Below are 144,179 nucleotides of genomic sequence, written 5' to 3' on the forward strand. Positions count from 1 at the left end.
ACTAAGCTTCTAAAAGAAAGAGAGATAGAAACTTAAGTTAATTGCTCCATATAGTTTTACTGGTCTTCTTTTCTATTTTTCTTCCATTTCAAAGCTCTGTCATACAATCGTAAGAGAATGCAAGCAGGGAAGTTTTAATCTATAAAATATATAAGAGAGGTTTACGTGCAGGTACAGTGGTTCACAATGTTAGTGTTTGAGGTAAAAGACACATTTGCAAAATTACTTGGAGTGCAACTTCCTTATACTATCTAACAAAACTACTTATTATAAAGGTCACTTAGCAATATTTCTACTTTTTTATTGTCCTATTTTACTTTTTTATTGTCCAACCTACCCCATATGTTACCCCAGATGTGAAATATGTTGCCTCCAAAATCCAAAAAGGCCAAAGTCTGTTTTTTACTTTGGGGAGAAGGGAAGTTTAGCTTTCTCTATCACCTCTCGGCATCCTTTTGCCCACTTTCTGCTTTAATCTTGTGATAGAAAGTGGGACTATGTAAGTATTTTTGTGATAGTCTGGTATATGTATATTGCCTCCCTTGCCAAGTGAATGCAAATTGTTCTGGACATTGCTCCACTATAGGATTAGTAAAAATGCATTGGTTCATGTTTACAATTTTTGTGGAGATCGGTACTACTATTGGTTTCCCCACCACTACTGATCTCATAGGAATGTCTGGCAATTTACCAAAACTATAGATTCCATCGGAAAGCTGTCATGTTAACCCTTTTTGGATATCTGGCCCTATTATATTTTAAGGAATCCCATAGATTAATACAGTATATTCCCAAATTGGTAATTGTCCAATTTTAAAATTTGTAAAATATTTTTTTTTTTTCCTGTTTGTATAATTTTCCCCCCAATCCTGATATTTATATTCCTACACCCCAGCGTCCACTACAGCTTGTACCTGTTGCTCCCCAGGTTTCTACTAAATATTTATCTCTACCTGCGGACGCTGTTCTAATTTGGTCCAGGCATACATTGAGGCTCGGCATTCACATTATTGATCCTCCCAACACTTCCACCCTTTTAAATCAGGATAAAGAATGGAAGCAGTTTCCTCAGGGGGAGCCATTGGCACCCAAATATCCTCCCTCTCTCCTTTGTTCACTTGTGCTTGAGGCATAGATTTCTTTCCCAGTCCTCTACTTTTGTACATTCCCCATAATGTCCTTGTATCTTTTCCATCTATTTCTTCCCTCTTTACACCATCTTTTATTAATGCCAAAAACATATTCCTCCGAGACACCCGCTTAGCCCTGTTTGAATTTGATTGTCCTGTTCTCTTTTTATCAAAAGTATTTTGAGGTTCCCAGTCCCCCCGATCTCCTAACTGTCGGACCGCTTCTAGGGCTTCCAAAATAGTCCTGTCTATTTGATTGATCAACAAAGTTATCATTACCTGTTTGTATGCCGATGCAGCATACTTAATAATTTTATTTCTCATGGACTCAGTAAAAGGTAATGACATATATGTGTCAGCGTGACCTATTACTAAGGCTACCTTCATAGCCTCCTCCTTAATTCTCATTTGAGCATCTTTTAATGTATACCAAATCTTATCATTTGAGGGCCAATCAGATTCAAGTGGATATCGCCTCGTGACACCCCTACTAATTATCTCTAATAAAGACCATTGGGCAATTTTTTCAGGATAAGGATCCTCCCGCAACGCATGTTGCACTGCTACTTCTTGACTAATTTGAACAAATTTAGGGGCATCTGTGGCATCTAACATAATCCCTGCTGCGCCCAGCTCCTGCACCTGAACTACCCACTGTATTAGTGGTTCCCCAGGCTGCTGTGTAAAGCGTGCCATCATATCCATGATTTCATGTGGAGTAACATCCTCCCTAACATTATCTCTAGTTAGATTTTCTCCTGTTTGCAGATTTCCCTGTAATCTTTGTCTCCTTACAGGCTCTGCTTCTAAACTTTCTGCCTATTCTCCTTTAACACATATATCTTCCTCACTGTTATTAGAATTTGAATCCCAAATATTTCCCCATCATATCCATGATTTCATGTGGAGTAACATCCTCCCTAACATTATCTCTAGTTAGATTTTCTCCTGTTTGCAGATTTCCCTGTAATCTTTGTCTCCTCACAGGCTCTGCTTCTAAACTTTCTGCCTGTTCTCCTTTAACACAAATATCTTCCTCACTGTTATTAGAATTTGAATCCCAAATATTTCCATCCCGTTTGTTTGGATTCCAATCATTCGGCAGATGATAAATTAAGATTTTAACTTTTCTGTAACTCACTTTCCACCTCCGTTTCTTGTATTTATATCGTGCATATTGCATAGCTGACTGTTCTATTACATTTTGATAGGTTTCTACCTTATCCATTAACAACTTATTCTGACATTGTAGCATTGTAATGGTATGCTGTTGTTTATTCCTTTTCTTTTCCAGCTCTTCTAATTTCAATTGTAATTCCTGTTTAGCTTCATGCAAATTCCTCCAGTCTGACAAAATCATCCTTCCTTGTCTAGAAATTACTTCTTGCTCTTCTCCTTTTGAGATTTTCACCTTTTGTAAGGAGGCACATAATTCATGTGGATCCCCACTTCCAAAAGTACAGGATTCACACAATCCTGCTTCTACAGACCACTCAGTGGCCATTAATTTTCCCATACTTTCATTCCCATTCGGAATGGAGGGATTGGGAGCCTGCTCCTCAAACCCTTGTTGCCTAGTTAGCTTTCCTGACGACATGTGATCAACCCCACTTCTGGTACCAATTTGTTCCGCCACTAATTTCTGACAAGTGGGATGATCAGTGACACTCAGGAAAGCACACAGACAATATCAAACATAAATAATAACACTTTATTATACTTATATATATATAAGAATAAAATAGCATCACCGTATCTCACGTAAACCCTCCCTTCACCATTCGGAATCCCTCAATGGATAGGCGAGTAGGACACGGGAGACTGCCCCTTTAGACCTCTTTTGGATTCTGTTCCTGGAGACGTCTTGGATTCTACTGTCAGGGTCAGAATCCCGGTCTTATATAGGATGCACACTGCGGAGTTCATAGTAAAATCATAAACAGCTGGTCCTGCTGTTACGATTAGTCCTGCTCTTTTGTTATCTGTTTTGACAACACCCAGGTCAAAAGAGGTCAAGATAGCAGATACTTGTCCTTTTGATGTTACTGGCCTCTTAGTAAGACAGCTGGTCCTGGTCTTTTGATATCTGTTTTGACAACACCCAGGTCAAAAGAGGTCAAGATCCTTTTGATGTTACTGGCCTCTTAGTAAGACAGCTGGTCCTGGTCTTTTGATATCTGTTTTGACAACACCCAAGTCAAAAGAGGTCAAGATAGCAGATACTTGTCACTGTCCCCTTCCTTGTGATGTAGTCTCCCATCTGTCTTTACTGATGATCATCTGGTTTTACTGTTCTTTGGAGGTCAGGAGTTCAGGTAAGCAGACTTGAGGATACATATCAGTAATATTCTGAACATGTCAGTAATATGCGGTGGCATAACACACCCCCTCAACCCATCAACACAAAACTTCACTCTTCAGCAGTGCAGCCAATGTTACTGGCCCACTGCTTAATTTGTGGGCCCTTAAATTGCATTGCTGATGTTTAGAAAGGTTCTGGTAGAAAAAGAGAACAATAAATAAACAGGGAATTATGGATAAAAAACAATCAATTAGGGTTGAAAAAAGTCTCATATATGGAAATTGGTTTGAGTGTTTTATAGTATCAAAGATGTATTGAGTTATATTTAAGGATATTCTTTGTGAATCAAGGCAAACTAATTATGGGGTGTCTTAGGGCTCTCCCTTGTCACCAACATTATTTAATGTAACAATGTCTTACCTTGGTTTAGTATTGGGCTCTGCTGGTTACAAAGTTGTAAGTTATATGGATGATATTATCATTTTACCCCAATTTCTTCTTTAACAACAGTTATCACTTTTGTGATATGGGATTGCATTCAACTCCTTAAGACATGGATCTAAATATCCAAATTAAAAACACAGATAAAACTAAGGGGCTCATAATTGAAATGGAAATACGTCTAAAAACCAGCCTAAATTGGCACTTGGACGATCAGTAAGACAAGTCATCCAAGTGCCGATAATCGAACTGGGTTTTAGACATGTCTAAAAACGACTTAGGCCTTGTCAGTGCTGCTGTACGCCCAGAGCTAAAAGGGGTGTGTTAGGAGGAGTGGTGAGAGTGGGATATGAGCAGGAAGTGGGCCGACCTAGACTTAGTCGTTGTCACCACCTATGATCTGGTCGAGCGGTTTTCCAACGCTAGGCAGTGTTGCACTTCTAACACCTGGCGTGAGCCCCTTTAAAGTAAGGTTACCTTGCAAGCTGGATATCCCTGGAACAACTGAAATGTGTTCTATTACAAACAGTCCAGTAGTCAGAATGGCTTAAATCAAAAGCTGAGAACTTTATTTAGGCGCAAACAATAACACTGCTTCAGTGGTGGAAAAAGGTTGCACAAAACAAAGATTCTTCATAAATCAAAACATAAATCCCATAGCTCTGGACTTCATTACATGCCACACAGTCCATGCGTTTCTCTTCACCAGAACTTGTGTTTCAACAGGCAATTTGCTCTCCCTGTCACACGTTTCAATTCAAAACAGACTTGAAAACAAAAGGAAAATCATATGCCCCAATTCTTTAAGCTAGCCTTGCCAGTAACCAGCATGGCAAACAGAGCAGTCCTTGAGTTAACTTTACCCAGCTTCCGAAAGCTCACGGAGTTAGTTGTGCTTCCCAGATTGCTTAGGGTAATTGGTTAACCGACACAAGCAGGCATGGAGGTTTGTAATATGAAACTAGAGGCTTTCAGCTGCTCCCTCTCTCTCAGATATGAGCTAGGGCTGAAGCAATATGCATAAACTGTTACGCTTCAAACAGGGATATTTCCAGGGATTAACTTCTGCCTCAACCTTCACAGTTTCTAACATAAGGTAGAAAAGGTAAGTGGGAAAGATATCATCTTATCACACTCCTCGGGGCTAAGAAATCTCCATTTCTTCAGGTTGGGATTCAGGGAGATTATAACTGTCCTCTATTACCATAGGTTCAGGCATACACAGATCTATAGGAAGGTTCCTAACCTGGTCCTCTTCCATGATCCAGTCATTTCCTGCCAGTGGTTCTGATTGCTTCCCAGTCAGCACAGATTCCCACAGGGCTTCTTCCTCCTTCCTGGGACTCCTCCCCGATCTGGTTTCTGTTCCTCTGCCTGCTCTGGTTAGCTCATTATAGAGTCTCTGTTTAAGCTGAGGGAAGAAACCACTCCCCTTTTGCTGCAGGGGAGAAAGTTTTCTTCCCTTGGCTTGAACTGTTCTCAAGGCACCCTGCTGTGCTGCCTTCTGCTTCACAGAATCTGCAAACCAATAAGGCCAATCCTTACTGTCTGATCTCAGTACATTATCAGGGAAGTCCCAGCTGTCTGGACCTTCTTCCCTTTCTCCCTCTGAGTCCACAGGATAGTCAGCTGATTTACTCCCCCGAGCTCTGATTTGGTTAGCCCTTCTGCATCTGGGCTTGTAATTCCTACCAAATTTCTCTGTGACAAGACTCGGGGTTGCAGGATTGTCACATCGTACAGCAAGTATAACCAAAGGTTTAACGAGACTGCCTAGATGGAACTTATATGTAGTGACTTAGGCCATCTAAAAACAGGTCTAAGTGGCAAAAAGATATCCAAAATGACCAGATACCCACTGCAGACACAAAGTACAGACCACACACACTCCCCCAGTGATCACACTCCTCCCCCCCAAACTGCCATAAAAATAGGAATAAAAACATACACATCTGCCTCCAGAACATCAGCACCTGGCATTGGAAATCCTATTAGAGCTGCACAAAGGTGGCTTAAGTGGTCTGGGGGGTGAGCTAGTGAACCATAGAGAGGAGGACTCAGGCCCATAAGCCACTCTAACCACTGCATTCATGGTAAAACATGTGCACCCACCAAACCCCCCCAAATCCTTTTGTACTGCCATTTAGGTGGTACCTGCAGCCATAAGGGCTATTGGGGTGGTAGACAGGTGGGTATTAGTGGGTTTGGGGGGAGCTCACCATGACCTATAAGGGAGTTGTGGTGAGATATTTATGTTGCACCCTTTTTGTGACGTTCACAGCAGTGTCCTGTAAGGTGCCCCACTACTTTGTTGTCATATCTGGGTGTCCAGTCCATCACTGTGCTGACCCCGCCATTATCCAAAAAGTCTTATTCTAGGCATTTTTGATTTGGACAAATTTTTGAATGAGAATGGGGTATAAAGATTAGATGACTTAGCGGTCTGGCCGATCAAACTGCTGGAAGTATAATTAGACTTTCGAAAACCAAAATCTTTTGGATGTATTTTGGGGGAATGGACTTTTGACACTGCCAACTTTGGGTGACTAGCAACTTAGGCCCAAAATGGACTTAGACATTTCTTTGACTATGCCCCTCCATGTATTTACAAGGGTCATACTGAAATTAATGAGCAACAATTTAAAAAAATCAGAATTTATTAATGTAGAAAAACAAGTACATCATCTTAATGTACAGACTTTTCTTCTCTTTTTCAATATAGTCATCATTTCTCTGCACACATTTTTCCCATTGTTCTGTAAGCTTGAAAATTCCCTTGCGGTAGAACTCCACTGTATTCCAGTTATCTGAAGACACAGACACATTGCTTTCTGGATGTCCTCCACCATCTTGTAGAGTTGGCCTCACATCTGTTCTTTCACAAAACTGAAAAGATGGTAGCCAGAGGGTGCCAGGTCAAGACTGTAGGCAGGGTGCAGAAAATCTTCATAATTTTGATATCTATGATGAAGGTTGAGCGATTTTTTTTTTTCTCTTAACTTTGTGTTTTTCAGTCAACAAACGTGGGACCCAATGGGCAAAAACTTTTTAATAGCCTAAGCTTTCAATCCTTTCCTGCACCGCACTGTGTCCTATTCCAAGTTTTGCTGATTTAAAAACATAAGAATAGCCTTACTGGGTCAGACCAATGGTCCATCAAGCCCAGTAGCCCGTTCTCACATCGGAAGTATCTGACAATCTGAAACTCTTTGTCAGTGCATCTTAGATGCACCATTATTTGCCATTTAAGAAGGCTTTAATAGCTTATTTTTTCATAACATTTATGATTGAAAATTGGACAATTGTTCTTAATCTAGCCAATATTTTTATAATGTGGTCTTATTGTTATTTCCCAGGCTCTACCTGGCTGATTTCTTGTTGTTGTTTTTTTTTTTAACTGATCCTCACAGAGCTCAGAATGGGTTACAAAGGATGTACTAAAGAATATTCCCTGTCTGTCCTGGCAGGCTTACTATCTAATATATCTGGGACAGTGGAGCATTAAGACCCAAATTCTGTTACCAGCGCCTAAAGTTAGGCACCTATTTCAGAGGCGCCTTCCTAGATAGACACCTATCTAAATTGAATAACAAGCTCAATTAAGCTTTTTAATCAGAACTGATTGAAACATAGGCGGCCTATCAAGAAAGCGCAATTCTATAACAAGGCGCCTCTAAAAATTTAGGCGGCCTTCAAAAAAATAGGCGCTATGCATGTTAGGCATGGGCGTGGCTATGTGTTAGGCGCCTTCTTACAGAATCGCTGATCTTAAGCATGCTTAAGGACTTGCATGGGCGCCTAACTTGAGTTGACCTATTTAATGGGCACCTCAAAACTAGGTGCCCAAATTGGTGCCGCTCAGCACGATTCACTAAACAGCACCCGATTTTACTCGAATCGCGCTGAACAGTGCCTAAGTAGGCGCCTAACTTTTGGGCACTAATTAGAGAATTTGTCCTTAAGTGACTTGCCCAGGGTCATAAGGAGCAGTATGAGATTTAAACCTATGACCTCAGGGTGCAGAGGTGATAACTCTCATTACTATGTCACACTTTCCTTTATATTGTGATCTGCACTGAACTTTTTTTGGGTTGCTGTAGAATATAAGAATCAATGTAATGTAATATGGATGTTTTCATGTGTTGCCTTTACCTTGTTTCATTTGTATTGGGCTGATTTTTAAGTATTATATTTTTATAAGAATAAGAATATTCATTGATGGTTTGGGCATACCCAGAGGCCATTATAGACTAAAATTTATATTTTTTTATAGAATGTTCCCCTAAATTTGTACCTGAGACAATGGAGATCTTAGTGATAACCAGGATCAAAAGAAGGAGAAACAAGATTTGAACCAGTCTTTCCTAATTTTCAGACCAGAACTCCAATCACTAGGCTACTCCTCTACCCCATATACTTGTACACCAGTTTGAGAGAATTTCTTCTTAAAGGCAGTCAATAAACCCCAGTAACTAACTAACCCCCCTTTTACAAAAGCGCAGCATGTTTTTTTAGTGCTGGTTGTGGTGGTAACAGCTCCCACGCTCATAGAATTCCTATGAGCCACAGTGCAGTTACCACCGTGGCCGATGCTAAAAACCATGCTATACTTTTGTAAAAAAAAAAAAAAAAAAAAGGGGAGTAAATATGTCTTATAGTTTAGGTAATTTATCTCATTGGTGATCCTCCTTAAATTGCTTCCACCTTCCCAATGCCTATTTAGATATTGCCTCCAGCAGGCATGCAAGTTTCAACGTGATGTCTCAATAAAATGGCAAAATTTGTAATGTTGAGTTGTCCACAAACAAGAGAAATTCAGTCAATACTTTTTTTTTCCAAAAATGTTCTCGATATTCAGGTGTTTCTTATTATTTTTGTTTGGGGTTACTTTCACACATTCTTTGCACTACATTTGATTGATTTATTTGGATTTATATTCTGTCCTCCCAGAAGAACTTAGAATGGGTTACAAGTTTAGATATATAACATAAGATAACGGTATAGTAATGAAGAGCATGACAGTACATGTTAGATCATGACATAATAAGACAATACATAGGGGAGCATGATAGTACTCAAAAAGTATGGCAATACATAATAGGATATGACAGGACAAGACCTCATATAGCATAGGGTGGTAATGTTATGAGTTTGTTTTGACATTGCAGTAACTAACTGAGCTTGACAGTACATTACAGTGCCTGACAATGCGAAATGTGGTTAGGCAGTACATAACAGAGCATGACAGTGCATTAGGATGCATGACAGGATAATACATAACTGTGAATGTTAATATATTGTTAATTGTTTATTGAGAGCTTCTATACTTCTAGAAATGACTGGGGAGTCAATTGAGAGTGGTTTACATGACCTTCTATAAAGGTGTTGCAATACAGGGGCTTCTGTAAAGGTGATACAATACAGAGATTTTAATACCAATATGCCATAATCAAAAATCCTACTTATATGCATACATTTTTATCATAATCAATACCGGTGCATTGATTATCCTGAGTGGTCTAGAATGGTCTAGAATGGGTATAAGTGAATTGATTTTTCACGCCATCAAGATTTTTTTTTAATGCATCAAGATTTACAAAAACTAGGAGACACTCAATGAAGTTACAAAGTAATACTTTTAAAACCAATAGGAGGAAATATTTGTTTCACTCAGATAATAGTTAAGCTCTGGAACACATTGCCAGAGGATGTAGTAAGAGTAGTTAATATAACTAGTTTTAAAAAAAGATTTGGACAAGTTCCTGGAAGAAAAGTCCATACTCTGCTGTTGAGACAGAAATGGGGGAAGCATGGATCAGTAAGGCTATTCTTATGTTTTTAATGTCAATTATAAGGTGGTAAGTGCCAGTAAAACATGTAAACTCATTGGATGGCTTTAAAAGAGGACTGATCCTTACAAAGGAAAAAAGCACTAAAAAGAATTGGTGAAGACTAGGAAATGAACAAAGAAGTTGAAAGTCTACTGTTGTAAGAATTTAATGTAGTAGCCAAATATCTTGCTAATCCGTCTGAATACAATACAATTCAGCATTTAGGCATGTTTCTGCATGTTAATATACAGATTGTAAAAATCACCACTTACATGTTTTTTTGCCACCATAATGGCCCCATCCATTTAAACTAAAAATATAAGCTATTTAGAGAGTACCGTATTTTCACGCATATAACGCGCGCGTTATACGCGTTTTTACCTACCGCGCATACCCCTCGCGCGTTATACGCGTTAGTGCGGTATACAAAATTTTTTTTACATAGTTCCCACCCCGCCCGACGCCCGATTCACCCCCCCCAGCAGGACCGCTCACACCCCCACCCCGAACGACTGCTCGCACGCGCTCCCACCCGCACCCGCATCCACGATCGGAGCAAGAGGGAGCCCAAGCCCTCTTGCCCGGCTGACTCCCCAACTCCCCGACAATATCGGGCCAGGAGGGAGCCCAAACCCTCCTGGCCACGGCGACCCCCTACTCCCACCCCGTACTACATTACGGGCAGGAGGGATCCCAGGCCCTCCTGCCCTCGACGCAAACCCCCCTCCCTCCAACAACCGCCCCCCCCCAAGAACCTCCGACCGCCCCCCAGCCGACCCGCGACCCCCCTGGCCGACCCCCACGACACCCCCACCCCCTTCCCCGTACCTTTGGTAGTTGGCCGGACAGATGGGAGCCAAACCCGCCTGTCCGGCAGGCAGCCAACGACGGAATGAGGCCGGATTGGCCCATCCGTCCCAAAGCTCCGCCTACTGGTGGGGCCTAAGACGCGTGGGCCAATCAGAATAGGCCCTGGAGCCTTAGGTCCCACCTGGGGGCGCGGCCTGAGGCACATGGGCCCAACCCGACCATGTGCCTCAGGCCACGCCGTGAACGGAGAGTCGGGACAGCACACGGAGAGTCGGGGCAGTGCACGGAAAGTCAGGGAGGGTGAACGGAGAGTCGGGACAGCGCACGGAGAGGCGGGGCAGTGCACGGAAAGTCAGGGAGGGTGAACGGATAGTCGGGACAGCGCACGGAGAGTCGGGGAGGGCGAAAGGAGAGTCGGGGTGGCCAGAGGAGAGTCGGGGCGGGCGAAAGGACAGTCGGGCAGCATGTGCGGTATACCCGTGAGCACGGTATACAAAAGTTTTTGTACATAAAATCGTGGTTTCTGCGCGCTATACCCGTGTGCGCGTTTTACACGGGTGCGCGTTATCTGCGTGAAAATACGGTACCTCAGTATTACCACTATCAGGATCATTTCCAGGTCTATCCTTGTTCAGCCGTCTTGAGATCATTGACCCGCCTCTTTTACTAAGGTATGCTATGCATTTTAGCATGCGCTAAATATTAGCATGCGCTAACCACACACTAAACGCTAACGCGTGCATGGTAGTCTATGGACGCATTGTAGATTTAGCGTGCGCTAAACACGGGCTAAAACACTTGGCACACATCAGTAAAAGAGGGGGTGAATGTTCAGCTAGCTTTGAATATTGGATCAATGTAATGTAGAACTTGCAAACTTTGGAGATAAAGTTATTCTTGCTTTCTTTCCCACTCAAGGAAGTTTAAGTCAATTTATTTTGTTATTATGTATTTCCTGTTGTTTCTGTCAGGCCTCAACAGAATAATGTAGCATTTGGGGATAAAGATACATCCCAGAATTCCAGAACTAGAGGCCATAATAGCAAATATCTCCACTGCTACCATATACTTTCCCCTGGTGCTCAGGTATGTTGGGATGAAAGAAATCCAGACACTGCAGAACATCAGCATGCTGAAGGTGATATGTTTGGCCTCATTGAAACTACCAGGTAGGTTTCTTGCTAGAAAAGCTACAAAAAAGCTGATACCAGCCAGAAATCCCAGGTAACCCAGAACACAGTAAAATGCAATTGCTGACCCTTCATTACATTCAATTAATATTGTTCCAATTTCTGATTGAATGTTTTGATGTGAGAATGGAGTAGCGATACCCAACCAGACAAGGCATATGAGAACTTGAAGAAGGGAACAGGAAAAGACTATAGAGTATGAAACTCTGGAACCCATCCATTTCCGGAGCTTGCTTCCAGGCTTGGTGGCCTGGAATGCCATGACCACCGTGATTGTTTTTGCCAGGACAGAGGAGAGAGAGATGGAGAAAGTTATTCCAAAGACAGTCTGTCGGAAAACACAAGTCACTTCATCAGGATGGCCTATGAATATCAATGAACAAAGGAAGCAGAGCATGAGAGAAACTAAGAGAATGTAGCTTAGGTTTCTGTTGTTGGATCTCACAATGGGAGTGTCTTGGTACTTTATGAAGATTCCCAGAATGACAGCAGTGATGACAAAGAAGAAAATGCTGATAAGTGTCAAAATGATGCCCAAAGGTTCTTCATTGGATAAGAAGTTTATCAATTTTGGGACACAGACATCTCTTTTTTCATTGGGCCATTGGTCCTCTGGGCATTTCATACAGTTGTTCATATCTAAAAAGAAATAATATTTTCTTATCATCTCAAAATTGATATCAGTGTACATAAAAACATAAGAATTGCTGCTGCTGGGTCAGACCAGTGGTCCATCATGCCCAGCAGTCCATTCACGTGACAGCTCCCAGGTCAAAGACCAGTGCTCTAAATGAGTGCAGCCTCACTTGCGTACGTTCCAGTTTAGCAGGAACTTGTCCAACTTTGTCTTGAATCCCTGGAGGGTGATTTCTCCTATAACAGACTCCGGAAAAGTGTTTCAGTTTTCTACCACTCTCTGGGTGAAGAAGAACTTCCTTACATTTGTATGGAATCTATCCTCTTTCAATTTTAGAGCGTGCCCTCTCATTCTCCCTACCTTAGAGAGGGTGAACAATCTGTCTTTATCTGTTAAGTCGATTCCCTTCAGTATTTTGAATGTTTTGATCATGTCCCCTCTCAGTATCCTCTTTTCAAGGAAGAAAAGGTCCAGTTTCTCCAATCTTTCACTGTTTGGCAACTCCTCCAGCCCCTTAACCATTTTAGACGCTCTTCTCTAGACCATTTCGAGTAGTACCGTGTCCTTCTTCATTTATGGTGACCAGTTCTGGACGCAGTACTCCAGGTGAGGGCGCACCATGGCCCAGTACAGCAGCATGATAACCTTCTCTGATCTGTTTGTGATCCCCTTCTTAATCATTCCTAGCATTCTGTTCACTCTTTACGCCACCACCACGCATTGCGTGGACGGCTTCATCGACTTAGCAATTAGAACTCCCAAGTCTCTTTCCTGGGAGGTCTCTCCAAGTACCGCCAAGGACATTCTGAATTCGTGCATGAGATTTTTGTTATTGACATGCATCACTTTATACTTATCCAAACTGAACCTCATTTGCCATGTTGATGCCCATTTCTCGAGCTTGATTATGTCACGTTGCAGATCTTCACAATCCCTATGTGTCTTCACTGCTCTGAATAGCTTTGTATCTTCCGCAAATTTAATCACCTCAGTCGTCATACCAATGTCCAGATCATTTATAAAAGATGTTGAAGAGCACGGGTCTAAGCACTGAGCCCTGCGGCACCCCACTGGTGACATTCTTCCAGTCCGATTATTGTCCATTTACCCCCACTCTCTGTGTAGAAGAATAATTAAATATTGTTCTTTTAAATTTAGCAATATTTTTCTCAGGCATATAGGATATGCTAGAATGTAGGGATAAGCTTCATTTTTAAAGTTTGATATGCATTCATAGGGTGATTTTACAGCATGTCACCCATATGTGAAGAATAAATAGACTTTTATTTTGGGTGAATTTTGAAAAGAGATGTGGAGGCTCATTTTCAATGTGATGTCAATGTGATGTAAATCTGATTTTGGACATTTTGGGAAAAATCCAAAAATCCTGTAGAGAAAATGACCATTTTCAAACCAGAAAAAAACCAACATATCTTCATTTTTTGAAAATGGCCATTTGTTTTTCCTCAATGTGCCTATCATTTTGAAGCATTTTTTTTTTTAAATAGACAAATTAAAAACACACCAAAACCAGTCATTGTGATGTAGAAGTGGGCTAACATTCTTAGTAGACTGATAACACAGACATCCCAGCAAAGCAGTGGGGTACCCTAGTAAACTTCACATACTGCTATTTTATAGACATGGAAGATATTAGAAATATACACTGCCCAAAGCTGAGAATTGACAAATTCAGAAGCAAAAACAAAACAAAAAACATTTTTTCTTCCTTTTGTTGTCTAAGCATTGATTTGGTCCCAGTGTCTCCTGCTTTTCTTAATTCTCTTCAAAAGGTCTACTGTCCTTTTGAACTTTCTTTTCTCTCTATGTCCATTATCCATCTTTTCTCTGAATCCCTATCTCTTCTATTCAGCTACTGTACTCTCTGTTCCTGCCCCAATCCTCCATCTCTGATTGTGTCTCCTTGTATTCACCCTTTTTATATTACCTCTTTGTGTCACTGTCTTTGTGCTCCCTCCATGCCCAGCATCTACTCTCTGTCTCTCTCCATATCTATTTTCTCTCCTACCTTCCTCCTGCACACCAATCTACCTCATAGTTCAACATCTCTTCTCTTTCTCTTTCCCTCCTTAGACTAGAATCTTCTTCTATCACTGCTTGGTTATTCCTCTACTTTAATTCCTACCTTCCTCCTGTACCCACTAATACTACCCCCCCCAAATTCCAGCATATCTTCTTTCTCTCTCCCTCCTTGTTCTAGAGTCTCTTTATCTCTTTCACTCTCTCCCCACCTTCCTTTAGTTCTCCATTCCAATTTATTTCTTTTTCTCTTTCCCTCCCTCTTTAGTCCAGGATTTGTGCGTATATGTGTGTGTGTGTCTCTCTCCCCCTTGGTCCAAAGTGTATCTGTCTGTCCACTCCCTCTAGTACATTGTCTGGTCAGTCTCTTCAACATTTGCTTTGATCCACATTTCTTTTCCCATCCTCTCCCCTCCAATACTCTACTGACATCTAAAAAAATTTGTGCTAAAAATAGTCACTTTAGTCTGTTAAAGGCCTTGGAAAACCCTGTCCTACATTTCTTGTTCATGTTTGATTCTGTAACTGGTGCTAATGTATGAAACATGACCGGCGGACACTGTTTAGAAGACCACTGATATTGGTGCCATTATAGAATCCAGGCCTATGTGTAGAGTTCTGCCTGCATGGACTGCTTATGGCCTCCTGGTTTTTGTCAGCCCTGTTCCTGGTCCCAGACCTAAACAAATTTTTTTTGTTGTATATTAAGTATTGATTACCTACTCTAAGTAATTCTAGGCAGCTTCTAAGCAATTTTGGGCAGCTTACAAAATAATACATTCAGTATGAAAGACAGACAATAAAAAAAATTAATATGAACATAAGAAATAAAATATTTAAGGCTGAATATTACATTACATTAGTGATTTCTATTCTGCCATTACCTTACAGTTCAAGGCGGATTACAAATGAATTGTCAGGACATTAGAAGTGTGTTTGGAGTAATTAGTACATTTCTTTAAGTTGCTAAGGATTACATCTGAATTGTCATGATATTAGAAGTACATAAGGAGTAGTTGAAGGTGATGTTTGGGGTAGTTCTGATTTTGTTAATTCAGTTTTATGTGTTTTTTGAATAGAAGGGTTTTTTTATTTCTTTTTTGAAGGTTTTGTAGTCTGTGGTCTAGGTCAGTAGATTGTAGAGTTGGATGTAACTGGTTAAGACCCCTTTTTATCAAGCTGCAGTGGAGGTTTTTACCATGGGTCTATGAGGTATATGATTCAATGCTCATGCAATTCTTACGAGTGTCAGAACATTTACCTCACTAGCCCATGGTAAAAACCTCTACCATATTAAAAGGGGCCTAAGTGATGATTGTGAATGGATCTAAACTCCTTAACAGTATACTGGACTTGATGGACCTTTGGTCTTTCCCATAATGGAAACTGATGTTTTTAGGGTATACCTAGGGGCCTTAAAAGGCAGTTTTTATTGTCCCCTAAATCCTTTGAAAATCAGGTTTTCCTATATATTCCAGGAGGAATTCTTTGCTACTGAGCACAATCTTCCATTAATCCCTGTCCCCATTCCCTCCTCCTCCTCCCCCACATGGATCTGGCCTTTTTTCCATTGACTGACCCCCCCAGTGAGATAAGACATACCTGTGAGCCTCCTAAGGAAGCATTAGTGGTGGCATTGTGAATGAGCTGCTTGCACCCAGCCCCACCATGGCCTTTCTTCTGCCACATCACTTTCTGTAGATAGATGACATGGTAGAGGGAAAACCATGGCAGAGCTGGCCACAAGCAGCCTGTACACTGTTCTGCCTCTGATGGATGCTACTGCTCTGGAAGACCCACAGGTATGTCTAATCTCATGGGGATTTTGAGAAAGAGATAGAGAGAGAACAGGCCTGCATAGGGGAAGGGAAGGGACATGGATGCTAGACAACAATTTAGGGGGCAGAGAAGGATACAACATGGATGCTAGGCCCATAGTGGGAGGAAAGGAGGGGACATGGATGCTGGACTGTGAGTGGGGGGTAGAAGGAATATGGACCTGGACTGCAAGTAGGGGAGAGGAAGGGACTTGGATCCTGGACTACAATTAGAAGGAGAAGAAAGGGAACATGGATGCTAGGCAAGCAGAGGAAAAATTATAGAAAAAGGGAATATGGATACTACCCTGCATGTGTGGGAGAGAGGAGGCATGAATTCTAGACCTGCATGGGTAGGAGGAGAAGGGAGAGGATGTGGATGATCAACACATAGGTAGAGAGGAAATGGGGTGAGAAGGAAACCAAGTCCAGTAAAGGAGGTGAGAAGGAATAGATGCTTTACCATAGAGAAAGGGAGAGATGCCAGGCCATGGGGAGTAGGAAAGGAATTCAAGTTTCAAACAAGAGAGGTAGGGTAAGGGGACATGGATGTTAGACCTGCAAGTGGGGGTGGGGATATGGTACAGAGAGGAAGAGGGAGTTATCAAGACCATTAATGGGATGGGAAGGGAAGAAGAGACTCAGCCAGTGAAGAGAGGGAGAAGAAGATATCAGACCATGGGAGCCAAAGAGGGGATTCAGGGTGTGAGAGGGGGTAAGATTTAGAGGGAGATAGATGGAGTGAGAGAAGGAACTCAGGAGGTAGGAACCTGAGAATGTAAAAGGCAGGATTTTCAGGCTTCAGAATAACAAAATTCTACACAAAAACATTACCAATTAACTTTGTAGAATTTTGAAATATTGTGTGCAGAATTTTCATGCATTTTGAACAGAATTTTCAAACTTTTTGTGCAGAATTCCACCAGGAGTATCTATGCAAGTGGATTCAAGTAGGGATAGGAAATAGTACTTGATATAATACCTTTCTATAGTTAAAATCGAAGTGGTATACATATTATATACACACAGTAAGTATTTTAGACCTGGGGCAATGGAGAGTTAAATGATTTGCCTAGAGTCACAAGGGGCTGCAGTGGGAATTCAACCCAAATCCCATGTTCTCAGGATGCTACACTCAAAACTAGGATACTCCTCCCCTTTGTACTTCTGAATTTGAACAATGAAGGATGGACATTCGAATTACGATCTACTGGTTTCTTCTAATTAACCAAAACTGAACATTATAGGCCTCCATTCTATTAACAACACCTATACAATAGGCGTTGAGAAACACAGTATGCAGCGCATGTCAATCTTAAGTTAGGCACCATTTATAGATTTATGCCTAGCAGTGCCTAAAGTAAGAGCCAATAAGCATCCTAATTTTAGGTGGCCCTATTTATTTTAGGGTTTTCTTGGTCTAAATAACTGTATTAAATGTAGGCACCTAAGTCCAAAACATGCCATTATGCCAAACACACCCATAATCCGCTCCCTGGTAGGTGCCTTGGACTAGGCATTTACTTGAAAATGGTGCTAATTGCTTATTATTGGCACCAATAAGCTTTCTTAATAATTAAGTAGGTGTCTGTTATAGAATCTGGGCCAAATTGCTGGAATGAATGGTCCATTGGTCTTTTTTTCAGTATATATTGCATTGGTTTCTTTTAAATTTCAAAGAGCATACATGATTCTGAATAACCTGCCATTATAAACCTCATGGGCTACACATCACTCACCAGTTTCATTGGAGATTTCTCCACTTGGACAGGGAATACAGTCATAGCAGCAGACAGGCTTTCCTTCTTTTGTTAATTTCCTGTAGCCGGGAGCACAGCTCTGACTGCATCTGGATTTTGGAGGTGTCTGAGGGTTGAGAAAATAATATATATTCAAGTGACAGAGGACTGTAGTTTTTAAAATGTAACATTACTTTTCTGTCAATTTATGGAGCTTTTCAGATATTTTCTTCAGATATCACAAATTTCCCTTTAGAGATATGTTTCCAGAAGTCTCAATCTAATGTAGCAATATTTTACTAGCTGATAGTTTATTCCTAGAACACATATATTGTAGGAAGTGATATTTAACTATTTAAAAATAAAGTATTTCTATGGGGAGTTGTTTAGGACAGAAACATAAAAACAAGAAACTGAAGACAGTTAACGACTATATGGCTTGTTCAGTCTACTCATCCATGCCATGTACATCCCTTCCTCTTCCTGAGAGATCCTATGTCTCAAGATTTCTTGAATTCAGTGATCTGGATATTCAACAGGAGATAGCCAGTTATCTCCTGCTGAATATCAGTAGAGAGCTGGCTAAACTTGACTTAGCCTGATAAGAGTCATTTCCAGCTGGCTAAGACCCACTGAATATCAGGGGGTTGTCTCTACCACTACTACTGAGAGGCCATTTCATGAATTCATCATACTTTCTGTGTAAAAGTATTTTCTTAAGTTACTCCTGAATAGGGTTACCATATTTTCCTTTTGAAAAATATGGATCCATGGCCACGCCTCCAGGACCACCCAGTTCTGCCCTCTCCTACCCCCAGGCAGTATCCGTGCATGCTCATACATGATATGGTTGGACAAAGTGCTAGGTTTGGAAAGCCTTCCGGCCCCTCCTCTCTGGTATGTCCTCAAAAGGAGGACATGTCTGGGGTAACCCAACTCCTGAGTATCCCCTTTTACCTTGACGGATGAAGAAAAACTTAAGGGCATGATTACTAATGTGTACTACTATTACGATGTGTTATTATGCTGTTAATTCCAGTTATTAGTATTAAGGGCTTCTTCTATCAAACTGCGCTAGCAGTTTTTAGCACAGAGAGCTGTGCTGAATGGCCCACGCTGCTCCCGACGCTCATAGGAACTCTATGAGCTTCGGGAGCAGCGCAGTCCATTCAGCACAACTTACCATGCTACAAACTGCTAGCGCAGTTTGATAGAAGAGGCCCTAGGTCTCATTGCATAAAATGGGATATGTTGCAAAATAATTTGAGTCAGTAGCACGTTAGCAACTGTACTTCTTAATGGGGTAAGAATCTACAGAGGTACATACTGGCATCTAAGTCCACTTCTGGTGCAAATCATGCAATGCTTTGTGTTTTTGTATTTTCTAATCTATTTTGGATCCCAAGTTCAGACCTCAGAGGCAGTGGGAAGCAAGACGATGAGACAAGAGCCAGGTGGTACATAAAAGTATATTTTATAGGAATAGACATTTATAAATATAGAGTATTTTGTAAATTAGATTTAGAGCTGCTTCTGTGAATGTAATAACTAGAGAATGACATGGAAACTGCTACCATGGTAATATCACAGTTATCATAGTATTGGGAAGACATCAAAAAATCCATTGGAAATGCCATAGGTATGGTGGATCATTCTGTGGTAGTACCACAGGAATGAGAATCATTTTCACAGCATTTCCACTGTCCATTCTCTCTCTTTTCTATCCTTCCTCCTATGTCCTCCCAGCTCTCTTCAGTGTGAACCACTTTTGGGGATTTGGGGATTAATTTGGGGATTTGGGGATTTTGCATTTGGGGATTAATAATAGGAAGGAACCGTATATGCTGGGAGGAGAGAAGCTGATATGCACGGACGGGGAGAGGGACCTTGGGATTATAGTGTCCGAAGATCTAAAGGCGAAAAAACAGTGTGACAAGGCAGTGGCTGCTGCCAGAAGGATGTTGAGCTGTATAAAGAGAGGCATAGTCAGTAGAAGGAAGAAGGTGTTGATGCCCCTGTACAGGTCATTGGTGAGGCCCCACTTGGAGTATTGTGTTCAGTTTTGGAGACCGTATCTGGTGAAAGACATAAGAAGACTTGAGGCGGTCCAGAGGAGGGCGACGAAAATGATAGGAGGCTTGCGCCAGAAGACGTATGAGGAGAGACTGGAAGCCCTGAATATGTATACCCTAGAGGAAAGGAGAGACAGGGGAGATATGATTCAGACGTTCAAATACTTGAAGGTATTAACGTAGAACAAAATCTTTTCCAGAGAAAGGAAAATGGTAAATCCAGAGGACATAATTTGAGGTTGAGGGGTGGTAGATTCAGGGGCAATGTTAGGAAATTCTACTTTACGGAGAGGGTAGTGGATGCCTGGAATGTGCTCCCGAGAGAGGTGGTGGAGAGTAAAACTGTGACTGAGTTCAAAGAAGCGTGGGATGAACACAGAAGATTTAGAATCAGAAAATAATATTAAATATTGAACTAGGCCAGTTACTGGGCAGACTTGCACGGTCTGTGTCTGTGTATGGCCGTTTGGTGGAGGATGGGCAGGGGAGGGCTTCAATGGCTGGGAGGGTGTAGATGGGCTGGAGTAAGTCTTAACAGAGATTTCGGCAGTTGGAACCCAAGCACAGTACTGGGTAAAGCTTTGGATTCTTGCCCAGAAATAGCTAAGAAGAAAAAATTAAAAAAATTTTTTTTAAAAAAAATTTAAATTGAATCAGGTTGGGCAGACTGTATGGACCATTCGGGTCTTTATCTGCCGTCATCTACTATGTTACTATGTTAGAAGTCTCACGACTATGGCGGTATAGAAGAATAAAGTTATTATTATTATTATTATTACTCTCTTACCTACCCTACTCTCTAGCATACTCAGATAGCTGTACAGCTCCAGAGTCTCTTCTGCTCTATGGCAGTCCCAGGTACACAGGAACTGCATGAGCTGTCAATGAAGAGACATCACTCTTTTAAGTTACAGGTGATTCCAACTGCCTCAGACTGGTCACATTGTGGCAGAAGCAGATCCCATCTGAATGGATGAAGAAAGTGGAAAAAGCTTGATGACACTTCTCTGATTTTTGACTTCCACACTTTCATCCAAGTTCCACTGCTTGAGCCTAGACATCAAAAGCTCAGCATGAGACCTTCTCATTAAGTCATTAAGGCCTTTCTTGTTTAGATAGTATGGAACTCATAATAAAAATAAAATTGTACAAAAAGTGGCCTTAGTTGGTACTTGAATGATCAAAAAGACAGGTTATCCAATTACCGATAATCAAAGCTGGTTTTAGATGTATCTAAAACCAGCTTAGGCCTTTACCCTGCCTTTGTACGCCTAGCGTGAAAAGGGGTATTTTTGGAAGAGTGGATAGGGTGGGAAGTGAGTATGAGGTGGGCTGACCTAGACTTAGTCGTCTGGCAGCCATAACCAAAAAGGTTTGACAGGTTGCCAGACAGAACTTATTCATTTTGACTTAGACCAAGTCAAAACAGGTATAAGTTCTGAATCGGGCCGCTGAGTTGATCGCGGCTGCTGTGATCAGCTCAGCAGCCCAGGCAACCCATCTCCCACCATACTGGCAATTATCATGGCAGGAGAGATGCCTAACTTCTTCTGCCGCGATCCCTCCTAATCTCCCTGGAAAAGGGCAGGCCCTCCATTTGGACATTTTTTTGAGAATGGACATTTCCTTGCTGCCTGCTTTCTGCATCTAGGACTTAGGTCAAAAGGGGACTTAGACGTTTCTTTTGATTTTGCCCCTCCATGGTGTTTCTCTCATCAGCTGCATCACTGATATTTTTGATAGGACATCTAAATCTAACATTGGACATTTCCTATAAAATGCAAAAATTAACATTTTCAAATGGCAAACTGTTGAACATCATTTTGTATTGATAAATCAACTACTTTGACTTCTTGGCTACCAGAACATCTAGGCCAAAAGAACACCCAAATTAATTTACCATTTTTATATTAAAAAAAGGTCCAAGTTGAAAACATCCAAATCAATCTCATTTAGACATGGGAGGGGTCAGGATTTTGATTGGCTGACCACATAGACATCCAACAAAGCAGTGGGCACCGTAGATGGTACTGCTCTGAACTTCGTATACACGGTATCAGATGTACATCTCACCATAGCCCCCTTATAAGTTATGCTAAGCCCTCTAAAACTCAATCAAAACCAAAATTATACCCACCTGTCTACCACCCCGATAGTCCTTATAGCTGCAGGTGGCACCTATAAGGCTGTATCGTATGGTTTTGGTGCAGCCACACTTTCCACTATAAAAGTAATGGTTAGAGTGCAAACCGCAAACCACCTGATTCCATCCACATAAGCCTTGAATTGTTTTATATTGAACTTATTATATTAAAGTATAAAAAGAAACAATATTTTGTAGAATTGTCAATTTATAAATTAGCGTCTTCTCCCCACTCTCTCTTCCCCATTTCCCTTCAGCATCCTCAGCCCACTCTCTCTCCACTTTCCTTCAGCGCACGCACATAAAAACAAGCATAGAAATTAAAGTCTACATAATGCCAGTCACATAACAAAACATGATTTTACAAAAATAATTCCCTGCACAGTCCAGCCTGCAAGGATTACTAGATGTCTTTCAGCAGCTCCCCTCCTTCTCTCCTTCCCCCTTACCTTCGTGGCCAAGTCAAAATGATCTACAAACAATAAAATTTTAAAAACACAAAGCACACTGTACGCAGAGAAAATGTTAATTATCATTTATATTCCGAGGGTTTTCAAAGAGGTCAAGGCAGATGACTTTATGCAATGTCACCTCAGTAATAACTATACAAAAATAGACAAATATACCCCCTCCCTTTATACTAAACCGCGATAGCGTTTTTTAGTGCAGGGAGCTGCGCTGAATGCCCCACGCAGCTCTCGGCGCTCATAGGCTCCCTGTGCTAAAAACCGCTTTTGCGGTTTAGTAAATGGGGCCATAGTGCAAAATGTAGACAGCATATATAAATTCTCAAAACGGACACATTTTGATCACTAAATTGAAAATAAAATCATTTTTCCTACCTTTGTTTGGTAATTTCATCAGTCTCTGGTTGCATTTTATTCTTTTGACTGTGCATCCAATATTTCTTCCCTTCTTTCAGCCTCCTGTATGTTCCTCTCCTCCAGACCTCATTCCCTCCCCAACTTTTTCTTTGTTTCACCCTGCTCCCTTCTTTCTTTCTTTCTTTCTCCATGTCCCATTTCTTTCTGGTATGTCTGTCTTTCTCTCTCTCTCCGTGCCCCATTTTTTTTTTCTTTCTTTGTTTCACCCTGCCACCGTCTTTCTTTCTCTCTCCATGCCCCCTTTATTTCTGTATGTCTGTCTTTCTCTCTCTCCATGCCCCATTTTTTTTCTTTCTTTCTTTGTTTCACCCTGCCCCCTTTCATTCTTTCTGGCTCCATGCCCTCCCCCATGCCACCACCATTGGAAAACATGCTGCCACTGCCACTGGGGAATAGACTGCCACTGCTGCTATCGGGAACAGGTCGGCGCTGAGTTCTCCATGCTTCTCTTACCTGCGGAGCCGACCAACTGTTGCCACCCGACGTCAATTCTAACATCGGAGAGGATGTTCCGGGCCAGCCAGGCAGTGATTGGCTGGCCCAGAACATCCTCTCTGACGTCAGAATTGACGTCAGGTGGCGAGTTGGTCGGCCCCATGGGGAAGAGAAGCAGGGTGATCTCAGAACACAGTGCTGGCCTGTTCCCTGATGGCGGCAGTGGCTTGGGGGAGGGCAGTGAGAAGGGAAGGGAAGCAGGATGGGCACCTCTGCTGTAGAGGAGCCGCGAGCCGCACTCAAGTGGCTAAAGAGCCGCATGCAGCTTGCGAACTGCAGTTTTCCGACCACTTTCCTAGGGAGAACACTGGAGGGTGGCCAGCTGTGTACCCCCTTGGGGTGTGCACTAGGGGCGGACCGCTCCCTCGCCCCCCTTGGTACACCACTGATGTCAATGTGCCCACATTATTATGCATGAAAGCGGCAATGCTTAAAGTCTAGCCCATTCCTAGGTATAGGCCTGGACCTTGCTCACATGGCCCTGCCTTCCTCCTGCCTGCCTTCTTCAGCCCAGAATCCCAGAAACCGCCAGATGGACTGCAGAAGTGACTCAATTACTAATAAAATCACTTCCAATCCAACCCATTATTTGGTCAATGGCTCCCCTAAAGGTAACCTCCTAGAATTTAGCAAAACCAACAACAGCCAATAATGAAACAGAACAACTAATATTTGTTTTATTACAACATGAAATAACTTTTATATTATGAGGCATTTTACATAATGTTTTATCACTCTCACCTGAGTAAATGCAGCATCCCACACTATAATGTTTTCATTGATGGTGAAATCCTCCCCAGGGGGAGCATAAGGTTTGTAACTTCCAACAATTTCATGTTGAATTGTTCCATTTGGTAGAAAGATCAGATTAGTAATACTGTATTCCATGGGTAGGTCTCCATTCTCATCAAAAAAGATGTCTTCACCAAGCACGTTCTTAAAGTGTACGTTCCTTACATAACGATGAAACTAAAGAATAAAGGACACAATTTTCAGGAATGCCTGTAACTGCCAATTTTCCTTTTATCTATGTATTTGTTTAAGAATAATTATAATCTGCCAGTCTGATGTTCACTCACAAGGGCACACATTAAAAACACAATCACACCTAAATCCTTTTCTGGGTGGTGACTCCCAATGTGGAACTTAGTATCATTTGGATTATTCTTCCCTATGTGCACCATTTTGTACTTGTCCACCTTGAATTTTAACATTTTAGTCTCCTGGACTCACAAGGTCCTCCTTCAGTTTCTCATAATCTGCATTCAATTCAACAATGTTGAAAAATGTTGTGTCATTGGCACCTTTGATCACCCCACTCATGTTCACATTCCCCAATCATTTATAAATATGTTAAAAAGCACCAGTCCCTGTTCAGATCCCTGGGTACTTTTCATTTTACATTCCTGCTTTAACCCTATCCTTTATTTTCTATTGTTTAACCAACTTTTAGTCACAACAGTATACTGTCCCCTGTCCCATGACATTTAACTGCATGTAGAGTCTCTCATGATGTACTTTGGATCGAGAGACCTTGATTCTATAGGGCCAGGTTCTGTAAACTGTACAAAAACTGTGCCAGCCATGTGTCAATCTCATTTAAGTACCATTAACAGAATTGTAGCTATTGGTACCTAAGAAAAACCAGGCACCAGTAATGTAGGCCAGAGTTCTAAAGGCCTATATTTCTATCACCTAAGTTTTACAGAGAATCACATGTAGTGGCCTCTAAAGTCATCTCTGCCCCTAACCATGCCTACTTTAGCCTTATGCACCACTAGTTTCAAGTTTATTTAAAATTTGATTGATCGCCTAATCATAAATTCAAGGCGATGTACAGTGCTGAAATAATTTATAATAATGTACAGGGGAACAATGCAGATACCATAGAGAAGACTTACGAGACAGAGCCAAAAGGAAGGAAGGGCTAGAAATACAATAATTGATAGAAAATGAGACACCATGCTCTAGGCAAGATTCTAACATCTAGTTTTTAACAAGTTTTTAATCAGTTTTAAATGCATGGTCAATTATCGCACTGATTAAAGACAATTAAGGCAATTTAAATGCTGGTAGGTCACTTACTGGTACCTAACTTTTGGTAAAAAACAAAAACAACTGCAGACCATCTACAAGATGCAGGCACTGTTTATTTAAAACTCTAATGGTATATACAACCTTATTACCAACTGAGGGACCCGACACGGTCCGTGTTTCGGACAACAAACCTTCCTCAGGGGTCTGTGGTAGATAAGGTTTTGCAACAAACAGCATTAAAGAAAAAAACAAGTGCCCGAACGAGTGTAGTGCTGGATTATAAAAAGCATTGCAATCTCAATGGAAAAAGCTAACTTTTGGTGCCATTAACAAAATCCAGGTCTGATTCTATAAAGTCTGCCATTTAATGGTGCCTAACTTAAGCTTAATTGGTGCCATTACTGGTACTCAGTTCCTCACAACTGATTTTATTTGGGCATAATTGAAAGTTAGGTGCCTGACTCCATACAATTAATTCTATTAGAAGCAGATGCTTAGCACAAATTGCCTACACTAAAAGCGGGTGTGGTTAGGGGGAAGGCCATGGATATGTTTTTGAGTTAGACACCTCTTTGTGAATTAAATGCCATTAAGTTCTGATATTGGTGCCAAACTTTAGATGAGGAAAGCCCTGGCGTAAATATGGTTCACCTAAATGTTGGGACACTGAGCATTGCCTAAGCATGCTTAGGCAACACCAAGGCTCTCTTTTATTAAGGTGTGCATGTTTAGTGCACCCTAATATTTAGCGTGCACTAAAAAGCATAGCACACCTTAGTAAAAGAGGAGGCAAGTGACTATATAATGGGCACCTAAGTTTTATAGAACTGGTGCCAAATATCAGCAGCTAAACTTAAGCAGACTTTATAGAATTAGGACAAGAATGCCTACAAATAATGATAGAAGTTTTGAATAAGTGGACAAAATGTGTGATGAGAGAAATTTGGTGACTGGCAGAATTTGCTAACCACATGTTCAAAATGACATTGTATGGTGGAAAGATTTTCAGAATCATATAAAATCAACATATTAAAACATAATAATTTGTCAAACCATTTAATTTTCAATAAGAGAGAAGTGTGCTGCATTTTCCATAGAAGAAATACCTACCAATTGAGGCATTTTTATATGAAGTTAAAGAAAAAATGTTTTTAAAAGGCTGGTGGATAACTGAGATGGTAGGATTTAAACCTTGAGACAAATTAATCATGCAGGGGACTTTAGAGAGAGAAAGAAAGAAACATAGACTCAGTGTGACACTGGCTGATTATATCATAAATGTGCAGACTGAGTGGAAAAAAAGATCCTGTTTCTAAAAGACAAAAAAGTGAATTTTCCAAGACATAAACACAATTATTAATTTATCCTTGTTTGTATACTATCAAAAAATAAATACGTCTATAAACCGGCCTAAATCGGTACTTGGATGATCTAAAAGCCAAGTCGTCCAAGTGCTAATATTGAAATGGGTTTTAGATGTACCAAAAAATGCCTTAGCCTTGTCAGTGCTGCTGTACGACCAGAGCTAAAAGGTGTGTTTTAGGAATGGTGAGGGCGGGATGTGGGCTGATCTATACATAGTTGTACTGCAAGTATAACTGAAACTTTAGAGAGGCTGCCTGGACGGAAGTTGTACATTGTGACTTAGACCATGTAAAATAAGATCTAAGTGGGAAAAAGGTATCTAAAGTGACCAGATAAGCACTGCAGACACAAAGTACAGACCCCCACACACTCCCCCAGTGATCATTGACACCCCCCCCACAGCACCATAAAAATAGGAATAAAAATGTACACACCTGCCTCTAAAACATCAGCACCTGGCATAGCAATGCTTCGTAGAGCACTACAGAGATGACTTAAGTAGTCTGGGAGCTGGGCTAGTGAACCATAGAGAGGAGGAGCCAGCCCCATAAGCCACTCTAACCACTGCATTCATGGTGGAACATGTGCACCCCCCAAACCCTACTGTATTGCCATATAGGTGGGGTTGTAGACAGGTGGGTCTAGTAGGATTGGGGGGGGGGCTCACCATGACTTATAAGGGAGTTATGGTGAGATGTTTATATAGCACCCTTTTTGTGAAGTTCACAGCAGTGCCCTGTAAGGTGCCCCACTACTGTGTTGCCATGTCTGGGTGTTCAGTCCATCACTTATCATTTTGCTGGCCCCTCCCATACCCAAAAGTACTTGTTCTAAGAACATAAGAAGTTGCCTCCACTGGGTCAGACTAGAGTCCATCGTGCCCAGCAGTCTGCTCCCGCGGCGGCCCATCAGGTTCATGACCTGTAAAGTGGTATCTGACTATTCCTATAACCTACCTCTACTTCTATCTGTACCCCTCAATCCCCTTTTCTTTTAGGAACCTATCTAGATCCTCCTTGAACCCCTGTAGCGAGCTCTGGCCTATCACAGCCTCCGGGAGCACGTTTCATGTGTCCACCACCCTCTGAGATGTTTTTGACTTGAACAATTTTTTGAATGAGAATGGGGTATAAAGATAAATGACTTAGCGGTCTGGGCGATCAAAAGGCTGGATGTACATTTAGACAATTTTCGGAAAAAATATATTTTGGATGTATTTTACGGGAATGGACATTTTTCTTAGTTGACTTTGGGTGACTAGCGACATAGGCCAAAAACAGACTTTGATATTTATTTTTATTATGCCTCTCTATATCACCTAAAGCTGTTAAGAATTGACCTATGGTATTTCTTTTCTCTTAACCTAGAAAGTGTTGCAAGACAGTACATTTACAATCCTGAATCTAAAAATGTTTTCATTCAAATTTAAGGGCCAGTTTTCAGGTCAGTTTTCTAGAACCTAAAATTCAGACCCCCAAGTTATGGGGGCATTTTTGATAGGATGTATAAGTCTGAGGTTGGAGATATTGGGAAGGTCGACCACTAATCCAGGAGAAAAAATGTCAATTTTCAAAGCTGCCATATGTCTTTTATTTTTGAAAATGACTTAGGTATACATTTTGGTCCTTGTGATCTCTATCGTTTTTGGCAATTTTCAAAAATAAAAATGTCCCCATGAAAATCATACAAAAGCAAGTATATACATGTATCCAACTACTTTGATCACAGCAGAGGAATTCCTATAACCTGAGGCAGTTTCAGAGATTCCTGTCAGATCAGCTGATGGGATCACCCATGCCAGGATCAGCTGACATTGGCAGTGGAAATCCTTATCTGCTGAGCCATCAAGAATCCCTGAAACTGGCTCAGCTGATGGGATTCCTCTGCCCTGATCAGTTGATGGCAAGCCCTCAATGTGTTTTTCCCCCATCAAGGGTGGTGGGAGGGGTTTTTTACCACTGGGGGAATAAGGGGCAATCATGCCTTAATTCCTCCAGTGGTCATATGGTCAGTTTGGGCAGCTTTGTGGAGCTTAGACACAACTAACTGCTGATGTCTAAGTTCCCTCTAGGAAAGCTTTGATTATAGCTGTTGTATATCCAGGTTTAAGTCCACCTGATTCCCACCCATAACACAATTCCCAACAGGCCCCTTTGAGCTCTGGATGTACAGCTTAGAAGAGCTGCTTCACATCCAGAAAGTTGTTTTTGATTATCGGAACTTGGACGTCCCTGCTATTAGGATAATGGCCAGCACTGAATATACTGAACTTATTTGGATATAGGCAAGTTATTCTCCTTGTCCTTATTCTGCACAATTTTGCTTTTTGAATATAGCATTCCCTTGTGAAATGATCTTACCTTCCAAGGCAAATAATTTGATAATGTTCTTCGGTCTCCATTCCACCCAGTGGTCTGACCAGATCCAGAGAATAGCATATCTCTCAACGCATGTGCCAGAGCATACACAGCATTGTAAATGAAATAGCTGTTGGCAAAATGAGCATTGTCACAGGGAAATAGATAGGATGAACCTCTATCTCTACTGCAGGATCTTTTGATGCTTTGGAGGCAATTGTTTTTGCACAGTGCAGTCCACCAATTTTCAGTTATCCATTCATTAGGAAACATAATAGGTTCTACGTCACGTATAAATTTTAAAAAGCTTGGAATATTTTTCTTTACTTTTGAGAATAGCAGGGTACTATTCTTGTAGCCAGGTTTCACACGATCAATTACATAATAATCCAAATCAGTTATTATAATCCAGACCTTGTGAGGTATCTTCTGACATTCGTTCCTTAAAACGATACCCCGACTATCTTCTCTGTTAAACAAACCAATGATCAAATTAGCTGATGATTTATGATTATTCTCATTAATTTGGGCAATTCTCTCATGTGTCAAAGTATTGATCTGATCGAATATTTCTATGAATTCAATGCAGGCTCCATTTTGCTCAATCCTTTCTTTCAGGATCTGGACAAATGTCAGGCTGTTGTCATCATCAGGTGTGAGGATGCCAATCCAGGTCCAATTGAAATGCTTTAGTAACTTCATAATCCCAGGAATGATTTTAAGAAAGCTGGGCACAATCAGGTATAAATGTGGAAACTTAACACTCATAAAAGAATTCTGAGATGTATAGCTGATCTGTTGAGAAATATTATTAATTCAGAATTATCTTTGTTTTTAAGAAATTGTGGGGTTAACTACTAAGCTGCTATAACATATCTCCTTATTCCAGCATAATTTACTGGAGTCAATAACACAACTTTTGATCATGATCAACCTCACAGACGGTTATGATTTTGCCCTGGGGAGCATTAGACCACTAATGTGCAGTCCAGTGCTTCTGGTAGAGTCAGTGCATTAAAATGGGTACCCCATGTAAATATTTTTCATCTCCTCTGAACAGACTACCACCCCTCTGAAGTTAGTCCTGCCCCTCCTATAGCTCACTTCTCTATAACAGATTGCCAGACCTACTCTCCTGAAACTACACCTGAAGTCAATCCTATCATCTAGAAAATATTCCCCCAAAGTCACATTCCCAGACTCTTCAAACCCCTGAAGTCACACTCAAACTCTCTACTCCCAACAGACCATACACCTCCCCCCTATCCTATAATGGATTCCCTGCTGTCTAGCAGCTGGGGCAGAAATGATCCTTAGTTACTCTTACCCAATCAGGGTCTAATTTCAAAATATACCACTGCTAGGGTTAAATTACCAATTGAGGGTAAAATGTGAAAAGTCCACTTTTGCCAACTTGAACTTAGCAGCAGTACAAGCAAGAATATAAGAATACACATAGAGGGTGAGACCAATGGCCCATTTAGTCCAGTTTCCTGTTTCCACTGTGGCCTATCCAGGTGATAACTACCTGGCAGAAACCCAAATAATTGCAGCCTTCCATGCAATGGATGCCAGGGTTGTATTAATAGTAGACTTTGGACTTTTCTCTAAAAACTTATTTACACTTTTTAAAAATCCATCTACATTAATCACTGTTACCATATCCACTGACAGCAAGGTCCAGCAAGGAAGTTTTTTTTCACCCAAAGGGTCGTGGACACTTGGAATGCGCTACCGGAGGACGTGATTGGGCAGAGTACGGTACAAGGATTCAAACAGAGACTGGACGGATTCCTGAGGGATAAAGGGATCGTGGGATACTGAGAAAGCTAACCAGAAAATAAGTATAGAAACCCGACCAGGTCGTGCATGTGCAAGACCGGAGGGCTAGGACTTTGATGGGAAGATAGGACGCAATAGGAAACCAAGGTGGCATGGGGGCCCCTTCTGGTGATTTGGACAGGTCGTGACCTGTTTGGGCCGCCGCGGGAGCGGACTGCTGGGCAGGATGGACCTATGGTCTGACCCGGCGGAGGCACTGCTTATGTTCTTATGTTCTTATGTTCTTATTCTTTTACTAAGATGCGCTAACTGATTAGCGCACACTAATCGAATTAGCATGCGTTAAATGTTTACACGTCCATAGACCAACATGCACGCATTAGCGTTTAGAGCACGCTAAATCAATTAGTGTGTGTTAATCGGTTAGCGCACCTTAGTAAAAGAGGGGGGTAGTTTAACCCATCACATCTTCAGTGTATGCAATGGAGACAAAGGAACAAATTATGTAACAGACACCTATAGTTAGACATCCATAATGTGGATGTCCAGCAACTTAGGCATTCAATCAAGTTAGATAATAAGCCCAATTAACAATTTTAACAAGCAATAATTGGTACTTAATGTCCAAAAGCTATATGCATGCGATTCACAAAATAATTTCATTGATGCCCATTGGAAAAAGCTAAGCCTAAAAGATAGGCTGGGCATGGCATAGGTGTGACATGGGAGTGGCTTCAATTTGGATGTCCAATTACAGAATTGCATGCTGCTCAGCATCCCAATGCTAAAGGATGTCTAAATTTCAGATGTCATTTACAGAATTTGCCCCAAAGAGGTGACAAATCTGTTTGAATGTCTTTGTAGTGGGAAAGAAAGCCTAGGTTTTTGTAGAATCCTATCTGGTGGGTATCAAAGTATTTTATCATTTTGATTTCAAAAGTAAAATCATTGGGGCAGTGGTCAGTTTTTCCAAAGTGCTGTCCAACAAAGGTGACATCCTGGTTGGGATTTTAATTTTTAATATGATTTCTGTGTAAGATGATCCTAGCCTTTAGCATTTGGCCTGTTTCACCAACTTTGAAATGTTTTGTTTCATCTGAAAATTTAATCACCTAATTTGTCATTCCAATTTCTAGATCATTTATAAATATGTCAAATGGCACTAGTCCCAGTACAGATCCCTGCAATGCTCCACCATTCACCCTCCTTCATTGAGAAAAATGGTCATTTAATCTTACCTTCTATTTTTTAGCCCAATAACCAAGTCCTAATCTTATGACTCCTATCTTATGACTCTCATAATTTTCTATGGAGTCTCTCATGAGGAACCTTATTGAAAGTTTTCTGAAAGTTTAGATGCTTATTTATAAGTTCAAAGAAATGCTACTGCTGCCATTATGAACCAGGGCTGGAACAGATTTGATTGTTCCTACCACATATGCTAGACCCTAGAGAACCTTAGGAGTTAGGGGAAGATTACTTTAAGGATAGGGGTTCCAAGTTCTTATTGATGGTGTGTTCTACGGGAGAAGAGGTTGACTGAGGAGGATGAGAATCTTTGAGGAGGGTCAAGTTGATTTTGGGAGATAGAAATCTGTTTTAGGCCAGTAAATTGGGGAGAAAGGGATGAGATGTATACACCTATTCATAAGCACCAGGCCTTTTAAGATGGTACCAAGGAAGATTAGGTTGAACATTAATGGCCCAATGTTCTAAAGGAACAAAAATAATGCTGGCATTACTTTTCCACAAATAACACTGCTTGCAAAATTCATCACAAGATGAGGTGCTTTACTGTAACTCTTATATATAAGATACAAACTGTGTCCAATGGTTCATACTCGTACCAGTTGACCAAATGGTGGAATGTTCCTCCATTTACATGTAGGACAGAGGACTAGGTAGCAGGCATTATTGCCATTATGTAAATAAGAATCATCTCATGACATTAACTCTGTGTTCATTGGTTTATATTCTTATCAGCTGATCAAATGTTAGCATGCTCTTCCACTTAGCATTAGAATGATAAACACCTACATGGCTTCAAGAAAAGCATTGAAAATGTACCTTAAAATATGTTAAATATATTGTATTTATACTTGCTGTAATTCCTGGAATATTGTTCTAGCTTCTTTATTTGTAACCACACTGAACTCAATTGGGATAACGGGGAATGTAAACACATTAAAGACACAGCTTTTCGTAGATGCCTTTTTTTAGTCATCTAACCTAAAATTAATGAATTATTTAAGAGCCCTGCTATTCACTTTATGGTATTTCCTTGAGGATTGTATGCAATTTTACTTTTATTAGATTTGCATTTTACGGTGGGCTCCTTTTACAAAGGTAAGCTCGCATTTCTAGCGCACACACAGGATTAGCGTGCGCTATAGCGCGCGCTAGCTGAAAAACTACTGCCTGCTTAAAAGGAGGTGGTATCAGCTAAGCGCGCGCTAAAACTGCTAACGCACCTTTGTAAAAGGGGCCTATGTCTTTGTTTTTATTTCGTCATCATTTTAACACTGTGTATGTAAACCATGTAAACTGTTTAGTTTTAGATGGTATATACATTTTTAAAGTAAATAAGGGGAAATTCTAAAACCAGTGCCTAAACATAGGCCCTCTTTTACAAAGGTGCGCTATGCGTTTTAGCGCAGATTTAGCACACGCTAAATCAATGCGTGTGCTAACCGCTAATGCACTTGTAGGATAGCATGCACACGTTAGCGTTTAGCACGTGTTTATCACATGCTAATATTTAGCGTGCACTACAAAGCTTAGCACACCTTTGTAAAAGAGGAGGTTAGGCACCAGTAAGTACCCTACTCGTGTTGCAGTTAATTGAAGAACACTGTCAGAAATGGTGAAAAATGGTGAGGTAGAAGTGCCTACTGGTGCCTAAATAAAAAATGCTAGAATTGTGTCTAGGTAGGTGCTTTATGTTTATGTTTATTTGGATTTGATATACCACTGAATCTTACTCAGAGTTTCTCCGCTGAACATCTAAGTAGGCCTGGCCAATGCCAGAAATGGCATTAAGTGGCCTAAAGTGCCTACATAGGCATGATAAATGCATAGATACAGACCAGAAATGTAGGCCCTGAAAACCCTGGCCTACATTTCCTGTGTCTATCTTTCACATAGGTGTGATTCTGATACTGGCACTGATGCATGATTGAAACATGATCAGTAGCAACTTTTAAGAGAGTTGAAGGTTTAGAAACCACAGAAAAGGATATGGCTAAATCTACAACTCACTTAATAATGGCATTATTGTCTGACAAGAAATGGATCATGAAAGCTTTTTTCAAAAGTAGAAAGAGAGAATTTCTTGGATATAAAATACAAATTTTTCCAGATATATTCAGAGAAACTCAGACATCGATTTTTTATTTTGAAACAGGGTGTAACTTATATAGGGGGAACATACACAGGTGAGGGCGGACTCATTTAGAGCACTGGTCTTTGACCTGAGGGCCTCTATATGAGTGGCCTGCTGGGCAGGATGGACCACTGGTCTGACCCAGCAGCGGCGGTTCTTTTGTTCTTATGTTTTTCATTCTTCCCTGTCCTTCTAAGTACATAGTGAGATATAATTCCTACAAAAATATATTCTTTAATCCAACTCAACTAAGTAATTTTCTTTCTTTACATAAGAAATTTTCTAGCACAGTGGCAGAGCATAAGAATATAAGACTTGCCGCAGTGGTCCATCGTGCCCAGCAGTCCGCTCATGCGGTGGCCCTTAGGTCAAAGACCAGTGCCCTAATTGAGACTAGCCCTACCTGCATATGTTCTGGTTCAGCAAGAACTTGTCTAACTTTGTCTTGATTCCCTGGAGGGTGTTTTCCCCTATAACAGCCTGTGGAAGAGCATTCCAGTTTTCTACCACTCTCTCGGTGAAGAAGAACTTCCTTACATTCGTATGGGATCTATCCCCTTTTAACTTTAGAAAGTGCCCTTTCATTCTCTCTGCCTTGGAGAGGGTGAACAACCTGTCTTTATCTACTAAGTCTATTCCCTTCATTATCTTGAATGTTTCAATCATGTCCCCTCTCAGTCTCCTCTTTTCAAGAGAGAAGAGGCCCAGTTTCTCTAATCTCTCCCTGTAAGGCAACTCCTCTAGCACCTTAACCATTTTAGTTGCTCTTCTCTGGACCCTTTCAAGTAGCACCATGTCCTTCTTCATGTACGGCGACTAGTGCTGGATGCAGTATTCCAGATGAGGGTGTACCATGGCTCGGTACAGTGGCGTGATAACCTTCTCCGATCTGTTTGTGATCCCCTTCTTAATCATTCTTAGCATTCTGTTTGCCCTTTTCATTGCCACTGCATATTGCGCAGACAGCTTCATTGACTTGTCGACCAATACTCCCAAGTCTTTTTCCTGGGGGGTCTCTCCAAGTACCGCATCGGACATCCTGTATTCGTGTTGTCACACCCCACCAGCTCCTGTTCATGGCAGCGAGCTGCGGACCCCGTGACCGTAACTGTCCAAACCATGTACCCTTTAACCCGGGTATTCTTCAGGCCTTCTTAGGCAACCGTCTAAGGTAAAACAGTAGATTCAAGGTTCTCAGGTAAATTAGGCAAAAGGAAAAAGAAAACCACACACTTCCCAGAATGCTAGAAAAATAAAGCTGTATTTTATTTTTATACTCCTGGTTTACTTTGTCCAGGTACTTGCAATACATAGAAATATTTTCAATGCACAGGTTTTAGTGAAACATAAAATTTCAGGCCAATCTGACCCCCTCTGGCTTAGCAAACACCAGCTTAGCCCTAATGACCAAAAACATCAAACCAAAATAAACCCGAGTAGGCTGGACTCTAGTCTTTTATACCACAGTCCTCTTCACCAGCCTTCTGGGTGTTAGCATAACCTCAGCAGAATTCCCTCCAGCAGCACAAAGGTGGAAGGTAGGCACAAAAATAACATTCTTGTAGGCAAAGCAGAAATGCAGTTTTCCTCAACAAGACAAAAAAAAACTGCTAAGGTTGTAGCCCTGCTACAAAGTGCCTGGAGATAAGGAACTTCTTTTACAAAGGAGCTCTCCTGTGCTTGAGTTAGACAAAATCTAATCTGCCTCTAATTAGTCTCCAGCTGGGCTTGGAGAGTGAAAAGACAAACCCTACGTGTTTTGCAATGCTAGTCAGTACAATGTCCCGTTACAAGCATTGCAGTGCTTTAAAGATTAGCTTTGCTAAGCTCCCAGCATTTTGCATACAAGCACTGTTTCACTCAAACTTTTAAGCAAAAAAAAAAAAACAGGTAAGAAACTAAACAAAGCCAAACATTCCACACCTTTGCTCAATCAAGGTTCATGGCCTCAAAACCCTTGCTGGGCAGACTTGAAACTCCAAGGTCCATGGGTTCACCACCTTGGACTTGTCCCTCTGCTTCAATCTCCAGCACATCAAACATCTTCACAATTAGGGCTAAGCTCCCCACACCTCCGTGGAGGAGCAGGGTGCTCTCCTGCTTCCTGGGCTCCTCCCATCTCTGTCTCAGCTGCTCACTTTTAACCCCAATCAACTTGCCCCTCCCTGCTCTGAAGAGGGGGGAAGGGAGAGAAAACTTTCTGCAGCTGAGCTTGCCTCAGTGACAACTTCCTGTGCTGAGGCTGGCCTTCTGGGATCTGTAGTTTCTTAACCCCCCTGAGCTAGCCCAAGTGAAGTCAGCGCTTTCAGCAAACCGTGGAGCCACCCTGGACAACTCTCCTGCCTCAGGGTTTCCTGCTCTTCTTCCTTAAATCCTGTGCCAAAGCTCAGAAGAGAGCTAGATTTGTCACAGTGTATAAGTTTTTTGTTGCCAACATGCATCACCTTACACTTACCACGTTAAACCTCTAAGGCGCCTTGAATTGGAAGGAATAACAACTTAAACTGAAATTTAATTTGACTCCTAGTGCAGCTATCAGATTTCCATTTTCATTATTTAGAGTTGTATTTAATTTTTAAAATCACTCATATGTAAACCTTGGATCTATTGAGAACTTGAGATTGTTTAAATTTTGATTTATAATTCTATTAGTTTATTTTCCTTTAATTATGTCAATTTTCTATAATATTTTCTGTATAAGATGTGTTAATGTTTGATCATTTGTATTAAACTTGATAAATAAAATAAAAAACAAATCAGCCCCAGCACTGAACCCCAAGGAACTCCACTACTCACCTTTATTTCCTCTGAGCAACTTCCATTAACCACCATTCTATGGCATCTGTCTGTCAACAAGTTCACCACTTTGGGTCCTAGCTTCAGCCCGTGAAGTTTGTTCAAGAGCCTCCTTTGAGGAACCGAACAGCCTCCTTTGAGGAACCATGTCAAAGGCTTTGCTAAAATCTAAGAAAATTACATCTAGCATATGTCAATCAAAAAATTACATCTAGCATATGTCCTTGATCAAAAAATTCAATGAGGTTCATTTTGCATGATTATCTTTTGTAAAGCCATGTTGCCTCAGATCATGTAACCCATTAGATTCTAGGAAGTTCACTGTCCTTCTTTCAGCAAAACTTCCATTATTTCTCCAACAAACAAAGTGAGGCTTACCGACCTGTAGTTTCCTGCTTCATCTTTGCAACCACTTTTGTGTATAGGGACCACATTCACTCTTCTCCAATCCCCAGGAAACACTCCCATCTCCAGAGATTTGTTGAACAAGTCTTTAATAGGACCTGCCAGAACCTCTCTGAGCTCCCTCAGTATCCTGGGATGAATCCCGTCCACTGCCATCGCTTTGTCCACCTTCAGTTTTTTAAGCTGTTCATAAACACTTTCCATGAATGGCGCAGAATCTACTCCATTTTCTTGTGTAACTTTGCCAGATAATCTCAGTCCTTCTCCTGGATTTCTTCCGTGAACACAAACAGAAGTATTTATTTAAATTCTACTATATGTTATTTAAAGCTTTAAATGGAGACAGCCCAACCTACTTGAACAACCGCCTCATCTAAACCACCTCAATCAGACATAGAAAAACACACACCCCATTCATACACCCCTCGATCAAAGAAGTAAAACGGAAAAAAACTATACGATGGCCTCATGGCCACTCAAGCAGCTAAACTAGATAACCAAATCTCCAATCTACTGATAACGACACCAGACTACAAGACATTCAGAAAAGAAATAAAAACTATACTCTTCAAGAAATTCCTGAAACAGCCATAACTTCAGAAAAGAAATAAAAACTACATTATTCAAGAAATTCATGAAACAGCCCTAACTTCAAACTTACCATCCTTCCCCCCCTCCCTCTTCCCGCCACACAGAAACTTCATAACCTACTCTATATCTCTCTAGAAAGGACAAATGTTCTTCCATTATAACCCTCCGTTTTTTATCTCTTTTGTAATCTGCCTTGAACCTCAAGGTAATGGCGGAATAGAAATCTCTAATGTAATGTAATTTAGCTCATTTGCTTTTTCCTCATCAATCTCCACATATCAGTTCCTATCATCTTTTAGTTTCACAATTCCATTTTTCATCTTCCTCCTTTCACTAATACATCTGAAAAAAATTTTCTTCCCTTTTTTACATTTTTAGCCATTCACTCTTCTACATGCACTTTTGCCAGATGTATCTCTCTCTCATGTTCAGTTCCAAGTTTCCTCTTTTCAAGACCTACGGGGTCACCTGGCTTCACAGTTAACTGTGGAGGTTTTGCACATAGTGTCTATCATCAGAATACCTCTTACACCCCTCAGAAAACTAGTGGCCACCTGGAAGACCCCCCCCCCCCCCCCCATTTTCTGCAGAGCTGCAACCTCCCCCAAACCAAACTCTCACATAGCACACAACCCAAACATGAAACAACAAACCGCTTCCCAAATAACAGAGCAGGAACAATTACAAAAGCACTGTAAGCCCTTTTCACACCATCACCCCCCAATTATACAAAGCCCTAGGTGGGAAGGGAGGGAAAATAAAAATTGCACAATAAAATACCCCACCCTGTTACCCAAAGCTTTCCCCTTTATCTCCTACCCTCCTGTATCCAACAAGTAATATCCCAAAGACATTTCCTCTCCTCATTAACTCTCACTCAAAAATGTTCCAATCAAATTGATCTATACCTTCTACTTAATCCCAAACTACCCTTCCCTTTGTATCCATCACATTGTATCCATCACATTGTATTCATATCAATCCTGTCTTTACAAATCCAATGCCCCTATCATTCACAAATATTTTCCTAATCCTGACCTAACCCCAACCCATTACTACCCCCACCCACCTTTTGCCATATTCTCCACTCAAATAGTGGGCTCAGCCAATGTTATCTTCCCACTGATTATTTCAATGGGTTTCCCCAATCTAAAGAAATTAATGATTTTAATGATGTAGATGAAGTTGATACTTGAAATTGTTTATCAGTAAGAAATGATGTGAACCATGATAGAACTATACCATCCATAATTATGGACTTCAAGCATAAAAGCAATAAGGAATGATAATTTCTAGTAAATCAATAGCTGAGGAAAGATCCAATGAGACCAAAATAATTTTTTTTCTAACCTTGAGTGAAGAGTGAAGTTCACAGTTTAATGCTGCTATTGTAGTTTCCACACTATGATGTGTTTGGAAATAAAGAATAAGTAATGTGTACAGCAGTCCTTTGTACTGTTATGCTATCACTCGTGTTCTCCACAAACAGTACTTCATAACATATTCATTTATAATTTTTACTTATTCATTGGTCTTCAAAAGTGCCAGTATTAGCCAATTGGTTTGAGTGGCCAAATACTATGTGGCACTAGCCTCCTCATCAGACCGCTCCTTATTGCGCTCCTTTGTGCGTGACTCTTAGGGTGTAGACCAAACTGCAATATCTTCCCAAGTAAGTTTATCAATAAATTTCTCTCCACCCCTTTATTAACATTCAGCCTTCTCTTTAGCTACTATCTGTTGCTATTTTATAGTGGACAATTAACTGTTTGTTTGCACTTCTCTAATAGACCTTTAAAAATGGAAAACCCTCCTTTTAATATTCATGTTTTACATGGTAATCGTCTAGTTAAACCAACCAGTAAGGCACTCTCCTCTCAATCTAGAGAATGCTATAATATTCCTTTATTTCCTCAATATTCTGCTTCCTTAAAAAATGAAATTCCAGCCTTTCCAAAACCTAACCAAATTAAAATAGGACTAATTAATATTAGTTCTCTTAAAACTAAATATCTTCTAGTTAAAGATCTCATTACTCAATTCTCTTACAATGTACTATGTCTAGTGGAAACTTGGCTTACTGAAGGAGAAGAAGCGTACCTTTCTTATGCTTGCCCTCCTGGTTTCTCTTATCTTTATAATCATCGTCTTATTAAATGCAGAGGAGGTCTGGCAGTTATCTTTCAGGACCCTCTAGCAATAGGTTTAGATTACTCTCCAACAAATTCTCCAATTGAATTCCTACAATTTACTTTAAGGACTAAACCTAAACTAGATGTACTTCTTATTTATCTTCCACCACCATTTATCTTCAACTGTACAAATTTGTCTCAGCTATAATCACTTCTTTTTGATTTTGGATCCTCCACTACTAATCCCTTGATTTTAGGGGATTTCAATATTCATTTTGAAGACTTGAATAATAATTACACCAAAGATATTCTTTCCCAGCTTGACGATTTAGATTTGTGTCCATTTTTAACTGTTCCAACTCACCAAGCTGGCCATACAATTGATATGATAACCTCTCTTGTTACTAAGGTTAATTATCAATTAAACTCTTGTCTACCAGTTCCTTGGTCAGATCATTTTTTTTATATCAATATCTTATTTGACTTCTTTTTCCAGCTCAACTACAACAACTCAACTTATTAAGTATAGAGATTTCAATAGCCTGTCATCAGATTCAATTGTAACAAACTTTAAATTAAACTTTTGGATTCAAAGACTCATTCTTTAGAAGAGCTCTTATCTCAATGGAATGCTTCCACTAAACACCTATTAGACACATTAGTCCCGATCCAAACAAAATTTATTTCAGCAAGAAAGAAATCTAATCCCTGGTTTACAGCAGAACTATATTTCATCAAAAAGCAACTTAGATCACTTGAGCGAAGTTGGAGAAAAAATAAGAGCCAATTAAATTTTGATAAATTTAAAGATCAGTCTGACGTGTACAAAAAAAAAATAAACCAAGCAAAAATGAAGTACTATTCTAACCAAATTTTCAAAGCTAAAAATGTCTCTACGCTTTATGCCATCTTAAAAGCAATCTCTCCTACTTATAAAAAACATATCAACATTGCCAATCCTGTACCCACAACACAAGAACTTGCTACCTATTTTTCAGAGAAGATTAGTAATATAAGGAAAAATTTAACAAAGATAAAATATTCATCTTCAGCCCTGGAGCAAGAACTTGGATCAATTCTGTCCTCAAAGTGTTCACATTTCAATCTTCCTAACCTAACAGAGCTTGAATCCCTTATGAAAACTATTAATACCAAAGGAACGCAAGTTGAAATAATTCCTCCTTTTATTCTTAAAAGATACTTTGCAATTTTTGGCCCCTTAATACTTACCTTGATTAAAGAAAGTCTGAAGCAAAGCATTATGCCATTAGCTTGGAAAAAAGCTATTATCCATCCAATTGTGAAAGACCCAAAGGTTAATTCCGAATAAAATCAAATTATAGGCCCATCGCTAATATACCCTACTTAGCGAAATTAACAGAAAAGATTGTATTTAACCAAATTTCAGACTTTGTAGAAAAAACAAACGTTCTACATCCAAACCAAACAGGCTTCAGACAATATCATTCCACGGAGCATTCCTTAATAGGCATGACAACTTCCATACTCTACCATCTTGACCATCATACGTCTGTTCTTCTGATTTCAATCGACCTCTCATCAGCTTTTGACACTGTTGATCATGTTCTTTTACTAGATAGACTTCAATCTATCGGTATTTCAGATCAAGTCCTTCTCTGGTTTAAATCTTATTTTGATAATCGCTCTTCTACTGTCTTCTTTAATAATACTACTTCTGAAAGTTTTTCAGCACCTTATGGAATTCTGCAGGGATCGATTCTCTCTCCTCTTCTATTTAATATTTTTCTTGCACCCCTCATGACCTTGTGTCAATCTATTGTTTTTTCCGTATTCGCTTATGCGGATGACATTCAGCTACTACATCCCTTGGATCCTAACAGCTCCCTCGAAGTATCCACTATAAATGAAAAACTTGAACAGATTCGTCAATGGCTCGATTCAAATAGATTGGCACTAAACATTGATAAAATTAATGTCATGCTTTTTCCTGGGAAAGACAGTCATATTCTCTCTTTCCCAATTACCATTAAAGGCATTTCTTTGAAATTGATTCATAAGATCAGGATTCTTTGAATTCTCTTTGATGATAAATTAACCTGTCATGATCATGTCAGTTATGTTGTAAAATCCACTTTTTATAGGCTCCGACAAATTCGTTCAATGGCTAAATTCTTATGTCCAAAATCTTTAAATATACTGGTTCACTCTTTGGTCATTTCCAAAATTGACTATTGTAATGCCTTATTTAAAGGACTAGCTCAAAAAGAAATTAGACGTCTACAAATTATTCAAAATGCCTCAATCAAGCTTATTGAGAAAGCTAAAAAATTTGATCACGTGACTCCCCTACTTGAAAAGGCACATTGGCTTCCAGTAGCTCATCGAATCATGAATAAATTATGTCTGCTTACTTTCAAGTCCATAGTATTTAAAACCCCAGCATTCATTCATAAAGTTTTGATTCCTTATACTACTTCAAGAGTACTACGGTCAACTGATCAACATTTACTGGTTGTCCCTTCTTTAAAAGTTATTAATACACGGCATCAATCTATCTTCTCGGTTACGGCTCCTCAAGCTTGGAATTCCCTTCCAATTTACTTAAGAGAGGAAAGGGTTTTGGATAAATTTAAGAGCAAACTTAAGGGCTTTCTTTTTAAAGATGCATTCAAGGATTAAATGAATTGCTTATGCCTTTAATTCTTCCTTATATTATAATGAATGTCTCTCCCCTCTCCCAATGTGTTATTTACCTTAATCGTTCCTTTTGAATTGAATTGTATTTTTTCTCTTAACTTTCCCTCTTTTTGACCTTGTACGTACTTATCGAATTTTAATATGTTTAATAATAGTTTTGTTAGTTATGGTATGTCATGTTATGTATTTATTGAAATTTTAATATGTTTAGTAATAATTTTGTTAGTCATGTTTGTTTCCCTCGACTTTGTAATTTTTAACTGTACATCGCTTAGAATTTGGAATAGGCGATTAATCAAAACTTATAATAAACTTGGAAACTTGGTTTTATATAAAGTGCTTTAGTGCTTTAGTGCATTAGTGTTTCTATACTTTAGTACTTAAATAAATAAATAATCTTTCAACTTATTTTTTTTTCCTGCATTTTCTGAGTTTTCCCTTTGTCAATAGTTATCGGGAAGGGACCTGTCATTCCGACGTGTTTCGCCCGAAGGCTGTATCAAAAAAAAGTCTCCTGCAATAAAATGCATTCTTTAAACTCAGTATAAGATATAAATTTAATTAAAAAACATTTATGCTATTGCAAACATCTCTAAAAACATCTTTAAAGAAAGGGGTTCTTCCCAACCGGCAAATCCTTTAGTAGTTGCATAGTTACCCCTTTTGCTTTAGCTCCACATCATCCCGATCATTGGAAATTTTGTGACAAAGATGGCCACGGCATTTTTTGCTCCTCTTTTTAACCTCCCTCTTCTCTGACATCAGGGGCAGCAGTAGCGAATCAGGAATCAGATAAGAGACATCCATTCTATTTCCTGGTTTAGACCTCCCGGGTATACCATATTCAACCTAAAAATCCAGTTCTGTTCACAGTAATTTAGTTTGCGTTCATAGTTACCTCCCTCCCACCCTTCTTTAACATGATCTATCACTCGCCATTGGATGTCTTGTAAAGTATGCTGTTTATCCTGCCAGTGTTGTACAAGCAGTGCTTCCAGGACATTGTTCATAATGCGAGATTTATGCATATCAGACTGCATGGACATATAATGCTATATATTACATTACAAGATTTACATGTTGTCCTACTTCCTGAACAGATTATATTCTCCCTTCCTAGAGGGTTCCATTCCCCACCTTCAATTGTATTAGTGCACCACTGGCAATTTCCACATTTCGCGTGCACCACGTCCTGATCTTGCTCTTGCATCATTTCACCTCCATTATACCTGTGTTTAGCTAGTTGTTCTCCCAGATTGCTAGCTCTAGTATATGCAATTGTAGGGGAAATCCACAAAAAGCTCAAGGATAATTTGTAACACATGCCAGTGTTTTCTCATATTAGACACCAAGTTGTACGACCCATCATAAAATGGTAACACACACAGACCAGTCTATTATCCTCTTGGGTGTGTTGTTCTATCTGAGGCTGTTCTACTTGGGGTTGCGTCTTTTAGGCTAACAGTAAATCCCGATTGGCATATTTTGCCCTCAGGAAAGCTTTATGTATTGCTTTCCTGGGGTATCCCCTCTGGCTAATGTGTGTCTCCAAAATTCTTGATTGTTTCACAAACTCTTCTTCATCTGTGCAAATTCTTAGTCTCAAGAATTGCCCCACTGGTAGATTGAATTTAAGTCTATAGAGATGATGGCTGTGGAATTGTAACAGCGTGTTCCTCTCAACTGGTGTTCGATACAGTGTAGTTTTTAAACAGTCATGTGTCCAAATGATGGTGAGGTCTAAAAAGTGTACACTATGATTATTATATGTAAGAGTAAATTTTATTTGAGGGTCCAAGGTATTCAACTCCTGCACAAAATCCTTCAAAGAAACCTCAGTGTCTTTCCATATAAAAAAGATGTCATCTAGAAAACGTTTCCAGAGCAATACTTTCTTAAAATTTTCCAACCTATATATCAGAGTCTCCTCCATTTTTGCCAAATAAAGTTTTGCCACTGAGGGTGCCAGGGTCGCTCCCATAGCTACCCCCTATGTTTGGATGTAGTAAGTTCCAGAAAACCGAAAGTAGTTAGAACGAATCACCGGTTCTCCTAGGCTAAGTAAGAATTCAGTTTTTATTTGTGGCTCAGATGGTATTTAATAATGTCCAGTGCTGCCTGTTGGGATATCATGGTATAAAGAGAAGTAACATCTAAAGTAGCCAGGATGATAAAGTTAGTTGAAAGATAAGTTGAAAGATTATTTATTTATTTACTTAAGCACTGAAGTATAAAATAGAGAATGACACAGGGAAAAAAATCTATCCCCATCACCGCCCCGTCCCCGGCCCATTATCCTCTGTATCGCCCCGTCACCACCGATCCCTTCACCGCCCCGTCACCGTCATCGCCATCCCTTTTACCACCCCATCACTGCCACTGCCATCCCATTCATCGCCCCGTCATCGTTCCCGCAGCATCCATATAAGCCTTAGTACTGTAATATTTAGCTTATTCCTTTCTTATAAATCAAAGATCTTGCTGCTGAACTAGAGAAAGAGATGTTCATCTGGCAGGGCTTTGTTTATATATTTTTATCAACACAACTAATATACTACTTTATCCTAAAGCAAAAAATAAACAAATAAATAAATAGAATTTTTTTTCTACTTTTGTTGTCTGGTTTCTGCTTTCCACATCTTCTCATTCAATTTCTTCCATCCACTGTGTGTCTTCTCTCTGCGTCTTCCATTTGCTGTTACTGTGCCTCTCCCTTCACCCCCCCAATTGGTCTAGCAGCCATCTTCTTCCCTCCGCTCCCCCATAGTCTGGAATCTGTCTTCTTCCCTTCCAGTGTCTTCTCCTCACTCTGTCTTCCACATTTCCCTTTTGGGTCTGTTCCTCTCTACCCTCTTTCAATGTCTGTTCTATTCCTTTCCACCACCACCCTTCCCTCCCTCCTTTACCATCTGTTCCTTTCTACCACCCTTCAGCTCCTCTCACGTGGCCTATCTATCTACCTCTTATTTTCGTGGCACGTTACAATGTAATTTGTGCAAGCCGCTGGAGCCTGCGAGCTCAGCCTTTCTCCCATCCCCACAAACCATCTCGCTTCTGTGTTCTTATTTTCCTCATTTCTAATATTTCCCCTATGTATCTGGCATTGCCCCCCCCTGTGTCCATATACCATCCCCATGGCATGTCCCCTTTATGTCTCTGTTCCTATGCCCCATGCACACAATTTCCCTTCTTTCTGTTACCTTCCTGTGTCTAGATTTCCCCTATCTTCCTCTTCCTTATCAGCGTGTCTCTTCTTTTCAACCCCATCTAGCTTATTTCCCTGTTTCTTCCCCCCCTACTTCCAGCATCTGGCTCACCTGTCTGTCTTCCCCTTTCTTTCCTGCTGTGGATTTCTTTCTTTCTCTCTTCATCCTCTTTGCCCAGAATTTTTTTTTCCTTTCACTCCCTCCTTCCTAGTTTGAGCCGGGAACACAAGCGATCGCATGGTCCAGCAGCCCCCACCCGCCCGATTGCAGCGTTTAGCCAGCTCCCTCCCTCCACCTCACCTTATATTCCGAGTTTGCCGGCTTTCTTTTTCTCGAGCCGCACGCGTTCAAAAATCCGTGCACGTGCGGCTGCGCAAGTCGATCAATCTTCTCCTCTCCTGCAACTTCCTGTTTCCGGTTGCGTCAGAGGAGAAGATTGATTGACTCGCACAGCCGCGCATGCACGGCTTTTTGAACGCGTGCTGCTCGAGAAAAAGAAAGCCGGCAAACTTGGAATATAAGGTGAGGTGGAGGGAGGTAACTGGCTAAACGCTATGATCGGGCGGGTGGGGGTTGCGGGGACCGCGCGATCCTTGTTGCCTCACTGCGGAGACAAGACCATTCACCGCTCCACGGGGCGGTGAATGGCCTTGTCCCCATCCCCGCAGCGACTGCTATTTCTCTTTCCCCATTTCGGCGGGTTATCCACAGCTACTCGTGGCTAGCCGCGGGTAACAATCACCGTGTCATTCTCTAGTATAAAAGCACTAATGCACTAAAGCACTTTATATAAAACATAACGGTCTGATGAGGCTAGTGCCACATAGTATTTGGCCACTCAAACCATTTGGCTAATACTGGCACTTCTGAAGACCAATGAATAAGTAAAAATTATAAATGAATATATTATGAAGTACTGTTTGTGGAGAACAAATGGAAATAAAGAATGACACGGGGACAAATTTTTCCCATCCCCACAAGAACTCAATTCCCCCATCCCCACATGTTTTTTCATAGTCCCTGCCCCATTCCTGTAAGCTCTGTCTTAACCGCACAAGCCTCGAACACTTAGGATTTTAAAGTATTTGGGGCTTGTGCAGAAGGACAGAGATTGCAGAAATGGGGTAAAGAACTTGCTGGGATGAGGTGGGAAAACAAGCTTTTTGTGTGAAACAGTGGAAAGTTCTCAGCCAAGCAAAGTTGTGGCAGTCTCAATAGAGGGTTATACACTTACCCCCCTATTTTACTAAGGTGTGCTAGCTGATTTAGCGTACAAAAACAATTAACACATGCTAAATGCTAACACACCCATTATATTCCATGGACTCATTAGCATTTAGCATGTGATAATTGTTAGTGCACTCTAAATCAGTTTGCACATGCTAAACTGGTTAGCATGCATTAGGCGTCCTTTTACTAAGGTGTGATAACCAATTCATCATGTGCTAACTGATTTAGCGCATGCTAATCAATTTAGCGTGCACTAACAATTAGCATGTGCTAAATGCTAGTGCATCCATAGAATATAATGGACGCATTAGCATTTAGCGCACGCTAATCATTAGTGTGCAATAAATCGGTTAGCGTGCCTTACTAAAAGGTTCCCTTAGGTAGCTATGTTCTGAGTAAAAAATGGTTTGCTCTATGAAAACTTGACTTTGCAATCTGATGAGCTACTGAAAATGTATCTTTCAGTTGTCATATTTTTCTTTTTACAGTTTATTACATTTAAGAATTTGTTGATAGCAATATGAATTCACATGTATGAAACATGATGTCTGTAGAAAAGGATTATAGTCAAGAGTAGAAAATAAAATGGAGAAGTCTTACTTGTGGGTAGTGGTATATCCGGAGCATATTGGATATTAGCTTTGATTCCTCAGCAGAAACAACTTCAATGATAGCAGCAAGTGTGCCAGATGTTTTACAGTTATAATTAATGATTGCTTTGTCCATTTCTGATAAGATATTCATGAAAACCCTGAGTGCTATGAGTGGATGATTGTTGGAGTCATAAAGGTGAAGCCCTAGAGTGATGTTTGGTAAGAGCTCTGAGCTGTTGTTAATCTCTTCCACTGCAAAAATAAAGGCCAGGGAGTTGTAGTAGTTTAATTCCCTAAACCTGTAATGAGATTTAGTGTTAGATAATGTAAAGTAAGCACTAACAAAAGATTTAGAGGCATGAACATGGATTGGAGTAGAAGAGTAGCCTAATACTTAGTGCAGCAGCCTGAGAACCAAACAATCCATATTTTATTTTAAGTGTTTTTCCCCATGTTAAGATTAATCAAATTTATCTGGAAGTATTTTAAAGATACATCAAGGCAGAAATGGAGTCAGAGAAATTTATCAAAAAGAGAGGTTTCAATTTATTTCATAAAAGTTTGATAGGAAAGTGCGTTTGAAATAAAGTTGGTGAAATATTTATTCCATTTGCCTGCTAGGAATGATAATATTCTATCAAGGAATCTTTTGAAGATACAGCCCTTCAAGGATGGAAAAGTGAACAAGTAAGCACTGCATTTACAAGTTACATAGATACATACATAGATACATAGAGTATGATGGCATAGATACATAGAGTATGATGGCAACAAGTCTGTCCACTCAAAGAACCCTCCCCTAAGCATTTCCCCGGAACGAACCCATATGTTTATCCTATCGTCTCTTGAAGTTGAACACGTTGCTGGCTTCGAATACCTGATGTGGAAGACCATTCCAATGATCAACCACCCTTTCGGTGAAGAAGTACTTCCTGATGTCGCCATGAAGTCTCCCACCCTTGAGTTTGAGCGAATGCCCTCTTGTTACCATGGGACCTGTAAGGAAAAAGATATCTTCCTCCTCAGAATGGCCTGTATGATATTTGAACATCTCTATCATGTCTCCCCTCTCTCTGCATTCATCGAGAGAATATAACTGCAGCCTGCTTAGATCCTTGAGTCCTGAGACTATCTTAGTGGCCATTCGCTGAACCGATTCCATTCTCTTCACATCCTTTTGATAATGTAGCCTCCAAAACTGAATACAGTACTCCAGATGAGGTCTCTCACCATGGACCTTTACAACGGCATTATAACTTCAGACTTTCGGCTGACAAAACTTCTTCAGAAACAACCCAGCATTTATCTAGCCTTTGCTGAAGCTTTCGCCACTTGATTGGTAGTCTTCATATCTTCACTAATGATTACACCCAGGTCCCATTCTGAGACAGTTCTTGTTAAGGTTTCACCATTCAGGGTGTATGTTTTGCAGGGATTACCGCTACCAAGGTGCATAACCCTACACTTTTTGGCATTAAAACTCAGTTGCCAAGTATTTGACCATTTTTCCAGTAAAAGTAGGTGCCTCATAGTGTCGGGCACGGTTGCGCTGTCCACTACATTGCTTAGCTTAGCGTCATCGGCAAATAATGTAATCTTACCTTTGGAGCAGATCTTTGGGGCAGGTCTTTGGGGCAGGTCTCGTACAAAGATATTAAATAGTATCGGATCCAAGACCGAGCCCTGCATGGAAATTCGAAATGATGAGATAGATAGATTGGGGATAAACCTGATATGGTTTTGAAGCAAAGACAAGCAAACCTAAAAATGACCCTTACTTCTATTAGCAGCCAGTGTAGTTTTTTTGCAATACAAGCTTACATGATCCGATTTCTTGAGACCATAAATGAGATGGACTGCAACATCCTGAATGATTCTCAGTCGTTTGATGATTTTCTTAAAAGATCCCAAGTATATAATATTGCAATAATCTAAGATCCTTAAGATCAGAGATTGAACCAGCAATCAAAAAGAAAAAAAAATCAAAATAATGTTTAATGGTACGAAGCTTTCTTAAGGTGAAAAATCATTTTTTAACCTGAAAGTTAGTGTGATCTTCAAAAGTCAAGCTTCGGTCCAAGATGACACCAAGGATTTTGATAGTAGAATTAATTGGGTAATCTAACCCATTTAATCTCAAAGAGGTATTCATGTACTTGTTATTAGGACTTGCCAAAAAAAGTTTAGTTTTTTTCCAAATTCAGTTTTAATTTAAATTGCATAGTCCATTGTTCTACCTTAATAATGACAGATGAAGTCCTTATACAGGTATATGATTTCAATTTTAAATTGAATAACGTATTTCCCAATGATGCTAGATAGACATTTAAAAGTGAAGGGGAGAGTGGGGAGCCTTATGGAACTCCACAGAGATTATACCAAGACTGAGAGAAAGTTCCTTTACTATAGACCTGCTAAATACATTTTTTTTAAGAAATCCATAAACCAATTTAATAACTTTCCAGAAAAGCCAATAGGTCAAAGGCACTGCTCAAGTTGAACTGCAGTGCCAGTGTCCTTTTTCCAAGGGAAAACAAATGGAAAAGATAATCAGTCAATGAAGCTAAAACTGTTTCGGTACTATAATTTGTACTATAATTTGTACAAAATCGTGTAGAATTCTGAACTTCTCTAAATAATTCATGAGATGGATGTTAACCAGTCCTTCCATTAGTTTAAGAAAAAATGGTATTTGGCAGCCAAGGAAACAGACTCCTTAGAGTTTTTTTAATAATAGGAGTCACAAGGATATGTCCAAGTTCCACCAGAAATTTGCCAGTACACATACAGTACATAAAGAAACCCAATTAAAAAATTCACCCTTAAAGGGGATAGGAGCTGATTTCATAATAGTAAGTGGGCAGTTGTCCAATAGGCAGTTGGATTTTGCATATTTTGAGTAAAGCTTGAGAAATTGGTTTCAATCTGGATTTTCAAAATGATTCCAGATCATATCAACAGCTGAACCTTCTTTTTCTAAAGCTAATTGACTAGTCATTTTATTAAGATGTGCTAGCCATTTTAGCATACACTAATCGTGCTAACATGTTCATAGGATATAATGGATGAGTTAGCATTTAGCGTGCACTAAAACGGCTAGTCCGCCTTAGTAAAAGGACCCCTGAGTGATTGGTAAATCTATGCTTGAACCTACATGAGACGATCTCAGATTATGTAATTTTGTAGCTAACTAGTTGGCTAAGTTTTCAGCAGTAGGTGGAAAATCTGTATTAGAACATTTATGTAAATCAATATCAAAGAATTGACTGTTATGAAAAGTTCTTTACTATTTAAAGTAGTAGAATTAATGGTTTGAGAGTAATGTTTACAATACTTTTCTTTAATCATTCTTTTATATTCTTTAACCTTTATTCGCCAAATAAGTCTATACTCATCTTTCCCTAATTTATACCATACTAGTCTTTAAGTATTAACGGGTGCTAGAATAGATGTGTCTTTCTCTCTCTCTCTCTCCTTGGCTGCTTTCTGTCTGTCTTTCTTTCTTTCTGTCTCTTTTTCCTCTGCTGTCCACCACCACCCCTTGCCAGCTCCCCTGTCCAGCAGTAGCCCTTCTCCCTTACTTTTATGTCCCCCGTGTCCAGCAGCACCTCTTCTGTGCTCCCCCTGTCCCTCTTCCCTGCTCCCCAGTCCATCATCACCTCTTCCATGCTCCCCCTATCCCTCTTCCCTGCTCCCCAGTCCATCAGCACCTCTTTGGGCTCCTCCTGTCTCTCTTCCCTTCCCCCCGGTCCATCAGCACCTCTTCCGTGCTCCCCCTGTACCTCTTCCCTGCTCCCCGGTCCATCAGCGCCCCTTACCTGCTCCCCCTGTCCAGCATGTTCATTTGCAGCTGTTCATGTTCATTTCTTGTTCCCCCATCCATCAGCACCTCTTCCGTGCTCCCCCTGTCCCTCTACCCTGCTCCCCGGCCCACCAGCACCTCTTTTGTGCTCCCCCTGTCCCTCTTTCCTATTCCCCCGTCCTTCAGCACTTCTTCCGTGCTCCCCCTGTCCCTCTTCCCAGCTCCCCGGCCCACCAGCACCTCTTTTGTGCTCCCCCTGTCCCCCGTCCATCAGCACCTCTTCCGTGCTCCCCCTGTCCCTCTTCCCTGCTCCCTGGCCCATCAGCGCCCCTTACCTGCTCCCCGTCCAGCATGTTCATTTGCAGACTGGTGAGGATAGCGGCCAGCTATAGCGAACCTCGCAGGCTGCTATGCACCTCAGTAGCAAGTTCCTTCTGACGCGATCGCGTACATCAGAGGAAACGTGCTACTGAGGTGCTGAGCGGCCTGCGAAGTTTGTTACAGGCGGCCGCTATTCTCACCAGGCTCCTTTGAAGAGCGGCTTCGGCAGCGGTACTGGGCAGCGATGATGCGGCTCTGGTGCCGCTGGGAAAGAGCTTGCCTGTAGCTTCCTCCAGCAGCAGCAGTTGGTGAGTGAGGATGGGAGGAGGGGAGTGGCCAGGTGTTCCCTGCCTGTTCTAAAATGGAACACGGCCACGGATCACACACCACGGCGGCAGGGAACACGAAACCCTTAGGGTTTTATTATATAGGATTCTTTCCAATTTACGTAATTCTCACTTTAAAACCATTAAATCAGTATCATACCAGCTGTCTGATAAATATCTTTTCCTACATTTTTTCAAAGGTGCAATATTGTTTAAAAACTGATTGCTAAAATTTTTCCAACCTTGAATGAAATTTGGATCAAAATCTGAGTTAGATATTAAGCTATAATGTGTCCAAAATTCTACTGATTAGCAGCTTTATCCTGATATATTAATTTCATTTTATTCCTTTCCCTTATCCTACTCCTTGGCCTCCAAAGTTTTAAGAACCTAAATTTAGAATTCTTCTTGACAATAGGAAAACTGAAGGGCCACCTCTTCTCCCACTACATGCAATCTTACTGGATGAGGCAGGATGAGTGACAGTTATGTGATGCATATAGTTAGTTTATGTGCTAGTCTTAGGGATGTGGAGAGGCTGAAGGGGAAATATGTACATTTGTGACTATCCAATATAACAATAAATTTTACAACATAACCCTAATATGAATCTGCTAAACACTGTTACTTACCTTTTAAATCGATTCATATTGGGGGGATTTGTGAAGGATGGTAGTTGGTATAGATTTGAAACTAATACACTTACTATTCCCCCAACTGTGATATCCCCATTCATGTGGTATCCAGGTGTTATCAAATAACCCAACTTTGAAAAATGTGAACAGTCTGTAAATTTCCATAGGACATAAAAAGGCATTAAGAAAATCCAAATTGAATGAGCTTTCATCTTCAAAATTATGAAATAGTTTAATGAAAACTTTGCTGTGACTGTACTTAATTTATTGGCCTGGTTGAAGATGCTGCAGAGTTCTCCATGATCTCACCACACAAATGCACCTTTGAATCACTAAAATAGAAACAAAAATGGGGTCAAATTTTCACACTGGAGTAGATCTATAACATTTGCATTCACACTCTGTCACCATCCGTTAACATATACCTATCCACCTATCCACCACTCAACGGTACTTGTCGTAAGAAACTCTACGACAACCTCCTGGGGACACAGGCAGCCAAAATAGACTCTGACATCTCTAAATTACTGACCAAAACAACAGACATAAAAGAGTTCCGCAAAGAAATAAAAACACTACTGTTCAAAAAATATCTCCCATCACTCTAACCACCGCCCAACGAGTTCCCAATCAACGACTTCGGAATCATTCATCCATATTATCTCTTTGTCTGTGATCAAGAATGTACTGTAACTCTTCTACACTACACCCGACTTAACTGATCGAGTTGACATGTATTACCTCTGTAAAATGCATTATCTTCTGCTATATGTATTATCTTCTGTAATAAGTAATATCTTCTGTGAAATTGTAATATCATAACTCTTCACTGTTCCTGTAACTTACTCCTATCCTGAAATGTAATTCTACTGGAATGTCCCAGATATTTTCTATATTGTAATCCGCCTAGAACCGCAAGGCACAGGCGGAATAGAAATCCCTAATGTAATGTAATGTAATATACAATTAACAATTCAATTACTACACAACAAAGTTAATTGTGGCATAAAGTTTGGCTGCAGCTTTATTAAACTTTAACATAGTTAACAATCATAATCAATTTCAATAATATTTCACACAATCCCCTGTGGCTATCACAACCTCACTTCTCCTCCCCATGAGCCCTTCATTCATGAAACTAGCTCATCCATTTTTGGCAAACCTTGCCAGTTTCCAATATCATGACCCACGGTAATGTTAGGTCACGAGTCCCACTTGTGGCAGTAAAGCTCATGAGTGCCCCTCTTTTATCATCTGCCAACTTGTACAGGAACTCCATACCCCCCAGCCATATAAACTTTCCCGACAATTCCACAAATACCATACTCACCCTAACAAAAATCTGCGACAATCCCATCCACTACCTACCCCACCACCTACCTAGCCTCAGTCATACCCCAATTTTTTTCCCTTCAGCAATCTTATTTCTCCACCACCCATCCCAACTCACTCCCCCCCAAAAAATAAAACCCAGCCTGCCAAATATTACCACACGCACACAACTAATCAGAACCTTCAAAATGCTGCCCAATCACATCCATTCACACATCACCTTTCTCCTCCTCACAACAATACATTCACACCAATCACTATCCTCAGCTTATCTCACACATCATTTTAACTCTATCCCTTGCCTAACTCCTTCCTACCCCCCCCCCCCCCCACTTTTCCTTTTCCAGCATCCTACCCAGTTCCTATACTTCCGGTGACAGGGTTCACCAGTCTAGCCTGGTGGATCAATTTAACCAAAGAAGCAGAAATCAAATTAATGAGAAGGGGAAAGGGTCATAGAATCCTGTTGATGAGTTTGAGTTTAATTTTCCCACTAAGGATCCAGTAGCTTTATAGTGTTTTCTCCTTACAATTTACCCTCAAGGGACTTCTGCTCTAGTTCTGTGCATTTAACATTAAATATAGTTTGCTGTTTTTATTTTTAAAGCTAAACTCATATTAACAGAGGGACAAACATTAATTTGGCTGAAATGTGTAGAGATCAGTACGATGACACTAATCAAGGATATTGTGTATGTGATTAGGGATTTTATGACTGGACACCTGTGCTCAGGTTGGAAAAAGGAACCAATATTGAAAATCTATTTATAAATGCAATAGACATTCATGTACCTTTCCTAGAACTAGTCTCACATATCCCTAAACAAATGTCCATACAAACCTAAGCAAATGCCCAAATGTCCACAACCACATTTATACTAGCTCCAAAGAAGAATAGGCGTCTTTGTAGTTTAAGGGCTCCTTTTACGAAGGTGCGCTAGTGTTTTTAGCACACACACCAGATTAGCACACGCTAGTCAAAAAACTACCGCCTGCTCAAGAGGAGGTGGTAGCGGCTAGCGCACATGGCATTTTAGGGCACACTATTCCGAGCATTAGGGCCCTAATGCGCTTTCGTAAAAGGAGCCCCAAGAGTCTGTCCTTGCAGAGCAGGGATACTTACGACCTAACCTGTTTCCCCAATCAGTGAGTAAATGACCAGAGTCACATTTCTTAAAGATTTCTCATTGAATGAAATTTCACCTGAATGTATTGTAAGGAAGTTCTTCTTCACCCAGAGAGTGGTAGTAAACTGGAACGCTCTTCCGGAGACAGTCATAGGGGAAAACACCCTCCAGGGATTCAAAAGTTAGACAAGTTCCTGCTGAACTGGAACATATGCAGGTAGGGCTAGTCTAAGGGTGCTGGTCTTTGACCAGAGGGCCGCCGCGTGAGCGGACTGCTGGGCACGATGGACCAGTGGTTTGACCTAGCAGCGGCAATTCTTATGTTCTTATGCATCATACTTTTGCATCTTTCCGCTGGCCACAATATCATTTTAAGCAGCCAGCATGGATTTAGCAAAGGGACGTTCAGCTGTTGAATTTATACTTCTGTACTACGTTCACTTTTGGACAGATGGCCAAAGTATTTTTGTTATTTATGTAAGTTCCAAATAAAGATGTAAGTTCAATAATGATCACTGAACTAAAAAAAAAAAAAAAAAAAAAGTGTTTTGAAGGTGTAAATGACTTTGTGGAAAATGGTGAGCCAGTTCATATATAGTGCTGAATCTTCATTTTGAGAAATAAAATTAAAAAAGATCCTGAGAGTCGTAGTCGGGTCTTGAATAGACTCCACCTCTGAACCTGTGCTTCGCGGTGTCTATGCTGTTCCCTGCTTACGAGTTTATCTGTATCTGTGGGGGGATGGAGAGGGGTGGGTGGGGGGTAGGGGCTTCTTTGTTGGGGGGTGGGGGTATGGTGGGTCCGGGGAGGACATAAAAGTCCAGTCCTCCGCGGGTGTTTGATGAAAATGTATCCCATGGTTGTTATTGCCGTTGTATTTACTGTTGCTTAATAAAATAGATTTGAACTAAAAAAGATATGGTACAAGGAGACCATGAAGATGATTTTATAAGCTCTATGTGCCATTTACAAGTGCAATATGTATATTTATGCATGTATGATTTATGCAAATCATCATGTATATACCAGTAGCAATTTTAGAAGAGACACTATTTATATGTAGAGAGCCTATGGTCCCACTAAATGATACTAGCAGTTTTATGTAAAGACTTTACCAAATAATGGACTTTTACAAACTATGACATTATTAGTTGGTAGAAAAAATATTTTTCACAGTGTCCAATACTGTAATCAGGGGAGAAGAATTATTTTTAGAGAGCACTTAAAGCCCATATTCATTTCAAGTTCTTGTCTTTGACTCCTTATCTCCCTGTCTAATAGGTCCTTTTACTAAGTTGAGCTAGCCAATTTAGCATGCGCTAACTGATTTAGTGCATGCTAATCGATTTAGTGCACGCTAATAGTTAGCACCCACTAAACGCTAATGCATCCATTATAGTCTATGGAAGTGTTAGCGTTTGGCGCACGCTAATGGTTGGCACGAGTTAAATTGATTTCTACATGCTAAATCAGTTAGCACATGCTAAATCAGCTAGCACACCTTAGTAAAAGGACCCCTAAATGACCTGCATGTAAAGGGAGGGCCATCCAGTTCAAAGGCCCTAGCCATTTAAGCACAAGCTCATTTACTCAAAAGACAAAAAAAATCCAAAAAGTGGCATAAAGGTGTGCGTTTATCTGCCAAGCCCTTTCAATTTGCTATTTTTGAAACTTATCCCCCTCTTTTACGAAACTGCGATAGCAGTTTCTAGTGTGGGGAACTGCACTGAATGGCCCGCACTGCTACCCGATGCTCATAGGAACTCAATGAGCGTCAGGAGCAGCGCGGGCCATTCAGCGTGGCTCCCCGCATTAGAAACTACTATCGTAGTTTTGTAAAAAGAGACCTATGCAACTATGCTATTGATCAGAATTTCACCAAAATCTCAAGGAGGTATGTTAGAGATGTTGTATGGACTTATAACTTGGGTGTTTTCCTGCTATAATCAAACATTTAAGAATATGTCCAGGACACAATTTGGATGCCTGGGGCTAGTCCTGTGTTAATAAGAAATAAGTGTCAAAAGATGGCCCAACTGACCAGATAACCACTGCAGGGAAGAAGATATGGCTGTCACACTCCCCCAGTGGTCAGTGACTACCTCCCAACCCCCAAGGATGTCAGTACATACCTGCCTATATAATAGCTTCAGATGTTATGACCTTTCCTAGTAGAGCAGCAAGCAGGTCTCTGGAGTAGCCTAGTGGATGGTGAAGTCAACCATAGAGAAGGGGACTCAGGTTATATCCTACTCTACTACACTTATGGTGGAATATGAGAGCTTTCCAAAATCCATACAAATCTTACTGTACATACATATAGGTGACACCTGCAGGCATAAGGACTATAGGTGTGGTATATAGTTGGGTCCAGTAGGTTTAAGATGGGTGCTGTAGGACTCACTATACATTATAAGGCAATTATGATGAGATGAATATGTGAGCATTTTATGTGAAGTTAACTGTAGTGCCCCCTAAGGAGTCCCTCTGCTCTCCTGGTATGCCTCTGTATCGCTCCATGATGCAACCTCACCTGGACTATTGCATTCAATTCTGATCTCATTATTTCAAGAACAATATAGTGGCACTAGAAAAGGTTCAAAGAAGAGCGACCAAGATGATAAAGAGGATGGAACTTATGAGGAAAGAGTAAAAAGGTTAGGGCTCTTCACCTTGGAAAAGAGATGGCTGAGGGGATATATGTTTGAAGTCTATAAAATCCTGAGTGGAGTAGAACAGATAGAAGTGGATCAATTTTTCACTCCACCAAAAATTACAAAGATTAGGGGGACACTCGATAAAACTGCAGGGGAATACTTTTAAAACCAATAGGAGGAAATATTTTTTCACTCAGAGAATAGTTAAGATCTGGAATACATTGCTAGAGGTTGTGGTAAAAGTGGATAGCTTTAGCTGGTTGTAAAAAAGGTTTGGACAAATTCCTGGAGGAAAAATCCATAGTCTGTTATTAAGACAGGATAAAGCATTTGCTTGCTCTGGATCAGTAGCATGGAATATTGCTACTCCTTGGGTTTTGGCCAGGTACTAGTGACCTGGATTAGCCACTGTGAGAATAGGCTACTGGGCTTGATGGACCATTGGTATGACCCAGTAAGGCTGTTCTTATGTTCTTATACCAGTGTATAAAAAAATGTTAGCATCTCCTACATTCCAAAGATTTTGGATTTTTTTTTCCAAAAATGATTTAAGAAACATAGATGCACTCAACATAAACACATCAATTTTCAAAAAACTAAGAGAGATGTTTTTGCTATAATAAAAATGGGCATGCTAAGTACTGGATTTTGGTGCATGGATCTGCTAAGGGGAAGAAAAACTCCATTGGAATATTTTACTGCTGACATTCAAACTTGGGAAAATGACACATGGGCTTCAGTAGGTTATTTCAATTTCCTTTTCTTTTACTCTTTTAGTTCAGTACTCTGCTTGTTCAGCAAAGTTAGTTTAGGCATTAGTGTACCTTTAGAATCTTTGTTAGGGTTTGATATAACGTGTTTTAATTTAGATTAGTATTTTAGATTGCATTTCAGGGCATATGTAGCAGTTGAGGAAAGTCTTTGTTTAATGTTCTCTTAGGCTTCTGTTGAAGATTTCCTGGAATTTACAGGTGTGAGATAGTTGTCACTGATATGAAAACTGAGATTGTGAATGAATCAAAATTAAGCGAATAAGTTAAAATACAGTACCTATAACTCAGCCTTGAGGCCTTGTAATTAGTGATTAAACTCACAGATTGGAATTTATTGTCTAAATTTGCTGTTTCTGCATTCTAGCATTCTAGCTATGCTATGGAAGTCCAGAAGATTGATTTTTGACTCCTAAGACAGTCAAATTGATGTACCATTCTTCATATCCAACCATGGAGTTTATAGATAAGGTTCTCAGAGGAACAGGAAGCTTGGGTGTTTTACAGAGAAAATCTGTTCCTTATAGATTAAAACATACAAAGCTAATTGTGAGGTCATACAGATGTTCAGATGTATCTGCAGGAAGTAGGACTTTTTACTGACATGATTGGTGTCTGAAAAGGTCAGAGATCAAAAGTGATTTAGAAAGAAATAGTGAAACACTGCCAGCTGCTGGGTTTAAAAAAACTAACATTAGAATGAACTGTGACCAGACAGGCTCTGCACCTGCCAGCGTCCCAGTTAAGCCAGAAAGTAAAATAAAGGGTAAACCCAAGAAGGGAGTTTACAAGATCCGTCCTGGCCCTGATGATGATAATTTCCCCGGCAACCACCAAGGGGAGCCTTATCTTACTGAGAATCCAGTAGGTAGGGAGTATTTGGGTCACCACCGGAGGAGCCCAAGAGCTACCTGGTTCCCTGCTGACTCAGCCAGGTTAGGGCGTGTCCCTAGGATAGAAAAGCCAGCAGTGAGGAACAAACAGGCAGGCAAGCTAGGGAGAAGGTTTAGGCATTTTCTCCCTGAAGATCTCCCTGGGCCAAACAGGAGCGACCAAGCCACACCTATGGAGGTACAGGAAGCTGGAGATGCCCTGAATGAATCTTTGGCTGACATAGAGCTTCCGATGGAGATACAAAAATTCTTGCCTGAACAATTGGAGCCTTCTGTTGAAGCCATGGAGGTTGGTTTATCCACCAGCCACAAGCAGTAAACCTCAAACAGTGAGTTTTGTTTTGTAACTTTTTGGTTTTGGGATTGTGTTTTGTTGGAACTTTACTATTTTGTTTTTCCTTTGTGAAGCTGGGAGTGTCTCTGGGGAGAGGTTTGCTGTCACCCAGGGAGGGAATTTTGGAAAGCCTTTGAAAAAGCTTTTTTAGCAAACCTAAGACACTCTCCTAATCCTAGCAGAACTGCAAATTGCTGCTAGAGGCTTTATTTTGAGAAACTGTGAACTGTTTGAAAGTAACACATATGACTGGGATTTGATTTTGCACCTGTTTTGGAATACAGGCTGTGCTGGCTATAAGGAGAGCCTTAGCTCAAACATTACTAACTGAGTTTAAAGAAGAGAAAAAAGTTGGAACTTTTTCTGCTTTGTTTATTTGCCTTCTTTTGAGTTTTTGCTTTGTGCATTATTGGTGACATTCTGACCTATTTTTGGTTACCAAGTAAAAGTGAAGCATTTACTATTTATCCGTTCTTGGTGTTTTTATTTTTGGATTATTGTAAGTTCCACTAGTGTGTCAGTCCGTTCCTGCAGGGTGACTCCAGGCCGGGTCACACGCTCTTGTGCTTACTTGCTGTAGCCACTAGAGGTGCTGTTGAGTTCCGGTCCGGGACTGTGGCTTGGCTACAGAACTTAACATTAAAATTAAGGATTTAAATGTAACATTGACGTAAGGCAAAGAAAATCATGTGACCAACTGTGCCACTGTATTTTAAAGTATATTAATTATTACAAATGATATCACATGGGGTATAAATCTGCTTGTCCTTGCTTTCTCCTTTTGAAGAACACTGAAATTCTGATGGCTTGCTCTTCCCAGACAATGGGAGCTCTGTCAATAAATTCTGATTGTTTATTACATGGCTTTTCCTCATGTCTGTTATTTGAATTCACAGAACGGAGTCTTTAGCCCAGCCATGTGGGAGAGATAATCCCTACTGGCAATTCTTTTGACCTTGATGTTCAAGTCTTCCAGTCTGCTTGGACACTTCCATGGCTAGCATCATGATTGTAGCAGGTTTCTGGGTCTTGTCGTGTCTGTGTAGAAAGAACTGACATTTCAGCCATCATGCTCTGGCTTTCTTCAGCATGATGGCTGAAACATCAGTTCTTTCTACTCAGACACGGCAAGATCCAGAAACCTACTACAATTTTTATTTAGTGTTTAATTCCCTTCAACCCCAAGGCTGATCTTTTGAATTATAGGCTCTTCAGCCAATTAGGGTCAGGGCATTGTTTTGATAGGATTTTTTCTGACTTTTTCTCTTTTTTATCAGGTGTGAGTACTTGTGTATCCACAGTATGACTGGATAACATTGTATCACCAAAGCTGTTGTTCGGGTTACATCTGTCTCTATGCAGACAGAAAGGCCCTCTTTTACTAAGGTGTGCTAATCGATTAGCGCACACTAATCAATTTAGTGCACGTTAAATGCTAATGTGTGCATTTTAGTCTATGGAAGCATTAGTGTTTAGTGTGTACTAATTTGGTTAGCGCACCTTAGTAAAAGAGGAGGAAAATGTTACCCAAGCAGGAAGTGGTTCCATTTATAAACTGTCTTGAAGGAAGTAAAGGAACTGAGAGGCTAGTTGAGCAGTCAGGAAAGCAAATATGCAAATAAGAATTTTAAAAATAGCCAACATAACATAACAATTGGCTTCTATACTGCAGGATCATAAAGATCTATGTGCTTTACAAAAGAAAGAGTTATAATAAATAAATAGAGTAATTTAATAGCCTATATATTTGATGAACAAATACCTTTTTACATGTTTCCTAAATTCTATGTATGTGCCAGAATTCATAATCAGAATGTCTAGATCCTTGCCCCAACATGGTAAAATGGGGGAACAATATCAACTGGGCCAAAAACAAATCTAAACCAAAATCCCAAAAACTAACTACAACTCGCGTAAACATATCGACCCATCCAAATTCTGGTCAAAAACAGACAAATTAATCCAAGAATCTAACCCCAAAGACTTCATTTCACAATGGCGCAGCTTAAGTAAAGCCACCTTAAATGAGCTAAAATCAAGCAAAAACCAGAATCAACAGGCGATCTGACAAATGGTTTGACAACGAACTACTCCTACTCAAAAGACAATGCAGACGACTCGAAAGAAAATGAAGGAAAATTAACCAAGAACCCACAAAAATCGCATGGAAAATACTCATCCTACAATACAAGCTACAATTAAAAGACAAAAGAAAGACATACTACAACAACATAATAGGGAGAGAAATCCAAGACACAAAAAAACTATTCCAAATACTGAAAGAACTCACAGACACCAAACCTTACTTGGCCACTGATAACACCGCTCCCCCTAGCAGAACACTTAAAAAATAAAATCACAAATGCCAGGACCAACCTCACTAGAAACCCAACTCTCCTAGATGAGATCACTATAATCCCCTCAAAGAATCTACAGCAGCAGATAGAACCTGGTCCCTCTTCCCCACTATACAATGGTCAGACTTCAACAAACTCTACAAAAAATACAGTCACGCAGCCTGTGACCTAAACTATTGCCCTTCATATCTACTATTGCCCTCCATATCTACAAATTCCGCTCTCTCCTCCTACAATGGATGCAAACACTGCTCACAGATGGCCTTTTCCCACAAGACTTCAGGGAAATCATTGTCACCCCTATCCTAAAAGACCCTAAAGGAGTAACGGATCAATCTTCCAACTACAGACCCATAGTATCAATACCACTTTATATCAAAATAATGGAAGGCCTCGTAGCCAAATTCCTCACTGACTACCTAGAAGACCACAACATACTCCACAATACACAATCTGGCTTCAGAACCAATTATAATACTGAAACACTACTAGGATCCCTCCTGGACACAGCTAGACAACATCTCAGTACAGAAAAAAAAAATATTCCTCATACAACTAGATCTATCTGCAGCATTTGACCTGGTTGACCATAACATTCTTCTACAAATTCTGGATGCAATTGGTATCACAGATAAAGTGCACACATGGTTCCAAGGATTCTTAAAGACCAGATCCTACAGAGTAAAATCAAGCAACAAAAAAGTCAGAACCCTGGTCCAACCCCTGTGGCATAACTCAGGGATCCCCTTTATCCCCCATATTCTTCAACCTCTACACTGCGTCCCTCGGCACGTCTAGATAAATCAAACATAATCTCCTACAGCTACGCAGATGACATTCTTCTCCCTTTTGATCAACTAACTCCAAAAAGAATGTCACTGAGTGGTTAGGAAAGCAAAAAGAGAATACGAAGAGAGGCTGGCTGGGGAAGCAAGAAACTTCAAAACGTTCTTCAGATACGTTAAAGGGAAGCAACCAGTGAGGGAGAAAGTAGGACTGTTGGATGATGGAGACAGAAAGGGAGTGGTAAAGGAGGAAAAAGAGGTAGCAGATAGGTTAAATAAGTTCTTCTCATCAGTCTTCATGAGCGAGGACACATCCAATGTACCAGAACCCGAAGAGATCATAAGTGGAGACCAAGAAGAAAAACTGTTGAAATTAGAGGTAAGCCATGAGGATGTCCTCAAACAGATAGATAGATTGAAGAGTGACAAATCACCAGGTCCGGACAAAATCCACCCATAGGTACTAAAAGAACTAAGAAACGAGATAGCGGAAACACTCCGACAAATTTTTAACCTATCCTTGCAAACTGGGGAGATCCCGGAGGACTGGAAAATAGCAAATATCACACCTATCTTCAAAAAGGGATGGAGGGGTGACCCAGGGAACTATAGGCGGGTAAGCTTGACTTCAGTTCCAGGCAAGATGAAATCAACGGCACAATGGGCAGCAGCCTCAAAGAAAGCAAACCTAATGTTGGGTATTATTAAGAAGGGTATTACAACAAGGACAAAGGAAGTCATGCCACTGTATCGCGCGATGGTGCGCCCGCATCTGGAGTACTGTGTCCAATATTGGTCACCATACCTCAAGAAAGACATGGCGATACTTGAGAGGGTTCAGAGAAGAGCGACGAAAATGATAAAAGGTATGGAAAACCTTTCATACGCAGACAGGTTAGAAAGGCTGGGGCTCTTCTCCCTGGAAAAGCGGAGACTCAGAGGAGACATGAGAGAGACCTTCAAGATTATGAAGGTAGAAAGGGACAGATTCTTTAGCTTACTGGGAACCACTAGAACAAGGGGGCACTCAGAGAAATTGAAAGGGGACAGGTTTAGAACCAATGCTAGGAAATTATTTTTCACTCAGAGGGTGGTGGGCACCTGGAATGTGCTTCCGGAGGTTGTGATAGGACAGAGTACACTACTGGGTTTCAAAGAAGGATTGGATAAATTCCTGAAGGATAAGGGGATTGAGGGATACAGATAGAGGTAGAGATAGGTTATGATAGGGTATAGATAGAAGGACAAGGGGGATTAAATGATTTAGACAAGCATCACCTTACAGGTCATGGACCTGATGGGCCGCCGCAGGAATGGACTGCTGGGCGCTATGGACCTCTGGTCTGACCCAGTGGAGGCAACTTCTTATGTTCTTACTAAAACCCTCCATGACAGACACTATACATAAAACATTAGAAACAATAACATCTTGGATGAAAGACCACAAACTGAAACTAAACTCAGAAAAAACAAAATTCATTCTCCTAGAAAATGATGACACAATCCATTACAAACCTAGTAATCAACTACCACATTCCCCATGTAATCCACTCTAAAACTACTGGGAATGACGATTGACAGATGCTGTACCATGTAACCACAAATCAATAAAATAATAATACAGAAATCCTTTGCTATCATGAGAAACCTAAGACAAGTGTGAAAATTATTCGACAAATCTCAATTCCGGATCCTAGGCCAAGCCCTAATGCTGGGTCTCCTAGATTATTGTAACATTCTCTATCTCCCCTGCCCCGCAACCGTGATTAAACAACTTTAGACAATCCAGAACACAGCCCTGAGACTCATCTACTCTCTGAGGAAACATGACCACATCACCGAGGCGTACCTACACTCACACTGGCTACCAATTCAAGCAAGAATACAATTCAAGTTCTACTACCTCCTATTTAAATCCATGAGTGGCAACAGTCCAATATACCTAAACAACTGTCTAATCCGAACCACCTCAAGCAGACAAAGGAGAACCCACACTCCATTCACATACCCCCCAATCAGAGAAGTCAAATGGAAAAAACTGTATAATGACCTCTGGCCACACAAGCAGAGAGATTAGACCACCAACTCTCTACTTTGCTGATAACGACCCCTGACTACAGAACATTTAGAAAAGAAATAAAAAACATACTATTAAAAAAAATCCCTGATACCCAACAATCGAAACCAACCTAACGCCCCCCTTCTCTCTAAAACAACTTAACGCCACAAGAACCACCTCATCTCTTTGATCCAAGTTGACTATTCCCTAACTATTCTATAATTCCTCTGGAAATGGCCAGATAGATCCTTTTTGTAATCCGCCTTGAACCGCAAGGTAACGGCGGAATAGAAATCACTAATGTAATGCAATGTAATATGTGATAGGAAGAAGTGCAAAAGGGACCTTGTAAGACTCAAAGATAAAAGTGATAAATATATAGAAGTTGATAAAGATAAGGCTGGATTGATGAACAAATATTTTTGATCTATGTTCACTGGGAGCAGGATGCATAAGACAATTGCAAATAGGGATGGAGGTGTGTTAGATCATGCTCGATTTTCAGAGGATTAGTCATGAGGAGCTAGCTAAACTAAAGGTGGCCAAATAAATGTATGATGATGGAAAGGAAAGGAGGGTACTGAAAGGAAAGTTCTGATAGCTCAACTGGCTGACCTTTTCAATACTTCTCTAGTGTTGAGAGGGGTACCAGAGGACTGGAGAACTGGAGGAGTGGAGAAGATTGAATGTATTCCCTCTCCAAAAAAAGGAAGAAATAGGGAACTATAGTCTGAATTTGGTGGTAATTAAATTAATAGAAATGCTTTTAAAGCAAAATAAATAGAGACATTTATAGAATCCAGTGGATTACAGGATATGAGGCAACATGGATTAACTAGTGGCAGTATTGTTAGACATATCTGATCAATTTCTTGACTGGGTGACCTGACAATTGGATATATTTAGATATTATCAAAGCCTTTGACAATGTTCTATACAGACATCTAATAAATAAACACAGAAGGTCAGATTTTATAAACATTGTTCCAATTAAAGGCACCAGTAGGCTACTATTTGTATTTTTGCCAGGTACTTATGATTTGGATTGACCTCTATAAACACGGGATACTGAGCTAGATGGACCATTGATCTGACCCAGTAAGGCTATTCTTATGTTCTTAATGTCAATTATAAGGTGTAAAGTGCCAGTAAAACATATAAACTCACTGGATGGCTTTAAAAGAGGACTGATCCTTGCAAAGGAAAAAAGCACAAAAAAGAATTGGTGAAGACTAGGAGATGAACAAAGAAATTGAGAGTCTACTGTTGTTGTAAGAATTTATTGTAGCAACCAAATATCTTGCAAATCCATTCGAATACAATATGATTCAGCATTTAGGCATGTGTCTGGCATGTTGATATACAGATTGTAAAAATCATCACTTACATGTCTTTTGCCACCATGATGGCTCCATACATTTAAACTAAAAATATAAGCTATTTAGAGAGTGCCTCAATATTACTACTATCAGGATAATTTCCCGGTCTATCCTTGTTCAGCCCTCTTGAGACCACTGAATGTACAGCTAGTTTTTCAATATTGGATCAATGGAATGTAGAACCTGAAAACTTTGGAGATAATGTTATTCTTGCTTTCTTTCCCACTCAAGAAAGTCAATTTATTTTGTTATTATGTATTTCCTGTTGTTTCTGTCAGGCCTCAGCAGAATAATGTGGCATTTGGGGATAAAGATACATCCCAGAATTCCAGAACTAGAAGCTAGAATAGCAAATATCTCCACTGCTACCATATACTTTCCCTTAGTGCTTAGGTATGTTGGGATGAAAGAAACCCAGACACTGCAGAACATAAGCATGCTAAATGTAATATGCTTGGCCTCATTAAAACTGTCAGGTAGATTTCTTGCTAGAAAAGCTACAATAAAGCTGATACTAGCCAAAAATCCCAGGTAACCAAGAACACAGTAAAATGCAATTGCTGACCCTTCATTGCATTCAATTAATATTGTTCCAATTTCTGATTGAATATTTTGATGTGGGAATGGAGTAGCTGTACCCAACCAGACAAGGCATATGAGAACTTGTAGAAGGGAACAGGAAAGGATTATAAAGTATGAGACCCTGGAACCCATCCATTTCCGGAGCTTGCTTCCTGGCTTGGTGGCCTGGAAAGCTATTACCACAGTGATTGTTTTTGCCAGGACAGAGGAGAGAGAGATAGAAAAAGTTATTCCAAAGGCAGTTTGTCTGAAAATGCAGGTCACCTCCTCAGGATGGCCTATAAATATCAATGCACAGAGGAAGCAGAGCATGAGGGAGACTAAGAGAATATAGCTTAGGTTTCGGTTGTTGGATCTCACAATGGGAGTGTCTTGGTACTTTATGAAGATTCCCAGAATGACAGCAGTAATGAGAAAGAAGAAAATGATGATAAGTGTCAAAATGATTCCCAAAGGCTCTTCATGGGATAAGAAAATTATCATTTTTGGGACACAGACATCTCTTTTTTCATTGGGCCATTGGTCCTCTGGGCATTTCATGCAGTTGTCCATATCTAAGAAGAAATAATATTTTGTTATCATCTCAAAATTGATATCAGTGTAGGAGAGTAACTAAATATTGCTTTTTTTAATTTAACAATATTATTTTCTGGCATGTAGAATATGCTAGAATATAGGATTGAGCTTCATTTGTTAAAGTTTGATATGCATTCATAGGGTGGTTTTACAGCAGGTCATCCATATGTGAATAATAAATAGGCTCTTATTTTGTGTGTATTTTGAAAATAGATGTGAAGGTTCATTTTCAATATGATGTCTAAATATGATTTTGGACATTTTAGAAAAAATCCACAAATCCATTAGAGAAAATAACTGTTTTCAAACCAGAAAATAACATAATTTAATTTTTTTAAATGGCCATTTCCTAGATATGGTTGTCCTCTGTTTGCCTATCATTTTGAATCATTTTTAGGCAAAAAAAAGTCCAAGTGAAAAACTCACTAAAACCAGGAGTGGGCCAGCATTCTTAGTAGACTAGTCACACAGATATTCAAGCAGAGCAGTGGGGCACCCTAGTGAACTTTGTGACAAACCTACTGCTGTCCCGAGGTTTATCACAGGAAAATATAGAAAATGATACAAACCCCGGTGCAGAAGGGCAGACCAGGTCAAAAGCCCATGACAGTAATTTAGCTGACTACCCTATGAGCAATGAGGACGAGACTGAGACATAACAGGAAAGGTTTGCCTTACCTGAGGTACTGCCAAAGCAAAGTAAGAAATCTCTGTCCTACTTTTGTCCTGTAAGGCAGAAAACAGGGAGACAGTTTTCCCTCAGAGAAACTTCCCAGGCTGAGGAAGGAAAGCCCTTCCCCCCATTGAAGCTAAGGGGGTGTGTTTCTTCCCTCAGTTTAATGTGAGGTTCAGCAGAGAGCAACAGGACAGGAGGAAAGACAGGAAGCTCAGAATGGGACTGAGCTTAACCCAGATCAGGCAGGCAGACCAGTTTGGGAAATGGGAGATGAGCATGTTGAAGGAAACCTTCCTTCAGGATTCTTTTCCTCAGAGCCAGTTGAGGATATGATAGTGGAAGACAACAATGCTACAGCTGAGGTTTAGCCAGAGCAAATGGAAGTGGCTTGAAACAAATGTGAGTCTAGTGGATGTTTTTCATGACTGTTGTTTTTCTCTGGTAAGCAGACTGTGGGGTACCAGAGAAGGTAATTTTGGACTGTAAAGTTTTCAATATTTTTTCTCTGTGTTTTAAGCAAAGGGACAGTATTCTTCACTGTATAGAACATTGATTAAATTGATCCAAATGCTGGGCAGGAAATTCAGCCTGTTGGTTACTCTGACTCACTGTTCACAGAACTCTATGTGAGGATATCAGCTGTAAGCTGTTACTATAGCAGCCTGTTAATTACATTTAGCCTGCATGCTTCTCAGAAATGTATTAATCTCTGAGTGTAAAACTGCTGTTTCCTCTGTTAAATACCATCTCCGTTTTGGATTGAGTTCATCTTTGAGAAACAGTGTTTGCTGACTCCTGCCTGAATGCTACAAAGCCTTGCTAAAGAACTTGCTTCACAGAAATGTAAATTGCTTTGTCTCTTTCTCATGGCTACCTGTGGCAGTAGCCCAGTAGTGCTGGCTCATTAATCACAGCCATAAACTCCCATCCTACAGCTCAGGAACAGGGAGCTGCTTATTTCAGCTGCTGTAAAACAGTGAAGTATTTAAGCAATATGATTGTATTATTTTTCCTGCATAAAGTATGCTTAGCCTTAGGCTCTAGTGAAGAGGACTGTATATAATTTGCCTACTAAACTCCAGAGCTGGTAATAGAGTTAAAAGTTTGCTTTGAGGAACCTTTTCTTTTGGTTATGATTTCGTGCTTCCATTGAAACATGTGATGGACTATGATTTTGAGGCCAGTGGCAAAATAAAGTTTATATTTATTCATTAAGGCCATTCTGACTAAGTAGTATTCATTGAAAGACCATTGAAAGAGCAATTCTAGGCTGTTGCCTAGGGGTAAAAATCCTGAGAGGCTCCCCTAGTTCTAGGTGGAACATGCCAGATTGGAGCAATGTGTCACTAACTGACTGCCCATTATGCTCTTTGGGGGTACAGGTATGACAACTTCACATACTGCTGTTTTGCTGAAATAGAAAATAGAGAGATACACTGCCCAAAGCTGAAAATTGACAAATTCAGAAACAAAAAAACAAAAACAAAATAAAAAAATATTCCTTTGTTGTGTAAGCATTGATTTGGTCCCAGTATCTCCTGCTTTTCTAAATTCTCTCCAAGGTCTTTTTGACCTTTCTTTTCTCTCTGTGTCCATTATCCATCTTTCCTCTGTATCTCTATTTCTTCTATTCAGCTACTGCACTCTCTATTCCTGTCCCAGTCCTCCCTCTCTGTGTTGTGTCTCCTTGTATTCAATATCTCCCTCTGTGTCACTGTCTTTGTGCTCTCTCCATGCCCAGCATCTACTCTCTGTCTCTCCTCATATCTTTTTTTCTCTCCTACCTTCCTCCTGCACACCAGTCCCCCTCATAGTTCAGCATCTCTTCTCTTTCTTTCTTTCTTTTCCCCTCTTTAGACTAAGCTTCTTCCATTACTCCTTGGCTATTCCTCTACTTTCTTTCCTACCTTCCTCCTGTACCCCTTATCCCGCCCATAGTCCAGCATCTCTTCTTTCTCTCTCCCTCCTTGGCCTAGAGTATCTTTATCTCTTTTACTCTCTCCCCTCCTTTTCTTGGTCTTCCTCCCTCTTTAGTCCAGGATGTGTGAGTGTGTCTTCCCCCCTTGGTCCAGAGTATCTATTGCTCCACTCCCTCTAGTCCAGTGTCTGGCCCCTCTCTTCCCCATCTCCTTTGGTCCGCATCTCTTTTCCTATCCTCCCTCCTCCAATGCCCTGTTTTGGAATCTCTCAAGTTCCTCTCACTGTTAGTTCTCCAAACCCTGCAGTGAGTTACAGAAGAGACAGAGCTGAAAGCTGCCTCTCTGGCCAGTGGAGCCTTTGCTTAGCTGCATCCCACCTCTGCATTGCAATTTCCTGTGAGCAAAACTCAGTCGAGGAAAGGTTCCATCAATCAGAGAGGCAGCTTTAAGCTTTCTTTGCCACAACTCACCATACTATTTGGAGGAATGGTAAGCAGATGAAATGCTGGAGGGATTCAGGACCTGTATGCCAGGAGAGGAGCAGAAGGCAGAGTTCAGCTGCACATGGCCTCTACCATTAGATAGGCCTGGGCACTTTGCCAGGATTGCTAAATGGTAGCCTTGTCCATGATTTATGCCAAAAGGACATATGGTGAGTTCCCAGAAGAGAAGAAAATGAAAGAATGGAGACTGTTGTCTTGTCAGGATTTCAAACCAGATGATTTCTCTTTTCCTGGAAAACCCTGGCCTACATTTCTGGTTCCTCTTTCCCACCTTTGTGATTCTGTAATCAGTGCCAATGCATGAATGATACATGATCAACAGCCACTGTTTAGACGACCACTAATATTGGTGCCATTATAGAATTTAGGCCTAAGTAAAGAGTGCTGTCTCATAGACTGCTTATTATCCCCTGGTTTTTGTCAGCCCTGTCCCTAGTCCTAGACCCAAGCAATATTTTATTTTGTTGTATATTAAGCATTGATTACCTACTCCAAGCAATTCTGGGCAGCTTACAAAATAATACATACAGACAATGACAAACAATAAAAAATACATTAATATGAACATAAGAAATAAACTATATAAGGCTGAATATGTAACTGGTTAAGACCCCTTTTATCAAGCTGCAGTGGAGGTTTTACCATGGGCCTGTGAGGTAAATTCTTCAATTCTCATACAATTCCTATGTCAGAGCCTTTACCTCACTAGCCCTTTATAAAAACCTCTACCACAACTTGATAAAAGGGGCCTAAGCAATGAATCTAAATGGATGTAAACTCCTTAACAGCATTTTCATACATTTTGAACAGAATTTTCAAACGTGCAGAATTCTGACAGGAGTATCTATGATAGTGGACTGAAGTAGGGGTAGGAAATATGACTTGATATACCACCTTTCTGTAGTTAAAATCAAAGTGGTATACATATTATATACACTTACAGTATGTATTATGGACCTGGGGCAATGAGGAGTTAAATGACTTGCCTAGAGTCACAAGGGGCTGTAGTGAGAATTCACCCCAGTTCCCCAGGTTCTCAGGCTGCTGCACTAAATACTAGGATTCTCCTCCCCTTTGTACTTCTGAATTTGAGCAATAAAGGATGGACATTCTTATTAAGATCTACTGGGTTCTAAAAAAACCAAAACTGACCATTTTAGAAGATAAAGGCCCCCATTCTATAAACAGCATCTATAACATAGGCATTAAGAAAAACAGTACATAGTGTATGTCAATCTTAAGTTAGGCACCATTTATAGATTTATGCCTAGCTTTGCCTAAAATGGACATAGAAGCCAGCAGGTGTACTAACCTTATGTGACCCTATTTATTCCAGGGTTTTCTTGTCTAAATATTGGTTCCAAATTAGGCACCAAAGTCCAAAACATAAGCCTACATGCCAAACACACCTACAATCCACTCCCTGGTAGGTGCCTTGGACTAGGCACTTACTTGAAAATGGTGCTAATTGCTTATTATTGGTGCCAATTAGCTTTTTAAATAATTAACTCAGATGTCTAGATTGACTAGGTGTCTTTTATAGATTCTGGGCCAAAATGCTGGACTGGATGGTCCATTGGTCTTTTTTTCAGTATATATTTTATTAGTTTTTTCTAAATCTCAAAGAATAGACATCATTCTGAATAAACTGCCAATATGAACCTTATGTGTTAAATATCACTCACCAGTTTCATTGGAGATTTCGCCACTTGGACAGGGAATACAGTTATAGCAGCAGACAGGCTTTCCTTCTTTTGTTAATTTCCTGTAGCCGGGAGCACAGCTCTGGCTACATCTGGATTCTGGAGGTATCTGTGGGTTGAGAAAACAAATCTATCTTCAAATGACAGTGGACTGTACTTTTGCAAATGTAATATTACTTTTCTGTCCATTTATGGAGCTATTCAGATATTTTCTTCAGATATCACAAATTGCCTTTTAGAAAATTGTTTTCAGAAATATCTGTCTAATTAGCAATATTTTATTGCTGACTGATAGTTTATTCCTAGAGCACATACATTGTAGGAAGTTGTATTTAACTACCGTATTTTTCACTCCATAAGACACACCTGACCATAAGACGCATCCTAGATTTAGGGGAGGACAACAAGAAAAACCCCCATTATGAATCAAATTGTATACTAATATATACCAGGCTCTGCACCTAGCCCCTCTCACTCCCTGCCAGGCTCTGCACCCTGACTCCCCTCCCTTCCCTGTCTAACACCAGCTCTGGCAGGATATGTATTTCAAATATGGCATATTGTAATCACAAAACAGAAAATAAAATAATTTTTTCTACCTTTTGTTGTCTGGTCATTATTCAAATCATTATGGTCCCAGGCTCTGGTTGTCTTCTGATAAGTCACTTGCCAGGGTCTCCTTCTTTCTTTTTCCCTTCCATCCACCGGAGGTCTGGCATCTTTCCTTTTGGCCCGAGATTTGCCCTTCTTTTCCTTCCCTCCCTCCATCCTGGACCTCTTAATACAATTCCACTGGTTTCTTAGCAGAAAGTTAGTGGGTGGTTTGCTATTGTCTTTCTTGGCCATCTTTATCCACCCACCCCCAGCTAAGGTCAAATAATCATTTACCAACTGAAAGTGAATGGATGGCTGAGTTGGCCAAAGACCAGCTATCTGACAGAAATCCCAGTGTGGTATTTAACCTATGCTAGGTGCAGTAGGCAAGTAGCTTACCGATTGCACCCTGAGGCTCTCTATGATTTAAGACAATGTATTTAAGCACAACTCAAGTTGAGGGTAGTGTTTATTTTAAGAATGAGTGCAACTTTGATGCACATTCTGAAGAGTTAAAGGGTGCTGCTGATTTTCAAGAAAATACTTCAGGACCCCTTTTCTCTTAATGCATAGGATATTTCCCTTGATCTGGCCTCCTGTCAGCTCTTTGGCATGACCATGCTGAAAAGAAATGTTTCAGGAGCCTGCCAATGTGATATCCATGTGATGAGTCGGGGGTTTGCCAGGGGGGAAGCACAAGGTTCAGGATTGAGCCTTCTTCAAGAAACTGTCTTTAAGCTCAGGTTGGGCTGGCCTGAGACGATTGTGGCACTGGGGAAGAGAGTGCCCAGCAAAGGCTCTAGAGTTGGCCTCCACAGCACATTCCCTCTGCCGCGGTCCCGCCCCTCTTCTTATGTACAGGATCATTGCTGAGGGAACGTACGGAGGTGGGCTCCTTTTCAATGTGGCTCCTTTACACTTGCTGTGCTGCATCTGATGGAGGGAGGGAGGGAAGGAACACGGGTCTAGGCGATGGCAGGAATTGTTTGGTGGGCCTTGTTTTATTGGCCTGCGGGCCTGACATGTCTGATTTAAAGGTATGGATGGGGGGGTTATTATATTTGTTCCATAAGACGCACCCTAATTTCCACCCATTTTTTAAAAAGGAGTCATTTAGTAGCATTCTAAGTAAACGGTCTTTTGTTAGACTGAATGGGTAGGGACCATTCAATCTATTTGCAGACAGTGCCCAGGGTCAGATTTGATTAATATAATATCCCAGAATACTTTTATTGCATACTGGACCTGCCAGTACACTAAAGCTGACAAAACATGCCTACTTTGGATGTAGTTACCAGTAGGCACCTCTATAGGTGTGATTTGGATGGTGTTCTTTGTAAGCAACCATTGAAAAGATCAGTGAAGATGGTTTGTAGGATTCCTTAGAAACAATCCACACAGTATATATATATACTGTGTGGATTGTTATTGTGTGGAGATATATATATATATATATATATATATATATATATATATATATATATATATATATATATATTATAGAGAAAATCCCACAGTAAGGTATTCCAAGAGAGCACGGAGGATAAAGGGTATCAGAAACCTACTTGGATATGGATAATAAATACAATACCAAATTTTTAATGGTTCATAATTTCCATCACTAACCCATATAGCCTCCACCTCCTTTTGTGTTATCTTAATTCTTATTGTGTTATAAACTTGGGGCTCCATTAACTAAGCTGCGTTAGGGCATTAACGTGTGGAATAGCGTGCACTACAATGCCGTGCATGCTAGACGCTAACACCAGCATTGAGTTGGCGTTAGTTCTAGCCATGTAGCGTGGGGTTAGCTTGCGCTAATCTGCTGCATGCGCTAAAAACGCTAGTGCACCTTAAAAGGAGCCCTTATTTTTTGTTATTGTTTTTTACTTTTATATCAACAGCAGGAAATATTGCCATGTTTCTCTGAAAATAAGACAGTGTCATTAATTTTGGGTCCAAAAATGCATTAGGGCTTATTATGGGGGATGTCTTTTTTTTAATGTACAACACTCATCTCTCCCTTCCTCTCTTCTACCCCAATTCTTCCTCTTTCCTTTCCCCCCAAGTTCAACATCTTTACTTCCCTCTCACCCATCCCCTTGTGCAGCATCTTTTTATACCTCCCTCCCATCCCCCTGTGCAGCAAAACCTCACCGACCCTCCTACTGTAAGAGTGACATACCTCCGCTCCAAGGCCTCTAAAAACAGCAGCTGCAGCAGCGCTCTGAATGGGTTGCTTCACGATCTTCCCCACTGCGGCCAGGCCTTCCCTCTGCAGCATCTTTCTATTCCTCTCTCCCATCTCCCTGTGCAGCAGAACCCCACTGACCTTCCTACTGTGACATGGCAGAGAAAAAGCCCCAGCGGGGAAGACCACAAAGTAGCCCATTCAGAGCAATGTCACCCAAATCAATCTTATTTAGACAGAGGAGGGGGTCAATATTTTGATGGACTGGCCACATAGACATCCAACGGAGCAGTAGGCACCTTAGAGGGTACTACTGTGAACATCATATAAAGGGTGCCAAATGTACATCTCATCATAATCCACATGTTATACTAAGTCCTCTAAAACTCTATCAAAACCAAAACTATACTCACTAGTCTACCACACCAATAGCCCTTATGGCTGCAGGTGGCACTTATATGGCTGTATAGTATAGTTTTGGTGCAGTCACACTTTCCATCATAAAAATAATGGTTAGAATGCTTTATGAGACAGGTTTCTCCTATCCATGGCTCAGTAGTCCACCCACCAGCCTACTTAAAATACCTGTGAGATGCTCTAGTAGGCTTTCCCACATTAGATGCTGCTGTTCTATTGTAGCCCCACCTTCAGGACAGTACTAGTAATTACAAGGCAACAACTGAAGCTGTGTGTTTGGTTAACTCCCCCTCAATACTCTAAATAAGAGTGAAGTACTTATTAAAGAAACTAACCTCTTCCTAACACCTCTGAAAGCAATAGGAGGAATTGTAAACTAAGGAAACTCAGGAAAAATGTTACACCTATCGGAGTAAAGTTTTATTTAAAATTTGGATGTAATAAAAACAAGAATAACCATTAGCTAACAATTTCCAGAACTAAGCACTCTTGGAAGGAAAATGTACACCTCTTCACAAGAAAAATAAATGCCAGATAAGTAAACCTTTAACTTCTATCTTTAAGTCTAAACTTGCAGGTTTGTGCACAAATTTGAACACTACTGGTGATTAAGGGCTAGATTCACTCCCTCCTGCCATTCCAAACTCGCCATCAGCCAGCTGACCCAGCCTGGCCAGGCCCATCCCACCCCTCCCCTTAAAAAAGTTGGGAGCAGGAGGGGTGCTCAGTACCTCCTGCTGCAGGCCTCCTCCTCCAATGCACTGCGGCCTTAGGCCCTGCCCTAGTACATCATGTGATGCACAGGGAGGGGCCTAAGGCCCTGATTGGCTCAGGCACCTTGGGCTTCCTCATGCCTCTGCGATTGTCAGAGGGTGGGGGTTGTCTTAAGGCAGGAGGGTTTTGGCTCCCTCCTGCCTCCCCGATCGTTGGAGGGGCTGCCGGCAGGAGGGGTTGATCACCCTGCTTCTGCGATCATTCTGGGGGGGCGGGGACTGGTGGTCGCTAAACTCATCATGGCAGGAAGATCCCTTGCCACAATAAGTATAGCAGCTGTGTCTACACTAATCCGGTTCTGTAACCGGCGTCTGTAACATGGAAGTCAGTTACAGAATAAGGTTTATTTTAGGCGGGTCTAGGCCCAATTCTGTATAGGACACCCGTCTCAGGCGTTCTGAGTACTCAAATTTTACAGCTTGAGAAAGACAGCAACCAACACACAGCTGCTTGTCACAAATGCTCCCTCCTAACTGCCAAACCAGCAGGTTAAGAACTTCCAATCACCACTGCTGATCTCTACAATGAGAAGCCTCATGCATGGGACAGAGATCAGGTCTTTTAGCCCTGCAAACAAAAAACATCCAGTTAAAATATGCTCTCACCACAAATATAAAATCAAATAAACTCCTTTTCCTTATTCCCTGCCTTCAAGGAACTTCTTTTTCTTTTATATTTTTCCTTCTCCTGCAAGCCCCCCTCCCCAGTCATAGTTCCAGCATGCAACAACCAAATGAGCCATTACTTGGCAACCCCAATGCATCCACCATGAGAGACTGAAGCCCTGGACCAGGCCAAACTTGTCAACACCAATCCAGATCAAGCTGCACCTCCCAGCACCATCACCAACTGGGCCAACTCACCTGCTTTCTGCCACAAGGCTTAGGGTCTTCTTCTACTCCTAATCTAATCTAATCTAATCTAAATCTTGGGTTTATATACCGCATCATCTCTGCAGATGGAGCTCGACACGGTTTACATGGTTAGGGAAGGAACGGAACTCCAGTGGAATTATATAAGTATGAGAGAAGAGAGGTTGGTGTGAGAGTGCCAGGAGCGGGACTCCTGGCCCTCTATTATCTCTTTGGTGCTTTTTTGTACCATTAAACCTCAGTCCGGCCCTCCTGCATCTGGATATGCTTCTACACATGTGCAAGCAACATCTTCAATGATGCCATTGTACCCTTATCAAAGCAAATGAATGCAGCAATGCTTAAAGTCCAGCCCATGCCTTGGTATGCAATCACTGATTGGGTCAATGGCTACACTGACTCTAGCACCCCCCAAAGGATTAAGCAAAACCACCAGTAATGAAGCAGAGCAACTACTATGTGTTTTATCACAACAAGCAATACCTTTTGTATTATGAGGCATCTTACATAATGTTTCATAACTCTCACCTGAGCAAATGAAGCCTCCCATACTATCATGTTTTCATTGATGGTGAAATCCTCCCCAGGAGCAGCATAAGGTTTATAACCTCCAACAATTTCATGTTGCACTGTTCCATTTGGCAGAAAGATCAGATTAGTAATACTGTATTCAATAGGTAGATCTCCATTCTCATCAAAATTGATGTCTTCACCAAGCACATTCTTAAAGTGTACATTCTTTAGATAATGATGAAGCTAAGGAATAAATGATATATTTTCAGGAATGCCTGGAACTGCCAATTTCTCATTAATTTATGTATTTGTTTAAGAATAATTATAATTTGCCAGTCTGATGTTCACTCAGAAAAGCACACATTAAAAACACAATGACAACTAAATCCTTGCCTGGGTGGTGACTCCTAATATGGAACTTAGTATCATTTGGGTTATTTTTCCCTATGTGCATTATTTTGTACTTGTCCACATTGAATTTTAACTGTTTAGTCTCCCAGGTCCTCCTGTAATTTCTCACAATCTGCATTCAATTTGACAATGTTGAAAAATGTTGTGTCATTGGCACTTTTGATCACCCCACTCATGTTCCCATTCCCCAATCATTTATAAATATGTTAAAAAAGCACCAATCCCTGTTCAGATACCTGGGGCATTCTTCTATTTACAGTGATCAGCTGTTGGCAAGTGGCATCTGCAGTCTCAAGATGTTCCGGAACTTGGAGGCTGGATGGTGGCTGGCTGACAGTTGAGCTCCCTCCTTTTAAACAACACTTCTTTATCTATTTAATTATCTAATTATTAAAAACACCAGCAGGAGTTCCTAGGGAGAGTTGAGCGTGGGAGCCCTTACTCTGCCCTCTCCCAGACCAGCGGGGGACCCGAATTTAAAAAATCTAAAGCGCCAACGGCGCACAGCCTTTACCTGACCTCCTCCAGCCACCAGCAGGAGTTCCTGGGGAGAGTTGAGCGTGAAAGCCCTTGCTCCGCCCTTCTCCCAGACAAGCGGGGGTCCCGAATTTAATTTAAAAAAAACAAAAAAAAACAAACCCTCCAGCCACCAGCAGGAGTTCCTGGGGAGAGTTGCTCCACCCGAAGCCAGAGTCTCTCATCGCTCTCCTCAGAAGCAGCTCCCTGCCTTCGGGGCTGCTCCTCTCTTCGGCCCGGTGACTTCAGGTAGCGTGGGAGCCCTGCTCCGCCCCCGAATTCTCCTGCTGGACCAAGTTTTCTTCAAGAGCAGCACCTCTGCCATCGGGTGCTGCTCCTCACTCCAACCGCTACTTCGGGCTGCGTGGGAGCCGTTGCTCTGCCCCGAAGCCCAGAGACTCTCATCGCTCTCCTCAGAAGCAGCTCCCTGCCTTCCAGGCTGCTCCTCTCTTCGGCCTGGTGACTTTGGGCAGCGTGGGAGCCCTACTCCACCCGAATTCCCCTGCTGGACTGAGTTTTCTTTGAGAATAGCACCTCTGCCTTCGGTGCCACTTCGGGCCCACTTCGGGCCTCATGGGAGCCGTTGCTCCGCCCCCGAAGTCCAGAAACTCTCATCGCTCTCCTCAGAAGCAGCTCCTGCCTTCCGGGCTGCTCCTCTCTTCGGCCCGGTGACTTCGGGCAGCGTGGGAGCCCTACTCCTCCCGAACTCTCCTGCTGGACTGAGTTTTTCTTTGAGAATAGCACCTCTGCCATCGGGTGCTGCTCCTCACTCCAACCGCCACTTCGGGCCGCGTGGGAGCTGTTGCTCCGCCCCGAAGTCCAGAGACTCTCATCGCTCTCCTTAGAAGCAGCTCCCTGCCTTCGGGGCCACTCCTCTCTTTGTCCCGGTGACTTCGGGCAGCGTGGGAGCCCTGCTCCGCCCCTGAATTCCTTCACTCTGGCCTCTTTTTCCTCCTTCTCTGCTCCCTCACAAACACTTCCCACTCCCAAAAACCTCTTCCCAAACTCTCCCAATGCTACATTCCCCAACAACATCTGTCCTGGGCTCAGAATTCCCATGCTAGTATCCTCTAGACCCCATCATTACAAAAAACACCGAGGTGCTAACCTCTCCACCCTAAAACCTGTTCCCCCAGCAAACCTGCCCATCCTTACCTCTGACTCTCTCACCCCAGTCCCTACTCTCTATTGTAATGCCAGGTCCTTCAGAAATAAGACCCAAATAGTAAAAGATTTACTTGAGGATGTTGATCCGGGTTTTTTGTGCATCACTGAATCATGGATCGAAAAAGATGATTTACTCATACAAAATGAACTCTGTCCCCCAGGCTACCACGGTCTTTTCTCTCCTAGATTAAATCGAAAAGGAGGAGGTCTAGCCCTTCTCTACAAATCATTCTTTAATGTTGAGCTCTTAGAAAAGGGTAGTCACCCCTCCCTGGAATTCATGCTTGCCTCAATAAATGATGAATTTCGCCCCCACCCATTAGGCATCCTGCTACTTTACCGCCCACCCAACCCCTGGAATAAATCCTCTGACTTTGTTCTTGAGACCATAACAAAGGCCTATCTAAAATTCCAAAGACTACTGATCATAGGTGACATAAACCTTCACCTAGACGACAACACCAACAATGACTCAACTGAGTTCAAAGACTTCCTCACCTCCTTAGGCTTCACTGCTTCCCCGCCCACCTCTACCCATGAAAAGGGGCACTCCATTGACATCATTAGCTTTCTTGACCTGACTGAGCATAAAACTTCCACAGATATGACCCGTTGGGAACATGTTCCCTGTTCGGATCACCTCCTAGGCTCTTTCTGCCTCCCTGTCTTCATGTCAGCCCTTGATACCCCAACCCGTGCCACAAACTCCATCACCTACCGCAAAAAGATCTCAAATGAATTATTCTGGTCCCAGTTTCTCAACAAACTCCCTCCCCTTCCCACTCACACGAACCCTGACTCAATCTGGCACAACTGGGTGACTCTTTCCGAATCCACGTACTGTGCCCTTGCCCCTCTAACCACTAAAACCATCTCCTATTCTCATAAGGCTCCCTGATACCTCCCTTACCACAGAGAATTAAAACAGAAATGTCGGGCCCTGGAACGGAGATGGAAAAAATCAAAATCCCCCCTAGATAAGCAATCCTGGAGAGTAAACATCAAATCCTACAACTCCGTACTAAAAAAAGCTAGGAAAAATTACTATGGAGACAAAATCTCCAGGTCTAAAAACCAAAACAGTACACTGTTCCACATTTGGCGGAACCTAACTTCTAAAAATGACTCCGCCCCCTCCCCCCTCCCATCTCCAAATGACTTAGCCAAATTTTTCAACGAGAAGATCACTACCATAAAGAGCTCGTTTCCCTCAGCTATCTCCTACAACTCTCTCCCCCCGAAAGACTCCGACGCTATCCCTGCCGACAGATCATGGACTACATTCGAACTTGTATCTGAGACCCAGATCTCTAAACTTTGCCTCAAACTTAAATCCTGCAAGTGCATCCTAGATCCCTTCCCATCCTACCTTTACGAAAAAATCCCTACACAGGCCATCTCTTCCCTTACTAACCTCATAAACAAAGTCTTACTATCGGGCCTGTTCTCCACCGAAATGGGACACATTGCCTTATCCCCTCTTCTGAAAAAACCCGATCTTGACCCTTCCTCACCATCGAACTATCGCCCCATAGCAAACATCCCTCTTTTAACAAAACTTCTAGAGACCATAGTCGTCACTCAGCTCTCCTCTTACCTAGAGAGATTCTCCATTCTCCAACACTACTAATACGGATTTAGGCCCAATTTCAGCACCGAGTCCCTCCTAGTTTCCCTAATCTCAAAGGTGCAACAACTACACACCCGAAACAAATTTGCTGTTCTCCTACAGTTTGATCTCTCCGCGGCTTTCGACGTCGTGCATCACGACATACTAATCTACCAACTTTCCGAGATTGGGATAGACTCTTCTGTCCTAAAGTGGTTCTCAAACTTCCTTCGCGATCGTTCCTACATTGTCAACACAAACGGCTCCAAATCCGCTTCATGGACACCATCCTGTGGTGTTCCACAGGGCTCTCTCCTATCCCCTATTCTCTTCAATGACCTCCCTGAAGCTCCTTAAACTATCCCCCCTTGAAACAATTTACACATATGCAGACGATATCCTCATCCTCCTGAAAACAGATCCAAACCTTACAAACCTCCAAGAGAACATCACATCATGCATAATGAGACTTCATGCCTGGTCTCTCTCAGTACAGATGAAATTAAATGAATCAAAAACAAAATTACTCTGGCTTGGCCCAAAATTAGCCCACCTGCCTGCCCTCTTCACCCTACCCACAGGCCCTGCTCTACACCTTGAGTTCTCAAGCAAGGTCCTTGGCATCACTATCGACTCCTCCCTTTCCCTCAACGATCACCTGAATTCCCTGGCAATATCTTGTTTTTTCAGCCTCCACATGCTGAGGAAAGTTAGATCCTATTTTCACCAAAAGCATTTCACCGTCCTTGTACAATCCATCATCCTATCCAAACTCAATTATTGTAACGCCATCTACTTAGGCCTAACGAAAAAAGTCTTCACAGACTCCAGCTTATCCAGAACACTGCGGCTAAGCTGATTTTTGCTAAACGCAAATATGACCACGTCTCCCCTCTACTTACCAATCTTCACTGGCTCCCAGTACTTTCCAGAATTCATTTCAAATGCTCCTGCCTGGCTTTCAAGATCATTCACGGCATCCTTCCGCCCCTAATCCCTCTATCCTTCCTTGCCCCGACACCAACTACCACCAGATCTGCCCACAGACATAAACTATCCTTCCCCTCTCTACACGGCATCCTCTACGCAGGTAAACTGGGTAGATCCCTCCTCTCCAAAATCACCGGCATCTGGAACGACCTCACTGTCCCACTGCGGAACCTGGACTCCCTCCAATTATTCCGAAAACAACTGAAAACCTGGCTTTTCTCTAGCATATGATAATCTCTTCTCCTGATTACATCCCCTCTTTTTATGCTTTGTAAATTCTTTCTCTTCTCTCTTCCCATATTTTTTTAAACTCTAAACCGTGTCGAGCTCCACTTCAGTGGAGAAGATGCGGTATATAAACCTAAGGCTTAGTTTAGTTTAGTGTTTATAGAATAAGGCCCTCAGTGTAGAAGTATGGTCAACCCTCAATTTATCACCCACCTCTACCATTTTACACCAAACATTCCATAAGATTAACATAGGTTTTATGGCAAAATCTATGAATATAGGGGAAGGGCTTAAAAATGCATTTTACATTTATAAATAAAATAATTGGAAGAACTGGGATTCAAAATACAACCAATTAACCATATAATTAATAGAATAAGTCCTACAAGTGAATAGATGAGAATATTATGATATGACCATCAGGCTATCTAAAAATATGTATCTGTTTGAATAGACTCCGAATATACAATATCTTTTAGCTAGATGAAATTTTGTTCATTTTTTAAAAAACTGTAACTAGGTAAGAAAAGGCTTTCTGGAAATCAGGGGTGCATAACTAAACCTGACTGCATTAGAGAAAAACCTGAACAGGTCAAAAAACAGTAGCAGCTATGAGTTGAATACATTTTATTAATTAGAAAATTATTTCTGGATAAAAAAAACATTATTTAGTTGTAAAGTAGGAAAATATTCTTCTTAAACTGTAGACATTTGAATAAAGAGACCCTGGTTCCATAGGGCCAAGTTTGGTAGATGTCACCTATACAAATTGTCCTGGCCTTGTGTCAATCACACTTAGGTGCAATTAACTGAATTCTAGCTACTAGTACGTAAGAAAAAAACGTAGGGCTTCTTTTACGAAGTGCGCTATAGATTAGCACATGCTATAGCACGGCACTAGCCGAAAAACCACCACCTGCTTAAAAGGAGGCGGTAGTGGCTAGCGCACGCGGCATTTTAGTGCACGCTGTACCGGGCTTTAAGGCCCTAACGCACCTTTATAAAAGGAGCCCTTAGGCACCAGTAATGTAAGGCAGGCTTTTAGACCTTTCCAGACCTAAGTTTTATAGAGAATCACATATTGCCTACTGTGACCTTAAGCATCACTAGAAACCATGCTGTAGGCACAATTCTAGCATCTAGTTTTTAACAAGTTGTTATCAGTTTTAAATGGCATGGTCAATTACCGCACTGATTGAAGTTGATTAAGGCAATTTAGATGCTGGTAGGTCACCTACTGGTGCCTAAATTTTGGTGCCATTAACGGAATCCAGGCATGATTCCATGAAGTTTGCCATTTATTGGCACCTAACCTAATTGAGCAATAAGCTTAATCATTGCCAATACTGGCCTCAGCTATTCACAGCTATGAGCTAGTTGCCCAACTCCAAACACTTGATTCTATAAGAAGCGGATGCTTAGCACAAATTGCCTACACTAAAAGTGGGTGTGGATGGAGGGCAGACCATGGATATGTTTTTGAGTTAGACACCTCTTTGTAAATTAGGTGCCATTAAGCTCTGATATTGGTGCCAAACTTAGTTTACATGAAGAAAGTCCTGGCTTAAATATGGTACACCTAAATGTTAGGACACTGAGCATTGCCTAAGCACACTTAGGTAACATCAAGTGACTGTATAATGGGCACCTAAGTTTTATAGAACTGGTGCCAATATCAGTAGCTAACCTTAAGCGGACTTTATAGAATTAGGACCAGAATGTTATTCAAAACTCTTAACGGAGACAGCCCGTCCTACCTGAACAACCGCCTCATCCCAGCATCCACAACCAGACACAGAAAAACACACTCCCCATTCATTCCCCCCGATCAAAGAAGTAAAACGATCAAAACTACACGACAGCCTCCTAGCCACGCAAGCAGCAAGACTAGACAACCAGATCTCCAACCTTCTGATGTCCACCCTAGACTACAAGACATTCAGAAAAGATCTAAAAACCATACTTTCCAAGAAATTCCTGAAACAGCCTTAACCTCACGTACTCTCAACAACACTAATAATAGACAAAGGATCCACCCTTTACTATCATAGCAAGGACAATTGTAGTTTATAAATCTTCAACTAAGCCTCCCTGTTCTTAACTACCAAAGAAATGTCAAAAGATCTACTCTCTACCTCTCTAGCAATTCTATTGTTATCCCATTGTAACCCTGTTTATAAATCTTTTGTAAGCCGCCTTGAACCGCAAGGTAATGGCGGAATAGAAATCCCTAATGTAATGTAATGTAATGCCTACAAATAATGATAGAAGTTTTGAATAACTGGACAAAATGTGCAATGAAAGAAATTTGGTGACTGGCAGAATTTGCTAACCACATGTTCAAAATGACATTTTATGGTGGAAAGATTTCAGAATCATATAGAATCAACATATTACAATATTTGTAAATAATTTGTCAACAATTTAATTTTCTAAGTCTTTAATAAGGGAGAAATATGCTGTATTTTCCATAGAAGAAATACCTAGCAATTGAGGGATTATTATAAGAAGTTAAAGATAAAATGTTTTTAAAAGGCTGGTGGATAACTGAGATGGTAGGATTTAAACCCTGATACAAATTAAATATGCAGGAAAAAAAAAAGAAAGAAACACTGACTGATTATATCATAAATGTGCAGACTGAGTGGAAAAAGAGACCCTGTTTCTATAAGACAAAACAAGCAAATTTAACAAAAGACATTATAAACATGGCTATTAATTTATCTTTGTTTGTATACTATATCACCTAAAACTGTTAAGAATTGACCTATGGAATTTCTTTTCTCTTTACCTAGAGTGTGTTGGAAGACAATATATTTACAATCCTGAATCTAAAAATGTTATCATTCAAATTTAAGGGCCTCTTCTATCAAACAGCGCGAGGAGTTTGTAGCGCGGTGAACCGCACTGAATGGCCCACGTTGCTCCCGATGCTCATAGAGTTTATAAATGTACCCAACTACTTTGTATGATCACAGCTGAAGAATTCCCATCAGCTGAGCCAGTTTTGGAGATTCCTGTCAGCTCAGCTGATCTTGGCAGAGGGAATTCCCATCAGCTGAGTCAGCAGGAATCCATGAAACTGGCTTAGCTGATGGGATTCCTCTGCCCTGATCAGCTGAAGGTAAGTCCTCAATATGCTTCTTTTCCTCCATCTCTGGGTGGTAGGAGGGGGTTGTGACCACTGGAGGAGTAAGGGGCGATCATGCCTTAATCCCTCTAGTGGTCATATGGTCAGTTTGGGCAGCTTTGGTGCACTTTGACACAACTAAAAAAGGTCTAGCTGCTGACGTCTAATTTCCCTCTAGGAAAGCTTTGATTATAGCTGCAGTACATCCAGGTTTAAGCCCGCCTGATTCCCACCCATAACACACCTCCCAACAGGCCCCATTGAGCTCTGGATGTACAGATTAGAAGTGCTGCTGCACATCCAGAAAGTTGGATTTGATTATCGGCACATGAATGTCCTTGCTATTAGGATGACCAAGTGCTGACTTAGTATGTTTTTTGGGGCATTTCAAAGTTTTGATTATGTCCCTCTATAGATCTGCAATTAATTTTCAAATAAAGGTGTCTAAATTAGTTGCCTGCTGCTGAAAATAAGTGCTAAACTCCTATAGGTCAATATTCAGATAATGGCCAGCACTGAATATACTGAACTTATCTGGATATCAACAAGTTTAATCTTCTTTCTTGCCCCTATTCTGCACAATATTGCTTTCTGAATATAGCATTCCCTTATGAAATGATCTTACCTTCCAAGGCAAATAATCTGATAATGTGCTTCGGTCTCCATTCCACCCAGTGGTCTGAGCAGATCCAGAAAAAAGCATATCTCTCAGTGCATGTGCCAGGGCATACACAGCATTATAAATGTAATAGCTGTTGGCAAAATGAGCATAATCACAGGGGAATAGAAAGGTTAGACCTTCATCTCTACTGCAGTATCTTCTGATGCTTTGGGGGCAGTTCCCCTTACAAAGTCCAGTCCACCAATATTCAGCTATCCAATGATTAGGAAATATAATAGGTTTTACTTCACGTATAAATTTTAAAAAGCTTGGAATATTTTTCTTCACTCTTGAGAATAGTAGGGTGCTATTCTTATAACCAAGATTCACTAGATGAATTACTTGATAATCCATATCACTTATTATAATCCAGACCCTGCCAGGTATCTTCTGACATGCGTTACTTAAAATGATACCCCAACTATCTTCTCTATTAAACAAACCAATGATCACATTAGCTGATGAATTATGAATGGTCTCATTAATTTGGGCAACTCTTTCATGTGTCAAAGTATTGATCTGATCAAATATTTCTATGAATTCAATGCAGGCTCCATTTTGCTCAATCCTTTCTTTCAGGATCTTGACAAATGTCAGGCTGTTGTCATCATCAGGTGTGAGGATGCCAATCCAGGTCCAATTGAAATGCTTTAGCAACTTCATAATCCCAGTAATGATTTTAAGAAAGCTGGGCACAATCTGGTATAAATGTGGAAACTTAACACTCATAAAAGAATTCTGAGATGTATAGCTGATCTGTTAAGAAATATAATTCATTCAGAATTATCTTTGTTTTTAAGAAATTGTAGGGTAAAGTACTAAGCTGCTATAACATATCTCCTTACTACAGTTTAATTTACTGTGGTAGGCAATAACACAACTTGTAATCATGATCTACCTCAAAGGCTGGGTTTTATTTTTGCCCTGGAATATTAGACCACTAATGTGCAGTCCAGTGCTTCTGATATTTATCTTAAAAGAGCCAGTGCATTAAAATGGGTACCCCATAGAAAGATTTCCCATCCCCCCTGACAACAGTCTACCATCCCTCTGACGTCAATCCTGCCCTCCTATAGCTCACTTCTCCTCTATAACAGATTTCCAAGACCTACCCTCCTAAAACCATACCTGAAGTCAATCCTATCACCTAGAAAAAAAATTTCACCAGTCACATTCCCAGACTCCTTAAACCTGTGAAGTCACATTCAGACTCTCCACTCCCAACAGACCACACCCATACACCCATATCCTATAAGGAGTTCCCTGCTGTCTTGGCAGAAATGATCCTTAGTTACTCTTACCCCCATCAGGGTCTAATTTCAAAATATACTACTGCTAGGGTTAAATTACCAATTGAGGATAAAATGTGAAAAGTCCACTTTTGGAAGCATGAACTTAGCAGCAGTACAGCAAGAGCATAAGCACATAAGAATACCCATACCAGGTCAGACCAATGGCCCATCTAGCCCAGTTTCCTGTTTACACAGCTGCCTATCCAGGTGATAACTACCTGGCAAAAACCTAAATAACTGCAACATTTCATGCAATGGATACTAGGGTTGTCTCAATAGCAGACTTTGGACTTTTCTCTAAAAACTTATTTACACTTTTTTAATCCATCTTCATTAACCACTGTTACCACATCCACTGGCAGCAAGTTCCAGAGCTTAAATATTTTTTGAATGAAACTATATTTCCTCTCCTGGTTTTCTTCCTATCTCTCCCATCAAACCTACAGTGTATGCAATAGAGACAAAGGGGCAAATTCTGTGGATGTCCAGCAACTTAGGCGTCCAATGAAATTAGATAATAAGCCTAATTAACAACTTTAACAAACAATAATTGGTACTTAGACATCCAAAGGCTGTGCGCGATTCACAAAATAGGCATCCATAATTTCATGGACACCCATTGGAATAAGCTGTGTCTAAAACTTAGGCATTAATGTGGCATAGATGTGACATGGGAATGGCTTCAATCTGGATGTCCAATTATACAATCGAATGCTGCTCAGTGCCTGAATACTAACGGATGCCTAAATTTCAGATGTCCTTTACAGAATTTGCCCCAAAGAGATGACAAATCAGTTTGAATTTTTTTGTAGTGGGTAAGAAAGGCTAGGTTTTTGTTAGGTAGAAGACAGAAAGGTGACAAAGCAGTTTATGTTTATTTGTAGTGGGAGAGAAAGCCAAGGTCTTTGTAGAATCCTGTCTGGTGGGTATCAAAGTATTTTATCATTTTGATTTTTAAAGTCATGGATTGTCTTAAAATTTCCTTTTAGTGTCCACTTTATAAAATCATTGGGGCAGTGGTCAGTTATTCCAAAGTGTTATCCAACAGAGGTGACATCCTGGTTGGATTTGTAATTTTTAAAATGATTTCTGTGTAAAATGATCCTAGTATTTACCATTTGGCCTGTTTCACCAATGTAGAACCCTTCTTTGCACTTTTTGCATTGGAAGATAACCATGTGAAGGATTTCCTTATTTTGAATGTTTTTCCCATATGTGTTACCATGGTATCCTTGGAGATGTGCTTACACAGTTTGCAGCTTGACACACCACAAGGAGATGTGTCATTCTCTTCTTCAAAAGCTAATCATAAACTACTGTTAGTCTAATAAAAAGGTATTTTTTCCTTTATGTTTTAATTTTATTTCTACATATTATCTTGAAGAGTGGACTAACATGGCCACCACACCATTTCACTCTTAATAGTGTAAAAAAATTGATTAGCTTTTACCTGCTCTACACCACTCAGGATTTTGTAGACCTCCTCAGCCATCTCTTTTCCAAGCTGAATAGCCCTTACTACCTTAGTCTTTCCATTCCATTTATCATCTTGCCCCCCTCTTTTACAGAGGTGTGCTAAGCATTTTAGGGCATGCTAACTGATTTAGTGTGCGCTAATCAATTTAGCATGCACTAAACGCTAACATGTCCATAGGATTTAATGGATGCATTAGCATTTAGCCCATGCTAAATCGATTAGTGCTTGCTAAATCGGCTACTGCACTCTTTTTTGAACCTTTTATAAATCTGCAATATCTATTGGACATACAACAACCAGAAATGAACACAGTATTCAAGGTGATATCACATCATGGAGCAATACAGAATCATTGTAAAATTTATAGTCTTATTTAGCATTTCTTTTATATTAATTCCTAGCATCCTGTTTGCTTTCTTGGCCACCACTGCACACTGGGTGGAAGATTTTAGTGTATTGCCTACATTGACACCTAGATCTTTTTCATGGGTGCTGACCCCTAAGGTGAACCCCAGCATTTGGTAACTATGATTTGGACTGTTCTTCCTAATGTGCATCACTTTGCATTTTTCCAGATTAAATTTCATCTGCCATTTGGTTGCCCTATCTTCCAATTTGCTAAGGTCTTTCTGTAATATTTGTCAGTCTTTATGCATTCTAACAACTTTTTTAAAATAATTCTTTGTTTGTTTTAAAAGCCAACATAAAGTGCAACCAGTTAACAAACAAATATTACAATAAACAGCACTCATTACAATCAAATGATATAATAAGTATATACCACCCCCCCACCCACTCTTCCTGAATGTATATAACACTCATTCAAAAATTAAACGGTAATACTAATGTTCAAATCAAAGTTTTGTTAATGGATCCCAAATTTATTTGAATTTATTGTAGTGTCCCAATTGTATCGAATTCATATGTTCAAGCTTATAAACTTGGCATAAGGTTTCCCACCAAAAATTATACTTTATCCTATCCCAATTTTTCCAGTTTATCATGATTAGCTGCATAGCAACTCCTGTCATGATCAAAAATAATCAATTTTTATTTGCATTGATTGGACTCTTGGGTATTAAGAGAGTTCCAAACAACACTACATCATATGATAATGACAGTGAGACTTCCAATATCATATTTATTTGACCCCATATGAATATCCAAAATCTAAGGAACAATCAAGGAACAATAGAATAACAAATGATCCAGTGTCTCTATATCAAGGTGAAAGTGCCAGCATTTATTAGACTTAGAACTATTAAACTTTGCAATCTAACAGAGGTCAAAAAACTGTATGTAACAAAAAAGAACCATGTTTGTCTCACAGATGCTGATGCTGTACATCTCATCCTCCAAGTCCAAATCCGTGGCCACTGAGTTACAGAAATCTGCTGTTTTATCTCAACACTCCAAATATATTTTAGACTAGTTTTTGGTTTCTTGTTCAAATATTCAGATATTAATTTATACCACTTGGCTGTCTGATGCCCTAGCAAATCTATCTGGAAGCATAGGTCTGGCAAGCTATACTGATTTTTTAAATTTTGCCAATCAGGGAACCCCTTCTGAATGGCCTGCTTCAACTGCAACCACTTATAAGCTTGAGACCTTGTAATGCCAAATGATTGCTGCAGTCGTGAAAAATCAAGCATTTTCCCATTTGACAACACATCATCTAATATACGTATACCTACCTGCAGTCAATGCTTCCAGAGTATCTTAGATTCACCAATTTGAATCTTGGAGTTCAACCATAAGGACTAACATGTAGATTTATAAACCAAAATTGGTATTAGATTATTAATAATTTTCAATGTATACCATGTGGAGAATAACATTCTTTGTAATTCTGAAGTAACTTGATACTTAAAACATGAGACAATTGCAATGGGGACAGGAGTTGACATTCTAATATTAGCCAATCCGGAAGATGCTCCAAGACTTCACGAAGGATCCAATACAGACCCTGCCACATAATAATTTGGGAAATTTACCCCACCTGTCGCAATTGGTTTTTGTAAAGATACTAAAGCAATTCTAGCAGTTTTACCCAGCCAAACAAATTTTGTGAGAATTCCATTCAATTTTTTATAGAAGGACCCTTGAAAATAAACTGGCAACATACTCATTTGGTAGCAAACTACAGGTTAAATCATCATTTTGATGGTTTGGATTCTTCCTTACCAAGAAAGATGTAGTGCTCACACATTTCTTTGACTTTCAGCAATAAAGATTTTTCATTTACTGTTATTGTGTCTTCCAATGTTTTCTGTAACATAATACCTAAATATTTTATACCCTCTTCCTTCCAAAGGAAAGGGAATGGATCAAATAATCCTTTTACACAATGCACATTTAATGGAAGAACCTCCGATTTGCTCCAATTTATTTTGTATCCAGAAATCTGTCAATCAATTCCAGTAAATGCAGAATGGTAGATTCAGGATTCTTCAAATGAAGCAAAATGTCATCTGCAAAAGCAGAGATCTTATATTCCCTACCTGCATAAGGAATTCCCTTTATCTCCTCTGCTTGCTGAATAGCCAACAACAGGGGTTCCAGAACAATGTCAAAAAGCAAAGGAGACAAGGGACATCCTTGTCTAACTCCCCTCTTCAGACTAAAATGCTCTGAAAAAGTATTATTAATATATAATCTAGCTGAGGGGGAGCTATACAAGGTTTGAATCATTTGTATGAATCCCAAGCCTATACCAATCCAATCCATTGCTTGATACATGAAAGTCCATTGGACACAATCAAAGGCCTTCTCTGCATCCAAAGAGACAGAGAAGGCCGGATCATCCATTGTTTTTGCTAAGTTTAACATATGAAATGCCAATCTGGTATTATTCGAAGAATGTCTTTGAGCAATGAAACCCATTTGGTGCATACCGATCATATAAGAGAGAACCTTGGCTAATCTTAGAGCCAATAACTTAGCCAGGAGTTTTCCATCAACATTAATTAAAGAAATAGGCCTGTAGTTTGAAACCAACATGGGATCTTTATTTGACTTTGGCAAAACAATAGTTAAAGATTCTGCCATAGTATCTGAAATATAGCCCTTATTCAGTTGTACTTGATATATATTTAGAAGATGAGGTAAAAGTGTATTTTGAAATGATTTGAAAAACTCCACAGTGAATCCATTACTACCCAGAGTAGATCTAGCTCTGAGGGACTTCAATGCTGCCTGAAGTTCCTTAAGTGATATAGGTGCTTCAAGATCACTTTTTATATGCTTGGGAATTTTTGGCCCATGAATTAACATTAAAAATTATAATCTCTCAATTTCTTTATTTGAATAAAGCTCAGAAGACTATAAAGCTTTGTAATAATCCAAAAATTGTTTTAAAATATTTCCAATTTGAGAATTAATTTTACCTTTCTAATCTTTTTTATAGCTTTGAGATAATTAGCAATAATCTTCCTGTTTTATTTGAGTTTCCATAATACAGAGCTTGCTGAGAGAACAAATCTTTCCTAGCCAATTGTGAAGAAATCTCATTATATTTATATTTAGCTTTCAATAGGGCTTGCAAAGTATTTTGTTCCCATTTTGAGGCCAATTGTGACTCTAAAGTCAAAATAATTTGTTCCAAATTAGAACAGCTGTATTTAATATTATTTCTGCAGATCTTTCAGGAAGGTGGGTTCAGATAAATATGACCTTGGGGAAACATGCTCTGATGCTGTTCTGTGTCTATGCCCCTAATTCAAATCAAGCAGAATTTCTTCAAGACTCTTCAACAGGTACTTCTTCCTCTGGCTGCCTCTAATCTAGTGGTAGCTGGGGGCTTCAATGCAGTTATAGAACAGTAGGATTTTGAAATCAATGTGATTGGATTATTTAGTCCATTCCTATGGGTTAAAAGATATCTGGTGAATTATCCATTTTAATGCTTGGGAGATTTCCTTTTGCTCCCAGGTTCATAAATCATTTTCAAGAATAGATTATGTATTTGTATCAGATCACTTAGTACAACAGGTAATCAAAGCTGGCATAGATTCAATTGTTTTATCAGATCATGCTGGAGTTTGGATTGAATTAAAATTTGAGGAACAAGATTATAATAGACCTGTGTGGAGGTTCAATAATACATTGCTTGCAGATTCTAACTTTATTGAAGAATTTCAAGTAAAAATGAATGAATATTTTCTCTGCCAGGGGTCCATCTTGCCCAGCAGGCTGCTCCCACGGTGGCCCCCAGGTCCATGACCTGTAAGTTCTCCACCACCTAAATTGTTTATACCCTAATCTTGAAGTAACCTGTATAGTAGCCCTCTATCTATACCCTGTAATCCCTTTCTTCTTCAGGAAGTCATCCAATCCCTTTTTGAAATCTAATATTGTACTCTGTCCTATCACCTCTCCTGGAAGTGCATTCCAGGTGTCCACCACCCTCTGAGTGAAGAAGAACTTCCTAGCATTTGTATTGAATCTGTCTCCTTTCAGTTTTTCTCAATGCCCTCTTGTTTTTGATGTCCCCGCTAGTCTGAAGAATCTATTCCTCTCTACCTTCTCTATGCCTTTCATGATTTTATAAGTCTCTATCATGTCCCCTCTAAGTCTCCGCTTTTCCAGGGTAAAGAGCCCCAGCTTCTCTAGCCTTTCAGCATATGAAAGGTTTTCCATGTCCTTTATCATCTTTGTTGCTCTTCTCTGGACCCTCTCGAGTATCGCCATATCCTTCTTAAGGTACGGCAACCAGTATTGGACGCAGTACTCCAGTTGCAGGCGCACCATCACTCGATACAGTGGCAGGATAACTTCTTTCTTTCTGGTAGTGATACCTTTTTTGATAATGCCCAACATTCTGTTTGCTTTCTTTGAGGCCGCTGCACATTGTACCGCTGGCTTCATCGTTGTATCCACCAATACCTCCAAGTTTTTTCTAGGTTGCCTTCCCCCAGTACCCTCCCTATGATCATATAGCTGTACATCGGGTTCCCTTTTCCTATGTGCAAGACTTTACATTTCTCTACATTGAAGCTCATCTGCCATCTTTTTGCCCACTCACCCAGTTTGTTCAGGTCACTCTGTAGTTCTTTGAATTCCTCAACAGTTCTGACTCTACTGGAGAGTTTTGTGTCATCCGCAAATTTTATAACTTCGCACTTCATCCCTGTTTCCAGGTCATTAATGAATATATTGAACAGCAGCAGCACTGACCCCTGTGGGACACCACTCGTGACCCCTTTCCAGTCAGATTAGTGTCCCTTTACTCCCACCCTATGCTTCCTGTCCACCAGCCAATTTTTGACCCATCTGTGCACGTCCCCTTCCACCCCGTGGCGCCACAGCTTCTTTAGTAGGCGCTCGTGGGATACCTTGTCAAAGGCTTTTTGGAAATCCAGATATACGATGTCTATAGGGTCACCTTTGTCCAGTTGTTCGCTTATCCCCTCAAATAAATGCAGTAGGTTTGTTTGGCATGATATTCCTTTACAGAAACCATGCTGGCTTGTTCTTAACAGACTATTTTTTTTCTATGTGCTCACTGATACTTTCTTTGATCAATGATTCGGCCATATTCCCCGGAACTGAGGTTAAGCTCACCGGTCTGTAGTAACCTGGGTCACCTCTTGATCCTTTTTTGAAGATAGGTGTAACATTTGCTATCCTCCAGTCCTCCGGGATTACCCCTGTTCTCAAGGATTGATTACAAATCTTCCGCAGTAACTCCGCTGTTTTGTTTTTGAGCTCTTTCAGTATTCTTGGATGGATTCCATCTAGGTCTGTAGATTTGTCAGTTCTTAATCTATCTATCTGCTTGAGCATGTCTTTGAGGCTTACCTCCATGTATGATAATTTTCCCTCTTGATCCCCCTTGAAGATTTTTTCCAGTTCAGGCACGTTGGATGTGTCTTCTCTTGTAAATGAGAAGAACATGTTTAGTCTGTCAGCCTCCTCTTTTTCCTCCTTCACCACTCCTTTCCTGTCTCCCTCGTCCAGAGGTCCCACCTCCTCCCTCGTCGGATGCTTTCCTTTCACATATCAGAAGAATGGTTTAAAATTTCATGCTTCCTTGACTATTCTCTCTTCGTATTCTTTCTTTGCTTTTCTGACCACTCGGTGACATTATTTTTGTTGCTTCCTGTGCTCTTTCCAATTTTCATCAGTTTTGTCCTTTTTCCACTTCCAAAATGATTTTTGCTTGTCTCCTATCACTTCCTTTACTTCATTGGTTATCCATGCTGAGTTTTTTGTACGATTCCTCTTGCATCCTTTTCTAAATCTGGGTATGTACAGGTTTTGCACCTCATTTACCGTGTCTTTGAATAAGGACCAGGCTTGCTCCACAGTCTGTGCTTTCTTGGTGCTGTTTCTGAGTTTCTTCCTCACCATTTTCTCATGGCCTCATAGTTTACTTTCTTGAAGTTAAACGCTGTTGCATTGGTTCTCTTCCCCTTTGGTAATCCCATTTCTACTTTGAACTGGATCATGTTGTGGTCACTGGTTCCTAATGGTCCCACAACTTCCACTCCCTTTGCGGGTCCTTTCAGCCCATTGAGGATTAGATCCAGAATCGCTGACCCTCTCATTGGTTCCTTGACAAGTTGTTCTATGAAGCAGTCCCATACAGACCTCCAGGAACTCTGTTTCCTTTGTACATTTTGAATTTCCAAGACTCCAGTCTATCCTGAGATAGTTGAAATCTCCCATAACTATGGTGTTAGCGTTCTTGCATTCCCACCTCAACTCGGCTTCCATTTCTGTATCATTTGCTTCAGTTTGCCCAGGTGGATGGTAGTACAGCCCCATCTTAATCTCGGATCCATTACTACCTGGTATTTTGAGGCTCATTGTTTTGCGTTGTTTACAGCTTAATACCACACTCTCTGCTAAGTATGTTCCTGGTTTCTTGAATGAGATTGCTGATTCCTTATCTCGGTTTCAGTGGGCCTGTTTCTAGGCTTTGGTACCTGCAGCGGACGAAGAACTTGTAGTCATGCCTGCCACACTGTGAACCTGTTTGTCCTCCCTGATATCAAAGGTTCAACAACTTCATTCTCGAAACAAATTCACCGTCCTCCTACAATTTGACCTTTCTGCTGCTTTCGACGTTGTCCACCATGACATCCTTGTCTACCAACTCTCTGAGATAGGAATTAACTCCATAGTCCTAGACTGGTTCTCAAAATTCCTTCGCTCTCGTTCTTACATTGTCAGCATGAATGGCACCACATCCTCCCCCTGGAAACCGAATTGTGGAGTCCCACAAGGCTCTCCCCTATCTCCTATCCTTTTCAACATCTATATGTCCTCCCTCAAACTCCTCCATCTATCCCCCCTTGAAACAATTTACACTTACGCTGATGACATCCTCGTCCTCCTCGAGACTGATTCGAACCTCACCAACCTGTCTAAAAACATATCCTCCTGTATACTGAACCTACAATCCTGGGCCCACACCGTGCAAATGAAATTGAACGAGTCCAAAACAAGACTTCTCTGCCTCAGCCCAAAACTAGACCAACTACCCACCTCCGTCCCACTGCCCTCTGGCTGCATTCTGCAGCTTGAGTTTTTGAGCAACGTTCTGGGCATCATCATTGATTCCACTTTGTCATTCAATGACCACCTCCAATCCTTGGTTAAAAAAATGCTTTTTCAGCCTTCATATGTTGAGGAAAGTTAGATCCTGCTTCCAACAAAACCATTTTACCCTCCTTGTCCAATCCATCATCGTTTCCAGATTAGACTACTGCAACTCTATCTACTTAAGCCTAACTAAGAAAAACCTTCATAGACTTCAGCAGATTCAGAATGCCGCAGTCAAGCTCATCTTCGCTAAAAGTAAATTCGACCATGTCTCTCCACTCCTGTCCAAACTTCACTGGCTTCCGATAATCGCCAGGGTCCAATTCAAATGTGCCTGCCTAGCTTTCAAGATCCTCCATGGTATCCTCACTCCCTTTATCCCTCTTACTTGGAATTCTTCAAACCCTAACTCCACTAGACCCCCCCCCCACACACACAAATCAAAACTTTCCTTCCCCTCACTAAAAGGCATTACCAATTCAGGAAAGCAGGGGACCTCCCTCCCCTTCAGAATCACTGAGCTCTGGAACAGCCTTGCCTCCCCTCTTCGGAACTTGAGCTCTCTCCAAGTTTTCCGCAAGCATCTGAAAACCTGGCTTTTCTCAAAAATGTAAGCCTCTCTCCAACTTTGGTATCCCAAGTCCTCAAAATCTCTTCATATCTGGCTTCCCTAGTCCTCTAAATATTCCTCATTCTTCGACCTCTAACCCTTTATTGTAGTTCCATCCTATTACTTCTCCTGTAAACCGTGCCGAGCTCCACAAACATGGAGAAGATGCGGTATACAAACCTAAGGATTAGATTAGATTAGTTACTGAGGAATTCCTTGGCCAAGAATACGTGGAATTCTTATCGGTCTGGCTGGCACCATTACCTGGAGTTTTTGGAGGCCACATCTGCATTGGGTGTTATGCCCTTTTCAGTGTCTATCCTGGTACACTTTTTGCTTTTTGCTAAGCAGCGGGGCTGGTCAGCGTAGCTTTTTTTGGCTCAGCTGCTCAGCTATCCGAATCCTTGTGCTTCCTTTTTAGTGAGGAAATTGTTGGTTGGCTTTCAGTGCTCTATTCCTATTCCTGAGCATTTGCCTATTTTACCATTTTTATTGCAGCAGTTGTGTGATATTTTGCTTGGGGTTTGTATGGATGGCTTCAAGGTGTTGTTGTTCTGGGTGGCATTTAGTGTTGCCTTTTTTTGCAGCTTTGCGAGTTGGTGAGTTGGTAGCTCCAGCAAAGTCTGCGGTTGGTAGCACTGGCCTCCTGGTATCTGATGTGTTTTTGGGAAGGCGCTGTTTGCGTTTGCATATACAATGTTCAAAGACTGACCCTTTTGGGAGAGGATCCTCTGTTTATTTGCGGGCTTTGGCAGATGGTCCCTTGTGTCCTGTGCAGTGTGCATTGTCTTATGCTGTGGTGCGCCCGCCGGGGAGGTCTATATTGGCTTATTCATGCCAATGGAACACCACTGACATGTTTTCAATTTTCTGAAATCTTGAAGAGGTGTCTGGTGACGGTGGAATGTGACCCGAAGTCTTTTGGGGCTGCTTCTTATGTGGCTGAACGGGGGGCTTCTCCTTCCCTGTTATGTAAAATTGGGCATTGGCATTCTACATGTTATAAACGCTATGTGAGGTCTGGTTGTATGTCTGTTTGTGCATGATTTTCTTGCTGCTTCAGTTTTTTCTGCAGGTCCTTTACCGCCTGATAACTATGTGTGGTTATGTGGCCATTCTTACATCTTTTGGGCTCACAAATGAGCAGTGTAATCTCGCTGGGGATCAAATCTGGGCCTTGTTCATTATGGAGTTTGAAATCGTTGGCTGGGACTCCGAGGCATGTGCTGGGACCAAGTTCTTCCGACCTTGTTGCAAGCAAGAAGATTTTCCTGTCCTCAACTGATTGTTTTTCATGTTGGTGGGATTGATCTTTGCAAGATAAAAGGGGTGGATTTGATCCGATATATAAAGCAGCACTTATTGTTGGTGGCCAGATGCGCTCAAGGTTGAAGGTATTGAACGTTTGAGGAAAAGGATGAATACTGAAATTTCTTGGTTCCTTGTTTCTCTTGGTGGGTTGGTTTTATGTCATGATTGTCCTGGTCTGTACAGATCAGACAGTGTGCATTTATCTGATATTGGTCTTGATATTTTCTTGAGTTATATACAAGAAGCTTATTATAATGGGCAGCATGGTCGCAGATTGGGGGGGAGCGATGACTTGTGAGGCAGTCACCACTTGTGGGGGAAATGTGTTATGGGGTGAATTGTGGACAGTGTGGCTTATGAACTTATGTATTTTATGTGCTTATTCTGCTCATGTGCGGAACCACCGTGGGTGGCCGGCATGATTCTGCGATACCGTGAGTCTTGCTAGGGAAAGTTGGGTTAGCTGGAATGTGATGAATTTGGTGAGCTGAGCTAATTCAACACCGATTAGCATCAAGGGGTTTGAGTTTTGTGAGTTGAGCTAGTTTGACACTGAATAGCTCCAAGGTTTATGGTTGTTAAGCTACACTGAATTATTTATGTATCAAAATGTTATGTTTATATGAATTCATTGATGGATAAGTTTAATAAAGCTGTGGCCCATGCTTTGCCATTACTAAGTGTTATGTGTCTTTAATTAGTGATGTGTATATAAGAAGTGATGCGAATGCCAGTGTTATTTTATGCGTGCGCTAAAAATGCTAGCGCACCTTAGTAAAAGGAGCCCTCAATATTTTTGTCCTCTTAACCAGATGGTTGAGACCATTAACATTTAAAGAAAATTTTTTTAGTCATATCAGAATATATATGCAACATACCAATGAAATACACTGGTTTACCCTTTTCAAAATAACTAATATAACCCCCCCCATTCAGAAACCTTAACCCCCCAAAACCCTCCCTACCCTTATAAAATGAAATATCATGGTAAACTTGGATCAAATTAATGGACCCGTAACCCAATCCTCCCCCTCCCGTGCCTTTCCTGAAATAAAATCTATTCTAGAACAGTAAAATGATCCTATAATTATTAATAGTAACAATAAATATTAACTCAATATCAAAATGAATATATCCATACGAAGCATCTAGATATTATACTCCAATTAATCAATTGAAAAAATTAATTGCTAATCCATAAATAAATAATTAATACTGACTACATTAACAATTATAGGCCATCCTTCAGTAATTCATTACCTTTAAAACGTGACAATGCCATAAAGAAACTGAACTTCCTAACCCCTGTTAAGAATATGAATCTGAGATTTTTAAACCCCCCCAAAATACTCATATCTCTCATAAACCTAAATAACATACCATTAGCTAAAATTTGTTTCCCTAGTATTTACCCATAAAATTTATGCTATGCAAATAAAATCAGATTTATAAGTAATATTAAAACCTTCAAAGACATTTTTAATATATAAGAAATATCTCCAAAATATACGTCTCTTGCACTCAAATTTGTATTAAAATAACGCTAAGGGCTCCTTTTATAAAGGTGCGTTAGGGCCTTAACGTGCAGAATATCACACGCTAAAATGCAGCGCGTGCTATCTGCTACCGCCTCCTTTTAAGCAGGTGGTAATTTTTCAGCTAGCGCATGCTATAGTGTGCGCTAATCATGTGCATGCACTAAAAACATTAGTGCACCTTAGTAAAAAGAGCCCTAACTAATTTAGAATCAAATAAAATCAAGCATAAACTATACCTTCCTCTCCATCTTTTCCTAATTATCTTTAATTTATGCCTAAATAAACCAAAAATACATGAATATCATGAAAATAAAAGGAAACCCTACCCTTTTTAAATAGAATTTTATAAATTTATTTCAATATAAATAAGGTTAGCATTTTCATAAGAACATAAGCAGTGCCTCTGCTGGGTCAGACCAGAGGTCCATCATGCCCAGCAGTCCACTCATGCAGTGGCCCATAAGGTCAAGGACCTGTATAGTAATACTCTATCTATATCCTTCTATCCCCTTTTCCATCAGGAAATTGTCTAATCCCTTCTTGAACCCCAATACCGTATTCTGTCCTATCACACCCTCCGGAAGCACATTCCAGGTGTCCACCACCCTCTGGGTAGAGAAGAACTTCCTAGCATTGGTTCTGAATCTGTCCCCTCTTAACTTTTCTAAATGACCTCTCGTTCTTGTAGTTTTTGAAAGTTTGAAGAATCTGTCCCTCTCCACTTTCTCTATGCACTTCATGATCTTGCAAGTCTCTATCATGTCCCCTCTAAGTCTCTTTTCCAGGGAAAAGAGTCTTTTAGATAATCCCTGCCAAGGAAAAACAACCTACTATTACCAATACAATTTCTCTAATAGATCTTATAATATGCACAATATACAAGTAGTGATGAATAAATAGTAATAATAACTTAATATTAGAGAAATCATTAAAATACTCCTAAAATCACCCACTTCTCAGATTATTATCAGAATAATATGGTAACTAAAAAAAACTCTCCATCTGACTCTCCCTAAAATCATATAATTCTAAAATAAGCTTGCACAATCTTCACGCAGCTGTTTTCTTCTGCGATACAGCCCTAATGTTATTAAATATAAGAACTGGCTTCTCTTTTAATCAGTATATGAAGTCCTCAACCTTGAGTAGATCACTGTCATATCTGGAGCTTTTAAAAAATTGAGAACAATACATTCACTGCAGCATTTCTTCCTTGTCCATACCGGAAATGGCACTGTCATTCTTTATCCTGGTTAATACAGTGTTTCCAAATCTTGCTGTAAAATGGATTTCCCCAGAGTGAACTACCGCAAGCAATTCAATGCAATTTCCTTCCATATCAGTTTCTTTACTCATTGAGATTAAACCACTAACACTCACTGAATTCAAAATAAACATGCTCAATCATCACACTGTTTTTTTTCCATCCATAATTCAGCCCTGCTCAATCTTTGCATTGCTGTTACTGAATTTAGGAACTGACTTTACTTTTAATCAGCATTTGGAACCCTCGACCCGAGAATATCACTACCAAATCTGAAATATTTATAGTATTAAGAATGATGCATTCACTGCTGCTTTCTTCCTTGTCCATACCAGAAGTGGCACTAGCATTCTTTATCCTGGTTAACCCTATGTTTCCAAATCTTTTTTAATCAGCATATGAAATCCTCAATCCTAGAAGATCACTACCATATGCTTTCTTCCTTGTCCAAACTAGAAGTGGCACTATCATTCTTTATCCTGGTTAATACTTCCAATTTCTCACCTCACTGCATTCTTTCATATTATATTCCACAACTCTGTCAGATGTTAGGATTTATAAACTCCTTTATGTTGAAGTGATGTCAACTTCCATAGCATATTGAGCCTTTCATTTCACTTCTGCTACTGACAAGTCCATCCTTAAATGAAGCTATATTTAAATTTATACCTGGATGAGCCAATTATAACCATTTAAAAGTAATTGAACTATCTATACAGATTGAAGAGTCAGATACAATCATCCGCCACTATCAACTGTTATCAGTATTAACTCTTAACATTTCATGAACAATTTTAATTCATCCTACTTTGCTCTTTATTTATAAACTCTTCCAATTTAGCTGGATCCTGATAATGACTTGTCCTATTATTAAAAGTTATTTTAATTATAACAGGATACATTAGCCCATATTTTGTGCCCATTTCTCTTAACTTCGGCCTCAGCTGTAAAAAAGTTTTTTCGTAGTGTAGCAGTATGCTTAGTGAAACCGGGAGAAATAAGAGACGTGACTCTTTCCATTTTATATGTTTTGCCTTTTTTGCAGCTGATTAAATTTCCAGGACTTGCTGAAACCTCAGCAACTTTAATATTATTGGTCTTGGACCCAGCTGATTTTAGGGAGCTCTTAAGGGAAGCCAATGTGCTCTTTCTATTTCAAGAGGGTGTTTAAATTGTAGTGAAAGAACTTCTGGTATAAAAGTTGTCAAAAATCAATTAAATTAACACCCTCCAAACCTTCTGGCAATCCCAAAATTTAGATATTATTTTGTCTATTCCTATTGCTCAGCTCTTCAAGCTCCTGAGTTAACTGGGCTAAGTTTTTATGATCTGACTTGCATTGTAAAAGTGTCTCGTCTGCCCCAGACAATTGATTTTCCAACTGCTCCAAATGAGCATTACAGCTGGACATCTGCTGTGATAAATTATAAAGTTCATCCTTGACTCCACTGAGCTGCACTGTTGTCTCTTTTAACAATTTAACAGTTAAGTCAAAGCATATCTGCTCAATCAGTTCAGCTGAATCTTTAGGCAGGGGAATTTTTGACAGTATAGGAGGGTCTTGCATTGACCATTTAGCAGATGCTTCTGCATGTACCTGCCTACTTGAAGACATGATCAGATCAATTCAATTCAGTGACCTGAGTATTTTCTCACAGAAAGTCAGTGATAAAATTAATTTTGAACCAAACTAGATATAAATGACAAGCAGGGAGAGGGAGAGCAACTGAATCACATCTCCATCTTCAATGCTTTTCTTGAAGCCATGTAGGTGATTATCATTCTAATGCTAAGTGGAAGAACATTCTACGATTTAATCAGCTGGTAAGAATATAAACAATTGAACACAGAGGGCATATCATAAGACAATTCTTATCTAGATAATGGTATTACTGCCTGCTACCTAGGCCTCTGTCCTAAATGTAAATGTAGGAGCATGAACCATTGAACATATGGTAAGAGCATGAACCATTGAACACAGTTTGTATCTTATATAAACGTGACTGTAAAGCACCTTATCTTGTGATGAATTTTGCAAGCAGTGTTATTTGTGGAAAAATAATGCCAGTATTATTTTTGTTCCTTAAGAACATTGGGCCATTAATGTAAGAACATAAGAACATAAGAATTGCCACTGCTGAGTCCATCATGCCCAGCAGTCCGCACACAAGGCAGCCCTTAGATCAAAGACCTGTTCCCTAACTGAGACTAGCCTTACCTGAGTACGTTCTGGTTCAGCAGAAATTTGTCTAACTTTATCTTGAATCCCTGGAGGGTGTTTTCCCCTATAACAGCCTCTAGAAGAGCATTCCAGTTTTCATCCACTCTCTGGATAAAGAAGAACTTTCTTACATTTGTACAGAACCTATCCCCTTTTAGCTTTAGAGAGTTCCCTTTCGTTCTCTCTAGCTTGGAGAGGATGAACAACCTGTCTCTATCTAATAAGTCTATTCCCTTCATTATCTTGAATGTTTCGATCATGTCCCCTCTCAGTCTTTTCTTTTCGAGTGAGAAGAGGCCCAGTTTCTCTAATCTCTCACTGTACGGCAACTCCTCCAGCCCCTTAACTATTTTAGTTGCTCTTCTCTGGACCCTTTCGAGCAGTACCGTGTCCTTCTTCATCTACGGCGACTAGTGCTGGGCGCAGTATTCCAGGCCCGGTACAGTGGCATGATAACCTTTTCTGATCTGTTCGTGATCCCCTTCTTAATCATTCCTAGCATTCTGTTAGCCCTTTCTGCCACCACCGCACATTGTGTAGACGGCTTCATTGACTTGTCAATCAGTATTCCCAAGCATCTTTCCTGGGGGGGTCTCTCCATGTACTGCCCCAGACATCTTGTATTTGTGTATAAGATGTTTGTTACCAACATGCATCACTTTACACTTATCCATGTTGAACCTCATTTGCCATGTCATTGCTCATTTCTTGAGCATGGTTATGTCACGTTGCAGATTTTCACAATCCTCCTGAATCTTCACTACTCTGAATAACTTCGTATTGTCTGCAAATTTAATCACCTCACTCGTCGTACCAATTTCCAGATCATTAATAAATATGTTGAAGAGCACAGATCCAAGCATCGAACCCTGCAACACCCCACTGGTGACGGTCTTCCAGTCTGAGTATTGCCCATTTATCTCCACTCTCTGTTTCCTATCCGTCAGCCAGTTTTTAATCCACGTGAATATTTCACCCTCTATTCTATGGCTCACAATTTTCCAAAGTAATTGTTCATGCAGAACCTTGTTGAACGCCTTCAGAAAATCCAGATATACAATTTCCACCAGGTCACCCTTGTCTATCTGCCCGTGTACTCCCTCAAAGAAGTACAGCAAGTTTGTCAAACAAGATCTGCCTTTGCTGAAACTGTGTTGGCTGGTCTCCATCAGACTGTGTCTATCAAGGTGATCAATGATGCAGTTCTTTATCAGCGCCTCTACCATCTTTCCCGATACCAAGGTCAGTCTCACTGGTCTGTAGTTTCCCGGATCTCGCCTTGAACCTTTTTTGAAGATCGGCATAACATTCGCCACCTTCCAGTCTTCCGGAATCTTTCCTGAATCAATCGACAGATTGGCTATTAGTTGAAGCAGTTCAGCTATAGTCCCTTTCATTTCCTTAATGACCCATCCAATCCTGGGGATTTATTGCTCTTAAGCCTATCAATCTGCCTGCAGACCTCTTCTAAACTGAATGTCAACACTGTAAGTTTCCCATCTTCGTTTCCAGCGTATAGCCTGTTGTGTTCCGGTATGTTGTGTATATCCTCTTCAGTAAATACAGATGCAAAAATTGTGTTCTGTTTGTCAGTGATGGCTTTGTCCTCCTTTAGCACTCCCTTTATTCCATGGTCATCCAATGGTCCCACTGCTTCCTTTGCTGTTCATTTCTCTTTAATATATCGAAAGAATGGCTTGAAGTTTTTCACTTCCTTGGCTATTGTCTCTTCGTAGTCTCTTTTGGCCCATTTTACTGCCTTATAGCACCTGCATTGATGCTGTTTGTGCTTTTTCCAGTTTTCATCCATTTTTTTACCTTTTCCATTCCTTAAACAAAGTCTTCTTGTCTCTGATCACTTCCTTCACTGCTACAGTGAGCCACGTCAGTTTTTTATTCTTTTTCCTCTTGGATCCCTTGTTGATACGTGGTATATATAGATTTTGCACCTTGGTGAGTGTGTCCTTAAAAAAGGACTATGCCTGCTCTAGCATTTTTACAGTGCTTATCCTCTTCTTGATTTTCTTCCCCACCATGAGTCTCATCCCATTGTAATTCCCTTTTCGGAAGTTCAGTGCCATGGTCGTCATTCTGGATTGATGTTTCACCTCTGCATCCTTGTCAAAGTGGATCATATTGTGATCACTGGTTCCCAGCATCCCCTCTACTTCTACATCTTGCACCGGTCCTCATAGTAGATTTAGAATTAAGTCCAGAATTGAATTTCTTCTCATATTTTCATTGACAATTTGTTCCAGGAAGCAATCGCCTACAGCAGGGATGTCAAAGTCGATCCTCGAGGGCCGCAATCCAGTCGGGTTTTCAAGATTTCCCCAATGAATATGCATGAGATCTATGTGCATGCACTGCTTTCAATGCATATTCATTGGGGAAATTCTGAAAACCCGACTGGATTGCGGCCCTCGAGGACCGACTTCGACACCTGTGGCCTACAGCATCCAGGAATTTGGTCTATCTACCGCAGCCGGAGGTGCCTAGGTTCCAGTCTATTCCCGGATAGTTGAAGTCACCCATGATAACTGCATTTCCTCCCTTGCAGTTGTGTTTGATCTCGTCTGTCATTTCTCCATCAATTTCTTCAGACTGCCCTGGGGGTTGGTAATAGAGGCCGATCTTTATTTCCAATCCATTGGTTCCTGGAATTTTGACCCATAGAGACTCTAACTTATTCATCATTTTTAGCGTGTTCCCTCCAGTAGATTCAATTCCCTCTTTACATATAGAGCAACGCCTCACCTTTTTGACCCACTCTGTCTCTGCAGTATATTTTGTATCCTAGTAGCACGTCCCAGACATTTTCCTCAGTCCACCATGTTTCTGTGATGCCGATGATGTCAAAGTTATCTTTTTGTGCCATAGCTTCTAATTCACCCATCTTATTCTTTAGGCTTCTTGCATTCGTTTACATACACTTGAATTTGCACCCTATTCCTTTCTTGCATTTCCTTCCCTCTTGTGTCCCTTTCAATCTGTCTTGCCTATGATCCGGTGAGTCTTCCCTGCTATCTTCCTGCACAGTATCCTCTGGGTATACCGCTTCACGAACCATTGACTCTCTCAGTCGACTATCGGCTTTCCCCTTCTTAGTTTAAAAACTTCTCAATTTCTCTCTTGATGTTGCTTGCCAGTAGCCTCATTCCATATCCCCTTAGGTGGAGTCTGTCCTTCCTGAATAGCTTGCTCGTCCCCCAGAACATCGTCCAATTGCATAAAAAGTGGAATCCTTCTTCCTCACACCAGCGCTGCATCCATGCATTGACTCCTTGCAGCTCCATCTGCCTCTTCTCATCAGCTCTAGGTACCAGCAGGATCTCCAAGAATGCTATCCTCTGCATCTGGTCTTCAGCTTAATTCCTAGCATCCAGAACTGGTCCTTCAGTACTTCCCTGTTGTAGTTCCTGTTGCTCACATTGTTTGTTCCCACATGGATCACCACCGCAGTATCTTCTTCTTCCATGCTGTTGATGATCCTTTCAATGTGGCTCACTATGTATCTTTACCTTAGCTCTCAGTAGGCAGGTCACCAGCTGATCCTGTATTCCTCCTGCTATGTGGTTGTCAACTTCTCTGATGATGGAGTCCCCCTTGATGATTGCTGTCTCTATCTTCTCTTGCTTCTCCAGCCACAGGTCCATGTCCTCAGTATATGTCCATTTCTTCAGCCGTAGGTCCATGTCCTCCGTGCACATCCATCTTTTCTCATACTGGCATTGGCTTGTACCAGACTCATCTTCTTGTGGGTTCCCTCCACTGCTCCCAGATACCGCTGCTGTGTTGTCCTTCTGGTGGTCCTCACTCTCTGTAGATGTATCTCAACAATTTCACTGTTGCTGGTGATTTTCCATGGTCTCCTTGTATACCTCCTCTATGAACTTCTCCAGCTCTTAGACCTCTTCTTCGATGGTTTCCTCTGTCTTAATGTTCTCTGCATCCTTGTCCTCCTCCTCCACTGCTCAAAGTGCTTCCAGTTCCAGTATTTTGCCCTCCAGGAGTCTGACTTGTTTCTTCAGGCTCTCCAGTGCTCTGCATCGAGTACATACATAAGACTGCCTCCCAGAGGGGAGGTAGTTATTCAAATGGCAGACGGTGCAGAACACTGTGTAGCTCAAATTCCCATATGTGATGATTTGGTGTAGGATTGAGCTGAGGAGGGCATCAATGGGAACTCCACTAACTTGGAACATGAGGATTTTACTGGCCAGACTTTATTGTAGATATCCTGCAAACAAGATGGTTAGATAGACTGGATGGCAACTTCAACATTTGGAACCTAGGACAATACCAGGTGGACTTTATAGTCTATGACCCAGAAATATCAAAGATTATTCATGTATAACTAATGGGCAGACTGCATGGACCATTGAGGTCTTTATCTGCCATCATTTACTATGTTATTTAGGTTATTGTTGAGCTTATACAAGCTAGACCACCATCTTCCAAATTATAAGCATAAAAAACTTTCATTCAAGTGATTATCTGCTCATGAAAAGCTCTGAACAATTAAGGATCGAATGAAAAAACTGAAAACTCTACAGAAAAAACACTCTCCGCTTCTATTTGGTTTGTGAGTCCATGTAATCCAAGCCAGTGAAACATCATGCCACAATCGTTTTTGGAGAAACGAAGTACAGCATTCCCTGAGGAAGGCAAAAGGGACAATGTAAGGAGAAGCAGTAGTCAAGAAGGTGTGCTCAGATTTCTTCTTACTGGTTGGGCTACTTGATTTACTATTTTCAAAAGACAAACCAACATATGTCTAGAAATATTTTTTTTATAATCCTCTATCTGGATATCCAGGCCATTAGGATACCCAGACCACCACGATGTCTATCTTTATACCACATTTTTGACAAAATTTTGTCCAAGACCCATATGCCAAGATGTGGGAGGGTCCAGTCCTCTATTGGACTGGCCAACCAGACATAGCCATAGAACAGTGGGGCACCTTAGAGGGTACTGCTGTGAACTTTACATAAAGGATGCCAGATAAACATCTCACCAGAATTTTGAGTTCACACCAACTGATGTTTACAGAGAACTGTCAAGACTTAAGGTGAACAAAGCTATGGGACCGGATAATTTGCACCCAAGAGTGCTCAGAGAGCTATGCGATGTTCTGGCGAAACCGTTAGCCACGCTCTTCAATCTCTCCCTAGGTACGGGAAGAGTCCCCCTAGACTGGAAAACAGCCAACGTTGTTCCTCTGCACAAAAAGGGCTGCAAAGCAGAGGCTGCGAATTACAGGCCAGTGAGTCTCACATCAATAGTGTGTAAACTCATGGAAACCCTGCTTAAAGGTAAATTAGACACAATATTGGATGAGGGAAATCTGAGGGATCCCTGTCAACATGGATTCACTAGGGGCAGGTCATGCCAATCCAATCTTATCAGCTTCTTTAACTGGGTGACAGGAAAGCTGGACTCGGGAGAGTCTCTAGACATAGTGTACTTGGATTTCAGTAAAGCTTTTGACAGTGTCCCGCACCGCAGATTATTAAACAAGATGAAATCGATGGGGTTGGGTGAGAAACTAACTGCATGGGTCACTGATTGGCTGAGTGGAAGACTTCAGAGAGTGGTGGTCAACGGCACCCTCTCTGAGACATCGGAGGTGACTAGCGGAGTGCCGCAGGGATCAGTCCTGGGACCATCCCTTTTCAACATATTCATAGGGGACTTGACCCGGGGGCTTCAGGGTAAAGTAACACTGTTCGCTGACGACGCCAAACTGTGTAATATAGTAAGTGAAAGCAATCTCGTGGATAGTATGACGCAAGATCTGATCACGTTAGAAAACTGGTCCTCGACATGGCAGCTGGGCTTCAACGCTAAGAAGTGTAAGGTCATGCATCTTGGCAGTAGAAATCCATGCAGAACATACACCTTGAATGGAGAAGCACTAGCTAGGACTTCAGAAGAACGGGACTTGGGAGTTATCATCAGTGCAGACATGAAGGCTGCCAAACAAGTAGAGAAGGCCTCATCCAGGGCAAGGCAAATGATGGGATGTATCAAGAGAAGCTTCGTCAGCCGCAAACCTGAAGTCATCATGCCACTTTACAGATCATTGGTGAGACCTCATCTGGAATACTGTGTGCAATTCTGGAGGCCGCATTACCGTAAAGATGTGCTTCGAGCCGAGTCGGTCCAGCGTATGGCCACTAGAATGGTCTCCGGACTCAAGGGTCTCTCATACGAAGAAAGACTGGGCAAATTGCAGCTCTATACTCTAGAGGAGCGCAGGGAAAGGGGTGACATGATTGAGACATTTAAATACGTCACAGGTCGTGTCGAGATGGAAAATGACATATTCTTTCCCATGGGACCCTCGGTCACAAGGGGGCACCCGCTTAAACTCAGAGGAGGGAAATTTAGTGGTGACGCCAGGAAGTACTTCTTCACGGAAAGGGTGGTGGATCATTGGAACAAACTTCCGATGCAGGTGGTCAAGGCCGCCAACGTGCTCGACTTTAAGAATAGATGGGATATCCACGTGGGATCCCTACGAGGGTCGAGCTAAGGAACTAAGTCATCAGCACTCAGACTTAATGGGGTGGGTCAGTAGAGTGGGCAGACTTGATGGGCTGAGGCCCTTTTCTGCCGTCACCTTTCTATGTTTCTATGTTTCTATGAACTCCCATATAGGTTAAGTTAAGCTACCCAAAACCCACAATACCCACTTGTCTACAACCCAAATAGCCCTTATGGTTGCAGGTGGCATGTATATGGAGTAAAGTAGGGGGGTTTGTTGGGTTCACATTTTATACCATGAATATAGTTGTTGAAGTGGCTTATGGAACTTGCTACTCTTCTCTATGATTCACTGGTTTCAAGTTTCAAGTTTATTGATTTTTGATATTCCGATCATAAAACAAATATCTGACCGGTTAACAATTTAAAAAAAAAAAGAATTTAAAATAGGAGAGTAAGAACTAGATATTGGTGTGATGGAAAAATTAACGAAAACATATTAGACATATACTGACAAACATGACCGTGAGGAAAATTGGGAAGGAAGGAAAAAGTTACATAATATTAGAGGAAATGAGATAGAGGGAAGGGTGCAAGGTATAAATGATATGCGCAGAAATGAAAGAGATCTTTTGTGAAAAAGGATGAGTAAGTAAGTGGGTATAAGAGATTAGGATTTATTAAAGGCATCCTTGAATAGGAAAGTTTTAAGATTAGTTTTAAATTTAGGTAAATGAATTTCATCCCGAAGAAATTGAGGGAGAGAATTCCATAATGTAGGGGCTGTTATAGCAAAATTTGTTTTCCTTGTATAGTAAGATTCTTTTAGAGAGGGAATGAAAAGGAGTTTTTGGTCAGTAGATCGTAAGGTACGGGGAGAACTTTGAGGTATTAGTAATTTGTCCAAAAATAAGGGCAGATGTGAAAGTTTGATTTTAAAAGAGAGCAGTAAAATTTTATAAGTTATACGGTGTGTAACCGGGAGCCAATGAGCCTCCTTAAGGAGCGGGGTAACGTGTTCGAATTTACCCGTTTGGTAAATGAGTTTGATTGCGGTATTTTGTATAATCTGCAGACGGCGGATTTCTTTTTGGGGTAGTCCATTTAATAATGAATTGCAGTAGTCTAGGTGAGAGATAACTAAAGAATGAATAAGGATATTGATCGAATCGGTATTTAGGGTGGAAATAAGTGAACGAATGATACGAAGTTTAAAGAAACAAGTTTTTACAACTGTACTTATGTGATCATGGAAAGTGAGATCTCTATCTAGAGTAACGCACAGTAATTTTATTTTAGTGTCCATAAGTAAGGGTGTGGATTTGATATAGATTGTTCCTGGTAATGTTTCAGATTTTTTGATGGGAAGGAGTAAGCCACAAGATTTGGCAACATTGAGTGAAAGTTTATTAGAAAACAACCAATCACTTAGGATATCTAATTTAGTGTTAAGATCATTAATATCCGAAGAGTTTGAAGTATTGATGGGATAAAGCAGCTGAATATCATCGGCGTAGGCGAAAATTGAAAATCCTAGCGATTGTGCCAAAGACAAAAGAGGGGATAGAAAAATGTTAAATAGAAGTGGGGATAAGATAGAGCCCTGAGGAACTCCAAAAGTTTGAGTTACTGGAGTAGAAGTTTGGTTATTTATATGGACTTTAAAGTTGCGTTGATGAAAGTAAGATATAAACCAGTTAAGAGCAGGACCTGTGATGTTGCAGTCGGCTAATCTAGATAGGAGTAAAGAGTGGTCAATGGTGTCAAAAGCTGCAGATAAGTCAAGGGAGATTAGTATAACAGATTTTAGATGATCGTGAAAGTATTGTATAGTAGAAACAAGACCTAGTAATGATAATTCAGTAGAATGAGAAGTTCGAAAGCCAGTCTGATAAGGATGTAAAGCATGAGTTTGATCAAAGAAATCTGATAGTTGAGAATGAATCACTTTTTCGATAAGTTTAGAAATAAAAGGCAGATTGGCAATGGGATGATAGTTGTTAGGTAAAGAAGGATCAGTGTTGTATTGTTTTAGTTTTGGAAAAACTAGAGCTGATTTCCATGCGGTAGGGACACAACAGTCAGAAAAGGATTTAGAAATCAATTCCCTTATATAAGGTCCAAAGAAAGAGAAAAATCTTTTGATAAGATGAGGAGGAAAACTTTCTGTAATGTTATTAGGTAAATTTGTGGATTGTAAGACAGTGGATAGTTGTGTTAGTGATGGTAATTTGAAATTAGAAAAAGAACTGAGAGGTAGGAATGTTAGATCATTATTAGTAGGAACGGTAAAAGCAGGAGGAGAAGGTCCAAGATTAGTACGAATAGTAGTGACTTTGTTGTTAAAGAATAAGGAAAGTTCGTTAGCAGATGGTACATTTGAAGCAGGAGGAGGAAGTTTTTTTTTAGAATACTTTGAGAGAGATTGGGCAATACTGAAAAGAGTGGATGAATTACTGGAGGTAGAGATAAGTTTTGAATAGTAGTCCTTTTTAGTCTGTTGAATAGTCTTTTTATAGTGAGAAGCTTTTTCTTTATAAGAAAGAAGGTGACTGTTAGAACGAGATTTACGCCATTTGTTTTCTGCAGTCCGGACCTGTCGACGGAGGAGGATCAAGTTTTCATTAAACCAGGGTTGTTGTTTTCTTGAGGAAATGTTGAGAGTGGGTTTATTTTGTTTGACAGATGAGGGAGCTAATGAGTCTAATAGGGTTTTCGTAGCTGTTTCCCAATTAGAAAATTGTTCTGTAATTGGAAGGGAAGAGAAATCTGTGAGATTTAGAGTAAAAGAGGATTGTATGGCGGGAAGAGTTATATTATTTAGATTACGGGAGAAAGAGGAATTATGTGTCTTTTTAATGGGATTTAAATGAGTTGGAATGTTTGATTGCCAAATGATTAGTGTATGATCTGACCATGGTACAGGGATGAAATCGAAAGTGTGAAAGAAATGGGTCATGGTGGTTGGGCAGAGAATCATGTCCAGCGTATTTCCTGCTGAATGAGTGGGCGTATGGATAAGAGGTGATAGAGATAAATCAGCTATTGAAGTTAGGAGTTCGGAAGTGTTAAAATGATTAGGACAGTTAAAGTGAATATTAAAATCTCCAAGGATTATTGACTCAGGATAGACGATATTGAAATCAGTTAAAGTGGAGATAAGAGATGAAAGAGAGACTTTAGTTATTGGAGGGGGTAAATAGATAAGAAGAAAGTTGAGAGGAGAGGGGAGTTTAATAGAAAATTGGAAAGATTCAATAGGAATTGAAACATGATGTATGATTGCTAGTCCACCTCCCTTTTTGTTTGGGCGGGGTTGGAAGTATGCTTTATAATTGGGTGGGCAAGCCTGAGTGATATAAGCATCATCTCCCTGAGTTAACCATATTTCTGTGAGACATAGAATTTGGAGGTTATGTTGAATGATAATATCGTGAATTAAATGATGTTTATTTTTTATAGAGCGGACATTTATTAAACCTGACTTAAATGTAAGGGAGTGGTGAAGTTGATTATGGCATGAGTTGGAAGAGGAAAGTGGAATGGAGATGAGTTGTCTTGATTGAGGTTTGATGTAATTTTTACAAACAGTAGGGTTGATATAGCGACAGCCCCAAATGGTTGAAATGGAAGACATGTTATTAGAGGTGGAAATTGAAGAAATATAAGGGACGAATTCTGAGCCACACAGTATCAGGAAAAAAGAGAAGAAAAAGATGTATAGTTTGAGAAGAAGACAAAAGGGCCTGAAAAAGGAGGAGAAAGTAAACAGGGGTAATGGGAATAAAAATGAATGAAGGAGCTGCATGAAGGAGCGCATAAAGGAGCAGGACCTGCTCCTTAGGTGCGCTCCTTTGGCATGCGCCGCAAAGCAGTGAAATATATAGGGGAGTTTACCAGCGAGGTAAAGTGGGCGGGGTCGTCGGCGCCGCCGCAAAGCGGCGGCGGTCTTTCAAAAGAACAAGAGGGCCTGAGGTAAGACTTAAGTACAAAGCAGATAAAAACAAACTTGAAATTAATTAAAATTAAATAAAATTAGTAAAAATGAGTCAATGAGAATTTTCACGTTGAGAGAGTGAGTCAGCAAGCATAACAGTCCACCCACCAGGCTATTTAAGACACCTGTGTATAGCTCTACTAGGCTTTCCTATACCAGGTATATGTATGTTTATATTCTGATCTTTGTGGATTTGAGAGGGTCCTTGAGCACTGGAGAAGTGTGGGGGTATCTTACCTTGATGTATGCAGTGGTCATCTGGTCAGTTTGGGCACCTTTGTGGCACTTAGTCCCTTCTATGACAGGTCTAGTTCCAAACGTCTAAGTTCTGTCCAGGATGTCTTGCAAAATATTTGATTATCACTGTAAGATGTCCATGTTTAACCCACCCTTGAGACTGCCCAAAGTCCACCCTTAACATGCCTCCACCATGCCCATCTCATGCTCTGAATGTACAGAAGCTGGAACACATTGCTAGACATGCAGAAAGGCTATTTTCATTATCATTACTTGGACATCCTGGCGATTATGACATTCAAATCCCGATTTAGGCAGGTTTTTGGACATTACATTACATTACATTACGGATTTCTATTCCGCCTATACCTTGCAGTTCAAGGTATAGGCGGAATTGACTGGACATTTCCAATGATGTACACATTTCAGAGGAAATTACTGGACATTTTCCAGTGAGGATGCAATTTTAATTTTTTTTTTTTTGGGGTAACTGGAAAGAATTCTAGGGGATCTTACGGGTTGGATAGTATTAGCAGGTGGAATACAGTTAGTGTAGGCAAGATTACAGTCTATTTTAGGGGTTTGTTTACTTGAAAGGTGTTTAGGTGGGATATTTGGGGAGGATTATCTGGGGGTAGGTGAATTCATGGAGGTAAGTGAATTGTCTGGAGGAAGGTGAAATTAGTTGGAGGTAGGTGAAGTTAGCTGGAGGTAGGTAAGGGGATTAGGATTTTTGGAGGAATTTTTTGAAAAGCAGGGTTTTGATTTCTTTGCGGAATGTTTTGAAGTCATCCGACGTTGTCAGCAGGTTGGAGATGGATTGGTTGAGTTTTGCTGCTTGTGTTTCCAGAAGGTTGTCGAACATTTTCTTGCGATGTGTGCCCTTGAGTGGGGGGAAGGTGAAGGGATTCGGGGTTCTTCTGTATCTTTTTGAGGAGATCTGGTTTAAGCGGTTGGTTAGGTAGGATGGGGAAGAGCCTTGTACTGCTTTGAATAATAGGCAGTAGAATTTGAATTGAATTCGTGCTTGTATGGGTAGCCAGTGGGAGTCTAAGAAGGCAGCTGTTATGTGATCATATTTTCTAAGTGAGTAGATTAGTCTGAGGGCGGTGTTTTGCATGGTCTGGAGTTGCTTTATCATAAAGGCTGGACAAGGGAGATATAGGGAGTCCAGTAGACCTAGCACTAAGGATTGAACTATTAGTCTGAATTGTGTTTGGTTGAAGAATTTTCTGATTTTGCGTATCTGGATGTATTGATTATGCCCCTCAATAAATCTAACTCTGAAAGGAAATAATGTGCATTGTCAAATGAAAAGAAATAAATTGAAGGAAAGGGTAAGAAAATACTAGTATTATTAGTAGTATTACTAGTAATATATTACTTTTGAAAGTATAAATAACTATTGTTGAGCATGTTACATTACAAAAGTAATATAAAACAGTTTGTTTCTTACAGCTCCTTTTACAAAGGTGTGCTAAGTGTTTTAGCGCACGCTAACCACACACTAAATGCTAATGCATGCATTTTAGTCTACGGACATGTTAGCATGCACATATTTAACGCGTACTAAACATGCGCTAAAATGTATAGTGCACCTTAGTAAAACAGGGGGTTAGTTAAACAGGAATATGTAATTAATACTAGTCTAGGTAGGTTACTATGAAAAAATAATGTATTACTTGTAAAACTAATATATTATTTCCTAACTCTGTCAAAGATTTCTTGTTCATTCTCTTCTCCTGTATGAAAGAATGAAATTGCTTAGATGTATGTATATACTTTTAAGCCAAACAAAAATAATTAACCCAACAGAGTAATCCTTAGTAAAAGCTGAACCACCAGTGTGATTCTTAGTGAAAGTGAAATAAAAAGTAAGGAGAATAAGCACAATTTTCCCCCACCAACTTTTGAAATAATAATGAATGCATCGTGAATGCACCTGAAATATAAAGCTGATGATCAATAGACTCTCAAATATATTTCAGTCAACATTCTGTGGATTACTCAACTATCAACCTTGATGAGAAAAATATTTTTAAGGACCTTCAAAGGCACATCTCTTACATAGGCTGATCTTTCAGATAGCATTCAGCATATCCTACCAATTAAAAACTTGTCATTGATCCAAAATTGTAATTCATTTTAACAAAAGAACATAAAAAGTGCCTTTGCTGGGTCAGACCAGAGGTCCATCATGCCCAACAGTCTGCTCACGTGGGGGCGCACCAGGTCCAGGACCTGTATAGTAACTCTCTATCTATACCCTTCTATCCCCTTTTCCTTCAGAAAATTGTCCAAACCCTTCTTGAACTCCAATACCGTACCTTGTCCTATCACGCCCTCTGGAAGCGCATTCCAGGTATCCACCACCCATTGGGTGAAGAAGAACTTCCTAGTATTGGTTCTGAATCTGTCCCTTCTTAATTTTTCCGAATGGCCTCTCGTTCTTGTAGTTTTCGAAAGTTTGAAGAATCTGTCCCTCTCCACTTTCTCTATGCCCTTCAAGATCTTGTAAGTCTCTATCATGTCCACTTTAACTCTCCGCTTCTCCAGGAAAAAGAGCCCCAGTTTCTCCAATCTTTCGGCGTATGAAAGATTTTCCATACCTTTTATCAAACATGTCGCTCTCTTCTGAACCCTCTCGAGTATCGCCATATCCTTCTTTAGGTACGGCGACCAATATTGGATGCAGTACTCTAGATGTGGGTACACCATCGCCCGATACAGCGGTAGGATAACCTCTTTTGTTCTGGTTGCAATACCCTTCTTGATTATACCTAGCATTCTATTTGCTTTCTTAGCGGCCGCTGCGTACTGTGCCGACGGCTTCATTGTCTTGTCTACTATTACCCCCAAATCCCTTTCTTGGGTACTCTCACTCAATGACAGCCCTCCCATCATGTAGCTGTATCTTGGGTTTCTGTTTCCTACGTGCAAGACTTTACATTTCTCTACATTGAACTTCATGTGCCATCTCATCGCCCACTCCCCTAGTTTGTTCAGGTCCCTTTGTAAACCTTCGCAGTCCTCTATGGTCCTAGCCCCACTAAATAGTTTGGTGTCATCTGCAAATTGTATTACTTCACACTTTGTCCCTGTTTCTAGATCATTTATGAATACATTGAATAGCAGCAGTTCGAGCACCGACCCCTACGGTACACCACTCGTGACCCTCCTCCAGTCCGAGTAGTGGCCCTTCACTCCTACCCTCTGTTTCCTGCCTGCCAACCAATTCCTGATCCATCTGTGTACGTCTCCTTCTGCCCCATGGTTCTTCAGTTTCCGTGCTCAAAACCATTATTCATAATGTTCAGTTCTATTTGTCATATAAGTTCAACTTCAGAAAGGTGCACTTATCTGTGAACAAAAGCATGGACTCACTGCCTTCATAGGAGGTATTTTGATACTTCTTCAGGGAAATGGTCCATTGAATATCAAGTGCACTCTGTCTCCTATAACTTTTCTTATACAAGAAATATATACTGACCCATTGCCTTCATGAGTCTACGTTAAGTGTCTCTCTATTACATTTTTTAAGAAAGAAAGAAAGAAAAAAATTATTTTTAAAAGATGTGAAGAGTAGAAGAGTGGCCTAGTGGTTGGGCAGCTGTCTCAGTAGCCTGAGGTTGTGATCTTGAATCCTACTGAGGATCCTTGTGATTCTGGGCAAGCCACTTAACACTTCACTGCCCCATGTAAACCACTTTGATTGTGTAAACCACACAGAAAAAGCAGTATATTAAGACCTATTCCATTTACTTATGAAAATGGATATAGACCAATGATGAATAAGGTGGGCAATAGACAGAAACACACTGCTGGCTTGAATTTTTGCCTCTGATGGTCCATTAATTCAAACCATTATGTCATGGGAAAAGGGGAGATAATTTCATGGTATTTGGTGCAACAGTACTGTATATCAAACTTGAAAATTAAAAATACAGCTGGGATATTACTTGCCTAAGTACCACATACACATTTTTGGCCAGATTCAGTATACAGTACAGTGTCTAGATTATGTGCAGCTAGGCACCTACTGTAGATCAGCATTGTCTAGAGATGCCTAACTGAAATTTTTAAAGAAGGTTTGTTTTTTGTTTTTTTTAAGTTGAGCTTAATTGGTAGAGGAAGAGGAAGTGAAGGCAGCATTTTTGTGACAGGATTTATACAATAGTATATCACTTTTTGGAGCACAATTGGAGTGAGGACACTTGAATATATGCAAATTTGATTTCGAACCAGCAGTATTGATCCGACTAAGACTTTTCAAAGCCTCTCGCACCCCAGACCGGAAGTTGATTTTGGAACATATTTATCCAGCTAAGTGCAGGTAGGTGCGATGATGTCTGGATATATCATCATTACAAAACACCACTGCTGTGTTTGAATGGTGTTTTAAACTGAGTACTCATATAACAATATTATAACACAACATCTTAGTTATTTATGGTATTTAATTTATATATTTATAACATGGTTTTAATGAACACATGATTATTTCTAGTCATTGAATTCTTAAGCATTTTTATTGTTTTTTTGAAAAGTCAATTTATAATTAGTTTTTCCTCACAAGATTTTGTTGTTTTTGTTTTAATTAAAATGTCATTACTACAACTAATTTCTATAGCACTACCAGATGTAGTAAGAAGACAGTTCCTACTCGAAAGAATTTACAATCTAAACAGACAAGACAGACAAACAGGATGTCATGGATAGAGTTAAGAGGAACAGTTAATCAGTGCAACAGGTGTAGAAGTCCTGAGCAGTTGGGAATTCACCTTTAACCCATGAGTCTCTGTAGAAGGTATCAAACATTGTCTGCAGTTCATGGTCTGATCCAGTTAGGCTATTCTTATGTCGAATAACACACCAAAAAACAAATTTCACACAATAAGCCTTGAAAAGAAAAAAGATGTCAGAAAAGGAGGGAAAGGATCTCAGAAACATACTTGATTCATGCAAAATTGCAATATAGAATCAAGACTTTAACAGTTCTTCATTTCTATCATCGATCCTGAAAACTTCTCCAATTTACTGACAAAACCTCTTTACTTTTTTTAATCATAAATGTTTGTTTAAATATCATTCCCTCTGATATGTGAAATTGTCTCTCCCGATAGAGGACTGTTACAGAGTCTTAAAAATTTTTATTTTTAAAACAGACGTAATGTTTGGAATAGTTTATAATTTTCCTGATTTGTAAAATGATAAGGCTCTTACGTTGTTCAATAATTTTATTTGTTGAAATATAAATAAATGATGATTAACAAAAACAAAAAAAAACCTCTTTATAAGTCAATGTTTCCAATAAATTAATAAACATTTAAGTGTGTTAATCTCAATTTTTTTTTTAATTCTTTATTCATTTTCAAAATTACAATAAGTGTTATATATGTTCAATCACATTAACAATAAATACATCACTTACAAGCTATCATTGGTACATTACATAAACTCTTATTCCTCCCCCCTTCTCACCCCTCCCTACCATATATTCCATTATCTTATAGAATATGTAATAATAAAAAATCCCCCCCAACCCTATTAAACTGATAAATTTAAGGGAAACAATGTCAACTAATCCGTACAATATTTTGTTAATGGTTTCCACACATCCTGAAATTTCCTGAAATATCCCCGCTGTATTGCAATAAATCTTTCCATTTTATAGATATGGCATAAAGAGTTCCACCAAAAATTATAATTTAATCTTCTCCAATCCTTTCAATTATATGTAATTTGTTGAATGGCAACACCAGTCATTATAAGTAATAATTTATTGTTGTTCGCAGAAATCTGACTTTTTGCTCTCATTTCCATACCAAATATCACAGTATCATAGGATAATGCCACTGGGTTATCTAATAAATTATTAATTTGGTCCCAAATTGATGTCCAGAAATTAATAATAAATGGGCAATGAAACAATAAATGATCTAAAGTTCCTGCTTCTAGATGGCAATGCCAACATTTATTAGACAAAGAGCTATCTAATTTTTGCAATCAAACAGGGATCCACAACGTTCTATGCAACAGAAAAAACCAAGTTTGTCTCATATATGCCGACACTGTACATCTCATCCTCCAAGACCAAATTTTTAACAGCCTGCCTGCTACATAATAAAATAAGTGTGGGCTGTTGAAAATTTGAGATAAGCACACTTTTCCTCTCATCAAGCTTATTGTGTGAAATAGTGGAATTAGTTTTTTTGTTACTGATAAGTTCTTAGCCCAACCAAAAAAGTTGGGGCTGTCTCCATAGAGCAGGGGTGTCAAAGTCCCTCCTCGAGGGCTGCAATCCAGTTGGGTTTTCATGATTTCCCCAATGAATATGCATGAGATATATTTGCATGTACTGATTTTATTGTATGCTAACAGATCTCATGCATATTTATTGGGGAAATCATGAAAACCCAACTGGATTGTGGCCCTCGAGGGCACCCCTGCCATAGAGGGTTTTACATTTATTCCCTCTTTTTCAAAGGCACGTTAGCCGTTTTAGTGCACGCTAAATGCTAAAGCATCCATAGACTTATAATGGATGCTTTAGGAGTCCTTTCATCAAGCCGCGCTAGTGGGGTTAGCGTGTCGGACATTTCAGCACGCGCTAACCCCTGCAGCTGGCTAAAAAAAAAATGCTAGTGCAGCAGGTGGTTTAATGTGCGGTATTCTGCATGTTAAACCCCCTACTGCAGCTTGATAAAAGGACCCCTTAGTGTTTAGTGCGCATGTATATTTAGCGCACCTTAGTAAAAGGAGCCCCTAGTCCAGTTATTTTCTACTTTTTCATTCTGTAGGAAAAATATGGAACAAAAAAGTAAAAAATCTTTGGTTTAAGTGTATAGCCCTCAGTGGAGACTGCTCCAAGTTTGTTGGTTGGGCTCTGAACCCCTCATATTTCTAATAAAAACATATTTGAAATAAATAAAAGAGAAACCAATATTTAAACAGCATTTAGGAAGTATGTTCTGTGCAAAAAATGGATTGCTTTATGAAAACTTGACTTTGCAATCTGATGAGCTACTGAAAAATGTATCTTTCAATTGCCATAGTTTTCTTTTTGCAGTTTATTACATTTAAGTATTTGTTGATAGCAATATGAATTCACATTTATGAAACATGATATCTGTAGAAAAGGATTATAGTCAAGAGTAGAAAATAAAATGGAGAAGTCTTACGTGTGGGTAGTTGTATATCTGGAGCATATTAGATATTAGCTTTGATTCCTCAGCAGAAATAACTTCGATGATAGCAGCAAGTGTGGCAGATGTTTTACAGTTGTAATTAATGATTGGTTTGTCCATTCCTGATAAGATATTCATGAAAACCCTGAGTGCTATGAGTGGATGATTGTGGGTATCATAAAGGTTAAACCCCAGAGTGATATTTGGTAAGATCTCTGAGCTGTTGTTAATCTCCTCCACTGCAGAAACAAAGGCCAGGAAGTTGTAGTAGTTTATTTCCCTAAGACTGTAATGAGATTTAGTGTCAGATAATGTAATGTAAGCACTAACAAAAGCCCCTAAGGGCTACATTCACTAACCGTACCGCTCTATGGATGATCCGATCCGATCTGTGGCCAGGTGACTGATTCACAATGAGTCTTCATGCAAATTAACTCAATCGGAGGCATGCCCCACACTGACCACACGCATCACTGAAGAGCAATCCCGATGCATGCGCAGACCATCTTCTATGCCTGTAGATGGTCTGTGCACGCTCTCTGCACAAGGAAGAGCTGGAAACTTTTTACTTTAATCAGAGCTGGAAACTTTTAACTTTTTTTGTGAGCCTGTGGTTTTAACCCACGGGTTTAAAGCGTGGATTCACTGTGGCATGTTCTGGAGCAGAAAGAACATGCCATAGTGCAGCACCACTTTAAACCCGTGGGTTAAAACCACAAGCTCATACTGCAGGGAAGGGCGGCAGAGAGCAGGAGAGTCCTTCTCTGCAGTGCAAGCTGGGAGAGTCGGGGAGGCAGAGAGCAGGGCAGTTTTTTGGGGAAGTATGGTTGGGATTTCAGGGCTGCAGGGCAGAGAGGCATAGACCAGGGCGGTTTTACTTAGGGGGCTGGTTTTTACTGGATTTCAGAGCAGAGAGGCAGAGAGCAGCTGGGATTTCAGGGCGGCAAATAGCAAGACATGAGCGACTGGTCCACAGCAGTCACTTCTTTTTGGATCGGCCAGTTCCTGAAATTGTTTAGTGAAACACTGCCTTCCTACATTTGCATGCACGGATCAGAGGTTGATTGGCCAGATCATAGAAAAATTAGGTCGGTATATGATCGCAAACACGATTGGTGGGCTTAGTGAATCTAGCCCTTAGAGGCATGAACATCGATTGGAGTAGAAGAGTAGCCTAAGAGTTATTGCAGCAGCCTTAGAACCAGACAATCCATGGTTTATTTCTAGTGCTCTTCCCCTTGAATCTCTCTTACTGATCAAAGCTCATTGGTTGCCAGTTTAACACAGAATCTCTTATAAAATTGTATTATTGACATTCAAAACTCGATCCCTGAATTCCAGTCATCAAATCAAAATCTGCTAACAATTCCATTGCTAAAAATGATCAATACTATGCTCAATAATATTTTCTCTGTTACTGCTCCCACTCTCTGGAATTCAGCCGGCATACTTATAAGAGATCTGCACGTTAGATAATTTCAAAACCATCTTAAAATCAATGCTTTTAAATGATGCATTTGCAGTATGACTGTCCTTTTAAGAACACTTAAATTGATTTTTAGCCCAGCTTCTTCGGCAATACAAGTTTAAATTTTTACCCCTTACCTTCCGTTTTTTTCCTTACCTGTTCTTTTTCTTTTTGTTTATTGTAGTTCTGATTTATGAGACCTTGTAGATGTCTTTATTAGATAAAAAATAGTTACTAATTTTAATATGTCTGTACTACCCTGCTTTCTGTTTTTCTTTTTTTATTGTAAAACTGCTTTGTAATTTTTAAAAGGCGTGATAAATTTTGAAGAAACTTGAATCTTGATATTCTTTAACAGACTTCCAATTCCATACGCCCAACACAGATTGCTTCACTCTGTCTCACAGAATCTGCTAACTATGCCATTATTAAGGCACATAAACACCATGCGCTCTAATATCTTGTCAGTAACTGCTCCCAATCTCTGGAACTCCTTGCCAAACTATTGAAGAGAAGAAGCAAATCTAAATTATTTCAAGTCCAAATTAACAGCTTTTCTGTGCAGTGATGCTTACGGACAACTGCCTAAAGAGTTCCTGTGCTCTTAACCCTCCCTCTTCTCCTTCCCTTTATTGTACTTTCCTTTCAAGATTGTAGTTCTTCCCATCTTCCTTCTGTTGTTTGTCTAGAGTTTGTTTATATGTTGTACTAACCACCTCTGTGTTGGCTGTCATTTAATTTTTTAACAAAGTTTTATTGGATGTAATTTATGTAAGGTTTTTCTTTTAAACTATTGTGCACTGCTTAGAAACTTTTAAATAAACTTGGAAACTTGGAAATGTCACTTAACTCTCTGTCACCCCAAGTAAAAAAACAAGTACCACTATGAGGGGCTGCTGGAAAGTTCTTAGCCCAACCAACATCCCCTCTTCCTAATTAAGACATATTCTTCTTCCACACATCATTGTTAGTTGCTCCCTCTTCTTCGTTAGTGTATGCTTGCTCTATGCACACTAGAAAGGCTTCATCATTAAAGGTTAATACTACATTGTTTGGGATTTGTGAACAATTGCATGAACTGTCATATGAACCAACATTTGTGACTCCTGAATAAGTCACTTAAAAGCCAAAACACAGGCTGTGCTGAGTCAATTATTTTCCCATTTCGAATAAAGTCCCTGTTGATACATCTCTTTCATCACTACTCCGTATTGATTTTGAACATCCAGATAAAGCATTCAAGATTGGACTTATCTGATAGTGGCAACATCATGTATTATTCTGATAACTAATCTTGGTAACTTAGGACTCCTGGTACCATCCACATAATGCAGAGGGCACTGCAAAGATATTCAGAGATGATATTCAGATAATGCTTCTCAATAACCTGATCAGCAGCTTTATCCTGATATCTCATATTAATTTCATAACCTTCCCTTATCCTACTCCTTGGCCATCAAAGTTATAGGAACTTAAATTTAGAATTATTCTTGACAATAGGAAACCCGAAGGTCCACTTCTTCTCCCACTACATATAATCTTATTGGATGAGGCAGGATGAGTGACAGTTGTGTGATGCATATAGTTCTGTGTGCTAGTCTTAGGGATGTGGGGAGGTAGAAGAGGAAATATTATGTATATTTGTGACTATCCAATATGACAATAAATTTCACAACATAACCCTAATATGAATCTGCTAAACAGTGTTACTTACTTTGCAAATTGACTCAACTTAGGGGGAGTTGTGAAGGATGGTAGTTCCTTTAGATCTGAAAATAATACACTTACTATTCCCCCAATTCTGATATCCCCATTCTTGTGGTATCCAGGTGGTATCAAATAATGCAACTTAAAAAAATATGTACAGTCTATGAATTTCCATAGGACATAAAAAGGCATTAAGAAAATCCAAATTGAATGAGCTTTCATCTTCAAAATTGTGAAATAGTTTAATGAAAAACTTGCTGTGACTGTACTTAATTTATTGGCCTGCTAGAAGATGCTGCAGGGTTTTTCATGATACCACACAAATGCACCTTTAAATCACTAAAATAAAAACAAAAATGTGGTCAAATTTTCACACTGGAAGTAGGACTATAACCAAGGAAGCAGAAATGAAATTAATAAGAAGGGGAGAGGGTCATTGAAGCCTGTTGCTGAGTTTGAGTTTAATTCTCCCACTAAGGATCCAGTAGCTTTATAGTGTTTTCTCTTTACAATTTACCCTCAAGGGACTTATTCTCTAGTTCTGTGCATTGAACATTAAATATAGTTTGCTGTTGTTTTTAATTTTAAAACTAAACTCATATTAACAGAGAGATAAACATTAATCTGGCTGAAATGTGTGGAGCTCAGTATGATGACACTAATCAAGGACATTGCATATGTGGGGAGGGATTTTAGAACAAGGACCTAACCTCAGGTTGGAAAAAAGAATCTATATTAAATCTATTTATAAATGCAATTGGCATCCATATGCCTTTCATAGAACTAGTCTCACATATCACTTTTCTTCGTGATCAGAATGAATCATGTGTTTAAGTGCAGAGTTTAGTTAACAGTAGGTTAACATCTAAATACTGCTCTTTTGCTTTACTATGTTAATTGTACTTATATACCCTTTCCCCAGGGGGGTTTTCTCTTTAGATCTTGCCTTCCTCCTTGAATAGAGGATTATATAAGTTATATATTGCTTTGTACATTTTTCTTAGTCAGTGTTGACCAAGTTATATCTATTTCAGTATTTCCTGTACCATTTTTGGTTGTATAGAAATTATAAATAAATTTAAAAAAAAAATTAAATCTAATCTTAAATCATATCTGAATGTCCCCTAACCACCAAAATACCCACAGTCAAACCACCGAGTTGAAATTCCTCAATAAATGTGGGTACATATCTACTTATAGGTCAATTCAGATCTTTTATCTTCATCAACACATTAACAAGCTATTCAACAAAATAAAGTGGTGAGTTCAGAAACCTACTTTAAAAATAATTCTAAAATTAGTTAATATCTGGAATATGAAATTTAGTTTGAGATAATAATGGCTTAACAACTGTAGGACATATTTATTAAAGTATGCTAGTTCTTGTACAGGTTAGAAGCCATAATCAATGCATCTAAGAGCAAAGGCTCTTACCATGGGATGTGTCTCTAGCATTCCCTATAGCTTCCAAGCAGACAATTCCTTATTATCACTAATTAAAGGTCAAATCTGGGTTCCCTAATGATACTCAAACTTCTTTGTCCGTGGTTTACCTATCATGTACCAATTGCCATATGTAGTTTGCAGCTGCTCTTCACCCATATTCTCTTCACTCTCTGCCCAAACCTACATTAAACAATTAGACCCCAATCTATAAACAGAATGTGCATGTCAGTCAAGTCAGAATTTTTCTTGGTCTAGTTACTGGCACCTAAGTCTATTTTAGACATATACCATGACAGACATACCCATGATCTGCTCCTTACCATACCTACTATTGAGATCAAATCCCAGTGCTGCTTCTTCTGACACTGGGAAAATCACTTAATCCTCCCATGTCCACCACTTTGAATGTCAGCTTTGAAATGCCAAAGTCACAAAAAGGAGGTATACATGTCCCCATTCCTTTTTCCATTTCCCCTTCTTAGCCTCTATGTTTTGTATATCTGGGTTCTCCTCTATTTCCACTATACTTTCCTGGCTGTTGAACTTTGTTTGTGTGGGTACAGGTGACTGTGTGCTCAGTTATGCTTCAGAATCTATAACTTGGTCTTGAGCTGTTGGTAAGAGCAGAAAAGGCAACATAAGAGCATGTGGAGTTCATTGCTCCACACTCACCAATGGACATGATATACATTAAATCAAGAGCTTCTCTCAATACATTGTGCATGTGGTCCTTCACCTGAACCTACCCCAATTACATTTATCCTTGCTCTCTCTGAGAATAAGTGATGTAACAAATATGGCAGCTGAATGAGTGGTGTCAAGGGTCATTGGCTAAAATTATTACAGACACTTAGGGCCTCTTCTATCAAACTTTTGTAGCACGGTGAGCCACACTGAATGGCCCACGCTGCTCCCGACGCTCATAGAGTTCCTATGAACATCGGGAGCAGTGTGGGCCATTCAGCACAGCTCTCTGCGTTAAAAACTGCTAGCGCAGTTTGATAGAAGAGGCTCTTAGTGATAATATGAGACCTGTAGAAAATCACACTTCCTCTGGCCTACCATTAGAGGTATGGCCTTCTAAATTTAGTGCTGGTAGGAGGGTACTAATTGGAACATAGGAAAGATGTCCTATTTGTATGGCACCACATACATAATTTGAAATGCATTTTGTTAGCCTACATTTCAGGTGCCTATTGCAGCCCTATGGAGGTACAAAAATGAGCCTGGGGTGGCAGATTATTAAAAATGGACAGGAATAGGCAAGCATGAAATATAAAATAGCCACTACGCTCTCTTATCATCACTCTGGATTTTACTAGTTAGGGAATATATATATATTGATAAGATAAGGATTCAATCCAAGAGCAGAGGAGAAGGCTTTATGAATGGCTATATAAAATCACAATTGAATGAACCAGAACATAAACCAGATAGACAAATACGATAATATAGTGATCTGGAAAAAATATGTGTGTTTTGTGCTGAGGTCACTGGAAACAGGGAAAGAGCAGCATTCTCTCAGGACACTAAAATTAATTGATAAGGTTATTGAAGGCTAGCTTAGTTTCATTGTTTCAATGTGTGCACAGTCTGGTCTCCAGAGCCCTGTGGCAGATAAGGTTTGAGCTTTGACATGGTTGCTGTAGAGATGGACTTTTTCTTCTTATTACAGAGATGACATTCCAGGGGAGGGGGGCTCCCTCTCCCTTTTTTGCAAAGTAAAGTTAGAAACACTAATTAGATATACAAAATGCATATATGATGAATTAAATTTTAGTAAACTATTAAAATACAATAGTACTCTTAGATTGGAATATATTTACCTCAAAATTGTACTGGAGGATTTATATAGGAAAAAGTAGATTTTTGGGGAGTGGGTTGGTCCCTCCCCTTCTCTTTCACTGAGACAAGGGATCTTCAGTGCACACTGTTAAATCACTCAATAACATGGGAGCAGTAGTTTGACTTTTAAGGGAATGATTTAAAGCTGTGTGTATGGATAATTTTTCCCTTATAAGTATATTGCAATACTTTTTATTTTCTTCTGTATTTTTATAAATGATGTAAGTTAGTATTAAAATGTAACTTTTAGGAATTCTTGTGTGAGGGGGAAGACACTTCCCCAATATGTATGTATGGTATTAAATATTCTTGACCAATTATATGCAGGTAATAAAATGTCATCATATATTAGGTATATAAGTAAATGCAGTGGAATAGCATTTTTGAGAGACGTTAAGTCAGAGAAGCTGCAGTTACACTCTTTGATTGTAATGTGCCTCCATTGCACAAATGGCCTTTTGAAACGAGATTTGTTTTTTAAAAAAAATTCTTTATTGATTTCTAAAACTTCAATAGTGCAATACAACAAATGTAACATGTAAAAATATAATAAAAGCATATTCAACTTACACATGTTTTTAATCAACAATTTTCCCTCACCCTCCCACCCACCCAATGATTATTCAATAAAACACAATAACATAGATTTTGACTACAGACTACAAAGTCTTCAGGAGAGATATTAAAACCATATCTTATCTCCTAAAGACCTCTACTTCTCTTTGGTAACATTTATTATCTTAAAAAATTCTATGTCATTGCTTATTCTATTCCTTTTAATTTGAATGTAATTCTTGTTTTTAGTTTGAATGTAATCCGCCTTGAACTGCAAGGTAATGGCGGAATAGAAATCACTAATGTAATAGATTACTAATATCTTCCCATCCAGTCACCTACCCCCTAGAACTAATCTAAGACATAATTAATCCCCCCCTCCCATCCTACTCTGGATATATGCCTAAATAAACAAAACTAATTCACATCAATAATCAATTACAAAGATGTAACATAAGATGTCATTGGACCCCATATCAAATTAAATATAGTTCCATGTCCCAAATTATCAGTGTTCATCCTTTCAAGTCTTGCCCAGCAGAACAAAAAATTTAAATGATTAAAGTTTTTCCAGTTTCGGGTGATCATCTGGATGGCTATCTCAGTCTTTATAAGGAAAAGATGGCCTTTATATTGATCTATAGGGGGCTTAACATGTAATATTGTGCCACAAATGAATGCCTCATACGTTAGAGGAATTGATGATTCCAAAATGTTATTTATTCTACCCCATATTGATCTCCACAAGATAAGTATCAAAGGACAATAGAACAACAGATGATCCAGTGTCCTGATGTCTAAATGACAGTGCCAGCATCTATTAGATTTAGAATTATCTAACTTGTGCAACCTAACAGGGGTTCATAAGAACATAAGAATTGCTGCTACTGGGTCAGATCAGTGATCCATCATGCCCAGCAGTCCGCTCATGTGGTGGCCCTCTGGTCAAAGACCATCACCCTATCTGAAGCTAGCCCTACCAGTGTACGCTCTTGTTCAGCAGGAACTTGTCTAACTTTGTCTTGAAATGCTGGAGGGTGTTTTCCCCTATAACAGCCTCCAGAAGAGCGTTCCAGCTTTCTACCACTCTCTGGGTGAAGAAGAACTTCCTTACGTTTGTAAGGAATCTACCCCCTTTCAACTTTAGAGAGTGCCCCAAAAAGATCTGTGTAACAGAAAAAAACATGTTTGTCTCATAGATGCTGATACTGTACATTTCATCCTCTAAGTCCAAATTTGTGGCCATCGAGACACAGAAATATACTGCTTTATCTCAATGCTCCAAATGTCATGAAAACCATTTTTTGGTTTTTTATTCAGGAACTCAGATATTAATTTATACCACCTGGCAGACTGATGTCCTAACAAATCTGCTTGGAAGGAAAGGATCTGTAGACTATAGTAATTTTTTAGATTTTGCCAATCAGGGAACCCCTTCTGAATGGCTTGCTTCAACTGCAACCACTTATAGTTTTGAGAGTTAGCTATACCAAATTTTTGTTGCAGTTGTGAAAACTCTAGCATTTTTCCATTTCAAATAGATCATCAAGTGTTCGAATCCCTGCTTGCATCCATTGCTTCCAGAAGATCCCAGACTTGCCAATTTGAATCTTGGAGTTTAACCATATGGACTAATATGTGGATTTCTCTACTGGAGTATCTGTTAATTTATTAATAAATTTCAAGGTTTTCCAGGTGTAAGTTAGAATACTATTGTCCTTAACATAACTGGGTAATTTTATACTCAGTACATAGAACAGTCGCAATAGGGACATCAATTGCCACTCTAAGTATAACCAATCTGGGAGATTTCCATGAGCTCAGGGAGGATCCAATACATACCCTGATGCATGATATAGGCTTGGTGATACCTATAAAAGTTGGAAAAATTTACCCCACCTGCCGCAATTGGTTTTTGTAATGATACTAAAGCAATTCGAGCAGTTTTACCCAGCCAAATAAATTTGGTAAGAATACTATTTAATTTCTTATAAAAAGACCCATGAAAGAAAACCCACAACATACCCATTTGGTAGCAAACCACAGGCAAAATCATCATCTTAACTGTTTGAACTTTCCCCCACCAAGATAGATGTAAGGGGTTCCATTGCTCACACATTTCTGTGACCTTAAACAAAAAGATATTTCATTTGCTTTCATCGCTTCTTCCAACATTTTCTGAATCCAATGCCTAAATATTTTATACCCTCTTCTTTCCAAAGAAAAGGGAATGTGTCAAATAATCCATTTGGACAGTGAACGGTTAGTGGAAGAACCTCTGATTTACTCCAATTTATTTTGTAACCAGAAAATTTTCCAAATTTATCGATCAAATTTATGTGGAATGATAGACTCAGGATTCCTCAAATGAAGCAAAATGTCATCTGCATATGCAGAAACCTTATATTCCCAACCTGCATAAAGAATACCCTGCATCTCCTCCGCTTGCTTAATCGCCAAAGGTTCCAATACAATATCAAAAAGCAAAGGAGATAATGGACATCCTTGTCTAACTCCCCTCTTCAGAGGAAAGCGTTCTGAAAAAGTATTATTAATATATAATCTAGCGAAAGGGAACTATACAAGGTTTGAATCATCTGTATGAACCCAGATCCTATACCAAACCAATCCATTGCTTGATACATGAAGGTCCACTCCACACGATCAAAGGCCTTCTCCACGTCCAAGGATACAGAGAAGACTAGATCTTCCATGGCTTTTATTAAATTTAACATGTGGAAAGCCAGTCTGGTGTTGTTTGATGAATGCCTTTGAGCAACGAACCCCGTTTGGTGCATACCAATGATATAAGGGCCAAGTGCAAGGGCCAAGTGCAAAGCCAATAACTTAGCCAACAATTTCCCATCTACATTGATCAAAGAAATAGGCCTGTAGTTTGAAACCAACATGGGATCTTTATTTGGCTTTGGTAAAACAATTGTTAAAGATTCTGCCATAGTACCTGAGATGCAACCTTTAATTATTTGAACCTGATATAAATTTAATAGATGAGGTAATAGGGCAATTTGAAATGATTTGTAAAACTCTACAGTGAAACCATCACCATCTGGAGCGGATCCAGCTCTAAGGGACTTCAACTCTGTAATTTCTTTCATTGATATAGGCACCTCCAGACTTCCTTTTATATGCTATGGAATTTTTGGTCCCTTGATCAACTTTAAAAATCTAACCCTTCAAGTACTTTATTTGAATAAGGCTCAGAAGAATATAAAGGTTACAATGTTTCAAATTTGATATTGAGTTTCACCTTTCTCATCTTTAATCGCAACAATTTTTACTTTCCTTTTTTTGCTTTAAGATAATTAGCTAATAATCTTCCCACCTTATTTGAGTTTCCATAATACAGAGCCTGTTGAGAAAACAAATCTTTCCTGGCCAGTTGCGAAGATATCTCATTATATTTTTATTTTGCTTTTAAGAGGGCCTGTAGTGTAATTGGTTCCCATTTCACAGATTTGTGTTAAATGTAATAAAAAGTATCTGATTGGAAATATTTGTGCAATTATCAATATTCCAGTGCATCTATGAGTAGGGTAGAATCAAAACTCTATTCAATAGGGCCACCTAAACTTGCCTAAGGCTACTTCCAAGGTGAAACCATATCCCTGCCTAGCCTTGGGTGAGCTTAAGTGGCCTTATGCACCTCCCTAGGCTTGCAGAAGAGCCTACAGTGTAGACCTCAGAACCACCACTCCTCCATCCGTTATTATATACAGTACCAATATTCACTGGTCAAAGGCTTTTCAGCTTTTAACATTTATATGCCATTTCACTTAAAGTTCCCAATTTATATTTATTTTGAACCTGACATGTTTCGCCTCAGCTTTATCAGGGATCCATTCTACAATAAATAATATTAAATATATTAAAATCTCTTATCCCACTTGCTTTTATCAAGTTATACTTTGAGAACATTGACCTCCATTCTTACCCTTCCCGCTGTCATCCGACTCATTCATTACTATAACAATTTGTTACAAGATGGCGGAGGCGAGCTCAGGGCTAACTTATATATACTTTACTCGCTAAAACCCGCTTCATTACCTAATAGTGGATCAATCCACCCTCTGCCCAAAGAATATGGAAAAAGATCCATCCCTCATTTGGTGACATCACTCCTAGCTGAGATAACTTGACCCGCTAGCTGGAAGTGATGTCACCAAATGAGGGATGGATATTTTTCCATATTCTTTGGGCAGAGGGTGGATTGATCCACAATTAGGTAATGAAGTGGGTTTTAGCGGGTAAAGTATATATAAGTTAGCCCTGAGCATGCCGCCGCCATCTTGTAATGAATTGTTATAGTAATGAATGAGTTGGATGATAGCGGGAAGGGTAAGAATGGAGGTCAATTTTCTCAGAGTATAACTTGATAAAAGTAAGTGGGGTAAGAGATTTTAATATATTTAATATTATTTATTGTAGAATGGATCCCTGATGAAGCTGAGGCGAAACATGTCGGGTCCAACCACTAATCGCTAAATAATAAAGAGCAAGATACACTATTAGAAAAGATAAGTGCAAGTTCTAATTAAAAATTGAAAATTGAAATGTAAAGTTCAAAATAAAGATAAATTGGGAACTTTAAGTGAAATGGCATATATATATATTTATTTTTTTTTACCATGAAAATTTATTGAAAGTTTATATAACACAAGAAGGGACAGAAAGGTTAACAGACAATGGAACAACAATAGCATCAACAAGCTTCAGAATAAACAAAATAATATCAATGTAGGAAATTTAAGAAGCAATTCAAATACACAAATTTCAATAATAGAATAATTGATAAAATATCATAGGGGAGCAATAAAGTAGGGTAGATAAGCGAGGGAGGAAAGGAAGGAAATCAAAAGAGAGGAGCAAAGAGGGCAGCAGGTAGGAGGGGACAATCAATCTAATGGAAAGAAGGGAGAAAGAGAAAGGAGAGATCCCTCAGAGGCCCAAGAAGAGGAGAGAAAGAAGAGAGAAGAGAACAACAGTAAATTAGAAAAATAGAAAGATGGAAAGAGATATAATTATAAAATGAGAATATGGATCTAAAGAGAATCCAAATAATCTATAAAAGTGGCCCTTTAGTAGAGAATTTAGAAGACAGGGGAGAAATGGAGGAAATCAATGACTCACGTTTATGTTGAAGTAGTACCGATTGGAACCAGAAATGTACTGAGAGCAAATCAAATGATTTCCAATTGGAAAGAATAAGACGTAGAGTGATAATGAGTAGCGTGTCAAATAAAGAGCGCTGAGACGGGGGAATATTCAAATTAGGAGCCTCTGATTTCAGTACGATGATAGCAGAAGAAAGATCAAAGTTGAGTTTAAAGATTGAGCGAAAAATAGCCCATATTTCAGATCAGAAGGTTCGTAGAAGAGGACATTCAGATATCATATGGAGTAAGGTGCCAGGATGGGACTTACAGTTCCAACAGTGATTGGAGAGGAGAAGGCCAGCTATATGAAGTTTTTGAGGTATCCAATTTGTCCTGTGGTGTAAAAAGAACATAGATTGAATCGAATTTGCAGATGAAATGGTTCTAAGAGTTTTAGACCAGAGGTTTGTCCATTGTTTGTTATGAATTGGATGTCCAAGATCAAGTTCCCAACATTTATGTAGAGAAGTGTCTGAGTGTATCATATGTGAAATAGATAATTTATAAAATTGTGATGCTGTGTGACCACTGGCAAGAAGTTTAGAACAGAGAATGAGCAGAGAGGGGGTTCCCTTAGAAAGTGTAGGTAGGATCTTAGATTTCTTAATGACACTAGTGAGTTGTACCCATTGGTAAAACGCCGAAGGCAGGAGAGAAAATTTGTTACATAGGCCAGTGTGAAATGGCATATAAATGTTAAAAACTGAAAAGCCTTTGACCATTGAAGATTGGTACTGTAAGCTTCCCAGTGAACTATATAACGGATGGAGGAGTGGTGGTTCTGAGCTCTATGGCAAATCGGCAAATATGACTGGGATAAATGGGCAATGAAAATGAGTAAATGAGAAGAGTTCATCTTAGAATATTTTTTGATGGATTATTGAAACACTCTAAGTAAAGGTTTCTAGCCATTTGTGGATATCATCTGAATAGATGTAGCATTCCCATCCTTGTTCTCTGATGAATTTCCCCAGTGGTTGGAGGAAGATGTTGAACAGCATGGGTGACATGGCTGATCCCTGTGGTACTCCTTTGTCCACTTCTTTCCAGTTGCTTGAAGTCCCTTGCCATTCTACTCTCTTAGTTTGCTGGCTTTTTAACAAGCAGATCATATCAAGTGAAGATGAAAGGGAATTTATCAGGGAAGAGGTCAGCTTGATGTGGAGTCCCTTGTAACACATATTGTTTAATGTTCTATTGAGCTAATTATGTGCAAGGATAAAATTGATGGGTTTTGAAGTTTCATTTATGCAGGTGACATTACTATACTGTTGCCTGTACTAGAAAGAAGGAATTGAGTTCTCGAAAATATAATTTCTTGTATAGATATTGTTGTTTGATGGATTATCTTACATAAATTAAAAATTAATAGGGGGAAAAAAAGTTTCTCCTGCTGTCCCCAAAGTATCATCCATAGATAGATAAGAATGTCCTAGAACAATTTATACCATTTTGAATCTTCTGCAAAAGTATTGGTGGTTAATTTGAATAATCAACTTAAAATGTTTTCAGTATTGAGAAAACTGAGACAAATAAGAAAGTATGAGGGTAAATAAAAAATAAAGGCAAAATGCATTTAATAGCTTTAATATAAGTAGCTGTGAACAACATATCACTTTTTAACATAGTCCCTGTGCAATATGATACATTTGTTGGATTGTTAAATTAGCTTAATTCCTGCAGAAACGTTTTGTGGCTGCTTCCTAAGTCAATTGGGCATCACTTCCTTTACTTCATCATGCTTTTGTATCTTGCTCTCCGGGTTGCAGTGAGGCACCCATGTCTTGTTGCCGGGGACATTTCTATCCAGAATCCTCAGATCTTCTTCATACCATCCAAGGAGCTGGGTCACAACCTCTACATAATGTTGATTGTGCAGATCAGTAAGCTGTTTTAGAACCTATCATGCACAGACTTTCCTTTATCTCAAGTCATCATGCATTACGGCAAATGCAGATCCATAGCTGGATCCAAATTTGTAGCCAATTGAGACACGATCACCTGTTGGTTTTCTTATTCAAGGCAGCTGCTCTGTCAATGTGCTCTTGTATATAAGATGTTGATGTGTGACCAGAACAATCTTTGTTAGTTACACCTGTTCTTCCCACTTTAAACCTTTTTACTCACTCATAAACCTTTCATTGATTTATGGTGCTATGTTCATACTGAGTCAATATCTGATGGTGAATCTTCAAAGATTTTTAATCCCTCTACCCAAAGAAAGTGCACTACTACACATTGTTCTTTGATGGTAAAAATTTGCAATGGAGCATCCATGTTTCTGACATTGTGGCTGCTACAAGACTACACAGTATAGTCTATGGGCCCGTAACCTTTTATATGTATGTGAATGTCCAGAGTAATGTACGTTAGTATGAATTTCCATGCACAAATGCCATGCTATGGGAATTGTGCTGCTATCTGGACTGCATTTATTTTTTCACTGTTCTTTAAAGGAAGCCTCAGCCCCACCACTCCTCCACAAGATAGTTATTTTATTGTGAGAAGATTTGTGTGGCTCTTCATCATTGGCCGTCCTTATTATATAGTATTCTAAAGTATTTTTGTTTATATTTCCCATTCACAAAAGTGTTTCAATAAATAGTGCTAAATGTTTCTATTTTGTAATGGTACTTAGCTTGCGTTATCCAACTTGAACACAACCAAAAGCTCAGGAGTCTGACCCGACATGTTTTGCATAAAAATGCTTTGTCAAGGGTCCCCCTGTAGTAAAACAAATAAAAGGAAAAGAGCTATGAAAACATCTTAACATATATCAAGTGGATGACATTGATAGGTTAGCCAATGGGAACAAAAGGGGAAGGGAATGACATCACTGAATGAATGGGAGGAGTAGTTAGGCGGGGTTAGTGCCGCCGCCATCTTTCTCTTATATTTTTTTGGAGTCGGATGACAGCAGCACACTCGGTGAGTACAAAACTTTTAACAACTTTGAAATGAGCAGGAATAGTAGCTATATGTTAAGATGTTTTCATAGCTCTTTTCCTTTTATTTGTTTTACTACAGGGGGACCCTTGATAAAGCATTTTTATGCGAAACATGTCGGGTCAGACTCCTGAGCTTTTGGCTGTGTTCAAGTTGGATAACGCAAGCTAAGTACCATTACAAAATAGAAACATTTAGCACTATTTATTGAATTATTTATTGAAACACTTTTGTGAATGGGAAATATAAACAAAAATACTTTAGAATACTATATAATAAGGACGGCCAATGATGAAGAGCCACACAAATCTTCTCACAATAAAATAACTATCTTGTGGAGGAGTGGTGGGGCTGAGGCTTCCTTTAAAGAACAGTGAAAAAATAAATGCAGTCCAGATAGCAGCACAATTCTCATAGCATGGCATTTGTGCATGGAAATTCATGCTACAAGACTACAGGCATAACCCTGCACTGTATGTAGATGAAACATAGAAACATGATGGTAGATAATGGCCAAATGGCCCATTCAGTCTATCCATCTACAGTAACCATTATCTCTTTCTGTCTCTAAGAGATTTCACGTGCCTACCCCAGGCTTTCTTGAATTCACTCATAGTCTTTGTCTCCACCACCTCTTACAGGATATAAGAAAATATTTACTTTTACTTTCCAATATCAATAGGTTGTTATATGGAATAGCATTCCATTGGAACTGAGACAGATTATGAACTATCTCAAATTTGGGAAGATAGTCAAGGCAGTGTTTTTGAAGAATATCTGAGCTGATTTGATATTTTTCTTGAGCACTGACTCCCCCCAAGGTGGATCTTAGCATCTGGTAACTATGATTTTGGTTGTTCTTCCCAATGTGCATCACTTTGTATTTGACCACATTAAATTTAATCTGCATTTAATTTAATGCCCATTCTTCCATTTTCTTAAAGTCTGCCTGCAATTTTTCACAGTCCATATGCATTTTAACAACTTTGAACAGTTTTAGTGTCTCAGATGGTCTTCATGGGTTAAAAGAACTCTACTCCATAATAGAGTCTAAAATTCTCAAAAAAACAAAAAATCAAAACAAAAAACCTCCACTATCACAGTGTGGTAAATGGTCAAGGTACATGATGTCATGATCAAGAAAGAAAAGAAGAAAGACTGTTACTGCTAATGTTTTTATATGAGTTAAAGTGAACATCATGAGATGGGGAGACAATAGGTAACTGCATTGTCATGAAAAGCTTAAATACCAAAATTTTTAACATATTGAGTTTCAGAGGCTTAAGTGCAACTGTAAATATCTCCCTCTTTTACAAATGCATAGCGCAGGTTTTAGCAGCAGCGGTAACTGCTTTGGCGCTCATAGAATTCCTATGAGCGTCAGAGCAATTCCCACCACTGCTGTTGCTAAAACCCGTGCTATGCATTTATAAGAGAAACAGAAAAATAAGAAACACCAAAACTCACACCACTAGAGGTAAGATCGACCTGGTTGAATTCTGGGCCCACTATGAAACTATCACAAAACAAAACAAAGAAATGGACCAACTCATGACCTCCTGGATCAAAGACAGCACAAACATTCTAAACGAAATTGCCCCCTTAAAATCCCGCAGAATTAGATCTCCAAATCAGGAGGGATGTTTTGATTCAGAGCTACTACAGGTAAAGAGGGACCTTAGAAAATCAGAAAGACTATGGATTAAATCTGGAACCCAGGAGCACAGAGTAGCATGGAGACTCAAACTAAAAAACTATAAAAACCTCACCAAGGATAAACGAAAAAAATTTCTATGACCACAAAATTGGAAATGTTACAATTAACAGTAGTAACCTCTTTAAACTAGTTAACGACCTCTACAACCTCGAGACACTCACTGACAACCGCGATGAAGAACCCACATTAACCGCTAACACCCTAGCAGACTTCTTTAACTCTAAGATACAGAAACTAAGATCATTGATAACTGCCCCAGCCAATCCCCATGGGGACTTTCCAATTCTCCCAGACACTGACAGGTCCAAACCAGACCCAGGGTCCAGAATGGACCTAAGCTGGAACCAATTCACAACTATCGACTGGCAAACCTTCAACAAATACTTCAACAAATATACCAACTCCTTCTGTAGACTGGATACCTGCCCCTCAAACATTATGAAAACGGCTCCGATCCATTTCAAAACCAATATGTTGGCATGGGTAAACCTCCTACTATCCACTGGTAGTTTCCCAGTAGAACAGGGCCACATTTCGATAACTCCAATTATAAAAAACACGAAAGAACCACCCAATGCCCCGTCTAATTACAGACCGATCGCAAGCATCCCGCTATTCACCAAAATAGCAGAAGGGGTGGTAAATGCCAAACTCACCACATATCTGGGAAAATTCAATATTCTAAATGACAATCAATCAGGTTTTTGCTCTGACCACAGCACCGAAACCATAGCCTCTCTACTAGATCACCTACACACACTCTTTAGCCAGGGCTGCAGCGCCTTGATCTTACAACTCGACCTGAGCAGTGCATTCGACCTGGTCGACCACAACATTCTCCTAGACTGCCTTGCATACATTGGCATCTCAGGCCAGGTCCTCAACTGGTTCCAAGGGTTCCTACGGAACAGATCATACAGGGTATTTAAGAATGACATTTTCTCATACAGCTGGGATAACTCCTGTGGTGTGCCGCAGGGCTCCCCCCTGTCCCCCACCCTGTTTAATGTCTACCTCACCTCCCTTGGAAACCTTCTGCAAAGCCTCAAGCTCAAATTTTTCATTTACGCAGATGACATTACTATAGTCATTCCACTAACCAGTTTCACGCTAGAGCTCCTCACCTCCCTTTCAAGTATACTCAATCAGATAGAACTCTGGATGTTATCCTACAGACTAAAACTAAACCCTGACAAAACAAAATTCTTCCTAGTGACCCCCAAAGACAAAATCAAAGACATCACAATTCAAGTAAAAGGATCGGTTTTCCCCCTCGAACAAACCTTAAAAATACTGGGAGTCACACTGGACAAACATCTATCCCTGGAGAAACACACTGATATTACAGTTAGGAAAAGTATCTCAGTGCTCTGGAAACTCCGCACCATAAAAAAATAATTTGACGACACTTCATTCCGCCTGCTAGTACAATCTTCCATTCTCAGCACACTGGACTACTGCAATATCATTTATTTGAGCTCCACGAAGAAAACCATCAGGAGACTCAGAATGATCCAGAACACCACTGTCCGCCTCATATTCGGCCTGAAAAAATGGGAACACATCACCCATTTTTACCACAAACTCCACTGGCTACCATTAGAATCCAGAGTCCTATTCAAATTTGCCTGCTTTTGTTACAAAACAGTATTTGATTTATCCCCAAGCTACATCATCCCTCACTTCTTCTTGAATCACAGCAACAAGAACTCCCGCAGAATTCAACTTTTCGCCTTCCCCTCCCTAAAACTATGTCACTCCAAAAAATTCCTTGACAAAACCTTCGCCTTCCAGGCTGCCAAGCTAAACCCATGGCTAGCCCAAATGGTCTTCAAGGCCCCCAACTACCTCGGCTTTAGAAAATTACTCAAAACCCACCTCTTCCATGGCCAGGAATCTTAATGCCCCTCCTTAATTAACCAAAACCTCCCCCCCTTTACTGTACTACCTCAACCTCCCCTCTTTACCTACTCTTTTCTACTCCTTCCAACCTCAACTACTTCGTTGTCCGCAACTTTGATCAATTGGTATTGAACCGCTTGTAACTCTGATTAATTGATGTGAACCGCCTAGAACTCCCTGGGTTATTATTATTATACATGTACTACTTATCAGAGCTGCTGTTTTTTTAATTGGCTCAGTCATTAAGTGGGTGAAAAACAGAACAGTAAAAATACCTCAAAATCATGTGAGAAAAACCTGTTCTCCAAAAACACACATTTTTCTCACATGACTGAACCAATGAAAAATCAGCAGCTCTGATGAGTAGTACATATACTTCTCCCTCCGTATTCACGGGTTTATTACTCACAATTTTGATTATTCAGTTTTTTGCCTCCCAAACAGAATTAAATGTTAAAGGTTGCCTCTGATCCATCCCTTCTTCCCACCTGTATCCCGGACCTCTCCAGACCTTACCTGGTGATTTAGTGGTGACGCGGAGCAGGAATGATCTTCCTATGCTCCTGTATCATGCAGAGGCATCAACAAAAGTGTTGCCGTGAGTTCTCATTGTAGTCTCCTGTGACCATGGGAACTCATGACAGCCAATTTTGTTGACTGCTCTGCACAAGGCAGGAGCATAGGAAGATCACTCTTTCCCCCACTTCACTGCTAGACCACCCAGGTAAGGTCTGGGGAGGTCCGGGACACAGGAGGGAGGTAGGGGTGGGTCAGAGTCAGCCCTAAAATTTATTCACAATTTTCCATAGTCACGGGCCGGCTCTGCCCTTAACCCATGTGAATACAGAGGGAGAAGTGCTCCTGTCTGTTCTTTATTATGGGTTTAGAGACAATAAGTAAGGCACTCTATGTTGGTCATCATTCCTAAAGAGAAAAATTTTAAGTTCAGATTTGAACTTATCTAGAGTTGCTTGTTGGTGGAAGTGAGTGGAAGTGAGTTCCAGGGTGGAGAATGACACATGTAAAAAAATTGTCCCCGTCTCCGCCCTGTCCACACGAGATTGTCCCATCCCTGTGAGCTCCGTACACATCCCCACCTCATCACCGCAAACCATCTGATCCCATCCCAACCATCTCCCTTCTGTGTTCCTATTTTCTCCATTTCTAATATCTCCCCTCAGTATCTGTATACTCCCTCCTGAATCCGGCATTGCCCCCTTGTGTCCATATACCATCCCCATGTATCTCCCCTTTATATCTCTGTCCCTATGCCCCCATGAACATAATTTTCCCTCTGTTTCTGTTAATTTCCTGTGTCCAGATTTCCCCTCTCTTCCTCTTCTACACCAATGTGTCTTTCTCCTCTCCAACCCCATCTAGCTTCTTTCACTCTTTCTCCCCCACTTCCAGCATCTGGATCACCTACCTGTCTTTCTCCCCTTTTTCTTTTTTGCTGTGGGTTCAATATTTGTCACCCTATTACTTCATTCCCTTCATTCTCTTTCCCTTTCACTCCCACCTTTCTACTGTGAGGGAACATGTGTGGTCATAGATTGCACAGTCCAGCAGCCCCTTCCTGCCCGATCACCACCGTCCTGCATCTCCTTCCCTCCCTTCCCCTCATCTTATGTGCCGAATTTCACTTTTCTTCTCCCAGCGGAACACTTTCAACAAGTCGCGCGTGGCTACTTGAATTAAATCTTCTCTGACGCAACTTCCTGTTTCCAGTTGCATCAGAGGAGAAGATTCAACTCAAACAGCCACATGCAACATGTTGAAAGTGTGCCACTGGGAGAAGAAAAATGAATTCACTACATAAGGTGAAGGGAAGGGAGGTAGATGGTGGGATGGTGGCGATTATGCAGGAGGGGGCTGCTGGACCAAACGGTTGCTGACCGCGCACATTCCCTTACTTCACTGTGGAGGCAGGACCATTACTGCTCCACGGGGTGGTGAATGGCCTTGTCCCCATTGTCATGGCAACCACTATTTTTCTTCTCCCCATTTCAGCAGGTTACCCATGGTTACCCATGACTAGCCGCAAGTAACAGCCACTATGTCCTTCTCTATTCCAGAATTTAGGTCCCTGAACAATGAGAATCACGTGTCAACTTCAATGCTAAGAAATGTAAGGTCATGCACCTCAGAAGCGGAAATCCATGCAGGACATACTTCTTGAACGGAGAAACTTTAACTAGGACTTCAGCAGAACGAGATTTAGGAGTAATCATCAGTGCAGACATGAAAACTGCCAATCAAGTGGAGAAGGCTTCATCTAAGGCAAGGCAGATATTGGGTTGTATCAATAGAAGTTTCGTCAGCCGAAAGCCTGAAGTCATAATGCCGTTGTACAGGGCCATGGTGAGACCTCATCTGGAGTACTGTGTGCAATTCTGGAGGCCACATTACAGTAAAGATGTGCGCAGAATTGAATCGGTTCAACGGACGGCCACCAGGATGATCTCGGGGCTCAAGGGTCTCTCGTACGAAGAGAGACTGAACAAATTGCAGCTCTACACTCTTGAGGAACGTAGGAAGAGGGGAGACATGATCGAAACATTTAAGTACCTCACGGGACGTGTCGAAGTGGAAGATGATATTTTCTTTCTCAAGGGACCCTCGGCCACAAGAGGGCACCCGCTCAAACTCAGGGGCGGAAAATTTCATGGCGACACCAGAAAGTATTTCTTCACAGAGAGAGTGGTTGATCATTGGAACAAGCTTCCAGTGCAGGTGATCGAGGCAGACAGCGTGCCAGACTTTAAGAATAAATGGGATACCCATGTGGGATCCCTACGAGGGTCAAGATAAGGAAATTGGGTCATTAGGACATAGACAGGGGGTGGGTAAGCAGAGTGGGCAGACTTGATGGGCTGTAGCCCTTTTCTGCCGTCATCTTCTATGTTTCTATGTTTCTATGTAACTGTGTTCAGTGATAACAGCTTAAAAGGTTGGAATAGTAATTTGATTCTACTAGATCTGAGAGAATGGGAAGGTGTGTAAAATATCAATAAACACATGAGGAATGCAGGTTGTGTGTTAGCAGTAATATCTTGTGATTCAATAGGAAACAGGTAACCAGTGTGGGTACTGTTATCAAACTTATTTGCATTAGAGAGACCTGTCAGTTTGGACTGATAGGTACACAACATTAGCTGAGTTAGCCACTGTAAGGAAGTTAAGTTAGAGGGAAATGAGGGGGGAGTTAGGAAAGATAAGAAAGAGTTAAGATAGAGGTGGTTTGGATTAAGGATGATTAGGTAAGTTAGGGAGAAGACAAGGTTGTTTGCTGTGTTTGATTGGAGCATTTATGTAATGTTGTGATTAGCTGGATGTTTGTGGTGTTT

The 144,179-nt window shown here is 40.2% G+C and overlaps 2 protein-coding genes across 2 annotated transcripts; both read right to left on the bottom strand.

Annotated features, from left to right (window-relative positions):
* Nucleotides 1–7,983: 7,983 nt before the first annotated feature.
* Nucleotides 7,984–66,888, bottom strand: LOC117346205 (vomeronasal type-2 receptor 26-like). Its single transcript, XM_033915606.1, has 7 exons — nucleotides 66,872–66,888; nucleotides 48,094–48,385; nucleotides 29,294–30,085; nucleotides 24,273–24,500; nucleotides 17,938–18,064; nucleotides 11,460–12,343; nucleotides 7,984–8,028 (listed from the first exon to the last, which is right to left on the bottom strand). The coding sequence occupies exons 1-7, from the start codon at nucleotides 66,886–66,888 to the stop codon at nucleotides 7,984–7,986; spliced, it is 2,385 nt and encodes a 794-aa protein (XP_033771497.1).
* A 215-nt stretch (nucleotides 66,889–67,103) lies between these two features.
* On the bottom strand, nucleotides 67,104–96,018 carry LOC117346206 (vomeronasal type-2 receptor 26-like). The gene is made up of 5 exons (XM_033915607.1): nucleotides 95,941–96,018; nucleotides 86,860–87,651; nucleotides 78,199–78,426; nucleotides 72,805–72,931; nucleotides 67,104–67,999 (listed from the first exon to the last, which is right to left on the bottom strand). The coding sequence occupies exons 1-5, from the start codon at nucleotides 96,016–96,018 to the stop codon at nucleotides 67,104–67,106; spliced, it is 2,121 nt and encodes a 706-aa protein (XP_033771498.1).
* Nucleotides 96,019–144,179: the final 48,161 nt, after the last annotated feature.

Source organism: Geotrypetes seraphini, chromosome 12 (assembly GCF_902459505.1).
Source record: "Geotrypetes seraphini chromosome 12, aGeoSer1.1, whole genome shotgun sequence".
NCBI classification, from domain to species: Eukaryota; Metazoa; Chordata; class Amphibia; order Gymnophiona; family Dermophiidae; genus Geotrypetes; species Geotrypetes seraphini.

Bases quoted from the DNA above. Each gene is read 5' to 3' on its own strand.
- LOC117346205 (XM_033915606.1), bottom strand. The intron at 30,086-48,093 runs GTAAGACTTCTC...ATTTCTCAACAG, and splicing joins GGATATACCACTACCCACAA to ATCAGCTATACATCTCAGAA. The intron at 12,344-17,937 runs GTGAGTGATGTG...ATTTCTTTTTAG, and splicing joins AGAAATCTCCAATGAAACTG to ATATGAACAACTGTATGAAA.
- LOC117346206 (XM_033915607.1), bottom strand. From the start codon at position 96,018: ATGGTGAGGAAGAAACTCAGAAACAGCACCAAGAAAGCACAGACTGTG. The intron at 87,652-95,940 runs GTAAATGAGGTG...ATTTCTTAACAG, and splicing joins GGTCCTTATTCAAAGACACG to ATCAGCTATACATCTCAGAA. The intron at 78,427-86,859 runs GTAAGATCATTT...TTTATTCCTTAG, and splicing joins CAGATTATTTGCCTTGGAAG to CTTCATCATTATCTAAAGAA.